The sequence below is a fragment of the Caloenas nicobarica genome, chromosome 26 (assembly GCF_036013445.1).
Source record: "Caloenas nicobarica isolate bCalNic1 chromosome 26, bCalNic1.hap1, whole genome shotgun sequence".
In the NCBI taxonomy this organism is placed as follows: domain Eukaryota; kingdom Metazoa; phylum Chordata; class Aves; order Columbiformes; family Columbidae; genus Caloenas; species Caloenas nicobarica.
Genome location: NC_088270.1, coordinates 1,866,700 through 2,009,883, shown reverse-complemented (window position 1 = coordinate 2,009,883; position 143,184 = coordinate 1,866,700). Strand labels below are relative to the sequence as shown.

The window sequence follows — 143,184 nt, the reverse complement described above, 5'->3', positions numbered from 1 at the left end:
GCGGCTGGATAGGCTGGGCTGTGGGCTGTCGAGGAGGAATCTGTCTGAATCTGCCCCCTCCTGTGCCCTTCCTGATATCGACAGGGCTCCAGCCCCTGATGTTAGTCTGCCAGACAACGCTCTGAGGGAAGAAGTCAAGTTGACCAGGATTTTTCTCAGGTTCAGGGGTCTATGGTGTGTCACTGTGCTGGGCTGAGCAGTTGCTCAAGATGAGTCCTGAGGGGGGGAGTTCAGAGTAGCAAGCAAACAATACAAGAAAAGTCACACATAGATGCATCCCCTGCTACTAAGACAACACGTAGTCAAATTTTCACCTTTCATGACTAAGACAAGAGCATTAAAATTGATTGAATGAGCCCCAGCTTCCACAAAAAGGATGTTTTATGGCTGTTTATCTGAATCCTTGCTTCCCTTTAAGATGCTTTTGTGCCATTAATCCAAACTTGTGCTGCATATACTCTTTCTTGTTAGGCATGATGAGACACACAAGACCCAGGATCTGCCACCGTTTGTTATTAAGTTTGTAATATGCAATTGTGGAAATGATTATAATATCACCAGCTGGATTTCATCTGTCCCTGCACATTCAAACATGCAAGCTGAAATGAACAGTGACAGGAAAATGTTCTTGTTTGCACACAAATACTTTAATAACTAGCAATTTCAGAAAGAGAAAGGTAGGAGAAAAAAAAAAAGTTGAAGGACAAAGAACTCACATATTAAATTCTACAGTGAAGTTAACTCTTAAAAACAATATAATTAAGGCTTTCAATGTGCCTCTAATAGTAGTATAAGCAACAAAACGGGTTAAATCTCCCCATAAATCTCCCATCCAGCGACCACTATTTGCATGCCTTTTAAGGCATTCAGAAAATTATATTAATTTCTCTAATGTGTGCAATGCCATAAGTTCTTCGTTTTAATTATGATGATCAAAATATTGCTTAAAATTAAAGGCAGCTGCATTTGTTTCTGACGGATATCATAATTGCAATTGTAAATTGGGAAATGTAATGTTTCCTGGTGCTGCTGTGAGTAATGGTTCTGAAATCATTATAGATAGGTAGATATAAATATACCAAGAGATATGCGAAAATAGAGCAAAAGCAAGCTAAAAGGGTAATTAGCAGAGTGAATAGGAACAGTGGAGTTCTGTGACTGTATTTGTAGCTTGGATGGGGAGTCTCCAAAAATCCAAAAAGGGAGGGAAAAGCCCCAAACAGAAAAAGAATTAACTTGAACTCTGGATTTACCATGGGGTTTCTTTGCTGTCTTTTGTACCCTGCAGAGAAATAAATTCCTCCCCATGAGATACTGAAATGGGAATGCCACATGGGATTTGCCCTGGGTATCAGCAGGTGAAAACTGACTGGACCTGGGGCTGGTGATGAAAAGACAAGTCAGGTCTTCCAAACTAGCACAGGAGAGGGTCCGACGCCTCTTTGCACCTACTGCTCCTGAGTAGGGAATGTGAAGCTGGGTTTGGGCTCCTTGCCCCAAGGTTATGGGAGCAGAGGAATGCACTATACATCAGCTTAAGCCACAGGGTAGAGAACAAAGAGAACAACAGGAACAGTTGTAAAAATTGTGGCTGTATTTGCCCAAGTCAACACCCATCTATTCAGACTGCAGAGGAAAGAGAGGAAAAGGTAAAACTAATCTTATTTCTGAAGTCTTTGGCTTCCCCCTATTCTCCCCCCGCCACCCCCCGGGCTATTTTAAGGAAAAGCAAAATCAAAGTTTTCTAGTACTGAGGCCTTGACAACTGGATAATGGCCAGTTTTAACAGTGACATTTATCAGTAGACCCTGAGCTATAACAAGTAATCAAACTCCAGCTGGTTTATCATCAATAAGCAGGGATGGAATATTAGTAACAATTTTGTAGGTTTCGGAAGATGAACACCGAAAAAAGAGCAGTTGCAAATTGGAGACCTCCATCTGGATTTCCTGGTCAGCTAAACTCGCTTGTTCAACAGCTCCGGGTGGTGTTGCCATGTAACTACATCGCAAGAGCCATACTCAAAATTGCGGACTGAACCGATGACGCATTGAGTAGATAAAGAGATGGAAATAGGAAAGCAGTCAACAGCTGTACAAGCCCCTGGAATATCACCAGATGGAAAGAAGCTGTCACTGGACCAGCTGACCGCAGGGCTGGAATTGTTCCTAGCACGGACAGAGTGAGGAGGATGCAGAGATTAAACACTGTTTTGAAGATACTCGATAGAAGTAAAATTAGAGGCACAGGAAACTGTAAAAAAACTGTGGAGCTCTGATGCCCTGAGACAGACCAAACTTGGCTTTTACAGTTATGCCCACAAAATTTGCAAGCACAAGTAGAACTGAAATAATTTAACATCTGCAGAAGAAATACATGTTCTTGCATGTGTAAGAAGAGATTTCAACCTTAACTGGAGCAAAACCAAGCACCAGAATTTGACTAGCCAGGCAAAATTCCAATAAATGCCAGTCCATCCCATAAAGCTGATTACCAAGGAAAAATTTACCTCTGCTGGGGCCAGAGGGAGAAGCCTAGAGACTTCTCAGGGTTCATTAGAGAAATGGGGATAATTATTTTCTTTCTTCAGCTCATAGCACCACCTTCTGAAAGGATCTTTTGGCAGCCAGAAACAAACTTAACTAGGACACTGACCGATTGAAGAGCCTTTGTGGAGTCTGTGAACAGTATTGATTTTCACATTCACAAAGAAATGAATTAGACGCCAATTGTATATGAACTGAGCTGTTGTCTTTTTGCCACAGTGTGCCTCACTACCTGTGTGAACAGAAGCAGGTCTGCAAAACACGGCATGCCCTCAAGGGAAAATAAGGTTGAGGAGGGAGGCAGTACAGCTGTGGGATTGAAAAGGTGTTTTTCAGTCTAATCGTCTGCTATTGTCCGCAATCACCTTAGGGAAAGCCACTGCTCAACTAATCAGGCTGCTGCATAAAACCATAGGGAAACATTTAAACCCAATGATCACCATGGTGTTGACATACATGGTTGCAGACTAGCCTCAGACCTCCTAGCTCAAGGAGACCAGAAGATAAAGTGGTGGATACCAAGCGAATAATGTGAAACTGAACTCCTGTCTGCTCCACAGGACTTTTCACTTGCACAAATCCAACTGCATATTCATTCTCGTGCTTGACAAATGACAAAATAGATGTGTAGGCATCGAGCATCGCTGTCTTCTCTGTGCCACTCACAATGACCTTTCTCTTCCAGAACTTCAAAACTACCATTCAGGGCAGTCATCCATCTCTGGGAGATGGAGGGATGCAGAGGTCCCTGGGCATGGACAGGAGACCAGTGCTGTGTCCCCTCTAGTGCTGGCCACATTTGACAAGAGCAGACATGAAAGCCGTGACAAATGACATGACCTCCAGTCATAAAAACCCATCTCCTACTTTAATCTTCATCATCGCCATCACCAAGAAAAGCTCAGACACTGAATCCAGGGCTGGTTTAATCTTCTGCAGGCCTGTAATGACTCCGAACCCCCTGTCTAACATCACTCAGCATGACTGCTTAATTACAGTAATTAGGGAGCGTGGTAGCAACCTGCGCAGTGTGAAGGAGGCACCACGCTCAGGAAATGGATTCTCTGTCAGTTGGGTCCATTAGGAGGTCAGCCTGCCTGTCACGTCCATCTCCTGTGCTCCAGTCTGGGAGTGTGGGAATCCTGTCTGAAAGATGTTGGGTTGGACCCTGTGTCCTAGGTGGGAGACATACAGCTTCTACTCTTTCCCCCTTCCCTGCCATTCCCAAGACTGCTTTTACACTCCAGGACCAGCCCCAGTGAAAGACCACTCCTGGCTGCTCTCCAGAAGAAGACAAGGACAGTGTTTATTACTTAGAGAGGTGTTCCTGGGAGAGATGGTGACAGCGAGGGCTCCTCTCTTACCCCCATGAAGTGCTCATCACAGCTTTACCACTGAGTCACAAGGAGTCTAGGTGGGACTCTAGAGCTGGCTTAGCCCTCCGCTCAGAGAAAAGGCACACGGAGAACTGACACAGAGGGGATGCCACTGGGATACCGTTACTCTCATCCCGAATGCATCAGCCAGGATGGCCTTTCCAGTCCATGGCACGTTAAGGGAGTGATTAGAGCTTGCCCTCAAAGTAGGTGCGATGTTCCTCTGGAAAAGCATCTCACTCCCAACTACATCCAGCCACCTAACCATGTTGCCTTAGGTCAGGCAGTGTAAATCCTCTTTGTCCTGTGCTATAAGTGGCTTCTGCAGGCTCACAGCAACTCTGTACCAGATTGAAGCCAGATCTCCCGAGCACTAGTACAAACCTTTCCCCAGCAAAGGTGTTCTTTTCAGACCTGATCCACCCAGACATGCAGCCTGGCTGCAGATATTCCCATGGCTGCTCTCACTCTGCCGGGCACACCTGATCTTCCCTGAACTGTAACAAAACGCATTTCACACTGGGCTTTGCACCAGGGCTGTTGATGTTTCCAGTCCTCCTGTGGTTCAGAAACACCTGCCCTGCCTGGTGTGATGCTCCTGTACAAGCACACGCGACTGTTCACACTTCAGTAGGCGATGCTGAGCGTAGCCAAGGGACATGGATTAGAATCTGCCCCCAGCCAGGACAGAAATAATCCTGGCCCCACACCACTCCACCGAGGAAGAACTCTGGCTCTGAGTTTAATGAACCATAAATTCTAGCTTAATGAGTTTTATACTGAGGAGAATAATTAATGTAATTAGTACTGATATGAAAATGATGGTACTCGAGCCTGGATTACAAGGGAGAGGGGAGGATCTGGTGGTGAGAGCAAGCTTGGAGAAAGCTCATTCCATCTATGGTGCTGTTCACCCAGAGGAACGGGGCTGGATGCACTCTTGGCAGGCTTTAAAACCTCACCTCCCATCTGCCATTACGGGGAAGAAAACAGAGCATGACAGTATAGCAAAAAAGGGATCAGTCGTCCCTGTTTGCAGCAGAGACATGGAATCTTTCATGCAGCTCTTTCCTGTGCTGTCCTTTAATTTGCAGCTCCCCCACTCCTCTCCATACTTGTGGGATATTCTCTGCCCTCCATGGAGCCTATTTTTTGCTTCTATATGAAAAGCTCTTTAGAAAGGTGACTAGCTCCAGGATAAAACAACAGCTCTTTAGCTATATAAGTATTTTAATATGTTTTATATATTTAGTGCAGCCCAAGGGGCAGTAATACTGATACTTTAATTTTATACATATAGATTGATACGTAAAGTTCTTTATACAGATAAAGTGACACAGCAGGAGGTATTCTGTTCTGAGTGAGGAACTGGAGGAAGAGACCTCAAAAGTCGTCTTAAGCCCTGACCCTGCTTGCACATCTGATAGCAGTAAGGAAATAAAAAAGTAATAATAATTAAAAAAAAACCCAAACCAGGAATGGATGTATTTCACAGCACCTCTGTTTGAGCCGGCATCTTTTCCACCTTATCTGTGCAAAGTGTCTCTGATACTACCCTGAGTGTTTGTGTGACTTTTCAACTCAGATGAGCAAAGCTGTAGCTAGGTGCTGGTGAGAGCCTCTGTGCAAATGGCACCTGTGCTATAAACTGCCACGCAGGAGGTGAATTTGGATTCTTCTTCTCTGTTCAGAAAGTACATAGAGTCCTGGGGGAAGATGCCAGGTTCCAGAAATACAGGATAAACTTGTCTGTCTTTGTGCAAAGTGCGGATAGCATTGCCAGCAGTCCTCTTTCACCATCCTGCGCTAGTGCTTGGATTTGAACACTATCCTGTGCCACATTGTCCCTGAGGATAAGTTTTATCTCTCCTTGAATCACCGTGAGAAACAACCAAGAGAAACTCTGGAGTTCTCAGCAACATGTGCCGTGCTCATGACAGCTTATCTCATGCAATGCAATAAACACCTACCTGGTAATGACCAGCTTTGGCTGCTGCTAATGCAGGTTTTATTCAACCCACTGACGGCAAGACACAGACCCTTTTGCCCTCCCTTCGTGACCCCCCACCCAGCCCTCTGCCATTTGCGAGCCCAGATCTGTGGCTAAATTGTTCCAAAAGGTCCTTATCCAGATGCAGAGGCTCTATCTTTGTGCAGTGGAGCATTTTTATTAAAAAATATCCTGGGGAATTTTCATTCCCAGAGTTAGCGGCTTGTGCTAAAAATTCTCGAATGGTGTATTGATCAAATCTGACTGATAGGGCACCTCCCAAGTAAGCACGAGGTTCATATTCAGCTGAACTGTATTGGTGCCCCATTCCCCCACGATCACATGCGTGCTCGCACACGCACACATAAATGTGTCTGTCTGTCTGTCTATAGCTCCTCCATCCCCCGCAGGATCGATTGCTTCTCTCTTTTTTAACCAGAGGTTTCTCTTTAAAGATGGGGGTTTATTCTGCTGCCTGTTTGTTGTGTGAATCCAGCTATTGCTAATCCCAGATTAACCAAGAAGCCCTTCCTGCCAGCTGCTGCAGGACTCTGTGCCCCTTCACCAAAGTGCATTTGATTGCCATGTGCTGCTGGTGAGGAAACATCTGGGACACCAGCACTTGCCCACTCACTGCACCGTGATTCATGGGTGCTAACAGAGTGTGTAATTGAGCAGGAGCAGAGATGGAGTAGTCTCGTTCCCCTTGTGTTATGGATGGGGTAGAGGAGGGGTCTCTGGGCTCCCCATCCCTCTCTGACAGATCCCACGCAGCACACAGGAGTGCAGCAGGAGTTGTTGAGCTGTATTTTGCAGCAAAGGCAGGTACAATGCATTTGTTGTCTTAAAACAATGTTGTGTATACCTACATATGGAACTGGAAGTGTTGCTTGCCTGCAGAAGGATATCAGGGCACTTGCGAGAGAAGTGAGCTAGAGAGGGGGCAACTCGAGGGATTACTTCACCTACACCTTCCCTGTATAGCTGCTGGCCCACCCGACCAGCTGTTTGCGGCTCTGAAACTATTCCACCCACTTGCATGGGGAAGCTGGGAGGACACTTCTCAAAAAGATAACAGGTAAAATTAATGAATGAAAGAGAGATCTCTCACAGAGAACTTGGGCATTATAATTATGTCTATATTGCTCTGGGGGCAGAACTATGGCAGTAATGTGCACCAGGAATTGCCTTGCAGGTCGCCTGTGTCCCCACGGGTGCTGCAGGCAGGGAAGGATGCCTGAGGACAGCCTTTGTAAGCAGGCAGAACTCAGCCAGTAACTTCTGGGGCCCAGTGCAAAGGCAGGAGTGTGTGTGCATGTGTGTACATTTTGGGGTGTGAATGTGCAAGGGGTGATGGATGTAGTGAACAACACAGGAAGAAACTGGGAAAAAGGAAAAGATCGAGCACCTCACACAAGTTTCACAGCTATGAGAGAAGTTGTTATAACTTTTCAATTCACTTTTATTTAAGCTTGTTATCAGTCTTTTCCATCTCCAAGAACTCTTGTGTCAGTGCCACCAACATATAGAACAGAAATGATGACATTTCACTCCAGTAACAGGAAAAACGGCTTCATTTCTCAAACCAAGAACACACAGAAATAAAACCAGTTCCTCGCGTAGACTGCTAGCACACTGGATGCACTATCATACTCCACCAGTTTCCCGTTCAACTCGTTCAGCAATCTACCCCAAACAATGTTACTGGATGGCTCTCTTCCTGGAGAAGGGATCTTTTAAAATCAATTTGCACTATGGCAGGAGGGGAACACCTCTCATTAGCATTGCTGCAGCAGGATCTCTGCGCCTGCGAGCTCACCGCCGACGTGGGAAACCTTATCATGGAGCAAAGACAGTGTTAAGCCCATACCAACAGGTGCAGCAAAGTTTGGACATGGCAATTAAGCAAACACTGTGCAACTTTATGGAAAGAGAGGGAGGAATAAGAGCCCTGAATCAGAACCATTTCTAAATACGGCTTTTTGAAACTGAAACAAGGGACGTGAACCTCACTATTTCTTTCTTCAGGGTTTTTCTTCAGGGGTCTCTCTCTTTTTCATAGGGTACAAAGGAATTTGGTGGTATGGAGAGACTCTCATTTGCCATTTTTGTGAGACTAACCCAGTTTTTAAGGAGAAGAGGGGATCTTAAGAGGCAAAGAGAACCAAGACATTCCTAAGCTTAATATATGTGCTGGCATAAGTCAAACTGCTGCTTTGAATTGAGGTTTTTCTTGCTTTTTCCCTTTCTGAGGAGGATTGAAATCCTTTTGCTTTGCTGAAAAGCACAGTAAAACCCTTTGTGGAAGCCTTCTGCGGGCAGCTCGGATTCAAAGCTGCACAAGGCAGCTACAGTTTCTCTGTAGCGCTGCAGTCTGTATCTCTGCTTTCCCCTTCCTCATCAAAGCATCGTTCCTCCAGCCACTGGCAGCAGAGAAAACCACCTGGAACCTTTTCTCTGCCTCCTCTGGCAGACAACCACTTTGTGCAGCTTGTTTCCTTATGTATCTGAAGACCTGACTGTATTCCACTTCTCATTTAAATTCTTAGGTCTGTCTGAAACTGCATCAGGTGAAGGCTCCTAATCAAACCCACTTTAATTGCCGCTGGGCGGGCAGCATCCTGCTATTACAGGCATGCAAATAGGGCAGCATATAATGGACTTCTGCTTGATTTTTCTCCATGGTCAGTAGTGCTGGGTTGATTCCAGGATGGTTGATTCCCCCGGGTTTTCCAGCACCTCATCACCTTTCCAATCAAAGTGATCAAAGGCAGATTTCTCAGGCTCCAAAACATGGTTCTCTTGCTGGGGTGAATGTGTTGGCTATGGCTTCAGTTCAGAGCATACCAAACTTTCAGCTCTGTGGTAACCAGAAAGTACCCTAAGGTATGTCGAGAAGAAAACAAGAGAGAAAAATACGTTTTCTGAATCAAGACACACAGCACTTGAGTCCGTTGATGTCAGGAAGTGACTGTCTGAATTCTCTGGAGGCTGGCAGAGGAAATGTGAATCCAAATGGCTGCACAAAGGGTTCCATCAGTCAAGACCCAAAAGATGGTGTTGGAAAAGCTTTGTTTAATGATCCTCCAGGAATAAGAGCGTTCCATGTAGTAGCACATATGAAAGCTGCTGTGCCTGTTAGAGGTACTGCCTCTTTCAGCTTGGCCAAGAAATCAGTGCCCTTTCATCCACGCCTCACCCAGCCAAGCACAGCTATGTCACCTAGCTGATACAATCACCTGTCGATCCAGTGGTGAACCACCTCCCAGCAGGAAACCACCTCCCCGTATGGTGCAGTGATTTCCCACCACAGAGGTGAAATCTTGTCCTTGTGACCGGCCACCATGCTGTCTCCACAAAGCACAAAGTGGCAACACGCACCAGGAAAGCAGGGGAAGAGGGGTGGGAAGAATCGGTTCTGTCAGGGTGTGTTGTATGCTGTGCCCACGGGGATCCGTGCATGTGGCGTCATCCTCACACGGTGCTATATCGCCTAACTTACTGGGGCGTAAACGTCTCTCTCACATACATATCTATTTGTTAGCCTGCAGGGAGTCCATGAGGTAGTGTGAACACAGATGTGCTTCTCTGTGGAGGATGATGGATGAGCAGGGTGAGTCTTGAGGCTACTCTAGGTGATGGGAACACAGAAAGTGCATAGGACAACTACAGCTGTTTAGATTCAGATACACAAAAATAAAACGATGCCTCAGCCCGTGTGGCATGGCAGGAACTGGGCTGGTATCATGCAATGTGCTATTCATACCTCCTCTTATGGGGAGGCTTTCACCCTGATGGTAGTTTCACTTCTTATTTGTACAAGTAGCACTGAAACATTGTTTGGTATCCAGGCAGCAGGATAACGGTGTGGTCCCCATCTCTCTATCCCACATGCACTTTGCTCAAACGTCCTCATGGTTTCCAGAGTAATGTCAAGTGTGCAATGTCTGCAGAATGCCAAATATGCAACCCGAGACAAAGGAAAGTAAATGCCCAAGAAGGCATATCCCTTTGTTCAGAACTGTCCCAGTCATCGTCTCTTGTATGCCATACCTGGGTGAAACAGATGAAAGTCATCCTTGAAACCAGGCTCTTATACAGGATGTTCATTCCTTTTCCTCCTCTTCCTCTTCTTTGCTTTTATATACATTGAAGTATAAATCTATATTTATTTTCCTCTAATGCAAGTGAACACAAATGTGATGTGGAGATAAATTCCCTTCTCTATAATACTTTGTGGTCACAGGAATGTACACGTTTGGATTCACACACCCACACACATTCCAATATCAAAAAATTTGTGGTCCCAAAACTAAGACGCTTTTTAAAAAGTTAAAAGGCCAGATTCCTCTCTTGGCTTTTATCCTTCATTAAGAGTAAAAAGATTACCTGAAATCATGATCTACTCTTTATATTCCGCCTGAGTTAATTTTAAAATTCCAATCAACAGACGCAAGGAAGAGAGGGGAGGAAACTAGTGGGGGGTCACGTTAGGCTTTGAAAAGGAAAATTAGAGAGAATGTTTTCCTTTCTAATTTTTTCCCCTTTGAGTTTCAGGTTATAAGATGGTTATTTAAAGGATGCTTTCTCCAGATGTGTTGGCTTCAAAATATGTCCCCATGCTGTCTGGATTTAAGAGAGTCAATCTAAGAGATTAGGCATGGGAGCAGGAGGGAAAAAGAACAGAAACAGCCCTCCTAAACCAAACCCTTTGCTTCTATTCTTGGGCTGGTTTTGAGCATCTTTTATTATAAGCATCTTATTATTTATTTCAACAATCTTGGCTGCTTAGCTCTTCGCAACTGGGATTTCCTATCCCCACTGTCAAGGGGGAAACAAATTTCTCCAAAGGAGGCAAAAATATGCTACGGTTTCAGATTTGAGCATTGGCTGTGCTGTAGAATTTCACACAAGTTGGAACAAGAGCTGTGAAGAATCCACACCCAGTTACTTTGGTGCAAACAGTGTAGAGATTGACAGAAGGAAACCTACAAACATTTAATCAGGTTGGGCACATCCCATCCAACACAGGGCGGCTGTCACTCGCATACACATGCACACACATAGTCAGCTTCATACAGGAGGGCCAGGATGAGAAAAGACAGTTACCCTTCAAAGTTACCCTTGCAAGTACTGAATGTGATGTGGGCAGAGCGTTCCCTTGAGCATTAGTAAGCCAGGCAGATACTTAACCTAATCATGTCGATTACAATTGCACCATAATTTAAAAGTCAATAAATAAAATAAGCACTGGCAAAGGGAGGATCTAAAAGGCCTTGGCTGTTGAGCGACAGGGTTAGGAGAAGTGAAGAACATTAGCTTCTTCATTTTGTTGTGTCGACACTTTAAACGTACTGTTCCTTAGGACAGATGTAAGGAGCCCGAGAACCGGGAGGTGGGCAGCAGAAGGAGATGTCAGAATGATGAGGATAAAGATCTTGTGGGAGATCTGACAAGGGGGTATAGACATGAGGGATCTTCTCCATATATCGATCTTCATGTGAGTAACAGCGGGTCAGGTAATCACTCGCATTCGATATCTCTGAGTGACACTTTCCAAAGTTCTGTAAGTAGAGACAAAAGCGAATGGGTGAAAACTCTGGGATCATTGACTGTAAAACATACAACTCTTCAGTTCCTTGCCGAGACACACATATAACAAGTACGGTGGAAAATTAAATAGCTGTCCTTACTGTTTCAGAAAAATAGAAACCAAGGTGATAAATCCTTACATTTCAAAATTTTTGGCTCATTTCCAGAAATATCCATATTGTTGATGAATATGTATGGATTTTGCATGGCTTGCCCCTTGCCTGTAGATGCTCTGCCTCTCTGGGTAAAATAGGCAGTCAGCCAAGAAAGGACAGTTTATTTTCAATCTTCCTAACTCTTCCATATCTGAGTTCTTAAAAAGCAGTACTTGTATGCATTGCTAACCTAATCCAGGCTCATGCTCTTTTATTTAAACGACACATGTGTCTGAGTAGGGACTTCAGGGACAAAATAGGTTACTGTATCTAATGTTTACCTAGGAGATAGGAGTGCATGCGCTAAGCTTTACCTGTGTGAGTGGTTCCACTGAAAGCCTCGGGGACAGTTTTGTAAGTCAAATCAACTACAGAGAATATAAAGCACTTGCAACATCGAGGCTGCTCTGTGGTGCATCTTCCCTCTGATGAAGTGCATTCTTATGGATGCTTTGCAAAATCTGATTCCTCCTCTTTAAGTGCCAAATGAAATGAAAGCCCCTCAGAGACCAAAGTGTTTTAATTTAACGAAGCTCTCCCACAGCCCAGGACTGTGTCTCCCCAGAGGGTGGCAGCAGATGGGAAGGATTTCTCCCTGCTCACAGCCCCTTTCCTCTGGTTTAAAGCCAAGATGACCCAAGCAGGACGGACATCTAGCGAGGACAGTGCTTTTGGTCTTTAAAATCCACCCACATTCATCAGCTCTCACCAAGGGCTAATCTTTCCTCTGAGAGAGAGTAAATGCACTGGCAATCAACTTTTATGCCTGTGATTTGAACTAGGGCTGGTTGAAGCAAGTAACTTGCCCTTGAGTCCTTCCTTGTTCTCTTTCAAATTACCAGAAACAGTCAGTTTAGTGGAAAGGACAAGGATTTGTCCCTAAGGAGAAAACGCCTGAAGGAACAGAACAATCTGCTCATCTGCTGCCTGTTCCTGGATAAATATTTCACCAGGATGCTTAAAAAAATCATATAGAAAACAAAGCGTCAACAATAATTTATTGACGGTTCAGACTGCTAGAAGCAGCAACAAGCAAGTTGGAGAGCTGCACAGGCTGACGGCAATTTCAGGAACAGCCTCTCTAAGAGCAAGGAAGGCCACTGGAGGATGGAGAGCACCAGGAAAACACCAGCAATGCTGAGCACAATCTGATTTTCATTTCCCTTTCCTTGGCAAAACTGTAAGCCTCACCACTTAAGCTTTTAAAAGTCAGGGTCTTGACCTGGCCAGATAGCAAAGAATAACAGATTCTAAGCCCCTTCCATTTGGAACTGCCATGTTAGTATCTGAAATGAGGGTGGCCAATGCCACAGCTACCTCATGAGGGTTTTGTCTGCTTGCGGGTTTTAATAGCAAAATGAAAAGGTGGAGAGGTGCTGTGCAGCATTATAGCCGTTTAACTGGAGGAACTCAAGTCAGGGGACACGAGGAAACTTCACTAACTCTACCTTACCCTCTGCAATCTCTTCCTAGCCACTTAGGCAGCCCTGACTCACATTCTCAGGTGGGAGTTATATATGCACAAAAACTTCAGGCCTCCGCAGAATTCAAGGCTCAGATACACACCGTACCACATACAACCTTGTGGCTGGAAAACTCGGCAGGCTGTGGCAACTCATACCTGGAGGCAAGTCATCTTCATACAAACTCTACAGCATAAACAGGGATCCATACCATAAGAGAAGCAGGGAACGAAGAACAGCTGACTGCTATTCTTCTGATTGCACCAGCCGATATAAAGGGGAGCTAGTGGCTAGGGACAGGGTTAGTCACCACAGGAACAGCAAGGGTTTACTCTCAAGAAATCTCAAGCACCACAGAACTCCTTTCCATGCCTGCAAGGGGAGGAAAAGTATCAGCCATCTTTTCTTCCTATTTATAGAGGTAAGTCATTAACTGATATCTCAAATTTCTAGATAAAGCTAACCTGAAAGGAAAGTTGTCTCGATGATTGAAATTTAGCAAGATATTAGTAAGCAAGAGGGTCTTGTAGCAAGGTTAGCGATCTCTTATCAATTAAATAGGGTAGATTTATATGGTTTTTTGAGCGTGCAATGAAAAGCATAGGACTTCATACTAGTATGTGCACTCAAAGGGCCTATTAGACAGAAGGGTCTAATAGGAAAGAGATTCTTAGTTAACAGAAATAGATATCTTGTGTAAATTGAGCTGGTTGTTTGCATCTAATGCTGAAAGAAGCAGGAGGGTCATGAGATACTATTTAATGGGTCGCTTATTGACAATATGCTGGGTCGGCAAAGCATATGTCTTTCTGTTTATCTATCAGTTGTTGTGCGAATGAAACAAGCATCCGTGAAGCAGGCCAAGAGAAAATAAGCGCAATTTTGTCAGCACTTCTATTTGGCCAGGTGAGCATGAACAAGCTCTTCTTTCTGGCCAGTGTTCTGTGCTCACTCTTCACAGGTGGGAGTGGGGCCAAGTCAGGGCAGCTGGAGAATGCCAGCATCATTGGGCTCAAAATAAGAGACTTCCCTGTCTCCTTTCACCTTTCTTCAGCATGTGAAGCCAGGAGTCGTGTTGCTCTGTTTTTGTTCCCTGATCTCATTTCCAAGCAGCAAAAAGGAAGAGAATAAAATCAGCCTGGTGTTTTTTAACATATTTAGCAGCCGATGCCCTTTGACTTCCTTCCCCAGTCCCACTGTGACTTTCCCCAAATCTAATTTATCTTTAACAAAGTTTGAAATTAAATTAGGGATAATGAGCTAATTAAATTGAACTGGCACACAATTCTGCCACCTTCCCCCACCTTGCTTTTCCCACTTGCCTTCATTTCCAGCATGACTCCATACAATTCTTCATTATCTGGGTTACATCCTCCCCTCTCAGTTTTATTTTCAAGAGCTTGATTAAAGGGGATGTCAGCAATCTGTCTGTTTCAGACAACCTGGCAGATTACCTGTAAACAGTCTTTATTTGATTGAATTAGCTTTCATTTTTGTCATGACTTACTCTCAGCCCTTCTCCATCCTCTATACACCTGTCTCCAGCTTTTCTCCTATTTGCAGATAATATCTCTGGTAAAACTAGGTGTGCTGCAATGTCTTTCCCTCCAATCTGACCATACGCTAGACTTTTAATCATTCCGAAATAATGAGTCCTTACTGGTCTAAAAGTGAAACACTTTTGAGGGTCCTGAGGATTCCTCTGCTGTAGTCTCTGGAAAAATCTGAAGGCGCTGTTACATGCGCCAGTTGGGCAGATAGCATTACAGAGGATTGTGGGGTTTGCTATTGCTCAAAAGCCCAAGAGCCTATTAATAACCTCTCATGCTGTTTAAACTTGTTTTTAGTGTTCCAGCATGGCTCATGAATAGAGGTATGCTGGTTTTCTCTGCTTGGCCAGACTCAAGGCAAATGCTGTTGGGTGTTCATGTACTTATTGGATGTGTTAGCCTGTTCCCTGGCTGGGAAAAGTCCCTGCTGTTCAAAACCATTCGTACTTTGGGGTGCTACTACTGTTCCCAAGTTTTGAATTTTGGGATGCAACACAGATTGATGAATAGAAAGAAGCAGTTTTGTTGAGTGGCAGCAACAGAGGACTGTTATCATACTGTGGACCAGTTGGTGGAGAGGATGTAGGTGTTGGAAGATAGAAAACATAATGGGAACCAAAAATAAGAATATGGGAGCCTCACACGCTCTCCTGCCTGTTCCTAAACTCCCTGCTCAGCGTTTTCGAGCCGTTTTTCAATTTTTAAGTACGGCTGCAACTTAAGGTGTCTCCCAGCATGGTTATGCTCTCTGTTTGACACCTTTTCTATGAAGGAGCTCCTGGAATACTCACTGTCCTGAGTAAAGAACAAATATTATTGTGTCAGGGACAAGCAGGAGCCAGTGGCCACAAGGTTGCTTTTAGGAGTGGTGGATTTTTGTGAGGACAAAACTGAAGGCAGGTGGCACAGAGTGGCTCACCGCTGGCTTCAGAAAAATGAAAGTTTGTGCATGAGGAAGCCTGAAATTCCCAAAATATAGGGTAAGGACCTATGATGAGGGAAGCACCCACAGACACATGCAAGTATCGTTTATGCAGAAAACTTGCACATAAAGTTGTGCTGATAGGAAGGAAATGTGGCAATCAGGAGCTGAGTCAAGGCTGCCACATTTGATGATTCTCCAGTATCCCCGGCTCAGTCTGCACCAAATCCCTAACTGGTGCAGGCTTAGTGGTTTTACAGGGACATTCCAAAAGCTGAGTTGGGAATCTGAACCTGAGAGCAGGAGTGTGGGGAGGTGAAGGGGGAGGAAATAATTTTTAAAACATAAAAAAAAATCAATCTGATCTGTGGCATGTCTTAGCAGGGAGATTTTTGTGGCGGTGAGATTACACCTTCAAAGTACCATATGACTGGCTTTATTTTTACTTCAGAGAAACCGGGAGGATTTCCAAATTTGGATTTGGAGGATTACTGTCCTTTTGCTGACAATAAAATCCCCCACCCCAGGGAGGACAAGGCGAGACCTCCCAAGATGGATTAGGGAGTGCTTGCCTTGTTTATAGCAGTGGGGTGGTCCTCCAGTCCAGCCCAAAAAGCTGTTGGGCATTGGAGGTGAAGGCATAAGGGAAGGTGGCCGTTTCCAACCACATCTTCCTCTGGGCTGGCAATTTCATCCTGTGTGTGCGTGCAAGAGGCTGGCAGTGCCTGCTGGTGACAGTGACAAACAGACCCCACGCCCAAATGGAGAAAAGAAAAACCAAATTGATCCAAAACTTACTGTCCACTCTCGCTCGTTACGTCTACGAAGACCTTGATCCTCATTCTGGGAGCAGGGGTGGGTGAGACACCACAAGAGAGAGAGGTTACCATTCTGGTCCAGGCTAGGTCTGCTGAAGACACTTAGCTAGGAAGGCTTTTGCTACAGCAGGGGAACTGCAGGGCTGCTTTCAACATGGGAAAACCGGGGACCGCAGGGGTAAAGGCAAACTGAACTAACCCGTTACCTTCCACACAGGCGTTTCTGCTCCTCCTTCAGCCACCTGCCAGTACAGATGTTCCTAGTCTGCAGGGAGGCACTACATCAACACAACCGTCCAGCAGCACTTTTTAAAAACACCATTTTTCTCTTGCTTATCCTCTTGCACAGAGCTATTTCCCTACTTCCCAAGGATCCAATTCCCTGGCCCTCTATTATCTTCTTCTCCAAACTGCCCCTCTCGATCTCCAAGCTACTGCTCTTCTGTATGCCCCCTCTGATCTACCCTGGGTGACCTGGGAGGGATTCAGTGAACTGCAAAGTATCTCATCTCTCCCCTTGCTTTCTACCTTGTCACCCCACTCTTCTATGCACCTCTTCATTGCGTACTCCTGTGGAGTAGTAGCCCTATCAAACCCACAGCTCCTTTCTCCCATTTAAAAGTCAGCAAAATGAAGAGGAAGGAGCGAGGCAGAAGCTGCAGTCAGCACAACTCGGGGAGTACCCTGGAGTGAGGGAGAGTCATAACCAAGGAGGGGGTTGCCAATGGCATTTTCTTGGACAACAGCTCTTGGCATCACCCAGCAAATCTCCCATGTGGTGGGAAAGGAGAGTTGCCTCCCTTTCAGATAGGGACCTGGTGGCTTGAAAAGGGCATAATTATAGGGTGAGGGAATGCTAAAAGAGCTGAAGACAGCACTGGTAGCTAGAGGTGGTCCAGAACAATAATTTGTGGGTTTAAATGTAAGCTGAGTCCTAATCAGTGCCTGCCACAAGACCTGAGCTTGAAGGAGCTTGGTGACACTTAAACAAAGTGGTCAGAGGTGTGTTCTCTAATTTTAAGGAGAACACCAAAGAAAATAATCTTTCTCCCTTTTTCTCAAACATTCAAACATGCTGTCTGCACCAACCTCATGCAACACAAGCTCTTTTATTTTTGCATACACTGTCCCTCTCTGACTGTCTCTTATTCACTCTTTCAGATGCAGGAACCTTTACGTGTTCCCATATTCTCGCACTCTCCCACCTTGTTCTTTCACACATGCACATATGCTCCATCTTATCTATAGTTGCTTCCACGCACACAAACTTTTTTTCTTGCAGTCAGTTCCCTTTTCTTTCCCTCCCCTTCTTGTACTGACTAGCTTAGAAAGGCCCTCTTAACACCTCCATGAGGTTTTTAGCTTTGGCTTCTGCACATCCTAGTATTGCTGCTTTGCTTCACACAGCTGAGCCTTACAAAAATTCCCCAAACCAAATCCCTCACTAGGAGCTGTACCCTTCAAACCCACCTCATTTCTTCCTACGCCTTCAGCCACACTGACTGTGGACCTGGCTGACGTCTGCTCTGAAACAAAGCCGTTAACCCTGTCCCCCCCCAAAACACACCTTGCCTCGCTGTAGAAAGCAAAGGGAAACACTGCAAAGAGCATGCATGGAAAGCAAGATGAGACAAAGGCATTTCTGTCAGCATCCCCAGAAATAAGGGTAGCGAAGAGAGCAGGCAGCATGCAGGAGATGATGGAGTGGGGAGGAGGACAGACTGGATGCATGGGGACATTCCAGCGGAAGGGAGGGAGATGCAGGGGGAAGCACTGACTTCAGAGGGGTGCAGTGAGGAAGGCAGGGTGCGATCATGTACCTGGAGGCCAGAATCTGAGGGGTAAAGGGCCTAGAGTGACATGCGCTAGCGTAAGTTGGGCTGGATGGTTGCATACTCGACTAGGTCTCCGCCAGCATGGATGGAGGTCCGAGGACTGGGTGACGAGGCCAGAGCGGAAGTGTCCAGCTCTGCATAGTGGACATCAGAGTCCTTGTTGCCAGAGTTCTGGAGAGAAGAGAGCAGCAAGGTGGTGGGGAACACAGGAGGGAGGAATTGGGGTTAAAGTGGGGAGGTGGGAGGAGCGAGAACACAGTAACCGTGCAGAAGGTGGGGAGAAAGTGAATGAGAGGGGAGCAGGAGTGTGTGAATGGTGGAGGGAGAAAGAAGAAAAGGGGAGGGAGGAGGAAGAAAAAAGAGTTTAAAAGAGGGAGGTAGGGTGGTAATGAACAATCAGTCAGGTAAAACTCCAAATCAAAGCAAAGGTCCCAATGGCACTGCTGCCCAAATCCACCTTCGAGCCCAGGTTGGCAGGCACTCCCAGCAGCTGCCCCTTCTGCCCCTTTTGCTGGGGCTGCTCCCAGCAGCATCTTGCTCTTCCCATCAACCCCTCTGGATCAGCATTTTCCTTAGCCGGGGGTGGTTCAGTGAATTAAAGCCTTATCAGATACTCGAGCTGTCAGTTTTGTCCAGGAATTGGGAGTTCATCAAAACACACTGAAGGCAAATGCAGAGTTGAGGGCACGAGTGAAAATCATGGGGAAGGCTTGAATTTTGGGTGTCAGGAAGGAGATACCTGGAGGGAGTAGCTTCAAAGCCATAGCTCCAAGGGCAAGTTTGCAGCAGACACATTACCATAGGGAAATGACACTGCTTAGCCAATACTCTTTTGCACTAGCGTTATGGCTGTAGAGTTCTTACATGCTACATTTTTACATGAGGCTTGACTGCACAGTATGCTACTGCAGATTAGCTATGCAGCATGATTTTGTCATTGTAATAATGTCTAATAGATGCTAAAAGCATCCTTCGTTGGCATGAACATATTTATGGGTATTCCCTTACTAAGCAGGCTTATCAGCAAGAACTGCGTGAAAGGAATATTATCCAATTTGTCTGATCATTCCTACCCAGACATCCTTCATGCTTTGCAAATAATCATGGTTAGAGAACCCTGGAAGGCAGAACGCCCTGGAAACCTCACTGCTCGGTGGGGAAAATGAGTGACCAGGAGGAGCCTTGGTGGGAGGGGGTACTCTGGCTACCTGCCCTGTGGAGTTTCTTTAATACTCGCTTCTGGGCCTGGTTTCTGTGCCAGCACTAGCCAGGCATCTGCTAAGCCTCTCTGAGAGGAGAGAGTCATCTCTTCCAACTGAAACAGCTTTCCAGTTTCTCTGTGCCTTTTCCAAAATGGGTCCATCACATGGCAGTTATGCAAAAGGTGTTTAATATGAAAATGTTTCTCTTCCCTTTGTTTGGAAGGGTCCTCAGCCGCTTACCAGCTGTGGCAGAGCCGTTTTCCGAAGTTTATAGCCCGGTAATGACCTGGTTTAGTGCCTGTTGCTGGAAGGGGTTGTTCAGTGAGTGATTATCTCTGAGTGCTGTGCTGTTGGAGGCAGAGTTTGGCTCCCTGCTGGGGTCCCCCAGCCACAGGGATGAGGGGAAAGGGAAACACAGCCGCAGCGGCATTTCCAGCGTCTGGTTCCCCTGTGGTGCTCAGCAAAGCTGGATGCGGGAGGACCAGGAGACTTGAGGTCACCCTCTGCCCTGCCCTTGGGAAGGTGACCCGATGGCAGTGGCAGGTTGTTGGTGTGAAAGCTGTGTATCCTGTGGCCTCTTTGCTTTGTGTTGGACCCAGATTGAGTGTCTATGGATGTTTCTGAAAATTAGTAATGCGGCCTCCAGTCTCAAACCTAAACCTAAGCCCTGCAGAACTCTTTCCCCCTACACTTTTATCTCAGTACTTCCCCTAGTCCCAGAGAAAGGCAGCCTTAAGTATTTACCTCCTCACTCCTATTCTGTCTACTTTGCCTCACTCCTCTCCAAAATTGTGTTTCCTTCCCACTGAAGGTGTTTTCTCTGTGAAATTCCCATGCTTTCTGCAGCTCTTGGGCTTGCTTCTGCTCCCTGCTGCTTGTTCGGACCAAAATTTATTACAATATCAATAATGTGGCTTGTATACAAGGTCTAGCACTGCCACATGCAAGTGGTCCGTGTAAATCATCAGCATTGGCACCTTGGTAATTGCCCTGTAAACTGAAAGGAATTATTTTGCTGTCTGCAGCAATGAAACTTTCCCTTCTACCTGTGCAAATGGGTATTGCTGGCACATACACTAATCATACTTGTGCTCCTATCTGCATTTGTACCTCTCCCTCTCTCTTTCGTGCTCGCTCTCGCACACAAACACACAGCATCTACATGACAGAGGCACAGCTATGTGCCAGAGCATGCCTCTGCTTTTACCTACACACGTGTTGTTCTGCGCACTGACACAGATGGCTACTGGGACTCTCAGACATGCCTCTTTGTAGGCGTTATCTGAAACATACACTCGCCTTTCCATTCCATTCATTCCTGCTCACATATCCTCACAAAAACCAAAGCTTTTACCCAAGAACTCAGAGACGAATGCTGCAGGCAACTCCATCACCGTTATGCCCGCTTCTCTACCCTTAATTGTCCCCTACCCTGCCCTTGAATACTCCTGTGCTGTCAGCTTCATGTTATCTTTCCCGCAGGTTGCAACACGTAAAGGTACATATTCATTTGTAGCCTCTGACACAGGGCCCACCCCTGCTCCCTTCTGCAGGTCTCCTGTCCCTGCGGATGTGCCCCAGCCTCTCCCCTTCACCTGGTCCCTTGCCAGCGTGGATCTGCACACATCTGCCCACCCATACCTGCACACCCTCTGCGTGGATTCCTCCTCGACCCACCTCTTTTCTCTTCTCCTGCACATCTCCCATTCCCCGCTCCTTAACTCTTTGCCAACACTAATCACTTTCTGACTCCTATTCTAGTGCTGTGAAATTGTCAACCCCAGGCAGTGGCTTTCATGCCGCCTTGTGATGAATCTAGTTTATCCCAAATTACTAGGTTTTTCACAATTCATTTGAAGCTGAATGCACCTGCCCCATTCTCCTGCAGAATCCATTTCCTTCAACTCTCATTGTCTTCACTACCCTCCCAAGTCGAATCTCCAGATGAAGTGCAAGCAGAACAAGAATATCCTGCCTTCCTTTTGTGCCTTCCCCTCTAAAGGATCCCGGAGCCACATATACAACACAGCAGCTGCCTACATCTGCGCACAGTGGGTTTGGGGCTGTATGAAAGACAGAGACCCGGTGAAGCTGAAGGGAACGTGCTTTTCTCCTCATCCTCTAACTGACCTACCTCTTCAGGGAAAGGACTGCGCAGGTCTATCTTGCTTTGGTCAGTTCCTTAGTGTGCTGTTGGAGTGTGGTTACTGGGCCTGAGCTGAACATGCTGGTTTTGGTCACAACCACTATCCCTGCTGCTGCTCCCTGGAGGCTTCCATGTGAGTGTTATCCCAGTCAGATTCTCAGCATCTCTGCTGCAGGGATGTGCAGGCGCGTGACACGAACGGGAGGCCTCGTGATGTTTTTAAGGGTGAGAAAAGTGATGCCTCTGAGTGGTTCTGCATGGAGCAGGGCAAGAGCTGGCTCCTTTGCAAAGCGTGGCTGGGCAGTGCTATGTACACCTGGCTGTGGCAGCACATACTGCCTGTGTTATCTGGGAAGAAACCAGCAAAACCAGCACTCCTTGGCAGCAAAGTGACGCCCTCCTTCCCCTTGCAAGTCACAAATTTGAATAGCCTGCTGCCTGCCCAAAGGATACAACAATTTAGCAAGAAATAGGAGCAAGCCTCATCTCGTTCCTGAGGAAAAAGCCAAAGCATGGTCCATGTGAGTGATGGGGGAGCCAGATAGCACTTACATGGACTTCCAGCCAAACTGACCAGATGACAGGTCTAATTCACAGCTGTGCTAGACTTGTGCCAGGAGTGGCCACAGCTGTAGCAGCAGCAGTTGATTCATCCTAACACCGCATCCCTATTGCAATGGGAGCTTATTCATGGGCCAAATGAAACGAGGGCTCCACAATCCATCACCTTTTGGCTAAAACCACTGGTAAGGAGCAGTGAGTGTGCCAAGCATGGGACACAGAAATGCATCTTCTCAGACCGGGATTGAGAGCAGCAAACTCGGTTGCTATGGTTACGGAGCTGCTACCCATGAGGCTCCATCTCACATCACTAACTCTGCCACTTAATTAACTGACTGCTCATTATTTCCCAAAATGGGCTCCTCCATCCTCCTGCTTGCCCGAAATTCGGCTCTCAGGTGCTCTCCACAGAGCAGCCCATTGGGCTCTAGCATCCTGTGTTTCATTTACCGTTCACCTACCACTCAGCAAGCATTAGAAAGAGCTGGAGACAAGCCCCAGGACTGAAGGAGGGCTACAAAGGGAAGTTTTTCTCTAGGGACATTGGCCACATTCAGCTAGGATAAGGTAAAGAGGATCACATGAACACAGTTCAGCACAGAACTGTGTCTATTTTATTTCCGATGCCCTCGGCATCTGTCTCGCTGCAGACTTCTGCTAGCTAAAGGTCACTGGGCCCTGTCCTCCTATTATCTGCGCAGGAATAAGAGTTAAAGGGTAATACCAGGATGAACTGGAAGGAACGTTATAATTAGTTAGGTCCATAAAACACTGTTCTAGTGTTGGTTGATATTTATGCGGCTTTCTCAAAGAAATGGGTTGATATTGCTGAGATCTAGAAGTGCGAGGCTTGGTGTGTAGTGCTCTGAACCACCCCTCATGAAGGAAGACTGTGAGACCTGCAGCGTTTACATGGGGATGCTGTGTCTCCCATGGAGAATGGGGGGAGCAGCCCCATACCATGGGGTGATGGAGGGAAAAAGATATTGTCCAAGGCCTGGGAGGAGGGAGGCTTTCTGTTTTCTCATCAAGGGAGGAACCTAACATTTCCTCCTTCAGCCTCAATCCTTGAAAACCAGTCTTTCCTACGTGGCTGCTAACATCTCTCCCTGACCCTTAATATTGCTGCTCCTGCCTCACATTAGCATCTCTAGCTGAGGCTGAACAAATCCACACAAAAAAGGGGGTTTAAAGAACTTGTTGACAATTGAGAGCCAAACACCGGCTGACTCTGCCCTGCAGATAATTACTTTGTGAAGCTCTCACTGCAGCGTACGCTGCTCTTTGAGAGCTGCTTTGTTCAGCTGCAAACTCTAACAAGGGCTCAGTTGCAGGCAGTGAAGAGTGACCAGGGTGGGATAGCTAGCTTGTCTGCTTAGCTGTCATACTAAGGCAAAGATGAGACTACTACAGGTTGTTACAGTCCTCTGATGAAGATCTGGAGTAAGCAGGATGCTCTGCTGAGGAGTGACCCATAAAGGCACAGCTCTAGGACCTATGGAAACCGAGGGCAAAAGAGGCAAGTGCTGAATTAGAGTCAGTGGTAGGTGTGAGGGGGGCTGAGATCAGAGCGTGGAGGTTGCCTTCCTCCAGGAGAGGATGCTGCTGGACTGGGAAGGCTGCTTGTTCACCCCTGTGGATGGTGAGGGCCTTTTATTTCGAAGGGTGAGGGAAGCTGTGTGAAAGGTGGTGAGGATGAGGCCAGCACTGTTAACACCCTGAATTCCTTACCAGTTTGTCAGTGTAGGGAGACGGCTCGGTGGCTGCCATGTCGTAGTATGGAGCCTGCAAAGGGAGTTTCTGGATTTCTTCCTCGTGTTTCATGTTGTCTAAGTGAACAACCTGTAATAGAGAAGAGGGATGAGGAGAACAAGTACTGTCCTTCTGTCACGGCTTGGGGTAACATCTGCCTCAGGTGACACCACCACGAGATATCACCACGAAGAGCAGTGTATCTTACCTTCTCACTTGCTCCTGCCACTTGGTCTGCCTCCTGTTCTCTTTCATTCTCATGCCCCTCTCTACAATTCACGACATTCAAAATGGTGGAGGTGCTTGAAAGTCCTCACACCTAAGAGCCCATCTCAACACCATGTCATTTAGAATTCAATCCCCACAAAAGGCGGTAAGGAGGATCCAAATTAGAGCTTTCAATTAGTGCCAATGTTTGGGAATTTGGGGCAGACAAGTCCTTGCTTTCTGCCCCTCAGACTTAGGCTATGGACTTCTTTGCTCTTGCAAACCCAGTTTTCCAAGATGTAGGCACTGCAGACACTGCTCGGGATCAGTTTTCCTTGCCAGAGGCAGGAACTTGCAGCTGGGCTGGGGAGGTGTACCTGGATGTCTTCTGCAGTCAGGTGGCTTTTTGTCTCCTGCTTCCTCTTCGGTGGAGGGGCAGGTTTGTGGGATGGAGGCAAGTCAATTCTGTGGATAAAGAAGTGGCTGCTGGTTAGAGAGTAGGAGAAAGGGGTCTGCTTGCTTCGATGTGCTGTAACAAGCCAGATCCTGCATGCACCAAAGATGTCATTATGTTTGTCACCAAACTGTCAATATAATAATATAGATTATTCTCAGTAACCACCCTGTGCCCTCTTTCTCACCCCAATTAGAATTGTTAATAGAAATAAACTCCCTCCTAGCATTCTGTTCTTAATTCTACGCAAATCCCCATGTCGAATTGCAGATCCCGAGGGTGTAGCTGGGATACCTGTCTCCTGGCAGTGTTTTGGAATAGCTCCAAACGGGAGGTGGCTTATTTTATGGCTGTAGGGCACTAAAAAGTGTCTGGCAGTGGTCACTGCAAATCAACAAGTTAATGTCACCCCCAGTTCAGGAGCTTATCTGGAACAGTAGCCCCTGCTGCAGTAGGACTTTGAATTTTCCCCATAGACATGCTATGCCACTCAGGGACATTCATCCCTGACCCCTAGTCAGCAGATCAGTTTTTGCCCCAGGGCATAAGGATTTGCAACCATTATAATCCCAGCCTGGAGACTGTCTCTACACATTCTGTTCATATGCGCGGATGTGCCTAATCCTTTTACAAAACTTATTAAATCTCCGATCCGCTAATTGGCTGACTCTCCCTCCATTATCTCTGTACAAACTTCACCAGATCTTCTGATAGAGATGTGAGACTTTCCTTGGCAACCCAATGGATTCCAGCCTGGGACCAGAGTGTACAGGTGAGGGGGAGAGTAAAATGGGTCCCCAAGGCTCTACAAAACATTGACTTTGAGGCTCTGAAGAAAAGAAACGCTGTTTGCTTTCAGAAGCTTTGGAGCAGACTCCACGATAGAAGCAGGACCTCTGCAGACTAGGGCACAACTGTGTTTCTATTCTCAGCTAAAGTGGCCCTTCCCTGTGGCTTCATGGAGGGCGATTGTGGGAAGTGGGTTGTCTGAACGCATCTCTATCATAGGGCTGATGCTGTTGATGCAATTTCACCTTGTGGTGCTATTTTTTTGTTTGTGTGCATTTTTGTCTCTCCTCTTGCCCTCCCTGGTTCCCTTCTCTCCCTCTCCCGCTATCCTCCAATGCCCTCTCTCAAATGGGATTAAATGGAGCACGAAATGTGGCCAAGATGTAACAACAATGGTGTGGGGGGGGTGGAAGATAAAAACAACTTCTGGCCTTTGGGCTTTCGGTGCCTCCCGTATGAGGTGGGAAGGAGCGGAGCGGGTGCTGTTGTGAATAGGCAGTGATGAGAGAGAGCTTTTCAGGAAGAGGCCAGGACAAACGCTTCTGAAGAGGGCTCTGTTCATGCTGCGTACGCTGAACTCCACATCACCAGACTCCCTACCTGGGATCTGTGCTGCCCAGGGCAGAGCAAAGCAAGCACGTCTCAAAGAGGAGACCCCGAGGCCCCCTACTCTCGTATTTCCAGAGCTCAGCTCTTCAGGCTGGCACCATACGTACAAAACTGGAATGCTGAGTGGATGTGAATCCTTTCTGGACTCCTTGGGATACATTCAGAGGTGCCGAGGGTCTACTACAGACCCCTCTCTGATGACAGAATGTTATTCAGGCTAATTAAGGAGCCCGAAGCCATTCCTCTGAAAAAGGAAGAACAGGGTCCGTTCCTACCACTGGGGGTGAGGGTGTCACTGAGCAGCTGCCCCGTGTTCAAGGATATGCTGCTGCAGCAGCAGCGTCTGCGTGAACGTCATTGTGCTTCAGTTTACACTTAAGGCTTTTGATAAGAGTTCAAAAATAGGAGAGGGCAGGATGGAAAGTGCCAGGGGCCCTGAGGAAGGGAAGAGAGTCAGGGGAGTGAGAGGGTGGCAGACGGGAAGAAATGGCAGGAAAAAACAGTTTTCTGTCAGGCTTTTCTTGTGTGCATGTAGCAGAAAGGGCAGTGGTGCTTTCCCATCCAATAGCACCTGTACCATCAGTGTGCTGCACTTTCGGGAGCATGGGGCTACTTACAGGTCATTGTCCGTTTCCATGCGGTTCTTTTGTTGCCGCCTGTAGACAATAATGACGGTGACAGCCACGCTGATGATGAGAACTGCTGCGATGACTCCTCCCACGATCCCAATAACGCCTGCTGGGGCACCCTGAGGTAGTGGCTTATCTGCAACACACAGGGAAGCACAGGAGAGAGGGTTAGAGCATCAGACAATGCAATGGGTAAGGAGCGGAGACTGGTAGCACCAGGGACTCTGGGAGCAAAGATGCCAACGCACCCCAAAACTGTCTCAGGTAGCCGTGTGCGGGCAGCTTCATAGTCGGGGACGGGTCATACTGAAATGTAGTAGTCGGAGCTTAAGTGGAACAGAAATCTGTGGCTACAATTGCAGCCCGCTGTGTCTCCAAGAGCTAACTGCTTCCTTACACTATTCTTCAGTTTCACCTTAAATCAGGTGGTTATTCCTGGATCTGGTTTTCTGCCTTTGTTCTGTCCTCAAAGAAAGAAGAGTTTAGGGAATAAAGGTGCTTCCAAGCAGCCATCCCATGTGGTGCTGAGGGATTCATGTGGACTTGCTACTTGATATTATTTAGCTATCTCGAAAGCCTTCTGCAGGGCTTTGTCAGTGTCTTCACTGAATTCCTGATGCTGTTGTAATGGAGAGATTTACTATTAATGTAGACCTTAGAAAAGCTAAGCACCAATACTCACTTTATTGAGGTGGAACACAAGTATGTGCATCCCAAAACCTTACAAAAAAAGGTGTCCTGCGTGTAGGATTTAGGGATGAGGGGGAGATATATCGTATCCTGTATTTCATCTCCTGTTTGCCCCATGGCTGGAGAGCTCTGTGACTTGGGCCAGCTCCTTGGTGACTAAAGTGGACCTCATTCGAAAGAAACCTATCCCATGGGCCTGATGGGAAAACACTTTGAAACGTACGATAAAAGGATTTAATTTGCTCTAACTTCCAACCTAATTAAACTTGAAAACCAGCTAATTGGTACTTTGTACTTACAGCTCCGGCACTGATGAAAGAAGGAGATAATTGGAATGGAGGGAGGAGGAGAAGGAAAAGAAATTCAGGGGAGGGGAGGGAGATGGGGATGAGGGAACAAGGTGCTTTGTGGAACTTGTCTTTCACACCTGGTTTTTTTACTTTTATTGATGCATTGGCTACCAAATGCTCTTAGAGACTAGATATTGGCCTATATGGATCTTATTGTGCAACAATTATAGTTTTGGACATCATAGTGGTAGCCAGTATCCCCACTAAACTACCCATCCCCAAGGCCTCAATAGTATTCCCACTTTATATGTGTACATGGTTATAAAATGTCTGCACACATTCCTAAACCACATAGGACAACTTATACAGGACTTCTCAGGGTGAAAATCTGCCACTTTGTCCCACCTCACATCCATGGATTCAGCACTTGCTTAGCTCGAAGGCTGGGCTCCCTGAAATCCTGCCTACCGGGTGAAATTGCAGAACCGACTGTGCTGAATTGCTGCCAGCAGCCTGTTCCCAGACCTCACCTCACAGCCAGCCTTCTTCACCTTTCAGATTTGCTGCTGTCATCCAGGAGTGGAGTAAGGTTTATAAACATTTCCCAGGGAAATCCCCTCCCTGGTCAATACCGACAAATTGTACAGCAGGGAACTGGTGTGTTTGCTGTATCAGTACAGAACACTTGAACTCCCAGCACCATGCCAAGACCCTGCTACCGATGAGGAACTTGCCCTGGGAATTGCCTTGACACAGATCCCCCATCCCTTTTCTGAAGACTTGCATGCAAACCTGGTTTTCTTTTGCTTCTCAAGGGAACCCTGGAGTGTCAGTCAGCGTCCCACACTCCACCTTCCCCTGTTTCTTAACTAAGAGCTCCAAGCTGTGTGTCTTCCAGTGGCAGGATGCTGTAGTCATCAGAACGCAAGGCTTTGTTCCCCACCGTCCTCGGTGGTGGCAGTCACTTTTCTTTCTCTTCCCTTCTCCATATGCCACATTATCTTGTAAATAATATTCCTGCCTTGAGACAACTCACAGCCATGCAAACCCCAGAACAGCATTTGAGATTGTGGCAGAGACAGGGAGTGTAAAGAATCTTCCAGTCACTTTGGCTGGGGCATTTGCATGATGAATTTGCCCCTAATGGCTCTCTGGATGGCAGGTATTGAGTAGAGAACATCAGCCTCCTGCTACCATTGTAAATCAGTAGGTGTGGGGGGGGGGGCGGGGGGAAAGAGCAGAAGGAGAAAGAGGGGAAGGGAAATAAAGCAAGCTAAAATGAATCTCCAGGAACTTGAACAGGGCTGTGTAATAGCAGAAAGGGGCCAGGAGAAATTAAAGAGGTGAAAATGCAGCCATCAGTTTGCAGAAGAGAGGTAAGTATAGGGCAATGGATAAAGACAGTAAGGAGGTGAGGAGCGGGAAAGAATAGAGGAGCACAAGCAGAAATGCAGATGTTTTGGGGTGTCTATCAGAGGATTTCCTTCTTGCCAAGCTCTCGAGACTATGATATGAACATCCCAGTGTTAGTTACCGTCCCAGCTGCCTAAGATGGGTCTGTGTGGCGATGCAGTGCTTCCCGGGAATGGCAAGTGCCAAACAATGACAAAATCCTATGACAACAAGCTCTGCCCCTACATGTGCAGGTCTCTTTTCTGAGGACAGGCTGAACCCTCCAGCAAAAGTGTTGGTCACATCTTTGCAGGAAGCTGTGAAAGGCAACAGGGATAATTGCTGGCAGTAAAAGGAAACGCCAGGAGACAAGGAAGATAAATGAAAGACGAAGGTCCTGAGAGAGCAAGAAAGTGCAGAGAAGAGGAAAAGAAAATGGGGAGAGGTAGAGAGAGACCTTCCTTTCTGCTGGCTCTTCCCTCTTTCTTTTTCCATTTTTTTTCCTTTTTTACTTCTTTCATCTGCATCCACAGCCAGCTGTTTTGATGTTGGTTTGTGGTTTGGGGTTTTTTTTTGTGTGGTGCTTTTTTATGGTGGTGTGTGGTGGGGTTTGTTTTGGTGGGGTTTTTTTTGGGGGGAGGGGGGAGTGTGTGTGTGTTTGTTGGTTATTTGTTTGTTTTTCCCCTCAACCTCCCCTTCCTGGAGAAGAGCTGTGGCTAGTAGAGTTTGCAGGGCTGACCTGCAAGCCAGTATATTTCCTTCCCTCCTCTATGTGCATTGCCTCTTTAACAGGTTAAGGCAGAGGTACCAACAGGGTTTTTCTGGAAGGGTGGCTGCAAGAAGGGATGTTGTAACTCAAACAGGAGAGCACTGAGAGAGCCTCAGAAGACATAAGAACTGGCAGATGAAGATTCAGTTACATTGACAGGGCTTTTGTGCAGCCCTGGGAAGATGTTTGCAAGGCTTGTGAATCAGGATCAGAATAAATTGGCAGGACAGCTCAGGGCCCTCCAGACTGGAGTGGGAAAAGGCTTTGCCAATTAAGAATGCAAAGCCCCTTGCTGTATGTCACGCTCGAATAATTTAAAACTCTCCAAAAAGTTTGTGTGAAGCAGCTGGCAGTGAGGCAGGTACCAGAGAACCCAAAGGGGCTGAGCAAACAGTTCAGCCTTATCTGGATGTTGAAGGGCTGCTGGGAACCACTTGTTCCTGCTGGAAACTGAATTAATTCACAGTATTACAATTAAGGAGAAAAGAAGGACACTCCAACCCCAGTCTCTTTCAGAGCAATTTCATTCTGTACTTTGTTCTCCCATGGCTCTTCTGGAGATGGAAGAAGACTCAGGAAAGGAAGAAAAGTGGTTACCTACCTGTAAAGCATCTTTCCCAGTCACCTGATAGTGTGTGTGTCTGAGTTTCCAAAAGTCTGGTAACAGATGATCTTTCTACCAGCTAGATCAATTAAAACATGTTGTGAGGCGCTGATACTCCAATTTACCTGTCCCAATGCTTGGTTAAATCACATCCAGCAGCCCAATGCTGTCAGTTGTTCACAGCTCCCCGTAAGTGACGAATGTCCACCCCACAGAGATGCATTAGGCACAATCACAGTGCACAACTGACACTTAGTTTCATAGCACTGGCTATGAAAAGAGCCCCTTGTCCGAACAGCTATAGCGCTGATGACTCTGTCTGTACGGACTGAGCCATGGCTCAGATTTACTGCCTTGTCCGTGCAAACAGCCGTGGTAGCATTTCAAAGCACAGACACAAATGGACGGAGCCGTCCGCGCTTGCTGTGCCCGCGGCGTGAAATAGTGCAGCTGCAGAGCGCAATAGTAAATAATAAGAGGAACAACGAAGGCTTTGGAGAACCAGCTTGCAGGAGAGCAAGAGAGATGTTCCCAAAGGGAACTTGAAGTGAGGCAAAGAAAGATAAACTGGAAAGCTTCCAGAGAAGGGTATGCCAGGGCAGAGAAAATGGCTCACTTGCTCTTGGCGTGGGGAGAGTGATGTGGAGGACTTTGCAAAAGGAAAGGCGAGACAGCGTCTGCCACGCTTCTGGGAGGAAGGTCTCTTCCCTTCAAGCTACTTGTGTGCACCACGAAGCAGCCTGGCTGTTCTTGGGATCAAGTCTTGAGAGCAAGATATGTTACACCCCCACCAGGGGTATGTGCCTATCTGGGGTTGACTTTTCATGTAACGCTGTGATCAGCCAGATAATTCTGTATTTGCTGCAGTAAGTGCACAGTGACATCCAGCCTGAGCAAGTGAGGAAGAGCAGATGAGTGGGACGGGGTCCTGCTTGAGTTGCACCGATAGCTGTGAGGTGGGACAAAGGCGCTGGCAGGCAGGAACGCTTCATTTGGATGAGGGCTGTGTCTTGCACTGGTACTGTCTTCCTTCTATCTATCCTGCCATGTATTCAACTGACCCAGGGGAAGCCTGAGCATCATTTTCTCGGAGATCTGCCTGTGTCTGTAACCAATTGCAAAGTAGGGTTCCCTTTCCATTTATCATGCCCTGCACAAAACAAATCCCCATCTATGTTGTGGCTGGCTAGCCAGGGCACTCGGCAATGTGCCGCCTTCCTCACAGCCACGTTACAAATCAATGGGAAGGAATCGTGATCATTCCCCTTTCTTTATGCTAGCAGCTTTGAAGTCTGTCTAGCTTCCAGCCTTGCTAGAGTTAATGTTACCTTGGTGCTCAATTGCACCCCTGTTCACAGGCATATACAGCCTGCATGTCTAAAGCAGCCTGTCCTGGGGTAGTGCCAACTCAAAGTAATCCTGTCTGTGACCTGGATTGTCACCCTGACCCAGTGGAAGGAGTTAGTGCTTGCTGGACTCTTTCTGGCTGCTGAACCTTTGAGCAAGACAATGAGATCAGATGATGTATATTTATAATACACCCCACCTGACACATTCCAGAGAGCCTGAGACACGGCAAGTTCAGAGAGCTAAATTAAACTGAGCTGAAAAGCTTGGCGGAATGAACACATCTCCAGTTTGGTTTTAAAGACAAGAGGGGGATCGGCTAATTTGAAACATGCTCCAATAGCATACACAGCCCCCGGCACAAGCTGGTGCAGAGCCTCCTGATGCCTTGTGTTTGCAAAGGGTTAATGAAATGCTGCTCCCAGGAGAGCCAGAGATGTGAGCTGGCAGAGCTGATGAGCCAAAGTGTAGGATAAACAGCAGGGCTTGCAAGTCACTGGAAATTTCAAAGGGATCTTAAGTGTGAGGGAGGAGAGGTGGAATAGGTTTTTCTGGGGGTAGTTCCCTTCACTGTATGTATTGGGTGAATGCCTTGCAGGGACAGCCAAGCATCCAGAGGATAAAAGGGATTAAGAAGGAAAAGATGCTGCTTGGAAAGCTAGTCCAGTGGCACTGGACCACTAGTGTGTGAGGCTGAATCGCCATTCTGCCCCCTCAGTAGGATTTCCTTCATCTGTCAGAGCTGGGTCCAAATCTTCATGTCCCTTCCTTTTGTACTGGCCTGAAGGAGGGAGAAGGGGAACGCAACATCTCGGTCTCTTCCCACCTAAGACCCGCTCAGATGTTGCTCCAGCTCAGATCCTGGCATAACTGCAGGTGGGGGTGACCAGGCTGCAAGAAACACCTGTGAAAGCACTTTGCAGTGAAGAGAATCTGTCCCCGTGCAGACACGAATCCATGTTTGATGGTCAATTTGCGGTTTGCAGCACTGCTTAACACCTGCAGTATCCAGAACCAGCTCTGTTACCGAGTGCCGTTCATCTGGTGACACATGGTGAGAGAAACAGGGGCAGTTAGACCTCAGCATGGGGAAGAGGATCAATTTGGTTGGCAAAGACAAGGGTGTCTGGGCTTCATTTGGAGACAAAAACATAGCAAGGGCAGAGCTGATCCAGAAGCCCTCTCCATCCCTGCCTCTCAGAGACTCCTCTAGCTACAGAAAGAGCCCAGGACCTCTCTCACTAGCAAGAGAAGGTGTTTGTGGGTTTTTTTTTCTTACCGCAGGAGCTGGAGATGCAGCCAGCCAAGCAAAGGTTAAACACAAAAATGAAGGCAGAGCTGCCCTTCTGCCTCTGTGCCCTGATATAAGTCAGAAGGAATTTTAAAAGCCGTCACAGCCTCTCCCGCCAGGGTATTTGTTGATGTAACTCTCATTTACACAATTAGCTGCTATACATGCTAGTGCCAAGCCATGGCTGCAATCCTGCAGCTGCACAGGGCTTCAGCCTCCTTCCCCTGGAAATCCCCGCTCTAATTCCTCTGCCGGAGACCAGACAACTGGATATCCCCTGGGTCCTGAGTGCATTTGGAGCACGGGTATCGCACTGTCTGTGTACTATCCACAACATGTCTTTAAGATCCCTGCCCACTTTGCTTTCCTCTGTAATTTTTACTAGACCAACTGGCACTTAAAGACTTTGCAAACCACTTGTCTGTCTCTGAGGAGGTTTTGGGAGAGCTTGGCAGTGTGGTGTGGACATCCAGCCCTCCCTGGGGTGCCTGCTCTTAAGAGCATGCCCAACTGCAAGTGAACACATGGATGTGCTTGACATTAGTGGAGATTTCACACCCGTTCCAGCAAAGGCAATTGCTTTGCCATTCACCAAGGGTGAAGGCGCTCTCCAGTAACGACCAGCTTTCTCCCTTTCCTCGCCTGCAAGGGAAGCAGCAGTCACCCCTGGTTAAGTAGCATCTGGTTAAGTAGCTGCTGGCTGCAAAAGCATGTCTGGAATGTGGCTTTAACCCCTGGTGACCTTCCCTTGCAATGCTTCCCAGTGGCCATTAACAAGGATGGGGTTTGGAGAGCAGCAATAGGAGCAGTGTGTTAACCCCACGGGATCCAGCAGAGATGAGGACTTAGTTCTGCAGAGCAGTTGTAGTGGGAGGTCCCCTGCAGATACCTCTTACTGGCCTGGTTTTTCTGCTGCTCCTTGAGCCAAGTGTAGCAGTTGTCAAACAGCACCTGGAAACGTGGTTTGATGGCTTACAAAAGAAGCCTCTCTGTGTGAAGGGACAGAGCTTGGCAAAGTCATTACTGTGCAACAGAAAGAGCCGGTTGTTCTCAGGGTCCAACAAGCAAGCAGTTATTTGCAGCAGCGTCCACCCGTAGAAACTGAGCCCCTCTGTATGTGCACATGTATGATACATGCTGTGCTTTCTGCTCAGCCAAGAAATGCCTGCATTCAGTCCAGATTCTGGGATGTCCCTGTCTCTCTGTGCCACTCAGTGGCTCTAGCAAAGAGGGGCCAGACGTGATCTTGTTGTCTCTAACCCATCTATCTAAATCCAGCACAAACCTCACCCTGCCCTCTCTCCATCCCACTTGGTCAGCTATACAGACCCCCCTGCCTTCCCATAACTAATGGCTTCACAGCTCAGTGCAACAGTATGGAGGGTGCCCCAGCCTATCCTGAGAGAGAAGATGGGCCCTGGAGATGGGAAATGTTATCTGATGTTTCCTCTGCCTCCTAGCCCTTAATTTTAGTTCTGCTTCATTTCCTTGCAGCTCAGCAGAGTAATGAACAATCAAATCACTTTGGTAATTTATTTCTTCTGCTGTATGGTTTCAAGGAGGTGATGACACTTGAAATTATCTCTCCTGGAGGGATGAAGGGGCCAGATCCTGAGCCCCATTACACCAGTGCCTGTCCTTCTTGTTCTTAGCAGTCTGCTCTATCTGCCCAGAGCACAGTGCGATCCCAAATCCATGTTGAGCCAGAGATACAGCCTTGCTCTCTTGATGAGTCCATTAAGGTCATGCTATTACAAGCAGCCACCAGACGAGTTCTGTCAGATAGAAGGTACAGAGACTGCAGCTCCAGCTCTTATCATTTGCATTAATAGAGTTAATTTGCTCGACAATCTCCAGCAGCACTCCTGGGAACATCCAACTCTGCTTGGCCATGTGTCCTGGGCTGTATTTGTCTCCTGCTGCCTGTAGGGTGCTTACAGCACAGGGCAGCTGTAGCTTGAATATCCCCGAAGTGTGAGATCAGCTCCCTGTTTGCACATATGCAGAGAGACTGCTGGGAGTTAGGTGCAGACACAGAGTATGTGCAGCAGGGTGAGGAGGAACTGCTCTGCTTCTCTGTCATCTGGCCAAAACTGCATGAACTGTTGTGCAAATGAAAAGGTGGACAGGGCTACCGTTCTTGTCTTCCCTGGTAGCTGCAGCAGCAAGGAGGGGCTCTGGAGATCAACAGAAATTTGTTTGTGCCTTCTGAGATGACAAAACTATTTTTGCATGTTTGAGGATGACAAGACTGAAGATCTTGCTGGACACCATTTCCTTGGGTACTCCACTTATTATAAGCAAAGAGAGAGGCTGAAAGTCTTAGCTGAGGAGATCACTAACTCACTACTACTAGTTTTTACTATTTGTGAAACTGGACTTTAAAGGATGTTCCTTAACACATCCCTGGTGAGAAAGAAACTGGTGTCAACCTCCAGCAGAGGAACAGGAGAACAAGCCAGGGCTGGGATTTGAACACAGCCATAGAGGCTGCTAGAGCTGATCGGTCACAAGGTCATACTGTAACATGGACAAGCCTTCCCCATCTCTAAATCTCTTTCTCCCCTCCCTAATTCCGTGCTGTGCGTCAGCCTTTTTGGCTCAGCGGTCAGCTGAATGCTGAGATGGGGGAGGTCACCCCCTCTCTGACACAGGGAAGTTTGTAGCCCTTAAGGAAAGAGCATCCTAGGGAGGGGAGAGGGGTCTCAATGTCTCTGTGCAGGGTGCAGAGCTGCCTGTGCATGTTCTTCTGTGTGGGACAGGCTCTGTACATCCTCCTCTTCAGATCCCCCCATTCTGTTGCTCAGGTAACACTTTCAAGGCAGGTCCTCCAAGCAAATTTTTAGGTCAGTTATAATTGGGAAACCTCGCATAGAGCTATAAAACATCAGTTAATATGCTGGAACTATCTAGTTAAATGCCAATTATAAAAGCCCATAAGCTCCTCAACTCGAATATATTAATAACATAATTAAACATTTATTGCTTATGCAAATTAAAAGTTAAGTTAATCGGACATCAACGAAACCCCAGGAAGTGACCATTTAAGTAACTGATTTCTATTTAATTATGATTCCTTCCTATTATAAATCCCCCATGCCATTATTTCTGGGCTGCTCTGCAGTGTTTACTCGAGCCATTCAGACTCAGCATTCCCACTCCAGTACCCATTCATAACCCCAGACAGCTGCAGCATTCGTATCAACAGCCGTGGACCTCGCACAGCTGGCAGCAGCTGGACTGGGTGCCCCTTGTACTTGTTGCTCCTTCTCCTACCTCCTGCTTGGCTAAGCTATTAATACTAGGAAGAGCACAACCAGAATTAAGTCTCCTCCAGATTCTGCAGATTCTGGGTGGGGAGAGGGGGTGTGCACCAGACCCATGGAAAGGCGCCTGCTGGGGGTGGCAGCAGCAAGCATGTGTTCGTGTTAATGTACATCCCATAGGCAGAAACGTGCTCCAATAAGCAAGATAAGGATTCAGATCTGCAGAATCCAGCCATGAGCCTTTTCCCTGGTTCCCTGCACACCTCTGCTGTAGTCATTTCACTTCTCTGTATCACCCCCCTGGGGAAGGGCACTCGTCTGCACAGCGGGGAAATTATGGACCTCGGGGGATGAGTGTTTCATGATGGGATCAGTTCCTTGGGTGGACAAAACTGTGTGCCAGCAGAAAGCTACTGTTCATTACTATTGTAAAGCAGTAATCGAAAGGGCTGGGAGCTACAGCAGGATGATGAGATGAGGCCGGGAGATGGGAAATTAAACGTTTTGTTCCTCAAGGGATGGAGACACTTCCCCTGGCAAGCAGAACCTGTGCAACCAGGGCCATATGGATGGACTCCCTCCCTCCAAGCGACAGGCAATCAGTTAAACCTGACAGGTGTGAGGTTGGCAATTTTCTTCTCAAAACTGAGATAAACAGGCTGGCAGGAGTTTGAGAGGAACAGAGAGATAAGATAAGGGAGAAATGAAAATATTCAGGTACCCTCTCTCCATGTGGGTAGCGGTGACCCACGGGCAGATGGATGGATGGAGGAAACTCAGATGCTAGGCTGGAAAAAGTCTTGACAACCAGGCACTAACAAAAAATAGAAACCCTTTCCTGTCCCAGCTCCTCAATGGGTGCTTTCTTTGATCTCGTAAGATTTGAGCCATGTTCGTCTCCTTGGCTTTAGCCAGCACTGAACTGCTCCTCCTGAGCTCACTGGAAAACTACAGGACAGTGTTTGCTGCAAAAGGGCAGAAAGAGCATTTAGCGCCTCTTGGCATGCAAACGATTCTCTTCTCCAAATTCTACACAGTTCAGACAAAAACCTCTGCATGTTTCCTACAAGGATCCAGGTTTGGTTCAGCAGTTGTGAAATCTATGGAGGAGGGAGTGTCCCTAACTCACCTTGCGCTGGGCTTAGTCAGATGAGGCTGCAACATTCACCTCAACTGCTGAGGCTAAGGGAGCAACTCCAATGGCTGGTATCCATAAATTACTGCCTTTCAATATCTCAGCCCCTTGGGGTGATACAATATTTTTAACCTGCGTTTTAATGACATACACATTTATCTCGCTATGCCCCTGCTTTGCCTGCACCACCACGCCTGACTCTTGATTTCTGCTAGCTACTATTTAAATTTCAGGAGTGCAACACAGGTCCAGGTTTTTATTCACAGGCTGATCCTTGTTCTGCAAATACTGTATAAGAGAGAGCCTGCATCTAAGCATGTCTGGGAAGGCTGTGAAATGGCTGGTTTGGAGGAGGAATGAACCAGCCCCCCTCACCTTCTGCCAGGCACCACTGAGGGCATCCGAGGCTCAACAGCACTTCTCAGTGTCACAGGTCCCCCAGCTGGAATATATTTGCATAAAGCAATTTCCTCTAACAAATACGTTCATACAAATCAAACTCAAGTTCGCAAATAATCTGAAACCACGAAAAAAAAACCGAACATATTTGTTACTACAAGTAGTTCACCCAGCATTGTTCTAAACTGTCAAGTTTTTCTCAGCACTAGCTCTAGGAGACTTAGTGGTAAATGTGACCTTGAGTGCTCCAACTTGAACTCCAGCATGATTGCCTCTTACCTCACTATGGATTTTGGATTGAGAGTCACACATTTCTGGACTGATGCTCTGTGATCTGACCTGTTTCCCGTGCTCCTTGAGCTCGCACCCCTTCATAAACAGCCTGGTTTGACATCCCCCAGTCACAATGCTTTTTTCTCTGTCTGTTGGAGCCCTTCGGCTCTTGCACTTCTGTTTTGGAGCCTGCAATGAATGTGAATCCTTGGGAGGTGCGTTTGGTTTGTGCAAGGCATTAATCCCAGCACGGGAGGGGCATCTCCTTCCCAGGTGCCTGTACCCAGGGGTATGGGCAGGTTGCCTGGTGATCCCATGATTACGCTGGACTATATCTCACTCTCATTTACTTCATATCTTACTTATGCCACATTCTTTTGTGTTGGTGGAAATAAGCGTAGCTCTAATGCAGCCAGAAAAGCTCCCAGTTCCAGGGAGGTAAATCTCACGGTGTTTGCTCTCTGCGCCTGGCCCGTGCTCAGCGGTGGGCGTACAGCCTAAGAGTGGTCATCAGCCTCTTGTTCATCCTCTCCTGCCCTGATCCAGCTCCTCCCCTGGATCTCTGCTGACATGCCTGCTGATCGTCAGGACTCTGAGGTTGCTTTCGGGACCAGCAGTGCTTGCCTGCAGAGACGTGGCTTTGAGAAGAGATCCAAGCCACGCTGCTATTATTCCATGGGCTACATACATGCATTGCTGGCAGTCCCATTCCAACGTGCTTCTGTTTTGTTCCAGAGAAACACAATACTTATGGGCACTGCATGGGAGTCAGTCCCTGCTGTGCGCAGCTCTCTGCAACCTGAGCTGCTGAGAAGAGGCCCCATGCAATGGATTTTATCCATCATCGCTTAACTGTAAGATGTGAGTTCAGCATTTCCCAGGGGCTCATCCCAGCAGGACCACGGGCAAAGATAGTCCCTCCTATCCTCCTTTCCATCTTAGACCTCCATCCCAGCTCCCTGGTGATTCTCCTCCTCCTTTCCTCCTCCTTTCCTCCTCCTTTCCTCCTCCTTTCCTCCTCCTTTCCTCCTCCTTTCCTCCTCCTTTCCTCCTCCTTTCCTCCTCCTTTCCTCCTCCTTTCCTCCTCCTTTCCTCCTCCTTTCCTCCTCCTTTCCTCCTCCCACAAACTTGGCTGCTGCGGCTGAGCCAGCTGCTGCGGATCCAGTTCTGTGGGATGCTGCCCTTCTGCATCACTGTCATGGGCACCCCTAGGGCTGCTGACCTGAACAGCTGCAGCTGAAGCAAAGCTGCACTTCCAACATCTGTCATTACCAAGAGGAGCTGGCAGAAAGGGGAAAACGAGAGGAGTAAAATATGTGGACATATAGATGTAGCCCTGTAGCAGCTTTGGGTCAAGATCCCTCTCTCTCTCTCTCTCCGGCTGGGGAGTGGCTGGTTTTGGTGCAGATCTCCAGCAGATCATCCATGTGCTGAAGCTGGGTGCAAAAATCCCTTCCCAGGGCGTTTTCCACTCTCTAGGCCAGAGGCACGACAAAGAGCCTGTTGATGGCAATGCAGGGAAGAGCATGCGCATTTTCCCTCATCTCTTGCTTGCTTTGTCTCTCCCTCCCTTGCAAAAGTCTGGGTCTTGTGGAGCCGACTGCCTTGATCTTTGGGAACAAGGCTTTCTTTGTAGCATATATTCACACTCAGGAAGCTAAAGCAAAGGGGAAAGGTAAACTGCTCTTCTCAATGCAGAGATCAGTAATGGAGTTGCAGGAATGCAGCATGACAGATCTTGCCTCCCAATGGACCCTTAGCATCCCCATAGCATTAGATATTTTTGATGCACAACTGTCACAGTAGCCAAGCGTTGCACTATAGGAACATCCTAGCATGTCAAATCAAAGCTTGGCATAGCCCAGTATCCTGACCCTGACTGCAGCTAATTACACTTGCCTAGAGAAAACATAAGAAGAGAGCAAATGTGTATTGACATTTTCCCAATAGCCTGTCCCGTCTGCTGCAGTTAACAGCAACTTAAGAACTTCCTAAGCTAGAGACAGTGTCACAATTTTTAATGGCTTTTGATGGATTTTTCTTCCCTAGGTTTTTCTAGCCACTTTTTTTTTTTTTCCCTCACGTTAACTATTGGCATCAGCAGCATCCTTTGACAAGGAATTTCCCTGTTTCCATCAGTAAGGGGAAATGCTCCCACTTCCTTTCATCTGTCTCGAATATTGTCCCAGAATTTCACACAATACCATCTATGCCTGTGGCAAAACACTCATTCCCTGTCCACCTTCTCCAGGCCACTTGCTGTTTTGGAGATCTCTTAGCCTCCAGCCTTCATCCGCAAGCAACTCCCATTACAAAACACCGCACATCATGGGAACAGACCCACGTTGTTGGAAAGCAAATGCCATTTCTGCTACTGTGACTCTCCATACAGCTACCAGTCACAGGTTGCAGAACGACGCAGTCACCGATGCACAAAAAAAAAAAAAAAAAAGGAGAATGTATCTTTTTTTTAAAATTCTTTATTTATAAAAAAGTACATTTTTTTTTTTCCACAGCTGAGCCACTATTGGTTTTTATACAAGTAAAAGGAAGGGTGATGCAACACCCCATCCACACAAATTAGAACCATGAAAATGCCCCCCCGACGCGAAACAAATTACAAAGGATGGAAAACAAAACAACAAAAATCATAAAAGTCCATTACATTATTATTATTTTTATTTTTTTTTTTTTTACAAAAGCACTTACAACACAGGTTACAAAACAAAAAAAAGTGTGGTTGGGGTTGTCTGTAGTGTTTATTCCACAATGATAATTACAGCAAGAGGAAGAAGAAAAAGAGAGATAAAAATCACTGGAGTTAAGGAATCATGTTTAAAAAAAAAAATAAAGGCAAAAGAAAAGAAAAACCAGATCCTCAGTGAGAGTACCTCCACCAATACCAGTTCACGCCAGCGCGGGATCTGACTCCATATGCTTGGTACATTCGCCCCCAGGTAAATTGCATGTGGGAAGTCACACTGGTCTGAAGTACAAACTCAACCCCTCTAAGGCTTGGGTTTCCTTCCCTTGCTGGGGGACTGGATCCTCCCCTTGGCCGCACTGCAGGAGGCAGCGCAGCCTGGCTGTGCTGCAGACCAGCAGTCCCCGGGCAGAGGAGGAGGATGAGGCAGTGGCTGGACCCGAGACCTTCCCTGCCTCGCTCGAAGAGTTGCTCAAATCGACAGCAAATTGCGTGATGTAGGAAGGGGAAGGAAAGAGGGGGGTGAAGCTGCAGGCTAGGGGAAGGGTAAAGTGCTATAGTGAGCCCCGCAGGATGAAGAACAGGCATCAGTGCAGGGGGTGCCGGCGGCATCTCCCGCCTCAGCCCACCGCTCACAGCCCAGCAGAGCAAACAGACCCAAAGACTGCGGTGCTGCGACAGGAGTGCTTGTGAACACGGGGAACGTACAGTGAATTTTAACCTGCTGGCAAAAGGCTGCAACCGCCTCTGCCGCTTTCGCTCTTAGAGCAAAGTGGGCCTGGGATATCCCCGTCATTTCCAAAGTACCAAACCTCTGAGCTTTGTGCAGCCTGCAGATGTTACAGATTCACCCACCTCCCGCCCTGAGGGGGGTAGCAGGGTTTTCCCCTCCACTCTTTGAGCGTAATGGCTGGTGCCTGAAACTCCAAAAATCTGTGCGCGCGCGCTTGTGTATGAGAAAGAAAAACAGCAAAGGAGAGCAGCAGCCCCCGTTCTAATTGCATTCCCTTCTCTAATTGCTTGAAGATCAATCTTTTGAATCTCTCTTTCTCTCTAACCCTCAGTGATTTCTGCTGAACGGTTGTTGTGCAGTTTTTTTGACTCAACATCAGGAAAATGGCTCCCTTTGTCCCTTATGTCTTTGCAATCAATTTGGTGCTACCAGTTCAGTTTGTTTGATTTTTTTACTGAGAAATCTTCAGCTTTTTTTTTTTTTCTCCCCCTGGCTGCAAGAAAATGATTTAACAACAGGGGAAAAAGAATCTGGTAATTAAATAAGAGAAAATAACATCACTAGTGTGAATTGCAATGAATAATCCTAGAGATAAGCCCCAGTAGGAAAACAGATGGGGTATCTTTGTACATAAACTACAGGCTCATTTTAGGTTGTGACACAGATGCGGCTGGTTCGGTATGGCTCCCTGAACACACCCAGGCAAGGAGCAGGGGGCTCGGCCCAAATTCCCCTGCATTTTCTGCCGTGAGATGGGGACATGCACCACCATGACCAGAGGGGTGGCCTGGGGGCTCCCACCCCACCCTCTGCTGCTGGCTGTGATGCTACATATACAGCTGCCATCTCCCAACTGGGAGCTTTCGCTGGGTCTCACAGGGACGTTTCGCACCTCCTTAGCACCTCTGATGAAAGGGGGCAGAGAAGCAGGGGATTTTTCATTTGAGGCGGCCTCAGGGTCCCTCAGAGAGGTGGCCCAGCCTGCGAGCTCATGTGCGCAGCTGTGAAAAGGGTGTCACCACTTAAAATCAGCATCTTGACTCCAGCCTGCCAGAATTTGGCCCATTGCAAGGAACTGAAGCACAAAGGGACAAGCAACTTTGTCTCTCAAAGAAAGAGCAGATTGGCCCTCTGCCTCCCCTCACAGCACGGGCACCAGGATGCCCTCGGGACCCCCAGATTGCCCCCCGAGTGACTACTGCATGGTCTCCAGCACTTTCATTCCCCTGTAGAAGCAGGGTGCACATGATCTTCAGTTTGGCACCTCTACTGAGCTCACCTTTGCATTCAGGTAGAGACAGGTAGCACTTCCTGATGCTGGTGGAAAACATGATCTAATTACCTTCCAGAGTCCCCTCAGGGCAATTTAACCTAGCGAAGGGAGTGATGCTATTACTGGATCAAAACAGCTCTCAGGTGAAACATCAATCTGATTTTTTCCCCCAATCTTTTTTCTTCTACCTTGCTATGGATTAATGGCTAATCACTTGGCTAATTACCACCCCAAGAGTCTCTTGCCCAATTAGCTGACCTTGCAAGGGAAAGCAAGAAGCAAATTACTGCACAGAGGTGGCATTTCTCTATGGCTGTGGGGATAACTGCGCCAATGGAGTAACGCTGAAGGGCCCAAGGATGAGAGGAATGTACTAGTGAACCTTGAACCTGCAGGGTACTGCACTGCTATGCCAGGCAATACTGTCTTAAGGATCTTCCACTCTAGGCTTGCCCAGGTGCTGGATGAAAAATAGCCATTTGACCCTTCTTCTGAAGCACACTGATGAGCTAAGTGGCTGGGCTCTTTCTTAGACTTGTGCTGGTGCAGTTTTGCTACATGACACTTTTTGCTCCCCAAAAAGGGAACTGTATATAGGCTCTAGCTTGGAAAAACCATATTGCTTCACTGTCTCCTTTTCTTTCTCTGAGCCCCACTGGTTTTTTCGAGTCCTCAGTCAGCTGCGTGGACAGTATGTGAATGGGCAATGAATAACCCAAGGAGGCTACATCTTAAAAAAAATGATACCTCTGAGTGCAAGGCTAATAACGACCAAAGCATATTTCTTAGGACTCCTTGTTCATATTTTCAGCAGGTCATACCTTAACTCCGGAACAGTCGTACTGTCCTGTTCTCCCCCAGGCCTGTCTGCTTCATTTGCAAGGCTTTGTAGCTCTGGTCTTTAGGACAGAACTGCACTGAGGGCTAGGGCCCTGCCGCGCTGTGGAGTCGGTGCAATGTGAATTTTCCACATCAGATCAGTGGCCCCTGCCTGTGACTAATGCAGAACATGAAAGAATTGCTGATGGACTCTGCAGATTTTATAAAAAGGTTGTTTTCTTCCAAATCCATCTCCTTGCAGCATGCGTTATATTTGTGCTGGGGGAAATTTGCAGAGGAGGGTCTGTGCCACGGATTTCCACTCCGCACTTGGCCATGGACCACCTGGAGTTTGGTGTTGGAGACATTGTCACAACCCTTTTTAGAGCCTAGTTGTGAAGTTCAGATCTAAAGGATTATTCACTTGAGAAACAGACTTTGTTGAGAATGATCTCTGAATTACAAACTGTGCAGCGCTCTGCAGCATACCCCATGTTACACTTAAGTGAGCTGTGGCTAAGGTATAATGCTCAGCAATGCTGCTCTGCCCCCATCCAGATTACAGGGTTCAGACTTGGGGGAATTAAAGCCCTGTGTATGCTGTTATCCCGAGGCACTGGAGGAAAGTCATTCCTTCTACAGGTTTACAACAGCCCCTAACAGTCAGCCCCTAGTAGTAATCAGAGATACGGAGAGATATTAGAGATTTAATTTCTTTTATTGGGGGTTGCTTGGTAGCCAGGTGCTCCTGGTGGCAGGGGACAGACACAGGAAGGTTTAGCCATATTTTTTAAGGTTCAGCCCGAGAGATCCCAAGAGAATCTCTGCCGTGCTTCCAGCGGACATGAAGCAGCCTTCCTGTGGCATGCGGCTCTTCTGCCAGAGCCCAGGAAGCAGGGAGGTCTGGCAGGAACAGCAGCAAGATTACAGGGTAACAATCGGATTTCCCAGTCCACTACACCACTAAGGCAATAAAAACAAGGTACAAGCTGTGGACGGTTCGGGCTGAGCTTTGCGTTGTCTGCACCAAGGACCACGTGCTAAGGGAAAGCACTGGAGGCTGCCTGGATCAGAGATCTGACCTCGACGCATCTGCGTGGGTCTGACTCTCCACCCTCCCTTTTTGTAGGAGGATAACCGCTGGATGCTATGGAACAAAACCCAGCGGGTAAGGCAGGGGAAGGATTAGTCCTGCTATTTTTAGATGTGCATGATAATACAGCTCAGAAAACTGGGGATTTCTTTTCAAACAAAAGATTTATTTATACATCAAATTAAAAAAAAAAAAAAAACACAACCAAAAAACCCCACAAAAACACCACACAGAAAGAAAAATAAGCCCCAACCCAATGAATCTAATTTGGATATGGTCAGTGTTAGTCAGAGGGCCCTGAAGTCTGGAATCCCATTTATCCACAGAGCAGAGATAGCAGCAATCCAAGCCTCCCCATCACAATGCAGTGGCTCAAGGGAAGGAGGATGAGACAAACACCCCAGGCTCTCTCACTCCTTCCCTATCCACCAAGCCTTTGCTTAGAGGTGGGATGTGATTTTTAAAAAGTGGCAATCAATGCAGACTAAGCATCTTATCTAGGGGCTGGGGTTGTTGCTAAGAGAGTTAGCGAGAAGTGACCCTGTGTTCTGATCCAAAAAAGAAAAAAGTGTAAACACGTGACAATTAAGTCTTAGTGGTATAATAACACTTAGGGGCCTGATCCTGTACTGCAGCCCCCAAAGACACTGGATGGGACCCTGGGAGATCTGCCCTGCCAGGCTCCGCAGAGCAGCGAGTTTGTGGGGAAAAGCAAAGCGCTATCTGTTGGTCCCCATCCCCAGGCAGTGGCAGGCGGGTGTGTGCAGGACGTGCCACGCACAACTGCTGTGCAGAGCCAACCGCTCTGCGGCTGGTACGAGCAACGACAGCAGCAGCAAGGACAAAAAGAGCCAGCCTTTCTCTGAGCCATCATAGGGGGAAAAAATGTTGGCAATAAATACTCCTTTTCTTTCTTCTAAAAGAACGCTCATACAAAGACAGAAAATGAAAAGCCAGGAAATAATAAATTGTAGGAGGAAAATGGCAGCTCTGTTTCCCTGCCCTGCTATCAGCCCATGCACCTGGGGTTTGTTCTAGGGCTTTTTCTCCCCCTTCTCTCATTTTCCTTTTATTGAGTCACTAAAAAGTAGGAGTGGATCTCCCCAGGCGTGCAGCGGGCAATGGGAATGCTACCCACACCTCGCTGAAAAGAAAGCGATTAGGAAAAACACCATCAGTTCACCTGATAATGGCACCTATGTTTCCAGTGCCATAAGCTTTCCTGGCTTCCATCCTTCTATGGACAGCCCACTTGACCCCTCCCAAGGTTAAAATAACAAAACAAAAACAAAGACGACATACAAACAAATTCCAGTGTTTCAGGGGTGTGGAAGTGGGAGGAGGAACCTTGGAGAGGGAAGTGGGGCTGAAGGGCACTCTGAGACATGAAGACACAAACAGAGTGTAATATACAGGCTGGGCAACAGTCGTTAAAGCAAATAGTAACACCTAAGCCACCGACCAATACGAACACCACAGAAGGGGACGAAAGTCATCAAGAGAAATTAAAAAGCAAAACCAAAATGGAGAAAATAATTACCCAACCTCCCACCTCCCATACGCCCCCAAAAATTATCTGTAAGCAAAGCTGCCCTCCCTCCCCACCAGCCCCAGCCCGCCCTTGCTGCCGGTGCTGGAAGCGTCCAAAGTCTGTGCCGAGGGCGCGGGGCTGGCGGGGCGGGTGTGTGCAGGGGGGAGTGTGCGTGCAGTGGGTGTGCAAGCGGCCGCGGCACGCTCGGCTCCGCTCGGCGGGGATGCAGGGGGAGCGGGAGGGCATCACTCGTGTGTACGTGTTTGTGTGTGTGTGTGTGTGTGTGTGTGTGTGTGTGTAGCAATGGGGTGCCGGGCTACACGTACCACTCCTTTTTGGAAATAAAAGATCCGTCGTTCTGTGAGACCATGTTCTCCGCTATGTCGAGCTGCTCGGGGTCATACTGGAAGCCGAGTGTCCTCTCGTCGTAAGGTTCAGGGTGTGCTTCCCCCTCATCTACCGTGAAGTAAGGCCGCTTAGCATCCTCCTCATATTTGTTGGGGCCACCCAGCTTGCGCTCGCCTCCTGCATCCTCATCTTCGTCTTCGTAGGTGCTGCCGCCCAGCGGGCCCGGCTTCTTCTCGTCATCTGAGTCATCAGGGTACTGGAGGTTTTGGGTCATGGGAGGGTGATGCTGCGGGATGCCAGCCTTGCTGTAGCCATTGCCGTACACGTGCTTCTTTGTGCTGTAGTCACCCTTGAAGGTGTGACGCCGGCGCCGGAGTACCACAAAGAGCACCACGGCCACCACCAGGACCAGCGAGACTCCTCCCACTATGCCCCCAATCACCGGTGTGGGGATGTTCGGCTGCACCATGGATTTGCGATCATCGATTGGAGACGGGGTGTAGGGAAATTCTGGGTAGGAAAAGACAGATGGAAGGGGGAACAGTGTCAAACCATGCGGAAACGCACCCTCCCTCCATGCTTTCATTGCCATTTTTGGGGAGTGCAGGGGTGGGAAGATGAGGGTAAGGAACAGGGAAGGGAAAAACGAGGGAAAGGGGAAAAGGGTGCGTTCTCACAGGGGTCAGCGCACAGGAGCTCTGCCTCAGCAAGGGGAACGCAGCGTGCCGTGCCAAGCTCGCCAAGCCTCATGCAGGAGCCCTGCAAGCTGGAAGCGGTGCTTCCCTACCCCACCCCACCCGGTTTCTCCCGACGGGCTCACATCCCACAAGCCCAGTGCCGTGAGTCCAGACACTTCCCGTTTTACTGGGTGACATTTTAGGTCCAGTTTATCAGAGCGTACCGACAGGCTTCTGCCAGGGAGCAAGACCCAAACCCCACCCAGCAGTGGGCACCAAGCTGCCATGACTACTCCCGTAGATGCCACGCTGGACCTGCCAGCTTTGCATCCCCACTCCTCAGTATCCCAGCCCAGCTTGACCCCAACCAGTCTAGGCTGGACCCAAAAGGAGCAGCAGCTTGTGGTTTCCGCTCCCACAAGTGACCGGCAGCTGTGCAGTGCTGCCCAGGGTCACGGCTGGCTCCTGAACCTGCTGGCTGCCCTGGCTGTGCTCTGCAGCACAGGGACACCGACTTCCCACTGTTCCTTTTTCTTCTGCTATTACTGTGGCCAGCGCAGTGCTACTGCTCATGCTAATCTTGTTCCTACAGCTACCCTGACCTATTTAAAAAATAAATAACTCGAAAGAGGAAAAGAAAAGAGATGAGAAAGGAGCTTTCTTCTCTTTCATGCAGTTCGACGCCCAGACTTAGGCACAGATAAAGTTTGACCCAGGACTTAAATAAACCTTCCTAATACTCCCTGGGCACAGTTACAGTCCCTGGCCAAGCTTAGCTTTCACAAACTGCCTGTTGACCATCCGTATCCATGAGACATTAAGCATCACATGGCTATCTCAGTCTTTCTCCTGCCTCTGAATTTAGACAGCAGGCACCTGGTTAATGCCCCTGGCAGCTTTGCCATTGCACACCATGCTCAGACCCCTCGCACTCATTTTGCTTATGCCTGAGAGCTTTTTCATTCCTTCCTTTCCTGAAACATCATCCCAACAACAACATCTTGGTTTCTGCAGTGCTGACTTGCCTTGTGCAAAGCCTCACGAGCCTGAAACCACACACAGCACAGCACACCGGGCAGAACGGGCTGGCGTACAGGCGGACGGAGAGGCTCCCTGCTGCAGCCAGAATGAGAAGCAAGACATTGTGCAGGCAGCAACTAGCATCTCTTTCCAAAGACAGCCTTCAAGAGCAGGAGCGAGGGCATGTATTTCAGCACAGGGAGGTGCGACTGGATTCTGGAAAGCCAAAACCACATGTTGCATCCACAGAAGGCTTGTCACAGCCAGCTGGTTAATGTGAAACTTCTCTGCAGAGACAGCAAGAAATGTCACGTCCATCCCCTGGTAGTCTTGGCTGCTGAGGGCTCAATTTAATCAACCCAAGCATTTGTGCAGCCCTTGCACTTGCTCACCCTGCCCATGCCACATTCCCAGGCCTGCCCCTTACCATCACAGCCTCTGCAACGCCATGGAGCTCCATTTCCAAAACTGTGCACAAAGCAGGGGTTCACCTAGAGCTTAAGTAAGTGCACGGAAAGGCCAACAAGCTGGCTCAGACCCCAGGGGCTGTAACTTTGATTTTCCCCCATCCACAACTCCAATCTGAAGCCTCCTTCTACCTCACTTTTCCCCACAGCAAGGCTGATTCTGTGCATGGGACTGTGGGTCCCAACATCCCACCCTGAAAAGACCCAGACACAGTGTGCATGCTGGGCACAGGCTCCCTGAAGCCATACTGAGTCCCTCTGCCTCTCAGCTCTGGAAAACAGGCGGATCTGAGAGAAGTCTGTGCACAAAATCAAAAGGAGCTTGGCCCACTTTTCTATTAAAAGCCTCATTAACAGCCCAGGTTGGACACACGAAGTGAAAGGTGGGATGTTTTTCTACTTTTCTCATATATATATATTTTTTTCCTGCCCTTCGTGCTGCCCGCCCCTGAAATAGCACTCGCCTTCATGCCACCCCCCCCGCCACTGCCAATGCCGCGGACACGACAACTAACACGCTGCTGTGCTGGATTTCACATGTTCAGGGAAGCAACTATTTTCTGCTCAGAACCCATCCCCGTCCTCCTCGCAGTGGCCCAGTTCCCATGCCGGAGAAAACAAAAAAAACAAACTGTGGGAAGAGCGGGAGAAGAAAGACAGGAAGATCGCAAGCCAGCAGCCGAAATCATCCCCTCCCTTCCCCACACGCTCGCCCACCCACCACTCTCCGCCGCAGCCTGGAGAAGCGAGCGGCTCTGCGGACGCGGGCTGGAGATGCGGCGGAGCCCCTGTTCGGAGGGGCGGCAAGAACAGGCGTGAATGAGCGGCCCGGGGGGGCAGCGGGAGCGGGCAGGGCACGGCCCGGCACCGCCGCTGGAGGGCGGCACAGACCGCCGCTGCGCCGCGCCGAGCCCGGGCTCGGCCGGGCGGGGACGCGGGGGTCCCGGGCTGCGCTGTGCCACAGGGTCCCCTTGGCGAGGGCCGGTGGGGGCCAGCGTGCCACCCCCCGCCCCTGCCCTGCTCCCCCCAGCAGCTGGCTCCCTTGGATTTTTGTCTCCTCCAGCCCTGTCCCCTGCGCACCCCGCAGCTGCGCATCTGCAGCCTTTTGCCACAGCGTTCGACAGCCAGGTTAATTAATGCCCCGGGACAGCTGTGGCTCTCCGCGGGTGTTGCTCCGCACGCATCCATTGCTGTCAGCCCCACAAAGGGGGATTTACCCCGCTGCCCATGGAGTTTCGTGCCTGGGGTGCAAAAGAGAGCACAACAGCAGCCTGGAGAGAGAAGGGCAAGTGTGGGAAAAGGATCCCCTTTTTGTGTTTGAGGGGGGCGTGAAATTTCTGGAAACTGGTGCGATGCCTCAGTGTGCTGGGGGCCCCATGTGAAAAATCCATTAGGAAGAGTCTGGAGAGAATTAAAGCCGCTGTGAAAAGTGGACTGGAGAAACAGGAGACAGCAGAGTCGGAGGGAGGGGGAACAAGCTAGGCTTTAATGCCAGCATAAAAAACCATTTCCCACCCCCTCCTGCTGTATGAATAGGAATTAAAGCAGCAACACTATCTGCCCGCTGCCCGGCTCTGCCAGCTGTTGCATTCAGCCCGGCTTCCTGTCCCCATACCAGGAGCTGGACCTATGGTGCAGCAGCTGGGAGCGCAGAGAGATGGGGGTTGCCCTGGGCTTCACTCTGGCACCCAGCCCAGCCCACAGGTTCTCTTTGATCCCTCCATGCAAGGCGGAAGGCTCCAGCATCTCCCTGCCCCGGCTCCTGCCTTCTCCCTGCAGCACCCAGAGGCACAGCACTGCTGCCGCTGCAGACAAATCAGGCCTTCCCCATCACAAGAGTGCCCTCAAAAATACACATTTGAAAAATCACATCTTTCTTCTAAGGACTGGTTTCCAAAAAAAAAAAAAAAGTATGCAAATCATCCTGCCTCTCCATCAGTCCTTTATCTAATGCTTTTTGAACCCGCTGGCCAACTTCAGGGCTATCTGACAACAGAAGGAGCCAAAATTATCCCTATCATAATGTTCTTGGAGAGAGCTGGAGTGAAATCCCTGACAGAAGTGGGAGCTAAACCTCATTAGACATCAGAGAACCCACAGGGACTAGAAGCTGTTCCCAAGGGCAGGAAGGGCCCAGATCAGAAAAAGCGCATTTTCAGGCACCAAGTAATTCTTCTACGATATGCAGATCCACAGGAAACCAGCTTTCAAAAGCCCTTCTGCTCACCACACTGCTTAGATATTTTTAAAGATACTACTTCCTGCGGACACATTTTTTCTTGAAGTCACATTTCCATTCTTTTCCCTTCAATCATAAGGGTCAAGGAAAAACCCAGCACCAGCTGAGATTCTCGCTGTAGCCGTGGGCATGTAGGAAAACGTCAAACGCCATGAGAAATTACCTTTTGGACATGTGTCAGCCCAAGCTGCTCCTTGCATGAAGCTCCTTCAGAGCCTTGCAAAATCAAACACCCGCTGCAACGGGAAGCTGGGGCGACTTTGGCTGGCTCTAGCCAGGGTGAGCAGCAGGAACCTTAGAGTCGATGGGCTCATGGAGCCTCCTAGTTCCCAGATGGCCTCAGCAAATACAGTGGTGGTTTTTTTTACATGGCAGACTGCTGATGGCAAACTTTCTCTGCCAGTACAGTCCACGCCAAATTATCCCAGGACTTTGACCTGCTGTGTTACAGACGTGTACATAAATGAAGATAGGGAGATACCTCTGGAACCACCTTAGCCCAGACTGGGCTGCAATTTGAGAAGCCCGTAGCACTGCCGTCCTTTTTCCTTCACAACAGTCTTTGCGCCTATGCATGCCCATCTCTGGCTTCAAGGGATCCTGCCTTTTCTCTCCCTGCCAGCGATTTCTGCTCTCCTTGTGTGGAGCAGGATGGGGGGAGAGGAGGCAGTGAGGGTGGAAAAACCACTGGCAACTAATCCAGAAGTTTAGCAGCTGCCACTGGCATTTCAGAATGTGACGGCTTTTAGGCCAGATGCCAAACGTCTCTTAGGTTTTAATCTCTCTGTCAGGTCACCTATCGCTTGTCAATCAAGCGCTGCTCCCGCAGGGGCCGTTGGCACAGATGCCATCAGACAGGATGCAGCAGACACTCCTATCCACCATCCAGAAGATTAGCATCGGATGGGACCCCCCAGGCTTGTTCCTTCTTAGCCCGCAGGCCCTACGTCCTCCCACCTACAGAAGCCACAAGCACTTGCTGGTGCAGCGTGGCACGGTCCTGGCCGGCAGCTGGGCTTTGGGTGCTCTTGTTCTGTGCTCAGGATTTAACACTATCTCTCACGCCCTGAGCCTCACCAAACGCCAGCTGCCACATGGCAGAGGGCTCCAGTGAGCCCCGCAGGCTGTTTGCACTGACCTTGCTGGGACAAAATCACTGGTTGTGTGTTAATAACTCCCTGGTGCAAGCCAAGCAAATGGGGGGGGGCCATCAACCCCTGCCAGCTTCTCCTCCCCACAACAGCCTGTCACACATCCAAGGCTGGGGCTGCAAAGTCGCCTGTGAATGCTGCAGAGCCTCCCATCCTCACAGACCCTCCCCACGGCACCTGCACATCATGTCCTGTGTCCGGGAAATTCGGGAGGTGCAGCGGCGGGGTTACACCAAGCAAGCAAGCAGAGGAGCCTGCAGAATCCTGAGGAAAAGACCCCTTCCTGGCCATGGGAATCGGGTGGGAGCCCTGCAGCAGAGAGGCTGATAGCAGTCACTGCTTCTGCACAGACTCTGCTCCCCCAGCTCCAGCACTGTGACTCTCCTTCGGTTTTGATGTTTGCCTGGTGCTTGAAGGCCCATGGGGAGAAGAGATGTTTTAACAACACCTTTCTCCTTGTGCTTCCTCTGGCTGAAGCCGGTACACAAGTGCATGAATGTCCCCCTGCACACACACGCAAATGTGTATGTACACATGTGCACAAGGGCCAAGGTATGTATATGCACTGCTGCCCACAGCCTATACAGCCAAGCACATCTTCATAAATACATGCATTTTCACACATGCCAATGCACTGACGCTCCTGCGTCCTGCATGCACACGTGACTGTGTAGCAGGGCATCCCTGTGCGGGCATGCAGGTTTGGGAGGCCCATTTGTATGCCAGGAGATGCAGATCAGGGCCACACATATGTGCACATGTACAAGACCAGCTCTCTGTGCAGCACCACCACACCACATGTGCATTCACAGAGGGACATGCGTGCAGTCTATAACCACAGCCTTTTATTATGTCACCCAACCGCCTGTAATAAATAGTTACATATCACACTACAGGGCTTGGCTGCAACTGACAAAGGTCCTGCAAGGCAGGAGAAGCTATTACAGGAACAGATTGCTGGAATAAAATATTAAATTTCCACTTATCAATCTCTTTAGTGTGCTATAACTCTAATAGAAGCATTCAGCCTTCTCCCCCTGAACAAATCACCCTCCCCGTGAGGAGGCTGAACTGTCCCTGCACTCCTCCTCTCTGGGGCTGGGAGGAAGAATGCCGGGTGGCAGGAGCGGGGAGGTTTGTACCCAGGCACACAGGGAGGGGGAAAGCCGCTGCAGGGTTTTCTCTGTGTCAGCCTTCTGTTTTTTTTCTCCCAAGGCTGGCTGCTCACTAGATTGAACTCCATTTATTGCATGCAGCTCTTGAAAGAGGTTTTGTGGTCCACTGACAATCCCTAAATTGCCTGCAAGACCCAAACAAATGTACCTGTAATAGCTGAGTGAGGACGGCTGAGCCCTCCCCAGCACTGGCCTAATCCGTCCTTAGGGAGAGCTGGATAAACATATTCAGATCCCATGAATTATTAAAAGCATTTTTTTAATGTGGTGGAGCCCTGGCCTAACGGGTTGGCTGCTAATCCCTCCTAGCAGGGGAGCTGCTGGTGTGCCCCTCCTTCCTTCTCATTTAACCTCAAGCCCACAATTCAGAACCTTGGGAATAAATTGAGATTACAGGCAGGCAGACATCAACCCAAAGTCATTCCCCAGAAATCCTGCCAGTCCCCGCTTCCCTTGCCAGCACTGCACTAACAGAGCACAAGAACGATGCCCTACAGGTCTCCCAAAAAACCAACACGACGGGAGATCTTAACTGAAGCCTGGAGGGGGAACCCACAGACCCTCGTCCCTAGAAGAGCCCAGGCTTGCTGCTATCACGATGCTGAGACAGATAAAACCCTGGCAGGTGGCAGCAGAAAATATAAAGAGAGGGCTGTACCTGGTGTTTGGGAACATGTGCTTTGACAGCACAAAAGACACAGGGTGGTTGAACAGACAAGAACGATGGCAACAAACGGACATACAGGCTATGCAGGAATGGAAAACGAGAACTGGCGAAGAGAGCCCATTTCTCTCTAAGTCTTCTGCAATACCTATCCCACCTCCTCTGCAACTGGGGACTAAGCTTGGAGGCTTTTTCCCTCTGATCACTGCTTCAAATGTGAACCAAGGTGCTAGGGATGGTGCTACTGCGTGGGATGGTTTTCTCTTGCTCATAGGAAGCAAGTCTGCTCAGTTTGTATCAGGCAGTTGCCTGCACTGTCCCAGAAACACAGTGCCTTTGGTGGCAACTCCCATGAAATGGCCAGCTGAAGGGATTTTGACCATGACCTTCACCCGGCTTTGGGTGGTTGGGCAGGACGGGGCAGGGTGGCTGCTGCTCCACCTTTGTCCTGAACAAAGAGCTTTGTTATTCTGGTGCCTCTCACTGGCAAATGAGAAATCCCCCAGAGAAAAGCATATACCAGGCACGACTCAGCAGGCAAGGATCCAGCACAAGAGGTGTGAATTAAAGGCCTGCTACAGTGATAATGATCATAAATAAATACTTGGTAATTAGCATCTAATTAGCAAATCCCATCCACTGACCTCCAAGCACTTGGATAGAGGCAGATTAGCCTGTTTTATCCATGCTACCGAAGAGGGGAACTGAGGTGGTGAGGGTGCCAAACACAGTGTTATTGCTGATTTCAGGAGGTCAGCTGCCTCGGCCTCATCTTTACACTTGCTCAGCACTTACCACTGTAGAGAGTGTGTGGAGGGATCTGGAGGTGGGCCCCTCGGAGAAGCCCGTTTCATCCCTCAGGTTAGACACCTCTGAAACAGCTGGGGTGGCTCGGAGAGGTGGCTTGGAGAGGCGGCTTGCTATCGGAACAGCAGGCGCTCTGACTTGCCTCAGGCTGGACAGCTGGAAGGGCTATGAACCCCAGGAACCCATCCTGCATTTCCCATGACGTGGGGAGATGCCAGCATGCCTCGCTGCCCATCCAGCTCGCAGGCACCGCTCCTGCCTGTGGCATTTGCAGGGCGCAGGCAGCCGGCTGCTCTCTATCTTGCCCAGCTGCAGTCACAGCCCCACTGCTCTTCCCGTAAGACACCACACAGCATCGCTTCCCATGGTCTGCATCCTCTGGTGTTCCTTTCCGGAGCCCAAAGCTACTCAAGTGCTCACAGCCTCTCAAGTAATGTGGCAGCCAGGTGAGCAAGTGCACAAACCAACATGGCATTGGAAGGAGCACAAATGAAAAATTGTGCATATTGCTTAACATCAGAAACACCAAACAACACCCTGAACAAATGACTCATCCATCTCATGCTTTGCTGCCTCAGTGGCAGTCTATATCCTTATGCTATTCCTTCTTCTACATTCTAAGAAATATCTCCCTGACATGTCTTCCCTTCTAACATGTCCAATGATCTCTCTGAATCCAAACCAGAAGACAAGGGGGAGACAAACCAACTGTATCTTTGTGTAAGAAGGGAAAAGACAGTAAGAGGAAAGGAGAAAAAATCCAAGGCAAATCAGTGCAAAACCAGTGCAAAACAAAGAACTTCACTGCTCCCTTTGCATCATGAAACTCCCCACCCCTAGAAGTAGACACTGGTGATTAAGACAGACATTATGGTGTCAACCGCTCACGCTCTCCTCTTCCCCACTCTTCCTCCTCTCTTTCAGAGCACACCAAATGTTTTCCTACCTGTGACATTGACTTCCACCAAGCCCGACCGTGTACCAATGGCATTGGAGGCCTCACAGATGTAGGTGCCCGCCACGCTGTAGGAGACAGGCCCTTTGAAGTAGATGGTGTTGTTCTGGATTTCCACGCTCCCCGGCAGAGTCCCATTTGGCCTAGGAGAAACAAAGATCATGGTTGACCCCAGAGATGATACTCAGCGGGGTCGAGCAGTATTGTAGATGTGACCCTGACATGCTGGTTCTGCTCTTGCCCTTGGACAGGTCCAGAACATGGTGGTGCTGGCTGGAAAATATCCATTCATGTAGTCAGCCTTGAAACCAAACCCTCAGACACGGTGTTATGGCAGTCAGTAGTCTTCAGAGTAAATCCATTGCATGATGAGAATCAGGTTCTTTACATGGACTGGTTATTTTTTTTTCCCTTCTCTGTGATTACAAGGGAGATTGGACATATTAGAGCCCTGTCATCTATGACCTGCCCATGGCAGAACAGTCAGGTAAGTGTGAAACTGGAATAATGCAAAACTAAGTCTAGAGATACACAGGATAAATGAACAAAGGCAGATAAAAATTTTAAAAACCCTGTGTGTTAGGAAGACACACATGGCCTGGTTTTTCTTAATTACTGAAGCAAAGTAAAGTAATTAGTTCTCTTAGGTAATTAAGAATTACTCAAGTAATTCTATCCCCTCCTCCCAACAAAAATGTGCACATATTGTCAGCAATTTGTAAAAAACGAAAGGAAATAATGGGAGTATAATTAGGTTTGTAAATAAGTGTCTAAATGCACATGTACATATTTTTCATGTCTACCTATACACATAGGCACATACGTATAGCAAACACGTCTTTCTCAGCTACATCAAGCCAATGATCTCAAAGCTGATGGAAGAATAGAATAGCCTAACACTGGTCCTCTGCCTACAGGGCCCTGAATCTACAAAGACAAGGGCACGTCTGAAAGCTGTGGTGTGGGATGCTAAAGGAGGCTCTTGCTTGCTCTAACATCTCCCCTGACTGTTGCTCATCACAATGTAAATGAGAGGAGAGGAAAGCATGGCTCAATTTGCCAGCCCTGCTACACAGAGATAGCCTAGATGCCTTGGGTGCCACAAGGGGCATCTTTGCCTCTAACACTTTCCTGGCAACGTTTTGAGGAACCAAGAGAACCCCCTTGGAGTTTAAGTCAAACTGGCAGGACCAACAGAGGGAGAGAGCTGGGGATTAACTAGAAAAAAGGCAAGAAAAACAATCCTCTTCAGACCTTTCACTGTGAACAGTTTGATCTGGAAAGGGAAATGTGAGAGGATATGCCTAGCTTCTTGCAAAGCCATTTTGAGGGGCTCTCTTTCTTGATGACAAATGCCAGCTGAAAAGAAGAAAGGATCCATTTGATCTTTTTTTTAAAGCTACATGAGTGCTTATAGGAAAGAAAGAGAAGACAGAACCACATCAGGTTGCATCAATTCCCATCTGACTCCCCAGACACCCTTCGCTCACTTTCCAGTTCCTTTAGTGTGTTCAGCCAAAAGCTGAAACCTTGGAGGACAAGGAACTGCTTCTGTTTAATGTCAGTTGTGTGGGGATGCGTGTTCCACAGGGGAGCTCCTGCTTACAGCTGCGGCTGATTCCAGGGAAAGCTTTTTTCACGCACAAATTATGTACTATTTGTGCCCCTTTAAGGAAGGGAAATCCTGGGTCCTTTTCCAGCTCTGCTACTGAAGCACTTCGTGGTGCTGGGCAAACTATTCACCTTGTCGTATCTCAGCTGCTTCACATCACCAGGGCAGAATATTATCCCAGTGAAGTGAGAACGGGAAGTTATCCTGGGTGTTGAGGGTGTCTGGGCTCTGATTGACCAGAGGGTGACCGAGGTTTCTACAGAGGCTTCGTGTCCCTGTTCATATGTGCTGCTGAGAGCAGAAGCACTGTAGGCACTTACAGCTTCCATTCATAGGTGTGAGCTGGGGGGTTGGCATCAGATTTGCAGATCAGCTTCACATCCTTCCGGTTGAGAAACCAGTTGCCATCAAAGCCCTCAATAGTGACTTCTGGCTCATCTGTAGGGGGACAAAAAAAGATCAAAAGGCAGGATGGAAAAGGAGAGCAAAGAGTTATGGAAAAGGAGGGGGGACAAAATGAAATAGGAAGAGATGAGAAGGCAGGGGTTGGAGAGGGAGAGAGATTGCAAAGTGGGAAAGACAATGGGACAAGGAATGTGAGGGATGGTGAAGGAAGGAGAGAGAGAATGGGAGGAACAAAGGGACATGGCAGAGGCAGAGGCAAAGAAGGTGTGAAAAACAGGAAGCATATAATTATTCCAAGGGATCACTTCATTTTTACTCTTCAGAAAAAGCAAGCAGCCCCCTATTTCTTCCCTTCAGAAAAATCCCCTTTTGCCGGACTTTATCGCCCACCCCAGGGGCTGACCACAGAGCGCTGCTCTGCAGCCCTGCCTGCCCTCGCTTACACTGCACGTTGAGGGTGATGCTGTCGGTGAAGCGGTCCAGCTGGTAATTCACCACGCACATGAGCTGCTGCCGGTGGGCTTCCCGGCTCGGCACCAGCCGGTACCGGCTGATCACTGTGATCGTGCCATTGCTGTTCCGGATCTCCTGAAACTCTGCTTCCCCTTTGAGCTTCGTGTCCCAGGTGACAGTGCTGGGGGGCTTCCCATTAGAGGAGATGCAGGTAGCTACCAAGATCTTTTCTGTTCTGCCAGACTTGGCTATAAGTGGCCGCTCGGTGCCCTCCATCCGATTTGTAGGCTTGGCTGCAAGGAAGTGCAAAAAGGAGGAGAAGGAGAAAAGGGTACAAAGGGATGGTTAGAAAAGCAATGCTACCCTCTCTACTACAACTAGCACCACTGAGTCTGTGACAGACCCTGTGGCGAATCCAGAGCTGCTGCAAATTGCCAGCAACCTACTCTAGGGAAAGAACGGTGGAGGTGCCCTAGATTCACGGATACATGATGCCAATCCTTTCCAGACATTGGTTTTCAGCCCTATGTTGGGATGAAAGACTGAAGCTGGAAAGCACATGAATCACGTAGACCGTGGATGGCATCTATTCACTCACAACCCTAAGCTCCATGGACAACCTCTACTTGTGCTTAGGATCTCTCTGTTGTCCTTCTCTCTGTTCACCTGACAGCCACCAGCTCATTAAAACTCACCACTCCCTCAGGGAACAGGTCACTGTTATTGCACCTGCATTAAGAGAAAGGGGAACTGAGGCCTGGAAAGAGGAAATGGTGCTCCTCTGATAGCTCAGTAAACCACCTACCCTGGGTTCCCTGCTCTTCACTTCTTTACAGTCAACTTGAAAGATGATAATAGGTAAAATTTACACCCCAAATTCACCTTTGCCCTGAGGTCCCAGGACATGAGTCTCAGGTTTCTCCAGATCTGTTTAACTGGAGGCTACGGTTCACAGTACAAAGCTTATTCAATATCTTACCCAGCACAGTGAGGTTCAGTTGACTTTCCCGGTTGCCAGTTGGGAAGGTAGCAAACTCACAGATGTAAACTCCCTCATCCTCCAGCTCTAGCCGAGAGAGCTGAATGGTGCCATCTTTGAAGGAAGGATTCCGAAAAGTCACCCGCTCTTTGTAGGGAGAGAGGATGGAGACCCCCATGGCAGGGTTGTAGATGGCCACATTCTGCTTGGAGCCGTTGGTGGCTTTTTGCCACGTGACCTGCGTGATCTTGACATTAGGGAGTGGATTGGTGAAGCTGCAGTGCAGGACCACATCTGTCCCAATAAACCCCGAGACCGTGTCATTGACTAAGACAGTCTGAGCTCGCAGCCCTGCAATAAAATAGAAAGACACGAATATACGCGTACTTCTCAGAGAAAAAGAAGGGTTCTTGGACATCGGGCCCATGAACTCCTTCGTTTATTCCATTTGCTTCTTCCTGGTGTGGCTGATACAAGAACAGTCTATGGCTACAGGCGCTCAGTACTTTCTGCAACTACCTGCATCCACCTGCAGCTCCTGCAGCTTCATTCCTGTTCATAAACACCTTCCTTCCCACAATTATTAATAGTTTTCACACTTCACTACAACCAGCCCTAATGCTCTGCAGCCAACCTAGGGCTCATGAGCACCAAAAGGCACCAAGTCGGATCAATAATACCTTCCTTCCTTTTGTCTTCAACTTTGGATGACATTAAATCGGTTATTGTAAATGTACAGAGCATGTGCCTCTGCAGGCATATGAAAGCCCTGATATTTATCAGCATAGCATATCCTAACGTGCTAACACACACTCAGACATCCATCTAATGCTGTTGGAAATGTGTCAGTAATTAAATGAGCTGCAAAGACTCAGCCCTGATTTCAGAGTAGCAATAGTTCCCGTATAAGAATAGATTTACAGCAGAGCCTACACACCTTGCACAATCTACCTGCATGATCTAGCTCATTTTTGTGGCCTTTTTTTTAACCCCAGAAGTGGCTGCATTTAGGAACCTTCCATCTTGACCTTGTGGAGTAAAGATGAAAGGAGCTTTGGGAAAGTGGTGGCTGGTGTTCATGACCGCTATTCTGTCTCAGTTGACTCCTCTCCTGACAGCTGGACAGACTCACTCTGAAGTTCCTCTTTGGCTGCCACTGTGTCTTTCGCTAATCTGTATGTTTAGAGATAATGCTCTGGCAATTATATAGCTGGTATTTATATGATAAATACAATAGAGAAGCAAGGCGGTAAGAACAAGAAAAGCAGGTTTTGCTCACTGCTTCTGGCTGAATCTGAAATTGGAAGTATTCTGGGAGACTGAGAGTAAAGGAAAGGGTAATAAAAAGAAGAAAGATGTACAAAGAGTGAGGAACATGAAAGTGTAATGAAATAGAAAGAGGCTGGAGAAAGAAAAAAAATGCATAGCACAAGAAACAGGACAGCAACTCCTAACGAAGGGGGACAGAGCATCTCAGAAATGTCACTCCTAGCCTGTCTTCCAGCCTTAGCCCCACAGACCCCTGGCAGATGTACACCGTGACTTCTACACACAAACGTGGGCAAGAGTCTCCCTCCTGCAGCTTCACACACACACACACACACAAATACAGGCATACGAGTGTCTCCTCACCCCCAGACACCGCCTTTACCATTCCTCCGCACGCTCCCATGTTGCCCCCTCACTCCGTGCCTGCTGCGCTCAGCCTGATCTCCGTCCCCACGCCTCCTCTAAACCTCTTCTTTCTCCCTTTCTCCTTCCCTCCACGCCAAGCCTGTGACCTGAGGACAAGCCTCGACAACCCAGCCTGGCCGTGAGACGCCATCGGCTGACCACAGTCATCAGCAGTTCAGACCGAAACTCAGCCTCCAGAGCTTTGTGAGAACTTGCCCCCTTCCCTGAGCCAAGCGCTGGTTTGCCCCACACCCCAGCATCGCGGCTGGGCGCTGAGGAATGTTTTTCAGCGCTTACAGCCACACCAAAGCACTGGTGCCCTCAAGTGCCTGCGTGCATGAAGCCATCGAGTCCTAAGAGGCCGCCGGCTGAGCTGATGGGGTTGCACGTTCCTCTTCCCAGTGTAGCCAGGGCCATTATTGCCATGTACGTCCCTCCAGAAACCAGGGTTTCTGGATGTTCCAGAGCAGGATGTTCCTGCTCTGGTAAAGTCACAGCTGGACCATGTTTCTCCACACCGACCAGAGGTACGGGCCTGGTAGAAAAGGATGTCCAGGGAGTAAGACACATTGAAACACTTCTCTGACACCAGTGGGACCGCACGGCCCACAATGGCTTTCCTGATGAAATGAGGGCACCGGGTGCAGAACAAGGCTGGGTTTAGATAACGCTGTGCTGGGACCTGAAGAAAGAACAGGTGGATGGGGAGGGGGGAGATGTCTCCAACATGCTTTGCAGCATATGCTGCTCCTTGTACCCCGGAGGTGAGAGCGCCTCTTGCAGAATTGCCCACACCTGCGGAGGTGAGCAACAGCTTTGCCAAGCAGCCTGGCTCTGAAGTCTTTAAGCATGTGGGAGCTTGCCGGAGAGCAAAAGCGATCACGTAGCACAGGCCCTGGGAACAACCTGCCGCCCAGCTCACGGCCGCCTGGCTGTAGGTGTGCTCAGCACTCCCCCTCTCTCCCAAGGCTGAAGGGAGAGCGGATTCATCAGCACCGGTCCCCACCTCTTTCATGAAGGGCCTGTGCCCCCGAGCAGAGCCTGCCCGGGGCTGGGGCGATGGCACAGCTCCCACACAAGCTCCCTGACCCCCCACAGCCCTCGGCGGTTCCTTTTGAACCAGGCTTTCGACATCCCAACAAAAGAGGCCCTATTCGCAACCGTAGGAAGTCGCGGCCCAGCGCCTTCTCGCAGCGCCAGGAAAGCGAGAGATGAGCCGAAACCCCAGAGAGGAGAGGACGGGAAGCCACGGGCTTCTGCTCAGAGTTGCCCTCGCAGGGCAGCTGGGAGAACAGCCTGGTCTCTCCCTAGAGAGGCACGAAGATGAGGAACACGGCATGCAGGAGGCTATGCCAGGCTGGAGGCCACCACTGCCCAAGGATGGGCACCTAAGATGTGCTCCATAAATAAGGATATTGGCAGCCAACCTGGCAAAGAACGTGGTATACATCACAAGAGAGAGATCAATCCAACATTTCACTTCATCGTTACTATGCCCTTTCTTTACGGTATGATTTCTCCACAAATTAATGAATGACCATTTTAAAAATCAAGTAACTTCTCTTGATCTTGAGTGTTGGAACAATTCTCACCTCCACCGTCCCCCTTCCACCTTGCCCCTGCCATGGGATCCATGCATCGGTGCAGACTGTACTTGGACACAAATTGGAGCAAAAGCAGACTTTGGTGCTGACAAACCTGACCCTGAACCAGACTCCAGAATGGTCCTGCAGAACCTTCCTCTACCCGCTGTAGAGTCCGACTTTCAGCTAAGGAAAAAGCTGGTGCCAGCTGAGGACTGCTTGCCAACAACTAAATGCTGCCAGCGCTAGGATTCAGGTCCCTACATGTAGCAGTTTTAACAAAAAGACATTCCAAACTTTCTAGAGGCTTCAGGGCAAAAGGGAAAAACAACAACAACAAAACCAACCCACAGCAGAAGAAATAACAAAACAAACCAAACAAAAAATACCCTCCAAAAAACCCAAACACTGTGCGGAAACCATGTTTCCTTTCCAGGTGACTGAGTAACTCATGGCTCTTTTGCAAGACAGGGTAAATTCTTTATGTTCCGCTCCTCCAAGCCTCTCATCAGGGTAACAGCACACCCATTGCTCTGCTCTGTACCACAGCAGTAGCACCCACACTTTAACAGGAATGATGTGGAAGGGGAACAGACAGAGTAAAGGGGTGTTTGCAAGTTGCTGGATCAGCTTCCCATGCTCCCCATCCTAAATCAGAAGCCAGAGGATAAACTAGCTGCTCTCATGCTCTGGGGAGCATTTGTTTGCAAAGTGACTGAGCTGGGATGGCGGGTCTTCCCTCGCCCCGTTACACACTCAATAATTCATCAGGGCAAATGCATAGATAATTGATGGCAATAAGCATGCCAGGCTGGGAGAGGAGGAGAAAATAAAATCACTAATCAGCCTCTGGAGAGGCTTAATCATATTAAGCAGGATGCGCGTGTGCACGTGCAGTGCTGAATGATGTGTGTGGTCGGTATGGCAGAGAAGAGGCTTGGGATATATCCTGCCATTTGCAGTTCCTATGCCAGATCTCCCAGTGCCCACCAATCCACCCTGCCACCTCCCAGGGAGCAGCCAGCACGCCAGCAAAGATTAACTGTATAGGCTGAAGCTTGCCGAGTTGCATTTTACTCACTAGTTTTTTGGTGTTATTTTTTGTTGAGGACCAAAAGCAATAAAAAAGGCCCAGCTGAGTGCCAAAGATGTGTTGGTGCCAAGACCTCATTGGTGGAGACCTCTGAGATCCTGCTCCTCCACCTTGGCCTCTGAAGTGGTTTGTGTTGATGCCTTTCCCCACGATCGCAAACCCAGATATTTACTAGGTCATGCCAGGCCCTGGGGGCACTGTGCAGAGCTCAGGGTGCCCTGCGGCACAGGCAGCAGGCTGGGAAGGGAGATCTGGACTCTCCGGGTGTGAGGACTGCTGGGGAGGGAGCAGACTAAGCGGCAGTTGGTGGTTCTTGAACCTGAAAGCTCTTTCTCCTAAAATCTCAGGAGGTGGTGTTACACTGAGGCTCCCACACTTGCAAATCTGGTTCTTGCTCCCCCATGTAGAAAGCTCTGGAAATGATCTCCAGGTTCTAGTGAGCTCTGTCACAACAGCCAGCCTCCAGTCAATGCCTCTTTGTTAAGAACCATGTGAACTCCACACTGCTTTGCACAACCTTGCCTCTGCTGATCCTCTCACTAGTTTCTCTCCCTCCTATTCCTTGATACTCATCTCACCCCAAGGGCATTGAAACAGCCCTTGGCAGAACTGTGATGAGCCACCCTTTGGTGTGGCAATATGATGGCTGATGCAGATGTCAGAGCAATCAGTCCTAATAGTCTTCACATCACTTAGAAGTAATCTGAAGCGTGACAGTAGCCAGAGCTTACAAAAGGACAAAACAATGCATCATGCTTCAACCTACAAAAGACTCAACACAAAGCACCTGATTTTGCACCCTTGCACTGCACCTTGACTATGGGCCATGATGTCCTGTACATGGTCCCATGTGCCTCACAGACAATTCAAACAGATCTCCAAGAACTTTCCATGAGGGGAAAAATGGGATGGAACGGGAGCTCAAAACTTTCTAGCTGGTGGCACTTATTAATTTTTCTTCTGGTATTTCTGAATTCATCTTTCAAGCCTTTCCTATTTTTAAGTGGAAATCAAGGTCTGAAATACAACCCTTGTGGGGCAGAACGCAACCTTTCTCCAAAAGCCCAAAGGAACACCACAGGTGTGTTAGGGACGGTGGGAAATGGGAAAGTAGATCCTAAATCCCAGCAGGGTAATTTCAGGTGCCGAGAACCAAAGGCTTGAGCTGGCACTTGGCCAAGACAGTGGGGTTAATACCTCTCTTCTTGCCAAACAGACTTTGCATTGATTGCCAGGCATTCAAATCAGTACTCGGCTGCTCTTCCAAAAGAGCACAGTGCCTGCCTCACCCCGCTTAGTCAATGGCTTGCAGCCGACTGCAATGAAGGAGCGGTCTCCAGTGAGTCTCCAGTGACTCACGGACATGCATTTCCTGCAGCAGCAGACTTTCACTGGAGGTCTCTGTGTCATGCACCCTTTCAGTTCTGCCCCATTTAAGCGTGGAGCTTGAGCACCAAAGGGATGAGAAGAGGAAGACTGAGCTTCCAACACAAGGGGAGAGGGCGTTAGAAAGAAGATGAGAGAGTAAAAGATGTGGCAAGATTATAGCTCCAGGTGGCATGGCTGCACATGAAAGCAAAAGGCCAAAGATAACATTGTGATGGGGTGGGGGCGCACCAAGAGAAACTGCAAGCCCAAGCATCCCTTCCCCCAGCTGAGAGCTAGGAGCTTTACGGGAGCTGATGGGGAAATGGCAGCATGTGCAAGGGCCCATCTGGCTCTCATCCAAATCCCTCTCAGAAAAGAAAGAAGGGGCTTGGCTTTGGCTTGCAAATTGATAACACACGGCCTTTTACTCTAGGTCACTGGTTCACATCCAGAACCAGCACACAGTAGCAACAGCAGAGATGTTATTATCTGAGGACCGGTCAATGGCTTATATTGAATGAAGTCTCTAGCCAGCCCTTCATCGGCTGTCTGCTGGGGCAGGACAGTGGAGATGCCTTTGGGATAAAGCAGAGTTGCCTTCTCCTGCCTACACAGTATTTCCTCTTCGGACAAAAAGAGCCTCAGGATCCACTTGAATGAAAGATCTTTCCCAAAGGGCCTGATCCATTGATGCTCTGCTTGTTCTCTCTTAATATTTGGGAAGTCTATTCATTGAGCCACCACTGGGATTCACACGAAGGCCCTAGCCAAGACCAAGGCCATGTTTGTCTTAGGTGTTCTTCACAGAAATTAGATGAAAGAAAAGCAGACACCAGGTGAGATCAGCCACAGATCAAACAGACAGTGAAAAGCAGAGATGAACACCAGACTAGACAACTAGTTCTTGCCGTCTGTGCTTCAGCCTTGCAAATAGCCCCAGTTGAGGACAACCTTCCAGTTCTATAGGAAAAGGGCTGCAAACCAGAGGAGTGGGAAGGGAATGACCATGTGTGCCTTTGCTCCCGGCCTTCACTCCTTGCTGTACCTCTCCTGGCTTTCAGAGAGCTGCTTTGCTTCACCCCCCAAGTGAAGGGGAGGGGAACATGCCCCATGGCAAACGCGGCAAGGCTGGCAGAGCAGGGCTCCTGCCGAAAGAGCTGACACAGCACTGGGAAAGGCCTTCCTGCTATAAAGCTATGAAACCCCATGCTCAGCAACAAAGCACAAAGGCTCCTCAGTCACCGCGGAGGAGCCAGCTCCCGTTGCCCGCCCTGCCCCGCAAGCATGTCAGCTAATCCTTCAGCGGGAGCTGCCGGTTCCCACACACCTGAGCAGAGACCCAGACTGCCCTTTGCCTCCGCCCGACGTGCAGCAGCGCTCAGCGCCTGGCCCGCTTTCCCGGCAGCGCAGCCTGCCCCTCCAGGTCTTTTGGACTGGACTTTACTCCAGCTCCTTCCTCAGCTCTTTTCCCACTGTACTCGCACCTGTCCAGTGCCTGGCTTCAAAAGACTCTCACCTCCATTCCCCTGGGGCCTCGTGCAATTTATCATAGCTAAGTCACATCTCCCTTCTGCCCCTGCTACCTGCCTCCCTAAGCTGGGAGAGGACTGCCTCTCTACCTGGTCTACAATGCTTGTTTCTTTGACTTGCTCTTCCTCCATTTCGGCCCCCGTTTTCCCACCCTTCTTGTGTCTCTCCGACATCATCACCGCACCCCAGGCCACTCACTCGCCTCTTCTCATCCCTAGCCACTAGCTCCCATGGAGGGGCACCAGCGAATATGTCCAGGATCTCAAGCCTTCGCTAGGAAAAGCCAGCAGCTGGCCAGGGTCAACAAAGAAAAACAAATCCAAGTGCCTTCTCTGAAGAATCATCTCTTTGGATGACAGTAAGGAAAAAGCCAAGGTCTCTCAGTTACCAACTCTGCCCTGTAAACAAGAGGGAAGACTGAGAAAGGGGATCACATTCAGAGCCAATGCTTATTTGGTGGTTGGGTGGGGAAGCAAGGGCAGAAAAAGAACAGTACAGCTGGAAGAACAAGTGTGGAGGAGGGGAAAGAAGCTGAAGAATTGAGCAGAGGGAAACTAATTAAGCTGAGACTGTCCTGAGACCTTATCTTGATGGGCTTAGTCCCCAAATGTATATGAGCATTTTCTCTGCCTTTGCTTCTTTCTTGGGCTTCTGCATTGCCTTGGATGTTGTTCAAGGAGCCCTGGTCCAGGGCTAAATATTCTCACTATTAGAGCTCTCCAGGTGCTAAGGAGGAGGGATTTAATGAAGAGCTGTGAAGAGAGGATCAAGATAGTAACCCATAGAGAATCTCATTTCCGAAATGAACTCGAGACTGAAGAGATTCAACAAAAATACCAAAAATAAACTTGATGGCGCAGAAAGAGAGAACATCAGATCCTTCTTTCCCTCCCCGGGCTGACGGCTCAGAGTGGGAGCAGGAAACCAGGAGCTCTCAGGGCTCGGCCCCGGGATGACTCACTCGCCTCCACAATGGGAACGGGACAAAGCCGAAACTCTGCTGATTCAGGCGTGACTTCAGCGCCAGGGTTAATAGCTGGCAGCCCTAATCTGACTGCCCTCACCGGCCTCGCCACTCCGATTTTCTCTGTCCTAAATAAAACCTTTTATCAAAGGGGTACATACCAGATCACAGGAAATTACCAAAGCATACAAACTCTCTGGTCGTCTGTCCAAGACATGGTGAAAATGCACCCCTGCCAAACCATGCTGGTATTGGCCAGGCCTGCAATTTTTCAAAACTCCTACTTTCCTATAGTTTAAATGCATGCTAACCAATCATAGCTTCTTACTGTGGTCTTGCTTTTCTCTTATCTTTCCTCCCATTATCCTTTTGGTATATAACACATTCCTGATATTTCACTATCTCCTTGAGTTAAAGAGAAACATTTTCTACTGTTGCAAGCAGGAATGCCATGCTCTGTTCTACTGTAATTCCTCTGAAGACAGAAAGAACACACTTTTTTTTTTTGTGACCAGAAAAATACGATATATGTTCTGGCAGCTCATGAGCCATCAGAGTCGACAACTAGGAAAAATCTTTGCAAACAACACGAATGCAAACATGGCACCCAGTAGATGCAATGGACAGACACCCTTTGCTGGCTGACTGCCTCTGATTTCTCTCATAACGTGTTTTACCTTGCCCTAGAGATATTTCTTCAGGAAAGTGGAAGAGATTCAGACCTCCTAATTTTGTCTGGGTTGTTTAAGGATTCCTGCCCATAAACAACAGGCTGTAAAGAACAGCGTGTACATATAAACAAAAACTCGCTGCCCTGCCTGATTTCCAGCCTGCTTCTGCTCACCTTTCTTATCATCAAGTCCCTGTGCGGGGAACTAATTTTACAAATTTCACCTCTTCCCAGATTAATGACCTCCACAGTGCAGAGTGACAGACACCAGGCTTCAGTCCTACGTAGGTTCCATCTGTAGGAATAAGTCTCCATATTTATAGAAAGCTTTGTGTCTTCAAAAGGCTTTTCGAACAGTAACTAATTAATCCTCCAACACCCTGAGAGGCAGGGAAGTATCATTACCCCTACTTTCAGGGATGGGAAAATCAGAGCTGCTGAATGACAAAGAGATGTGCCCAAGGCCACCAAGGCAATCACACCTGAATGGCTTGGTTTAGATGTGGGTATCTGCGTATTATGGTGACAATTCTCACCTAAGGAAGCAGGCATGGAAGCATTTGTGGTAAGGCCTCACAGCCTCACCCACCACTCATGCAAATAGAAAAGGTCACCCTCGTTTTTATGGCTGCGGAAACTGAGGCACTGGGAGACGAAGTGGAAAATTTATTCTATTGACAGAGCCTGGGAGCAAACTTAAACTTTATCCACACCAACAGCTAGACTAAAGGTTCTCAAAATGTGGCTCACGTTTTTCTCAACAACGAGCAAACTGGCTGCGACCAAATCCATGGCATTTCGTGCTAAGAACATGCCAGAAATGATGAGAAACACTGAGGCTGATGGTGAGTGTCCTGTTCAACCACCGAGCAAAGCCAGCTCCGCAGTTCCATTCCCAACCGCCCTGAGGAACTGACATGCACTCCAGGTTTGCTTCACCTCTCTCGATTGCCAGGTCCGTGGCTGCTGTGATCCTCCTAGCCCGGGTTTAGAACTGGCACAGCCCACCACAGCTCAGCAGCAATGCCACCGCAGCGAGGAGAGAGGTCTCAGAGGGCAGATTTGGGTGCATGGGAGTCCCTTTGACTCCAGACTCACAGCAGCTGGTGGGGTTGAGTGGAGGGCAGAGAGATTGACTCCATGCTGGATGGATGCAGCTCTCTTATCTGTTAAGGTTACAGCCTCCATCCAGGCTGCCACAGGGGTGATTGCTGCGCTTCCAAAGGGCTGCACAGGTCGGGGCTTAGAGGAGTCTGCTGAGCTTGCAAGATCCAGGACTGCAAACAAGTGACAAGACCACCCACCACAGGCAGCCTGTGCTGGCCCCGATCATGCGCGGGAGGAGGGAGGCAACGAGTGAGGGTCAGAGCTTGGTGGGGAGGCCTCCCACAGCGGGTCACGCTCCTTGCCTCGTCCTGTGGTACACAGCTCTGGGATGCACAGGGTAGTGGCTTTGCTTTTCTGGAGGTGGCAAGAGAGACCAACACAGTTATATCCCCTCTGACCTGCCCAGAAAGGTGAGGGCAGTCAGCAAGGGCTCACTGCACTGTTAAGACAGACAGCGTTTAGCCAGGAGGAGCAGGAGTTCAAAGGGATTTCTGCAGAAAGAAGATGATTTGTCCTGCAGAGAGGAGTTTACAAAATAGGGACCATGTTGCATTTCCCTTTGGACATCCCTCAATGGGAGCAAGGCTTGCTCTTTCTGCTGGGGCACACAGGGGTAAATGGGGACTTAGACTTATGACTTTTATATATTTAGTGACTGTAGCACAATGGGGAGGCAAGCAAACTCCCAAGAAGAGAAACTAAAGGCTTTCTCCAAGCCTTATTTTCCCCTCCTCAAACAAGGTGGCTTTGTGCTTCCAGGTAGCCCCAGGGAGGAGCTGAGTTATGATATAACACTCAGGGGAATCCGCTGACAAATGTCACTCAGGAGGTGCAATGACATGTGTGCTGAGTGGCTCATCGGGCCTCTCATGTCCAGGTACAACGATGTCCCTCCGTACGCATCCCAGGAGGCATTTCAACCATGCATCACCTAGAGCCTGATGGATGCAGCAGCAAGCATCTACACTGGGTTGCTGCTATTTGAGCTGTTTTCTGGGACCTCTCTCAGCATGTTTCACGTTTTTCAAGAATCTGGGGATGCCTGAGCAGAAAGACTGGGATTATCAATTATGACAGGAGCTGTGGGTAGCTACAATGCCTGAATCCGTATGGCAAGCTTGAATCACATATTTGCTCTAAATCTAACTGTTCCTGAAGTCTAGATTCATGACGACAAGCCAGAACCAAAGAGCAATCAGTTCCCCACAAAGATCTATTAACAGTCAACAGGATGGAGTAAGCCAAGAGTCAACATCCCATTTCCAGCCTCATGCTGAAGAAACTAGGTCCAAAGATTGAGGGTTAAATAGCTCAGACAGCCTTAACTGACGTATTTCATTGACTTTCATAGTTATTTCATTGACTTTTGTTGAAACTGCATCAGCACCAGGCTCCCTTTTTCCTTCTTGCTTAGTAATAAGCCATGTTCAAAAGGCTGGATATGTGGAAGGGAACAGCAGGCTGCTCAGCAGGGCAGATGTATTTTCCTCTGTGCAACTGGGGAGAGCTCCAGTGAGTCACGCTGGTCTTCAAAGACCAGAAGGTCAATTGGTCTCTAAGGAATTCTGTGTGCTTCATCCTAGCTGAAACCGGGGACTGACAAAGTTGCCACAAAAATGGAAAGCATGTGGAAAATAAAAAACTACAGCTAGTGGAAAATTTTCCAACACGGCATGTTTTTCTGATGGGAAGTGCCATTTAGTCCAAGCCAAAACTATCCACCGGAACGTGCTGATTTTGACAAAATACAATTAAAAAAAAGAAAAGCCTTTTGATAAGGTCGAAATGGTCTGTGCTAACCTTGGAACTGAATGTTTCCTTTTTTTGTGGTTTTAGTTTTTCCTATTTAAAAAAAAAACAGTTATCTCAGTTTAAGACACTAAATTTTTTGTAGAACAACTTCTTCTGGACTCCCATTTCTTTTAAATGGTGTATTGTAAAACACTGACCAGAACCGCAAACAGAATGAAATGCTTTGGTTGTAATGCAATAGGACTTTTTGGATTAAGCCAGGCCAGAGTTTTCTTTTGAAATTTCATTTCTGTGGAATTTTTCAAATGCCAGTTTGTTTCAAAGCAGAAGGAAAACTCATCCTGAAACACCCAACATCCCCACTTGCAAGCCCATTCTGTGTTTTAGTCATCTCTACAGCTGACCTTTCCAACAGCCCTCACACCCAAAGAGACAGCACCTCTTGCCTGCCTGTGAATCTCCCCAGCTACATTTTCCCCAGCCCACTCTGAGCTCCAGCCCATCTGAATCCAATCCAACCCAAGAATTTGAATTCTGCAAGAGTCTCATCCCACCCGTCCCCGCGTTAGGAGGTCTCTGGGGCCTCACGCCAACCTGCACGGCCGTGTGCCGTAGCCCAGGACAGGACTGCTCCAGCGCCGGATCCTCTGGACTCCCCGTCTCTTCCTCCTTCCCGACGGACGGATTCGCTCCCACCCTCCACCTGCCTGCTGTGCCCACCTCCTCCTCCGTCTGCTGTTTGTGTCTTCCCACTTGCTAACAACTACTATTTAAGAGAACGCGTGTTCTTTTCAGATTGGGGGGAAAAATAAAAGGGAGAGAGAACACAAAACAGGCTATTGCATTTTTTTAGCAGGCACGACGACGTTGCAGAACGTTGTACATCTCTGAAGACACACTATACCCCAAAAAAGTCAGCCAGCTCTCCTGGAGGGAGAAAAAAAAAAAAGAAAGGGTCCTTCGGTTTACCAGCAGAACTTTTCTGTTTTCCCCTTGGAAAGCTGAAAACAACTGGGCAAGATATCTCAGCACTTGGCTGTATCGTCAGGAGGCCAAGTGTTTGGCCACCGCACACAGCAGCTGCTCTGCAACGCACCGTGGAGCGACTCTCACCCGCATGGCAGCGCCGCAATGTCAGCCAGCACCTCCGCTCCCCGACCTTAGCATAGCATAGTTTGGCTTGGAAGGGACCTTCAAAGGTGGTCTAGTCCAACCCCGCTGCCATGAGCAGGGACATCTTCAACTAGAGCAGCTTGCTCAGAGCTCCATCCAGCCTGATGGTAAATGTCTCCAGGGATGGGGCATCTACCACCTCTCTGGGCAACTTGTGCCAGTGTTTCACCACCCTCATTGTAAAAAATTTGTTCGTCATGTCTAGCCTGAATATCCCCTCCTTCAGTTTAAAACCATTACCCCTTGTCCTATCCTGAGCTCGTCTCTCCTCGCAACAGTACCCCACCACTTCACACAGCAAGGACAGACGTTCCCCAATACCACAGCACCCTGTCCCCCGTTAGGGAAGCGCCTGAGGATGGGGAAAATGACTCTGGAGCCAAAACATGGGAGGCAGAAGCAGGGAGATGCAGCTCAGATAGGACAGACTTTCTTGACGACCTTCCACGCCACGTCCCACAGCAGCTGACGACCATCACACAAGCGAGGGAGCCGTGCAGAGTGAACCCGTAGGAGACAAGAACACCTCCCCTGGCTCCCGATGCTCCACAGAAGGACAGGACAAGCCTGGCCAGGGCTCCCCTTGGTGCTTCGCCACCTGTGGGCATGGCAGCTGGGTTTGAATTGCTCACAAGCTGCACAGCAGCTCGAGTGTAACCCCTGCTCTAGAGCAGCCATTGCTTGAGCTAACAGCTGTTAGGAAACATCTTTGCTGGTTGCTTAGGTACCAAGCTGACAGATATAACACAGCTGGATGCTTGACTACCTAAGAAGATGGATGGAAGGATATAAATAGCTAACAGAAAGGGAGAAGAGGACAAGAAGTCCCATCTCCAATTTTGTAAAAAATGACCAGAATAGCAGTGGAGAAAGACTTCCAGAAATAAAATAACCAGATGGGTATTGAATGAATGTAAATGAAGAAAAAAAAGAAAGAAAGAAAGAAAGAAACCAGGAAAAATATTAAAGGGAGCTTCTTAATTTGACTGAACTGTGATTTTCCCATCTTGGAAAAAGAGTTAGTGTCACCTGGATGCCACCAATGGCTACTATCAGTAAGGTACCCAGATATTTCAGTGTGGAGAGTAAAGGGGTAGGCAGTGGAAAAGATAAGTATATAGATAAACGTCATTAACTCCTAATAGTGTGGAGGTCAGAGAGTTCAAAGGGTCGAACTTCAGTTAAGGGTACAGGTCTCAGGGGCCGTGTCTGGTAACAGAGGCATGTATGTAAGGACTCAAGAGGAGGCAAAGGTGGGCAGAAAGAAGCACCACTTGTAAGGCATGTTGTCACCTTGTGTGAACATAGTGCAGAGCAGGACATGTCTTCCTGTCAGAGCACAGTGTCATGCAGAAATAGATTAATTTGCTCATTAAAAGTAAGCTCAAGCTCTAAAAAATGGTATAGCCAATCTGGTAAAGGACTCTACTTATGCTAAGCAGCCTGGTCAATGCAAGCAAGGGCAATACTGCTGCAGGACACAGACTGATGCCTTCCCAGTATACCCACAAGTTGGATGAAACGAAAGAATCATTAATTAAACCAAAAGCTAAGTTTTTTCCTAGCTCTGAAAAGGCACCAGACTTGAGAATCTCCGGTTTCTGATGCTGTCACAGCACCAAATCTGTGACAGTCATAGGGAATAGATCTTTGGGCTTGAACCCTCAACAGATCAATAGTGTGGCAAGCAGATCAGTCCACACTGGAATCGCCCATGCAAGAATACAAAGGTGATGGGTTCTGCATATGAAATCACCCTCTGCCCAGACCCAACAAAACACGCGGCAGTGAGACAGAGGAAACAGAACACAAGAGGGTATGAATGACGTGCCCCAAAGGGACATGAAGAGACTCCATTTAGGGGAGAGACACACTTTCCCCAGGAAAGATCCCGTCAGAAAGAAATAATACCCCTGAAATGGAAAATAACTACCTCTTTGCAGGGCTGAAAGTAACCTGAAAGGACAGCCCAATCTTATCCCCAGGGCTATTTCCAACCCTGTAGGCTACACGAGCTCAACAAGCACAAAGGAAATGACTGGGATTTTTTGCTGGGGATCTCCTCAAGCAAAAGACTCAGACAGGGAAGCAACAGGAAGCCCAAGAGGAAGTTTACAGTTGTCTTCAGAAAAGTGAATGTGGCCTTTTCTCTCAGAGCTTCCGTATCCCTCAGGAAAGCGTAACAGCTTATATGCAAGTCTGAACAGGACCCTTTGGGAGCCTGAACCTCAAACCTGACAACTCACTGGCATAGTGTGAATCTAAAGTAATTGCATTGTTTGCTCTGGGAATACTCCAGATACACTTGGCACAACTGAGAAATAGTCTCCAAATTCTCCCATTGTTGGATTGGATCTACAAATCCTCTGCTCTTTCACATCCCTAGGATCTGTTTTTTCTCTTCTTTCATGCCCTCTTTCTTTCCATTGTCTTGATCCCAGAAAAAAAGTATTTTAGTTTCTGCCCTCTCTCTCTCACTGTGTAATGAAATCCTTGTATCCTTCAAACATGCCTTGCAGTTAAGGGGTTCTCTGGAGCAGACAATGAGGTAAGGGTCCCTTGGGCACACAGACAAGTTATCTGCAAGCAGCTGTTTGGGCTGCCAGGTTAAGCCATTTTAATTACCTGGAAGCAGAGCACCAGCCAAAGAATGGTCAATGCGTAAAGCAAGCCCTGCTGTCCCAGTGGGACTGGGATGTCTCAGGAAGGCTGCCTGCTGATCTTCTGCTAGATTAAATTCTTCTGTGAGAGCTGGCCTACAGTTTTATGGCAAGGGGGATAACTTCTTTCCTGCACCCTAGAGTCCGTTGTTTGGTTTGGGGCAGTGCCTGTGATCCCAGAGCAGTGCAGCTGCAAACCTCCCATCTGCATTACAACACTCCCTGCAAAATCCCAGGAACCGTTACTCCAGCAGGGTTTGAAGTTATTGCTTTTCCATTCCTATCGTTGCGGGGAGGCAGATCCCACTTTATCAGAGCCCTAGAGTTTCAGAAGATCAGCATGTCTTCCAGGATGTGTGTCATCCCCAGAAACAGCCATTGCTGGGCCAGAGGCAGTAGACTTAGGGTTTAGCACAATAACCCCACAAAACTGATACACAGCTTGCTAAGAGTGGGATTTTTGCCTTTCCAAAGTAAGGACAAATTAATCAGAGAGAGAAAAAAAAAAAAAAGCACATCCTGATCTTCCCAACCTGTTTTCTATTTGTTGTTTTCTTGCAGCTCAAAGGATTCTGATCACCTTTATGCCTCCTGGCTGCCTCTGCAGTCTCAGTTCAGGTTGGCACCCGCTGTGGAAGTTTTTTAACAGCTGTTCTCATACACACCGTCCTCAAGTAAACTGTTGCCAGGCCAAACACCCTCACCACGGCTCAGCCAAGGACTAAACGGGAATGTGGGACCGAGCTGTGCAAGGGGCCTCGCTCTGTTGTGATCCCATCCCACCCACTCAGCAGGTTGCTTGCATCCCTCTGTTCCATCTGCCTGAGTCCATCTGTCCCCAACCTACCCAGCCCTACCCAAGAAGTTCCCCGTGGCTTCTGTTCCCCTCATATCCCTGCCATCTTCCTCACACGCCTGCAGCATCCCCATGTGAAAGAAAATGATGTTTGGGTGTGTTTATATGTGGGCAGAGGGAAGGGAAGGAACAGATCTTTCCCAAGAGACTAAGAAGGGAGCCACTAGTGAACAGGAGCTCTTCTCAATGCCGGGATGGCCATTTGCTGGCCAGCTGGGTTGCCCTGGCCCTGCGTGAAGTCACCTGGGGCTATGGCAGTATTTCCCATCAGAAGCTCAAATAGCCTGTATGTGACATACCGCTTGGCAAGCTGTGCTGTGCCTCCATCGAAACTCCTGCAAACGCCTGACATCTCTCCCTGCTCTTCCCCTGCCTCCTTCCCAAGCGCTCTGCAGGGCAGCTCAAGCCCTGCCGATCCAGGGAGTTCAGTGATGTCCCCCAGGGTAAACCTGTCCCCCCCGAGCTGGCAATGGCTCTGCAGCACAGACCCCACATGCGGCTGCTCTGCCGAGAGGAGCGTGCTGTCTTGGCTCCCTGCCTCCTTCCCTTCTCTCTCCATGTTTGCAGGTACCAGGGAAGTCACAGCTTGGTCCCACGGGACTCGAGATCTCCAGTATGCTCCTGCTTCCCTTGCCCTGCCATGCGGGAAGCCGCACCCTGACCTCTTCGAGCTCCGACTTGCCTTTCCAAATTCGACAGGTTATGGGTAGGACATGCCGGGGCCTGCCGCCTCCTCCCCATCCCTTTGAACACAGACACGTAGGCAGCGAAGCACGCTGAATGCAGCTGCACACCACAGGATACAGCCCTCAGACTTTCATGTGGAAAAACCACAGATCCATGAGTCACCTGGATTCAGCAGAGGCAGAGCCAGCAAATGTTCCTGTTCTCTTCCCTTTCTCAGTGGGACAGACATGCTCCAAAGACACCCTGCCTCCCTCCTCCTGCCCCAATAACTGGCGTGAGCTCCTGATGAGGACACGCTCCTGCCTGCCAGGCGGTTCCGGGCTTTGGGAGCAGGATCTCAGATCCAGAGCCCAGGACGGGCAAAGGGGAGGACTCCATGCAACCTGGTGTCCCTCCTGTGAGAAACGGGAAGCAGAGAAGGACGGGGATACGTGGTGCCACAGCAGATAACCGGAGCAGGCGGCTCCCCGCAGAACAAGCTGCGAGTCACAGAGGGCTGGGGTGCTCCAGCAAAGGAGCCTGCCTCAGCTGAAGGGTTCTCGGTGCCAGGCTTCGACCCCCTCCCTCTTCTGCTTTCTAGAGACCCCCTCTCCTCCTCATCTCCATTATCATCCCATTCACGCACTCTCCTCCTTCTACCAGCTCTGCCAGTGCCTCTCCAAAAATAAGGGATGAGGGTGAACTGGGTGTGGGAAGGTTTCTTCCCAGCACCAGAGGTGCCATCTGACAAGCGGGGCACAGGGCAGGGAGCATGCAGAAAGGACATTTTGGGGAAGAGGAAATACAAGCTGCACTACATGCACACACGTCATCTTGCAGGGCTTGGCACAAATGCTTCTCGACTTCTGCCGCCCAGCTAGAAATCCCCCACAAAGGCCATTTTCTCAGCCAAAGAGACAATAGAGATCTAGCATAAACAACCTAGTACGGTTAGCACACTGGTAACTAGCCTGCCCCCACTGCTGCCTCTCTTCCCCCTCAGTGGAGCTGAGGCTAGCGCGACACAATGTGTAATTAGGTTAATGAGTTAAGCACGGATTTTAATTGGGATTCCCTGATTTACTGGTCTATCTCCTCCTTTTGTTTTACTGTTGGTGAAGGTTCCTACAAGCTGCTCTTGCTAAAGGCTCTGGTATCAGAAAGGTCTTACGGATCTTTAATTGTATTTAATCATCAAGGTAATTAATGATCCTTCAGCAAAATGGAGATTGCATCTAGAGTAGTTCCAGTCTTGCCCTTCAGCATCTGTTGTGTCTGGGCAGAGGCATCCTGCAGACATGTAGAAGGGGAGTTGAAACAGAGAAAGACAAAAGGATAGTAAAGAGAGGAGAGGGATGGAAAGAGAAATGGTTGGGAAAAAACCAAAACAAAACAACCCCACATTTAAAATTGAGAGGGAGCTGAATAGAAGAGAGGGGAGCAGGAAAAGTAGAACGATCATTCCTTATCAGATATAGGCACTGCCCTGTCTTATGTGTGATTTGTATGATGGAGGGAAACCAGGTCCCTCATCCACACGCTCAAGGTGACCCATGATGCTCCTCTGCCTTGCAAGCTACCCATCAAATGTCCAGCTACCGATGAAATACCTGGAAGCTGCACAGAGCTGTCGGTGGGTACAGCAACAAGGCAAGGGGGAGGCTGGCTTCCAGCACTGGAGCCTGGGCCCCCAGGGCAGACATCCAGCTGTGTGGGGGCCCGGGGAGCTCAGTGGACCTTCCTGGACTGACACGGCACTGCCTGAGCTACCAGAGTGGTACGGCACCGGGTGGCATTGCCCAAGAGGACAGGGGACCGCAAGCCATTTAATGCCAAAGCCTGGAGCATTAGCTCACACGGGTGGCTGGTCTTCCCTGTGCTTCCAAACTGTACAACCTCAACAGGCGCTCAGTGCTCAGACTCCAGCAAGTTTACTCCTGTAAGACAGAATCACCTGTTTCTGCTGTTCCTTCTTCGCTTCCCTCTGGCACCATTTCACGCCCCTTTTTGCGGGAAGGCACTTCCAAAGTTCAAAACCCTGAGAGGGAACTGATGAGAGGGGGAGCAGTGGGCAGCAAGTTGCAACACATCCTCTCTCCCAGGCCACAACCGTGCAACTCCCATCCCAGCTGAGGTCTGCAGCCAACCCCTCCATTTCTCCCAGAGCACAAACAAAGCCTGTCCAACCAGAAACTGGGCTGCCTGCTCTGACTTGCCCCAGAAATGCAGCTTTAGAAGTGTCAGCGGGAAAGCAGAAAGGCCATGGAATCAGTTCCCACTGCTCGGGTCCTGCCAGACAAAGGCCATCACAAACACAGGGATGTGCGAAGCAGGGAGAGGTGTGCATGCTGGAAAGGGGGTCTGCGCTGGCTTGTTGAGGAATGTCCTCTGGCTCCCAGCCCTAATTGCAAGGGATGGTTTAGTGCAGAAACACCATTGCCCTCCCCTTCTCCAGCCTCAGCAAGAGTGGACAGGCTACCTGCAGTTGCCTTGGTATGAAAATTGAGGACAGATGCAAATATTGCATATGAACCAGGGGAAGGACCAGTGCAGCCTGGCGGTGGGGTGTTATTTGGGACTGCACGAGTCTTTGGTAGAGGAAAGATCCAGCTGTCACGGCAGGATCCACCAAAAAGGTTTCCTTTCTCATTCCTATTCTGGTGGGCTCTCCATGGTTGAGCACAAGTGAAAGGTCCTGGCACGGTGCTACAATGAGCCTACCTTTACACTGTCATTGTAAATCAGCCCTAGCGTGGCTTCCGATGGGACCCAGATATGCTCTGTGAGTTGTGACTCTCAGAGAGAAACTGTCGGGTTGGCCTTGCATTTCAAACTGGGCATAAACTGGGGTCACAGGCTGCCTCAAGCCTGGAGCTGCCTGAAGTCGAAGTGACAGGTTGGGGGCAGAGTTCCCCTCCAGATATTGAAAGTCCAGTTTTTCCTGGAAACCTAGGGCTCCATTACCTTGAGAAAGGGACTGTGCAGAGCCAGTCCTGACTGTGAATCTGCTGCTTCCCATTCTGGAACAAGCCTCCTCACCAGGCAGGTTTCAGCTTGCTTGGGCCGTCAGCTTGGCGGCTCTCATTTCTAGTGTTTTTTTCTCCTTTATTGCCTACCTATCTGCCCCAGGGCTTGAGAAAAGGCTGCCTCCTTCTTTATGGCATTAGCAAACACGCCAATTTTCCCCACTTGGAATATTTCCTACACAGGCCCTTTTCTCCCACGCTCAGTCCCTACCCACCTGCTCCGTCCCACTTCCAGCTGTGGCTATCGTGGCAGCTCGTCAGGCGTGCTTGTTCAGGTGCCGGCAGCTGCAGGTGGGAAGGTAGTGAGCCTGTTCCCTCTTCTTTACCCCTCCAACCATAGCACAACTGAGCAAATAGGAACATTAGATAGGAGATATGGGGAGAGGCAGAGCGCCAGGAGCTGCATAGGAAGCGGTGTCACCCAGAAACATGGGACAAGGAGCAAGCCAGCACAAATGCACAGACAACACGACGGGAGGAAGCTACAGGCTGGCTTGTGCCTGGCCACGGCGACGGGCCCTGAAACCACAGCGCTGCCGTGGGGGAAAGGAGCGCGCTGGAAAACTGGGAAAGCAATCTGACGACAGCAGCAGCATGACACTGGGGTCAGTCGTGCTCCCCCAAACGCTCTCCTCCCTGCACGCAGAGCAGAGTCTCGGTCTCCCTACCAAGGCTGATCTCTACAGACTCCAGTCCTGGGAACGGCTAAGCTGATTGCAGCAGCAGTGAAGATCTGGATCAACCCTCTCCGCCCTCCCAACACATTAAGATAGGCTGCCTGATTGTGTCATTTATTCCCCTGTAAACAGAGCAGCCAAAAGAGAAACCCAGCCCATAAATGAGAAACCTTCCTAGAGACACAGCTCAGCACGGAGCAGCTGGGCAGAGCAGGAGCAGAGCAGAGCCGCTGCTCTGGCCTGACCTCATTTGTGCAGGGGCTGCCTAGGGCTGGAGCACAGCGAGAAGCACGGCACCTTCGTCTGTACCATCTGCCCTGGTGGCAAAGCCCCCAGCGTGCCTGGTGGGTCTGTCTTGCCCCCACAGGACTCGCATCCCGCTGCAGACCACATGCAGCGAGATGCTTCAGGGCAGGAGCTGCTCACGGCTGCCACGCCAGGGAGGAACTGTCCCTTCAAGGCACGCCGCTTACTGTCCATTCTTTCCTACTGCTAATACCGACCACTTTCTCTTGGTTGAAAGACAGGACCGAGATCCAAAGACAGTATCTGCAGAAATGGGGCTCAAATCCTGCAACCTGCTAGCAACTGGGTTATTTTATATCCCAGGGAGAGACTTCAAAAAGCTCCTGCAGCTCACACCATCCTGGAGGGATGCAGACTGCTACGCAGGGTGACATGGTGAACCCCCACTGACAACCATAGCTGTGATCACACACGAGCATTTAAAATTGTCCCACTGTCACCAGACCACTGCCTTCTGCAAACAGATTTAGGCAATGAAGGAGATGCTGCACAATATCTGCATCCACAGAACTGGGAGATCCTGACACAAAAGGAGGGAGGCGCTGGGCACCTCTGTTCGCTCACTCCAACCCGTGTTGCCACTTAGCTCTGACGTACCAAGAAGCAAAGCTCCAGGTCCCCTCCAGCTGCTCCTGGCAGCCAGGGCTGGCCTTCCAGCTGCAGGGTCCCGAGCTCCAGCGCACGCTCAGCCAGGGCTGCATCGCACCAAGGAAAGCCCCAGGCTCTCTTTGGAGCTGCTCGGCGTAGCTGCGGTGCCAGGGCCCGCTGGCAGCATCCCTGCCTTCTCCTGGGGGACGGCGTGTGGGGGAGGCAAGCTGTGCTGGAACTGCTTGCCTTGGGGTCCCTGCCAGCATGGTGATTTCCCTCTCGCGTGTCAAGGGCAGCCAGCAAAGAGCTGGCTGCGAAGCTTCCCCTCTGTCTCTCAACTCTGCCTTCCCAGGAGGAAGGGGAAGCAGAGTGGCAGGCTCCGAAACACGCACAAATGCACCTGACTTACACTTTCTACCTCTTTTTTTTTTTTTTTTTTTCCTTTCCCTTTTCTCCCACGCTCCACACTATCTTTTGCTCTGCCCTTCTGGCACCTCTGCACACAACAGCGTTGTCCTTCTCAGCGAGCAAGAGCAATCTGCAAATCTAGACCAGCACAACTCGGCAAAGGCAGGCACAGTGCCGGGTGTGTGGGGGGAGCCGAGGACGCTCGCTTGACCTCGTCTCACTGCAGAAACGCTTTCCTGCCGACCCCGCCTTGAAATATCTGCACTTAATAAACATGAATGCAAAGACATCCAGAAACTGGAAGCACCACGACGGCAGCTTCTAGCCACTACTAAGAGCCTACACTGTCCTTTTTTTGCTACTGCCTGCTGAGGATCAGGCCCAAGGGTCCTTGCAGTGTGCAGGAAGCTTGTTTGAAAACTGATCTTGATCCGCTGCCTTTGTTTTTTACAAAGAGGTAGAAATAGAGCAAAAGATCTTGAAGGATGCAGAGAAGTCACTGACTGAATACACAGCCTACGAAACCTTGCCAAGACATTGTGAAACCTTTGAACCGTTGTCCAAATAGATTTTAAATAGAGTCCCGGGCCTTGATACTCTGAAGGTGATGAAGAATAAAATGAAACAAGAATTTTTCAATGCACACATTGAGGACAAACAGCTTTTTCATTGATAATGCCAGGGACTGAAGCCAGAGGTTTCACCAGCATGTTTTGGCATCCCACGGGACTGCAGGATTCTGCCCATGCTAGTGTTAAATAACACGTTAACAGGAGCAGAAGTGCAAGGCCTCCCAGCAGCTGAAAGTACCACAGAAGCTGTTGCCAGACACACTCAGGAGACTTCAGCTTTCAGAGTCAACCTTGTCTTTAGACGAATGGAAAGTAACTCCTGCGGTGCGGACACCAGTTTGCAGCCACATCGCTTGGCTTGGGTTGTCCTCTGCAAAACTACCGCTTCTGTCCCAGAGGAAGCACGATACTGGGAATCACCCCAGTGAGCACGGGCGGATGAAGGGGAGGCAATGGCTTCGCTTCTGTCCAGTCAGTCCTGCTCAATACTATCCTCAGCTTTCTGTGCACACCCAGCTGGGATGCCACCCTGCCCTGCCTGCCCTGGCTGTGTGTTTTGCTCTTCATTCCCCCCAGCAGGCTCTTCTCAGCCTCGCTATCGCAGTAATGTGACACTTGGGACCGAGTCACTGGTGTGTGGGAACCCAGGCAAGGAGATGAAGCTTGGAGAGACAGTAATTAGTTCTGTCATATTAATAAATTATTAAATCTCTCATTTATTCTCCAGATTTAATTTCCCATCCCTGTGTTTTCCTACCACACAAACACACTACTAAAAATGTTGGAAGGCACAAGGAGTGATTGAAAGAAGCAGGGAAGGGGAGAAGGAGGCTCCAAGAAAGGGGCCGTCTTCCACTCTGTAAAGCTGTTTAGCATCCCAGAAAATGATGCCAAGATACTGAAATGGCTCCTAAAGTTGCAGTGGCAGAAAGGTGAGAGGAGGAGAAACTCTGCCTGCACAACAAGCAGACCCCCTCATGGAAAAACACAGCTCATGCCGCACAGTGCCGGCATCTCCATCTTAGCTGTCTGCACTAACTGCGGAGTCAATGAAGAGAAATTTCTGCTGCATAATTCACCCAGTGTGCATAAGAAATCTACCTCAGGTTGGATGCATCTTAGCCTGAAAGTGCCTGTTTATTTCCTTGGACATGAAGGAGTCTGGATAATTAGCTCCATATTCCCATTTGATATCAAAGCAAGAACCTTTCCCCAGTAAAATCACGCTTTTCTGACCTGGACTAGAGAGAAGGTTCTGCGCATTCAGTGACTTACCCAACACTTGTTCAGAAAACCCTGGCCGATGTTTTAGAAAGGGGCTGCCTAGCTGGAGACCCCTTTTCACGAGTATCTGTTCTTTTCAGAAATTACTTATGAAGTGTTGGCCTCCTTAATGGGTCTTAACCTGGACAGCCCAAATGGCAAGCCACAAACTGGAACATCAGCTGAACCTGTCTCCTCCTCCAGAGCCTCCTTGGCAGTACTTGCCCAAATTTCTAAGCAAAGCACTTGCCTTTTTTCTCCTCTCTTTGCAAACTACCCCTCTGTGAAAACTGACACTGCCTGTGGATCTGATTTCTGACTCATCGCGTAAAGATGATGCATTTTGGCCCAATGCTCAAGCTAGCCTTTGTAAATCGATGCTTGGACTCTTCTCTCTCCCATCCCCTACAGCCCAGCTGAACTGCCGGTCTAGGAGGCAGAGGCAGTGGTAACCCCGACGCATTGGTTGCAGAAGAGGAGTCATTGGCAGCCTGATGCTGCAAGGACCTGCTCGTGCTTCCCATCTCAGCAAAGAGAGGGGCTCAAGGGGAGCGTCCATTCAGCAGTAATAGGAAGAGAAGGAAACTGAAAATCCTACTGTGGCCCATCAGTTCTTTCCCAGAAGGAAGGTACATCCTTTCTTGCACCCCCTAAATGACCCTGTACTTCCCTACCTTGCTGCAATTTATTGCTGGCAAAAACACGGGCAGAAAGAAGTTTCTTGACCAAAAAAAACCCCACAAAAAAACCGTGTTCAGGCCACAAATAAGAGCAGGGACATTACAGGAGTCCTATCTATAACCAAACTCTCCTGCTCAAAGCGCTCCTCTGCTGTGCACCCGAGGCAGCAGGACGTTCACCCGTGCAGATGCAGGGCTGACCCAAAGTCTTCTTCCCTAGTTGCTTTGGGGAAGCAGAGGGGAAAAAAAACCGCTAAGGATGGCCGCAACCTATGGCCATATTCTGGCGACAGAAGGTAAGAAAGCGACAACAAAAGCCAGCAGCCCTTCCCTGCCCCCTCCCTGCAGATGTCTGCTGTCTAATCCTCCCGGGCAGCCCGGCACCAAAGCCTCCTCCAGCGCGGCTCGGCAATGTCGCACCGCGGGAGGCGACAGCAACCGCCGGCCCTGGACCGGCCCCTCGCCCGGGGAACAGCAGGGGAAGGGGAGGGGGCCGGGAAAAAGGAAGGGGAAGGGGGCAAGAAAGGGGAGCGGCCGGACCAGGCGCTCCCGGCGCCGGGTGCGCGGAGGGAGGGGACGCGCAGCCTGGGAGGCGGCTTTATCGCCGCTCCTGCCATGAGCAGGAACAAAGCGATGGGGCCAGGAATTCAGAGCAACCAGCAGCATTTCTATGCTAATGAGAGCTCCGAGTCGGATCCTGCCGCCTGTGGCAAATTGGAGTGGAAATCCAGGCTTGAAAGGACGCAACTTCATGTCCGATGAGCGTCGCTGGGCTCCGACACCAATCCTTTTCCCTCGGTTTATTTTTAATTGACTCCTACTAAGCCGGAGTACATGTTCATCCGTTCCAAATGGAGCAGCTGTTGAAACTGAAAATCAGCATCATAAAGTGCGGACGTATATATTTTGTGGTGCTCACTTCTTAGCACTCCATTTCCAAACCTCAGCAGCCTGCCCAGAACAAAGGATGCCTTAGCAGAGGCATACTGGATGGCAGTCATTTCAGATGCTTTGGCATTTATTAGGGTGGTTTGCTGGGAGCTGAGTTACTTAGAAAACCTGTCACTGACCAGTGTGCTAAAATCTTAAAATAATCGTTTAATTAAAAGCTGACCCTGAGCTTTTTTTGGAATGTCTAGCCATATCTGCCTAGCTCTAAAAACAGAAAAAGCAATTTTTATGTTTGCTAACCAAACAAATCCAGCTTCAGACCTCTGATTAAATATTAACTACTTTGCACAGACCACAAGCAAGATCCACAGCTATTTATTGCTCTGAAGGCAGCTGCAGCAAGAAACAAAACAAAACAAACAAAGCCAGCCAGGAATGAACGGTGTCATCCACATCAACAAGTTTCCCATGTGTGCTTGAGTCAGCTTGAAGCCAGGAGGCATTTAAGAGCATGTTTCACTGGGCTCAGCGCTCAGGGACCAGGTGCTGTCGGTGCATTTCTCTCCCAGGCCCACATGCCTCCCAGCACCGCATGAGTGAGCCGACTATGGCCCGATCCATCAGCTAATGACGTCAATGATCTTCGCTTTGGATCTCGCTGCAAAACCTCGGTGATGCCCGCAAAGCTAACACCACTTTGGGAGGGTAAACCGGCGACTGCCTGATTTATCCCCCTTTCATCCCCTTTCAAAGCGTGGTTTGGGACCCGCAGAGCCCGACAGTGACATTTAGAGACACAGAAGGAGCTGAGCGTGTGCGAGAGGCACAGACCCCATGGCGGGACTGCTGCTCTGAGCTGTGCTTGGCCAGCGCCACGAGCTGCAGCTGCAGAGGTCGATGAGACTGCCCTTGCTGCAATGTTTGGCCCTGCGCAGTGACAGCTGGGGTGTAAGCGTAGGGCGCTGGTGGGAACCAAGGTCGAAACAATCTCCCCATGCCAAAACCGCCCGTTCCTGCAGCCCTGTTAAACACCTGATCACATCATGACAGGTATTTGTCTGTTTTTAAAAAACAATCAGCCATTTATCTGGATGGTACAGCCTTCCCCTTTCCTCCTCCTCCTCCTCCTCCCAGGTGGAAGGGCTGTAGCACGGGCATGAGGATTGTTTTCTAAACTGTCCGGCACGCACGGAGCAGCAGCGTGACGGTGGGCAGCGGGCGCGCGGGTCTGCTCGCCGCTGCACGCCCTTGTGCTGTATGGATGTACAGCACGGACGGACATGGATGTGCATGGACGGACATGGATGTGCATGGACGGACATGGATGTGCATGGATGTACAGCGCTCAGGCCGCTGCCGCTCCTCAGGGCTCCTCACGTGCTTGGAGTTGAGCAAGTGCCGAAGGGCTGCGGAGAGCGGAGCGTTCCTCCTTGCTTTGCATCTGCTCGGGCAGGTATCTGCAGCCTCGGATGACTCGCTAAAGCCGGGCTGAGGTGGGGCAGCCTGCAGCGCTGGCTCGGCTTTGTCCCATTAAGTGGCTAGGTAGTGTTAACACCCCTTGTATGCCCCACGCACTTCTTTGAAGGCTTTTTCCCGGGCTTCCTAGTATCAATGGATGCCCTGGAGCAACGGGACAAAAGGTGATTGTTCCCCATCTTATTTCTAATTATTATTGGAAATAAAAAAGCAGCTGTGCTCCTGTTTGGGCCCTGAGCCAGCCCTGGTATCCCCCCCTCCCAGTTTCACAGACATATGCTCAGGTTTCTGATGCACAGAGATCAAATAACCCATCACTCGGAGTAGGATATTATCCCCTATTACCAATTCAATGCAAACAGCTCTGCTCTTCCCCAGATTAAAAGCCAATTAAAGAACCTTGCTTTTCAAGGGGAGAGGAAACCGAGAGGAGTTTTTTGTGGGGTTTTTGTTGGTCTCTGGCAAGGAGGCAATATCCCCCATATGTGTTATCGATGAGTTCTTTTCAAATCACATTGATTTTTCTCAGAACTGTTTGGTACTCGTGCCTCCAGAGAAAAAGAGAAATACAGAGAGGACAACGACAAAATCTCAACAACCTGTGTCCTAAAAAGGAAAAAGAAGGAAATTTTACTTGCTGGAGGATCAATGGTGTTTGCTTAAGTCAGCAATTGGTGTTTTGGGTTTCAAAGCTTTCTCAGGGCAAGGGAGCCTCACTCTCAAGGTGAAGAGCAAGCTCATAAATCTGGGAGAAGCTTCAAGACCAGAATATGCTGATTCCCCACTGCAGGGAGGGCAGAGCCAACAGGAAAAGGGCATTTGCTCTGCAAACAAGAAGCAGGATGAGCGCTTGTAAATCGCTAGTCACAAGGGAACAGGTGACATTCAGTCCTGCTGCACTCAGATCTGGAATACACGGGGAAGAGGAAGGTGACTTTACGCCAGCTCTGCACTCACAAGGGCCACATGAGCCTCTGGTTTCTCCGCTCGGCTCCCAAAACAGGTCTGCAAAGCCTAAGGTGCGATACTCCATTTCCCACAGCTCTCGCTGGTAAACCAAGATTTACCTTCAAGGTGGCAGACTCAGCCCTGGCCCTAAATGTCTCCTGTTGCCTATTGTCCCGGGAACACACATGTCAAGAGACATGTCCAGTGCCGGGGTAAAGCCAGAGACTGGAAAATCTCTTCGGCTGGGACTGCAGCCAGCACAGTGGGCCTCCAACACAAAGGTATACAGTGATAATTCACTTCATTGATCCCATTTCCCTCGATTTAGTAGAAACAAACAAAAAGCCACATCATCGAAAACCCCAGACTGCCTTTCCAGCAAGCGTCTTACCCGAAAGGATCTCTGTGTTTAGGCTTCCCCCAGCTTGCTGCTGTTGTGCTTGTTGCCTGTTGACCCCCTGCCTCTCTCAGGGCCACGCTGCTCATAGCCCCATTACCACCAGTTTGCAATCGGCATGCAGAACTGCCCCGGGCTCAGCCTCGCAGCTCCTGCCTGCAAAGCCCTGCTACGAGAGCAGCCTTCTAGTGTGTCTGCTGCAATGGGAAGGAAAATTGAGCTCTTGACAGAGAGCGTTTAGCACATACATCCGCTTCAGTAGGTAGGTAGATGACCTCCTGAGGTCCTTTACAACCTGAATTATCTTCTGTTTCTATCAGGATGCTAAACTAGCACAAAAACATGTCCGTCTTTCTGTCAATCTGTCACTTTGCATTCATTTTCATCTGTCATGCGTTAGCCCAGATCTCACTGTTTACAAGCACATAGTTATTTATTGTTTCCTCTTTTATTTTCTTTTTTGAAGTCACTTCCTCTTGAAATATACCGACACACAAGCAGAAACATGCATACCTACACAAATAGCAACGCACCATTTTCACCAGGCTTACTCTCTACTCCAGGCTTATTTAGTGACAAAGACTGGAAGTAACTTGGTCTGACAAGTGACTCTCTGCATTAAAACCAACAGCCAAACTGCCACAGCCTCCCCCTGTTTGCAGAGGCGGGCAGGGCGAGGGGATCTGCCCAGCTTCCTTGTGCGTCTGGGCTCAGCTGGTGCAGCGGGAGGCCAGGTCGTGTCTACGCTGCCAGGAGCAGATCTCAGCCCGTTTGCCAGTCCACACTTGCCCATCAGCCAACATGTTCCCATGCAACCACAAGTTTTGCATCGGGAAAGGAGGGGCCCGGCCACAGCGCAGCAAGCAGGAACCCAAAATCTTGCTCCCACTGTCCGGGCTGAGCACGAGCACAAAGCAAGCCACCCATCAGCACACATCCTGAACTGCCTTGTGCTCAGCACCACATGGGTGACTTCACCCTGAGCTACTGCCGGGCTGAGAGCCACCAGCCCAGGCGGAGAGTGGGGAAGTGGTGGGACACAGCCACAGCCACAGCTTGTGTGGGACTCCAGCATCTCCCCAGGGTCAGTAAATGTGCTCCAGAGGCATACGTGTCAGCGACGGGCGCTACGCAGGAACAGCACCAGGGCTGGGGCAGAGCCCAGCACCGCTGCTCGGGGGGGTACCGCGGCCCCTCCTGGCAGCACCCCGTGGGCTCGCTGCCTGCCACCATGCCTGGGGGGAGGACACCTCCCTGCACACACCTGCACAGCATCGACCGATCTCGCTGCTGCCGCAGGCACGCGCAGGAGACCCAAACTGGAGCGAAAAGGGAGAGACGGGAAGGGAAAGGGGGCGAGCAGGAGGAGCCGGGGACAGGACAGCTGGGGACAGGGCACGGGGAGGAAGGAAGGGAGGGAGGGAGGGAGGCAGCCTCCACCAGCAGGATCCCTCCCTCTCCCCTTCACTTCCATCCGGGGAAAAAAGGAAGACTTCTCCCTGCCTGCATTTTTTTCCCAGCGTCCCTGGCCGCCGCTGGTGAAACCCCATCTCAAGCCACCCCGTCACCATGGCAACGGGCCGAAAGGAACAGATGGTCCTGGCGAGCCAAATCCCAGTTCGAGGGGGAGAGACACAGGGGTGCGGGGCAGGGCAGGAGCGGGCCCTGGCCACACGCCTGGGGGGACAGGGAGGTTGCCCCCCAGTGCTCCTCTCCCTCATCCTCCAGCCATGGCGAGACTTTCCTGGGCTTGCTGCCACCTCGGGGTGGCCTCGCAGCGGGGGAGGACATGTGTGTTCCCCTCTGCAAGGGGCATGAACCCTCTGAGACCCACCATCCCATGAGCTAGACCTCTCCGGCTGCGGGAACAGCCACGTTTTCTCAGACATCTGCAGCATCTCCCCGCCCGCCTTCACCAAACCTCACCTCTTAAGACGGGGGGGGTTGCACAGAGGGCGAGCGCGGGGACCAGAGCTTTCCATCGGTGAAGCGAGCGGGCGCAGGGCTCAGCTGGCACAGCCTCGCTGGATCCCCCAGATGGATTCATCTGAGCAGATGGGGGGTGAGGACCAGGGTGGGTGAAGATAAAACTCAGCCACTAATCTCCCTGTGGATTAACTGTCAAGCCTGTCCACGTGGGGCCGTGGCGTGGGGCTCTGGAGCAGACAAACAATGTCTAAGCCCTCCTGGAGATACCCATGACTCCTCTGGAGTATTTGAGAGAAGTGGCCAGGCACCTGGAGGGATGAGGGTGTTTCTCAGGGGCACAGACTTCATTTGGTTTGCAGACTGAACTGCAAACCCAATACACCTTGGTGTGGTCAGCGCCACAGCTGGTTGCATTTTGGGGGAAAGCACCAAGTGTGAAATGACACATCAAAGCCTATAAAGCTGCCCAGACCTGCAGAGGGGAAGGACACTGTGGTGAAACACAGGCTAAAGAGAGCAAGGAACATTGTTGCAAGAAAGAAAAATTAAACGCAGCAGCTCTTCTTTTAGAAATCTTAGCTCCTAGAACAGTCTGTTTGAACTGCTCAGGCCCATTGCCTTCTGAAAAAACCCAGAGCAACACTTGCTCTCCAGAGCCAGTTTTGGAGCTGTTACCACCATTATCACAAGTTCCTCAGCTCCAGACAAGTTCAGTCTCCGGGGGTCATGGCTGAGTTTTGCAGCCCTGTCCCTAGATCCGCGGGGGGCAGAGAGCTGCTTTTCGCGCCCACGGAGCCCCAGGAGCTTTCATCCCACCTGGGAAGCAGTGTTTTCCAGGGCTTGAGGGCCAGAAGAGGCTGGGGACGGAAAGCAGGTGGTCCCAGGGCAAGAGATGCGCGTGTTGGGATGCTGCACGGAGTGCAGCGGGGAGCTGAACCCCCTCCTGCCTAACGGCGATCGCCTCTCCCCGCGCCAAGCGTTCCCGCGCCAAGCTGCTCCCTTTCCCGTGGCCCTGGCACGCTCACAGAGATACTGGCCTGGGGGGCCCAGCCCTACCCAACCGGCTCCCAGCCCACACCCGTGAGAAGAGAAGAGAGGAGAGAGCCCGTCCTGCCTCTCAGGTGTGGCCCTTCGCCTCCGGGCTCCCGCCCGGCGAGAACAGCGGTGCCAGCTTGGATGCGGCCACTTTCGCTGGTGAGAGATGGGGAGCAGGACGCGTCGGGCAGCAAGAGCCTGCCAGGGAGATCCGTACCGCGGCCGCAAAGCCTCCCGGTGTGGACAAGGTTGTCTGCAACATCGCTTTTCTTGCTTCCTCTCCTTCAGAGCAGGTTCCCAGATTTTTTTCTCTGCTGTCGTCTGGGTTCAGCCCTTCCTTCCCCAGCCCGACAAGCCCTGGAAACCCACATCTTTTCTCTGCAGAACAGGTTGGGTGCAGGAGCAGCTTCCCACGCACCAGCACAGCCCAGCCTGGCCCACACCCTCCCCCTGCCCCAACAGCCCATCTCTTTATTTCCCCTCTGCTCTCTTTCCCGGATCAAAGCTGCCTCCCCTCCCTGTATAGCAAACATTATTCAGCTGCTAGATAAGAAGCTCTCCAGCAGCTCTTTATTAATCCCACTGGAGGCAGAAAGAAGGCAGAGAGAAAGAACTCAGCGTGGCTGGGACAGAGACTAATGTTCCACGAAACACCTTTGCAAAAGAGAGGCATGTCTTTTTCCCAGAAAGTCTCATGGGAAGCTTGGGTAATAATTAACAATTATTGAACTTTAAACCCTCCATTTCTCTCTCTGTCCTGACCAGGATTTTGTAATAACTCATCCAGTCTGAAACTCTCCCAGACTGGTCTGCTGGGGCACACTGGGGTAGGAGGGGGATGCAGGCAGACCCTGGGGCAGGCAGGCAGTTGCTGAGCCTGTGCCTTCCTTGCTTTTACACTGAGCTACAGTGTCCCAGCTCCAAGCTTCCAGGGAGCTTGGACATGAACCTCCTTCCCCTCCTCCAATGCATCCTGCAGCTCCTTTGGCCACAAAAAGAAATGGCTTGTTGTGGTACACATCTTCCTAGCCTTGGAATACCATAGACTCTTGCGTACGGCTAAAATTGTAATCTACCGAGGAGATAGACTGGAAAGCTTTTATAGCATAAAGACACTTGTTAAAATCCATCTGCTGTCTGAGGCAATTATAATCAGTATCATGTGATGGCTCACACGTGAAACAAGTTAAATGGCTCATAGGGCCTGGGTTTGCATTGCTACCTGCCCGCTCTTACGGAAGGACCACAGAGTTTTTGAAGTGCTTGCTCATGCAAAGGCAGGATATTTCTGTTACCTGCATCCTACAGTGCAGCATCTCGGGTGTTATGAAACTTGCTCACAGCCACCTAGGAAATTAGTGGCAAAAGCAAAACACGTTGCAGGTATCTGAAGATTTACACTGCTCTCCCCAGCATGCAGCCAGCCTTCCTGCCTCAACATTCACTGCAAATCCACCAAGGACAGGGCACAGGTGAATCCCTGTCACCTGTCCTGCCTGGTGCGTTGTCCAGCAAAGAGCCAGGGTCTGGGAGCTGGCCTGGGACGGCAGGCCAGCAGGGCTGTGGAGTGCTGCCCAGATGGGGACTGGAAACCAGAAGTAACCCAAACGCAAACTATTGGAGCAAGAAATCAAGATGCCTTAGAATTAAACCATGCAGGGAAGCCAATGGACCACATTGTCCCACTTCCATGACTTCAACCCACACACCGCACACTCAGCGCAGTAAGAAACTGCATCCAGTGTTTGCACTGATAGAATATTTGTACGTTATGCAAAACTATTTCTTGTCTACTAAAATCCCTGGGTAAGGAGCTGTCGGCTCCCGGCTGCTATGAAAAACGACAAAATAAAGGGGAGTCACCTTGCCCTGTGCTTTGCAAACGGTCTCCTGCCTGTATAGAGTAACGTCGGCAAGATTGGTTGTGCAAGGCACCCTGCAGACACAAGGCAATATGAGCAGAGAAGAGCGGGACAGTTACCGGCAGCTTTTGACAAGGAAAGGCGCATAGAGGTGAAGTGAGCTAACCAAGGATGTTCCAGGGAGCTTGTGGCAAAGCCAAGAAATGATGCCAGCGCTTCTGAGCTCAGCCTGCCTTTGCCATCACCTCCAGGCCTTTCTTTCCCTTTAAGTAAAAGCTGATTCATGGCCTGGTAGAGGTCAGTGTGAGGCAGCAAATATTCTCATTCCCAGTGAGGTACCGTAAGGTATTCCACGGGCATGGCAGCAGTTGGGACGTCAAGAATACAAAAAAAAAAAAAAAACAAAAACTAAAAATAATTATTTTAGCCTTTTATTTCCAAAGTGAGTTTAGAGCCACTGAAAGGTCTCGGATCAATACCAGCAAAACTGCAAATTGGAGTCCTCCCCTCAGCCGCAGAAAGGGTACAGCTGAGACAGCATCTGCACAAACAGCCTGCCTCCAGCCTCTGCCAGCCTGCCTCAGCTCTGACCTTGGGGAGATACCTTCAAGTGCAAGAGGGAAACTCCCCTTTCTTCTTTCCTGCCCCCTTCCTGTGCAGCCCTCGGCTTTGGTATCCCAGCAGGGAGATCAGCGCTGGTTTATTTTACCTGGGTACATTCTGTCTGGAGAAGAAACTGAGTCTTGACAAACTCATTCCACGTGCACGCCAAGAAGAACTGCTTTATCACGCAGGTAGACGTAAGTCCTAAATGCTTCAAGGGGGGTTTGCAGCACAGACTTTGAGGCAAATCCAGCCCTAGAGAGAGCTTAGCTACCAGGCTGGCTCTGGCATTTCAGATGGTGAAATGCAGTTGCCTGTTCACGTGCTCCATGATAAACAGGCCATTCTTCTCCTCTCCTGCCCCACAGCTGTACATGAACTCGGCCCCGTGCCCCAGGGACCTTTGAAAACTGCATTATAGGTTCTCCCCATAAAAAGTTTGGATCAATACAGCTGTGGGGCTTTGGTCACATTGCCCCTGCTAATTGGAATTACAATAGGTAGACTGCAGCTTTCACTCCCATCTCTCTGTTGCTTGTCATAACGTAATCAAAATCTCTCTCTCTCTTTATCATGGAGTGTGATGGGAACAGAGGCGCTGGGAACCACGTGGCCTCCAGAGACTACAGATTCCTCTGGAGCAGGCTGGGGCTGGGAAGCTTTGGCATGGGGGTGAGAAAAGAGCCCCCCACTGCCCAAACTCCCCAGCCTGCCTTTGGCCAAGCAGGTTAACGGGAGTGCCAGCCTCGGCTGCCCATCTAGGCAGGGAGCTGGCTGGGCACAGCAGGGACACGGAGGTGGGGACGGAGCAGTGCAGGTGCTGCGGGAAGCAGGTGCAGAGCCAGAGGCAGCCACAGCGCAGACAAGCAATGCGGCGGCTTGGCATGGGCACGGCACGGCGCACCGACCAAGGCTTGGGAACCGGACAGGAATGAGCCAAAGCTTCGTGCTCGCATATGAAGCTGCCTGCTTCTTGCTTAGCCCTACTATAAGCAAAGCTGAGACAGCACCTCAAGGCTTCGGCTAGGTTGGGATCCCCGCTACGCTAAGTGCTGTGCGAAAATCCCTGCCCTGACAAGCTCCCCACTACACTGACTCACAAACCCCTGCCCGCAGCCTCCTGGGCGTTCTCAATGCGCAGCAGCCCTGCCGGGGAGACCCACACACGCTTTGCTCACCCTGGCTGCGAAGGCTCAGCCAATTATGGAGCTAGGGTGATACATAGAGGGCAACAGATACAGCAGCTGTGATTTGTTGATCATTATCAAACGGCAGTAATGCAGGGCGGAATTACCCAGGCGAGGGAAGGATCAGCAGCCTGGACCTACTCAGCTCCCCAGAGAGTGGCCATAAACAAAACTTAAATAATTAGAGTGCTTGGGCGGAGATGCAGCCTCTAAGTATTGTTAGGCTCACGCAAATAAAGGAAATAAATTCTTGGAAGGTGCCAGGCTGGATGGGGCAGAGGGAGGCTCATTTTCCACATCACTTGAGAGCAACCATTATAAATCTCACTGAAAGATGCACCTCCCCAGGCTAGCGATATTTTTAAACTCCGGGAGAGAGGAGCGAGAAAAAACACATTTTAGTATTTACACCACAGGCGAAAAGGGTATTTAAAAATCAGAGTACATTTTTGAAAGTCTGTTCCTGCCATACCAAGAAAGAAAGAAACAATTTTCTTTATATAGTGTGATAGCTGGAAATACTAGCCCTAGAAAATCCATTCCTACCACCACCCTTGTGTTGTAGGCTGAGAAATCAAACTCCCAGAAGGACTGGGGGCTGGAGGGAGTCAGGGGATAAAGGTTCTTTCATTGGCAAATTGCTGGTTCAGTTCCCAGCTGAATCAAACACACATCGGCTCCTCTGAATCCTGTGGGGTGACTCCTGCACTGTCCCTACTTACTTGGTGTCTGGGATAACGTCCCATAGGAGATGAGATGACTTGGCTCCACGGAGCGGCACCCTCACAGGAACAGAAGCCTGGTTTGCTGGGCCAGGAGCTCGAGCATGCAACCCAACACAGCGCGGCAGGAACACCAAGGCGCAGGGACCTGCTCGTGGATGTCAGCTGAAGGACGTGGCCCTGGAGTCAGAGCCAGGGCAGAGCCCCGCGCGGTGCTGTGCGTGCTGGAGCAGCGTGTTCTGCATGGCGAGGCCACCAGAGCTTTGGGGCTGGGAAATCCACGCCATCGGCCTCTGCAGGATTGCCAGGCCAGTTTTCCTTTCTGACGCTCTCTTGTTTCTCCAGTTGGTTAGTGTTTCCTTCCCTGCGCAGGGTGGGGAAATCTTGTCAACGGCTGACCGATCACAGGTCGACCGATCGCAGGTTTAGCAATGCTGCATGGCAGCAGGAGGTGTAATGATATGAGAGTTCTCAGCCCTGCTCTCAGGGCAGTCCTAGAGGACCCAAAGATAAACTGCCAGAGCACTGCCTTCCTCTGCAACCACTGCAGCTTTTCTCCTGCCAAACTCAGTCCTGCTCCTAATTCCCTCCCGGGTCTGCAGGCACTGAGAACATTCCCCCTTTTACAAGCTGTGCTCTGTGCAAGCCTCTCTCCCTCCCACCCCTCCCCAGGACTGTTGTCATCATCCCAAAAGGATCTTATTCAGCTTGTATCAAAGGGATGCATGAGCACACCCATTAGGCATCAGAGCATCAAGCAAATCGCCAAATAAGCCGCCTCTAAAGATCAGAGCACACTGTAATCACTCCCTCTGCAAGGAGATCCCAATAAGCCCTCCCCCATTTTCTCTGGGTTCTTGCTGAACCCAAGCACATGAGATGTGTTTGGCAAGATCAGCCCCATCACCAGTAAAAGCCTCTTTATAAAACTTGCACACACACACAGCTCCTGGCCTCTCCCTGCTCCCCTGCAAGCCGTCTCCACTGTTTTGGTGCCCGGCAGATGTCCAGAGGCTGCCCCAGCCCTCGGGCCCTGCAGTAAGGAGGACGGCGCTGCTGCCCTGTAGGTCTGCGTGTCGCATCCCCACCAGCAGCTGGACCGCGCCACCGGGGCTGGGCAGCACCAGGCGCTGCCGCAGATGGCACAAGGGACAGCAGCAGGTCCCCTTGCCGCCCTCCTCCCCCTGCTTCCCCCAGGGAGACGGCAGAGAAGCAATGCGAGCTCGGGGAAAGGGGAGCGCTGGCAGCAGGGTGGACATGCCTGCACAGGGGCAAACTCCAGGACAGAAGTGGCACTTCGGAACACGTGTGTTGATTCATGTGTTGGTGCACAAGTGTCTTTCATAACCACGGCCTCAAAGAGAAAAGCAAGAAGCCTTTTCTAAAGCCTTTCATAAGACATCATGTGCTTTACCAATATGACACAACAAGCACAGCACTTGGCTTTGAAGTTGTCATGATAGGTGCCCTGTAGATGTGGATCCTGGGCTGGTCTGAGGCTGCCCTTTCATCAGCACCTACCACCTGGGTCTCAGCCTCTTGGTACGCAAAAATGAACTCATCCTTCTCAACTAAAACATACAGAGCTTCAGCATGTTCAGCTGTGGGTTGCCACGCACGGACTAACAGCACCCAGCAGCACTGCCTGTAGAGCCAAGAGGGGTCCTGTATCCAATGGAAACTGTGGCAGCTGATACAAATTACAGCATGGCAAGGATGCTGCTGTGCAACACATCCCTGATCCTGAATGACCATAAATGGGCACAGCCTTGGATCTCCCCGCACCCAGAAAATACCCTTTCCTGCAGCTTGGTCCTTGGCCACTGCGCTGGTGCAGCTGACAAGGGGAAGAGCACGAACAGGGCCAGTAATGAACAGCTTGTAGAGCTGTCTCTGCTCTACGCCACCAAACCACTAGCTGCTGCTTTCTCTTCCCGACTGCAAGCTTCATATGGGCAATGTCTTTATTTCTAGTCCTGTCCCAGTGGGAGGGTGAGATGCTTCAAGGAGGAACGGAGGAACCTCCGTCACGGCCATGTGTTTGGGTGAGGGGTGAGGTAGGACTCCACAGTGTGCTGATAACTCGCCCAGCCCTGGTCTCTGGGCTCAGCTAGCTCATTTGTTTGGGCTGTTCAAGGACGGGGCACGGTTCATTCCTCCCTTGCTGCCCTCCCCGGCCCTGAGTGACACAGTGCTCCGCACAGGCCAGCACAGCCATCATGTATCAAGCTGCTCTACACAGAAACCTGGAGAATACAGTGACAGAAACCCTGACCTTTCTTCTGAACTATCCAGCTCTCTGTATGTGCCTCCCAGTAAACCCTGTTCATCATATTAAACTCTCCCCTAAGTCTACGACTTTTGCCCATGATGGACTGTTCGTAACCCCTGGCTTTGCTAGGACAGTCGGCACAACAACCTCTAATTATAGGCCTCTGCTTGAGCTCTTGAGTCCCAACAGCCTCTTCTGCCCATTACCATTAGACCCTGAGTCCACAGCCAGATCTCTGCCGCCAGGCTCCCCCTTGGGCTGTCTTTCCTAGGGAGGGTGAAACTGGTCAGTGAAAAGCTTCCCAAGCAGCATCCCCCTCGGTCCGGAGGGTATTTTGCCAGGGCATAAGAAACAAAACCTGGTTTTGCCAAGTGTGGGATCCTCAGTATAAAAAATAGACACCTATAAGGCTGGGTGAAATCCAGTGTCCCTCCTGGATCCCCATGATGTGGCTACAGACCGTCCGCTGCACTGGCCTGTATTGGTACCATGTCTTAAGCCTGACACCAAGAACAAGGCTGGTTTTGCTCTCAGGTGGCCACACAGCGCTCTGCTCCATCCCCCTCGTCTCCCGCACAGACGGGCCTTTGTGCTGGGAGCCGCTTTCGCCTGTCACCAGAGCAAAACCGCTGGATGTTAGCCACTGGCTGTGAGCTGCATGGACCCTCTGTCCGTCCTGGCCGTGCCTCCGGATGCCTCGCTCTAGCACAGGGGGAGGAATGGATCTCCCACGGGAAAGGGAGAATAGACTCCTGATTGGTCTGATTAAGGGGTTTCCCCAGGTAGAGAGAGAATTGCTGAGAAGAGAGATGGAGGCAGAGTCCTCTTGACTAACCAGGCTTGGGAGCACCTGCTGTCTCATAGCCAGGTGGTCCATCTGGTACCTGCCGCTGCTCCAAGGCAATGATGTGATTTGCAGGTCCTTCTGTAGCATCCCTGCATGCTCGGGAGCAGATGGAGGCACTTCGCTATTTCCAGCAGTTGGAAAGGCAAATAGGCTGGAATGGGGAACAGAAAACGCCATCCCTGTCACACAGATCTTGCCTTTCCTTAAGCTCTTCCCTGCCCACCTGTAGGTTGAATAAGGATGCAAAGCGGTGCTGTGCACCAATCTCCAACAGGACAGGCTCACAGCCAAGGAGGGCAGGCCTGTAGCAGCGTGAGGGAGAGCGGCAGAGTTGGGTGGATATCGCTTAGAAAGGCATCACACCAAATAATGTCAAAGTAGGACTATAAACCCCCTGCAGGGACAGCTTTATCATGGGGGAATGGAGAAGGGATGGTTCATCAAGTTGGGTCAGTTCCTCCCACCCATCTCCAGCACTCCACGAAGATGCCGAAGGGACAAGAAACCGCTGGCCAGACTCCACCTGGCCTCAACTGCTGCAGACCTGCGCCATGCAGGGCACAACAGCCTCCCTAGCCTGGGACCCCCTGTCCTCCTGGCTGGGCAAACAGCAAGGGACTGAAGCTCTCCCTCTCCTCCTCTCATGCCCAGTAGCTGCTGTTCATCTGCCTTGGGATTGCTGCAGAGCCCAGAGCTGCCGCAGCTTTTATGATGCCAGCCTGCGTGAATGGCTGCATCAGCCCCAGAGACGGGGAGAAGCAGCGAACGAACAGCAAGGTGCTAAGCTCCCTATGCGTCCTCGGGTGCCCGTGGAGGCAGGGTCACACAGAAGTGACAGCATGGGGCATATAAAATAACACAGTGCTGGGAAGGGCAGCCCTTGCATCTGCAACTTTTGCTTCCCGTTTGTGCGTGTAACAGAGACAAGATTGTAAACGCGCGACTTCAAACCTTGCATGGTGGCACAGTGGAATGATAGGGAGGTGCCTGTCTGTCTGCTAGGGGCTCTTACTTGCAGACTGAGGCGAAACTGTCCTTCCTCTCATGGATAATACTTCTGCCTTTGAGCAGTTTGGGCAGGAGTTTCTCTTTGCTATGGAGCTGGGTGTTTCCCTTGAAAACCAAGCTGGGAGGGTATGTGCATCAACCGAAACCTTCACTGGAGAAGCAAAGAAAACTGTAAGGCCAGGAGAATACCTGCGGCTCAACAGCAGCCAGGAGGAAAGCAAGGGGATGTATCATGAGAGGTTTCATTCCTTAGTTAAACAAATTTTCACCTGAAACAATAATCTGGGTTAGGGAGCCCTCACTGCAGAGCTCTGAATTCTCTGTGCTGGGATGGCTGGGCTCTGGTAATTAACACAATAGGTGTCTCAAATGCAAACTGGGTCTCAGCTCCAGTGGCTGGCGGCACCAACTCGCCCTGCATCACAGCTGCCCTGATTCAATCCGACATCTTTGAAAAAGCAAGAAGATCTCTAGGGTCACTCATTTGTTTCTGATTTTGCACCAATATGCCTTGCTGGCATGTGAAAAGGACTGAGCAAGAGTCATCGCGACCTCAAGCAATGATGTTGCAAGATGTGAACCTTTTCTCAGAGGCTCTGGGGATGGTGGCCATCCATCTGAGGACTTGGCAACTCATGCCTGCAGCATTCACAGGCAGCCTGACTTCTGCATTTTCAAAAAATCTTTTTCCCCTGGCGCTGCTCCACCACCTTCCCACATTCCTGTCTGCAGGTGATGCTGTGTTAACTCCCCTGGGCACCGGAGGTGGGAAAGAGCCTTTCCCTGGCTAGTGGTGGCCACTCGCTGCTCTCCCCCTGCCTTATGATGGGCTGTCCTCCCTGTCCCCAGCCTTAGCGGCACACTAGCAGAGGGCAAGGGGCGCAAGTGGAAATGTAGGCTTGGAAAGCAGGTCACGATAACCAGCTCTTCTGGTTCCCTTCGTGATTCAGCTGAGGCGTGAGCGGTGCCCAAAGGATCCTTCTGGTGCCTCCCTGTAAACTTGGCTTTGTGGCTGGCACAGTTGCAGCCCAGAGGAGGGGCGATGCGAGGAGAGATGTGCCAGGCTGCGCCAGCATCGGCATCTCGTCAGCCACCAGTTAATTGCAGGCATTTGCCTTGCGCTAAATGTGTTGCTGGATGTGATAATGTCCCTGCTTCTCTTCTTCTCTTTGCAAATGGATCCATGTGCACTGGGCTGGGAACTCTTGTTTGATTAATGCTGCTGGTTCAGAGAGCAAATAGCATCAACCGTGGCCATCCCCCGGCTCTGGCCGTGGGGCAAACACCCTCCTGTGGGCTGAGCTGGCTCTCGGTACGCCTCAACCGCACTGACACATACGTGAGCTCATCAATTCATGCCAGGTTAAAACTCCAATGGGTCAGTTCCACTGCAACAGCGAGGTTTAATGAGAAAACATCAGCAAAAGACACACTTTTGCTTCCTGAAATAGCCTGATGTTGTTGTCGCTTCTGAGTTTTGGGAGGAGATAGGTGCGGAGGAGAAAAAGGAACAACTAAGAACTCAAACCAAAGGCTGAAAAAAACTCTGGCAACTTTTTGCCTTTTGGAAGCTACTTTGGGATATTAAAGCATCTCTATAAGAGTACAAGATGGACCAGATCCTGCAGCGACACACTTTGACTATTCCTAACACTCCAGAGAGCTGGTGTACCTCCCCAAAAAGGAACCCTGCCTCCAGCTGCAGCCAAGTTTGACCCAAGGCCTCCAGGTCACTACAGCTCAGCCAACGCTTCTTTCAAGTACCGTGACAGAGAAACCCTGTGTCAAAGCTTCAAACACCTTCCAGCTATCCCCTGCTGAGGATCTCAAAGCGCTTTGCAAAGAAAGACTCACAGAGCCCAAGAGGTAGCCCAGTGATAGCAGACAGGAATTTGTGCCCAGACAGAGGGGAGCGTTGGGAAATAGAGGCCCAGATCTGCAGATGCAGGACCAAGCACAAGATGAATGCCTCTGCTCTGCATGGTTGCATCTCAAGCTGTACCGAGTTTCATGGCGGGGATAAACAGACAGATTGTTAAGCCTTGTAAAGCGTAAATTTAACCACAAGTCTTCCTAACCTCTGGGGATCAGCCACCTAGGATCTCTCCTCCCCGGTACCCCACAGCTTTTCAATAACCCCTGTTCATATTAATGTCCTGAAGCCCTAATGCCGTAGCCTGAGTTGATACCTAGTTAAGGGTTCCAAATGGACAGGCAGGCAGATTTGCATGGAAGGCTGCAGGAATCCTGAACTGAATCCATTCTAGACAATTGAGCTGATCACATTAAAGACAATTAGTATAGCAGATTTTTATAAGGGATGCCTTATAGCTTTTACAGCAGGGAACTTTTATTTCCTTATCAATAAAAAGCTAACATTGTCAGAAGGGGGAGGTAGTATACATGGATGGGAACAAAACGAAATGGCATTTATCAGACGAGCATGAAAGGTTTTCCAGAAAGCAGGTAGTGTCTCCTGCCTTCCTCCAATCCTTCTTGGGTACTAGGTACCAAACTGCATTTTCCAACAAAGTCCACAGCTACTAATTCTCTTATAATATAGGATCCTAAGTTCCCCCCACCCCTTGTCCTTGATAAGCAAGCCTGTCTGTGTTCAAAGCTTACATATGGCTTGTTATATATATATATATATGTATGTATATATATACACACCCCCTCAGCTGATTTTGACACAATGGATTGTGAAGTTGAGGAACTACCTGCCTCAGTATGGCATTCAGACCTGTGGTTTAGTAAGGACTGTCAGTCTGCTGGGGCTTTGTGCAGCATCCAGCACAGTATTGTGCTGGTCTTGCCCTGCAGCTCTGGGACTCATCCACAGCACAAGTGCACAAATGAATGAAACAAACGAATGAATAAATACATAATATCAGATCAATCATTCCTGCAAACGTGGAGCATTCACCACTAAACTGGTCCAGCCGAGAGTCTCGCCCACACAGGCTTCAGGGTACTTGGTGATAACGGACAGTGGTTGGGAAGGATTATGTTCCCAGAGCATTGCAGGGCTGGCTGTACCCTTTCCTTGGCAAGGCACCACTAGATGCACCACTGGCTTGTCCTGGCAGAGCCATCAGCGGGACAGTGCAAGACAAACTACTGGGCTCCTGCAGAGTGGCAGGAGACAAGACCGCCTGACTGCTGGCAGCAAAGCCTCCAGAACAGCCAAAAATAGAATAAGTGGGGGGAAAAAAAGTCTCTTTTGACAGGGCAAGGTGAGATGCCAGGCTGCCCCAGGGTCACTAGCTGTGTGTCTCCTTGGTGAAAGCAATTCCTAGAGGGACTAGAGGAGCATAAACCTCTTTTCATTTATCCAGGACAGTCACCACAGCATTATGCCACCTCCAGTGCCTTTCCCACGGGCTGTGGGGAGGGTTTCCTGCATGGAGCTGCCGCGGTAGAGGGGTGAGGAGGGAACACCAGGTGAAGAATGGCATGGAAAGTTCTAAGCCTCCTTGTGAGGAGCCAGAGCTTGGCCAGGCACCTGCCCGGAAGCACAGAGGAGTGCGGGGAGCCCAAGGCTGTCCCTTCCATCACCTCTTTTTGCAATGCATAGCAGATCTCTTTGTCCTGGGAATACAGAGGTATGCCCATATCTTGTTTCTCATCACTCTGTTAACCTTCTCCCTCTCAAAGTCTTGCTGGTTTCTTGACCACTACTCCGTCCCGTTTCACCTCTGTCCTCATCCATATTAGCTGGACCATCCAGTCAGTGTGCTCTGTTGATTTCTCCTCATGCTGTGGACGTTATAATCTCCGTCTTTGCTAGCACCAGGGAACCCTGGGCCCTGGCATTTGCTTGGATGGTCAGTCTTTTGGCCCAGACCTCATCTCAGTGTCACAGCCCAGCCGGCCTGGCTGCTCTTCCAGGATGCTGCCCCAGCCCAATGAGAGGCGGAGCAGAGGCAATTCCACCCTGCCTTCACCGCAACTTCTCCTCTCCAGCTGCAGACCCTCCTCCTTCTGCAGGCACAGGCTGCCTCTAACCCCTGCAGAAGGCTGGACAACGGCCTGGGGGTGGCACACGTGCCCGCTGCCATGCACTCCGGGGGCAGCCACCAAGAGCCCAGCCTCAGAAAGGCAAAAATCATTTCTATTTGCATTTCTCAGTACATTCACAAGCGCTGTAAACCCAGACACTGGTCCCCCTTCCATGTCTCCAACAGCCGACTCCGGAAAGCCCTCCAGGATGGCATTAACCCATTCTGCACTGGAGCAGAATAAAAGAGTCTCCCCCAGGGCACTTCATAAAGTGGGTCACTCTCCCGCTTCTAAGAGCTGTGCTAGAGCCCAGGGCAGGACCAAGCCCTGGGCTGGGGACACATGGGCTGTTCTGCAACCACCAGGATAGTTCGAACGAGCTGCGGAGAAGTCAATCCAAATCTTTGCCCATCTCCTCCTTTCCAGGGATGGATCAAAACCAAAGGGATGGATCAGATGCCATCAGGCATCCAAGTGTAAAAGCAGCGAAAGGAAGGTCTGAAACCTGTAAGCAATCCAATCTCTCTGCAAAAGAGCCCGTGGGAAGTGTTTGTGTTGAGGGGAGTGGGGATTTTAGGGATGTTGGACAGCTGAAACCTTCCATCTCTCGTTCCGAAACATCTGTGCCCATTACCCAGCCTTGTGGCTCCCTTTCCCGGGAAGCCTGGCTGCTATGCCTCGCTAGACGTTGCTCGATCCAAAAAGCAAACAAACCGCCTCAGCTCCCAGGACTCCAGAGCCCACTGCCTGCAGCTGCTTCCAAAACAAACAATCGTGTGTTGTTCCTCTCCAAGCCAAGGATGAAATCGTCCCCGATTTTCTCCCACCCTCACGCAGATGCTTCCACACCTGCTCCAGACCCGGACGGGCACCCCAAAAAGCCGATTCCATCCTTCCCCGCCTCTCCACAGCCGTTCCCGCACCCCCTCCCCCCGTCCGTGCCCCATAGCCCTCCCCAGGGGCTGCCCCGACCCCCGCAGCGCTCCGGCAGAGCCCACCGCCTCCTGGGGGGACCGGCCGGCAGCGGCTCACCTGGTAGGAGCGCGGCCGCCAGGATGCAAACTCCGATAGTCCACCAAGATGCACAGCAACTTGTCTGCAGCTGTGAAGCCATGAGAGTTCCTTAGAAGAAATGGGCAGGGGTCGGTCTGGTAGCGTCCCTGGGCCCCCCACCCTTCCCGCCTCCAGTGATTTTCAGGTCTGCTTAAAAAAAAAAATATTTAAAAAATGTAGGTGCAGGAGGACAAAGAGGTGGCGCGCCCAGCAGGCAAGCCGGCGGGACGACGGGCGGCCGGAGGTACGCTCCGCACATCCGATGGGGCCCTGGGGCTCGGCGGGGCGCGGGGCCCCTCTCCGCGGGCGCGGGGCGCTGCGGCCGGCTGCGGGCGCCGCGGCAGCGCGGGTGCCTCCCTGCGGGAGCGAGCACGTCCGCAGAGCCGGGCGAGTGAGAAAGGGAGGGGGGAAAATGTAATTTGGAAAAAAAAAAAAAAAAAAAGAAAAAAAGAAAGACTGGGGGGAGGAAGAACAAATGAAGAAAAGCGAGGGAGAGCCCTCCGCGGGCTGATGCCGCCGCTCGCAGCGCGGCGGTCCCGTGGCTCCGGCGGCGGGGCTCGGCAGCCCCCGCCCGCTGCCTGCCCTCCGCTTCGCGGGGCGCCGGCGGCGCTCAGGCGGCGGGGGTGGCGGCGGCAGCGGGCCGGCTGCGGTGCTCCATGGCCGGGCGGGGGGCGGCGGCAGCGGGCCGGCCGCGGGGCGGGGGACGCGGGCTGCCCGGGCTGCGCGGCACGGTCGCTCGCACACGCACACAGTCCCGGGCGGGGCGGCGCTCACCCTCTCCTGCGTGATGTCAGTGCACAGCGGAAGGAGGGCGCAGCGTTAACCCTTTGCCTGCCCCGCAGCCCGGGCTGCCGCCACCGCGGGCCGCGCTCCGGCACCGCGGGGATCGCCGCTCCGCGGGGCCGCGCTCGGCTGCGGGGTCTGCGCTCGGCTGCGGGGTCTGCGCCCGGCTGCGGGGTCTGCCCGCCTCGGCCCCGCGGGAGGGGCGGGGGGGGGACAGGGTGACCCCGCCTCGCCCCTCGCCTCCTCTGCCCTCCGGCTGGCTGCTGCTGGCAGCTGTCTTTTGTTCGGCGGGTGTCCGGCGTGCTTGCGGGGGACAATCTCAGAACCCAGGGCACCTCTGTGTCGGTTTCCTAAGGTGCTTTTCGGCTGTGCTTCTGCACCCAGGTTTTGTGGACTTGAGGCTTGTTTTCGGAATTCCCTTGCGGATGGTGGAATGCCTGGGCCATGGCTGCTGGCAGCGACAGCAGCCTACCTATCTGGCCGTTGATACGACATAGAAAAATACCTTACAGAAACCACGTGTGAAATAGACATAGCTATCATATGGAATCTAGATTTATACTCATAAATGCTTTGGATGTAGATACTATGTAATGTGCAGCGTTTTCATGGGACCTACTGAAAGAAGGAGCTTGTTCTGGACACATTCTGTGTGCACTGATGAGCAAGGGGATTCAGAATCAGCACAAGGGCTGATGCACTGAAGGAGGGAGGCACTGCTTTGCTGTGCTTTGTAACAGCCCTTATTATGTGGACACAGACACAGCCTTTGTGGATCTTTTGCTAAGGAGGTATTTAGCCTACTAATGCCAGCTCCTGAGCTGGCCTGGCCTCCACAAGGATGCTGAACCCCAAACAAAGATGTGAACAGCAATGACAACAACCAACAACAAAGTCATGTTGATTTCAAGCTCCATTAGAACAACACAGGAACAAATCAATGCCTGGCAAGCAGAAAAGGACAGAATCAGTGGGGAAGGATACCACACAGGAGAAGGGAAGAGGGGGGGGCAGCCAGCAGCTATAAAAAGATACCCCTAAGGACCCCTCCAGCAGTCTCCTCCTCCTTTTAATTCCTTTAGAAGTTAATTCCTGTTCAAGGGAAGGATGGGCAGCTCTGTAACAAAGCGGATTAGCCACATACAAGGTTTATTCCAAAATAACAAAAGTTATTACGTAGTAATGAGGTTTAGTTAATAGATTGACAGACTTCGAGACCACTGGGATTCATTCCTCTGGATATCCTGCTTGTGGAGCAGAGGCTGCTGAACTTGCATGGATGATTTCTGCATCCTGCCTCTTCTGTAAAGCTGCAGGTCAGGGCTTAGGACCACAAACCCCTGACCTTGTGGGCAGGCAAGCTATGGAGATCTTCAAGAATCCTTGCAACAGTTGTTTCAGTGGTTGGCTTTTCTGTCCTTGCAGTGTTTATCTGCCTTCAATTTGAATCCATAAAATCTCATAATTTCCTTTTTCGTCTCCATTAAAGAGACGATATCCTGTGAGATATTACTCCCCTGGGCAGGTCTCTCGAAGTTGCAATCGAGTGCCCCACATTACACAGTGTTCCAACTTATATTTTGCCCAGTGTGGTACTCTCCTGTCTACCTTTCAATGTATTGCCACTGGCACCTGCACTAGCCTCTGCTGAGATGCGTGGGGCAGGCCAGACCTCAGCACTAGTGTTTTAAGCTTTCTGCAAACCCAGGCAAAGACATCTTGGGTTGGTTACCCTCACTTCACAGATTCAGGGTTTCCTTCACAGGCCCAGCGGCTGGAGGTTCTCCTCCATGAAGAGAAAGAGAATAGCCAAAGCTGTGATTATGCAGTACACCAGGCAGGTCTGTTCTCCCCCTTGGCAACCCTTTAGTGCACTGCATGGCCGTGGGGAGCAGTGACGGTTTGGCAAACACTGAAATTGCCCGAGATGTTCACTATGAGGGCTAGGAAGGGGAGTGCTGTTCCTGAGGGCTTGTGGGCGACCCAGAACAGACATGGCAAATACATGAAATTTCCCCCCTGGTTTGTTGCAAACTCATATATGAAATCAATTGCAGAAAGAAAAACTCAGGATTGATCATAGCTTGATCTAAGCAAGGTGGTATTTCAGTGCAACATTTGGGGTGTGATTAAGGTTTTCCTTCAAGAATATGGGGAGATTTGATAGAGCCTTGGGCCTTGGCCTCCCAAATCACAGACCTCAAATATATGAGACAAAAATGTAAATCCATTAGCAGCAGCAGCAGCAGTAGACCATTAGCCCTGGTCTAACTTATTGAGCCAGAATGTATTATTTTCATGATCCTGCACAAAGCAAAACCCATCACATTTGGCACAGTTCTGGCTGTTAACTTCTAAGATTTATTACACAGTGCCATGGGGCCCCTGTTCTGCAGCTTTTTATGAGTCCAAAATTTCCGTGAAGCCCAAGGGGACTTCTGCATAAGGAGGAAAGACAGGAGTAGAATACTCTGGTTTGGCAGTTTTTGTTATTTCTGGAGGAGGAAGATCATAATATGTAACATATTTAATTGCATCATACTTATTTTTTCTGATTTGGGGAGGTCTCTGTGTGCATGTCCTCTGAGGAGCTGATGGATCTGCCTTATGCTTTGCTGTATCAGCTGGCTTAGCTGATAGTTTTCTTGTTTCTAACCCTCGCAGCAGTAGGTTTCTAAAGCACATCTGTGATCCCAGAAACGTGGGAGCAGGATCCCTAGCTACCTCATATACCATGGTGCCTGCAGTAATAGGGCAGGGGGTTCAAAGGTTGCCCATCCTTTCCCCTCCCAGTACGGGAACATATGAACTACTCTGAAGCTCTGAAATCCCTTTCCTAAATCTATGAACACATTCCACTAGAAACAAAGAGAGAAAAAACCAGCCTACCTGGTCCTTCAAACAGTCCAAAGGACTGAGCTGTGAGGAATCCTCCCTTCCACAAGGAAAATAATTTCTAATACTGTACAGGAGTGATATTTACTTCCTCTTGATTTTTAGGGATGGTAGAAGTCTCATTTTAGATGACAACTAGCCATCAGAACAGAGATCCAAAAATTATACAAACCCCTTCTTCTACACTCCTGTGAAATCTGTTTTAGGCACAGATACTAGAAATGGTGTAGTAACTTGGCCGACACTTACATAAGTTGTCATGCTAATATAGTTCTTGAAAATTGCAATTAAAGCATGAAACAACATTTGGCTGGGGAAAAAAAAAAAAAAAAAAAAAAAGGCTTGCTTGTAGTCAAGCACTGTTTTGTCCACCCAGCGTTTTGGCTGTTCAGCCAGCACAAGAGTTTTCTGCTGATGCTGACGTGAGGTAACGTCTCTGCAGCAACCTGCTGTAATAGGATGTGCACCTCCCCAAATCCTTCCCACTGGCTAACACGGTTGAGCACGGTCTTTTGGCAATGTGCAGGAGGACACGGGGTGGGTTTGGTAAGGGTTCTGCAATGACACAACTCCTTTGGATGGGGTCTTCCCTGGCAAGCTGATGCACATTCTTCTGCAGGGCTGAACAGTTGCTGGGCTGGAGTTAGGGCAAAATGGCTCATCCGAGTTTTGTAAACGCAGCTCCCATTTGCTCTGGGATGAGTGCAGCACATCTCCAGAACAATGGGGCTGGGCTGATGGATAGCCATCAGGGGACCCCTGCATTTCCATCCTCGGGGCTGCTGCCTGCCACGGAGGAGGAAATTCACCCAGGAATTCCCCCACGCGGGTGAACTTCAGTTCCTGCCCTGATGTCTGGGGCTGTGCCTCCGCTCCCCTTGCCGAGCAGTGGCTGCTTTCCAGGGGCTCCCTGCACACACACGGGCTGGCAAGGCCCTGTGACTTGAAAGGCTCAGTGGGAATTGATATCTTATATTATTTTTTACAATGATGATTACCAGAGGGGATTGGAAGGAGGGAAGAAGCGGGGGATGAATTGCTCTTTAAAACATTCCTCAGTGGGTTTTTTCAGCTGCTTTTGTTTGATGAAGAGCCCACAGCAGAGGCCTGTCATTCTGAGCTGGCAGCGCGTTTGACACTCTTGTCTCCGCCGTGTACCTGGTGTGTATTTGCTGCAGTGCTGATTACATTAACTTCTGTGTTTATAAACATTTTGAAGCAGTGCAGAAGGCTGTGCTGAACAGAATTTTAAAGCCAACGTCAGTTTTGTTTTTGCTTTTTCATCTGTAAACACACATAATGTGTCTGCAGCGCAGTCAGCAATGAGGGATCAGAAGTGCAAAGGGCTTCCTGAGCTGATTCTCTGCTTGGCTTCACTTCTGAGCTTTCCAGATACAACCTCCTACATGCTACATGAACACACATACATACACACACGTACACACTGTACAGACAGCAGACACTCCTTCAGATCTGAAAGCATCATCCTTTTAAAAGGCAGTTCGGTGCTGATAGTCACTCCTGTCCTGCTGTTCTCTGGATAGGGCCAGCAGTTGGAGAAGAAATTAAATCTGAACTGGTGAGAAAATTGCCTCCCAGTTAATGGAAGCTGATGCAAATTGTAAGCAGTCTGCAAAGAGCAGTGGGTTTTTTCTGTCCCCCTCTGTTGAGGGGCTTGTAATAGCCTTGCTGCAATGCTACCTGAGTGCCTTAACCCTCTCAATCCCCACAGCACCCCCTTGTGAAGCAGGAATTAAACCATAATCCTCATTATACATGGAGAAAAGAAGCCCAGGGAGATTAGGAATCCCAGTCTTGCAGAAAGCAGTCTGAATTCTGCTATGGGCTTTCAGTGGAAAGCAGCTGGCAGTGCAAGGCTGGTGGGCTTAGGAGGACCCACATTTTGGGAAGGTGCAACAATGGCTGGTCTGAGTGCCTTTCAAGCCAACTAGTCACAAATGGGGTGAATTTGAGCTGGAGTGTTCTCGCATGGGTGAGACTGCTGCAAGCAGCATCCACGTCTAGCTCAAGCCACTGCACCGTGCTCTTTAGTCCACTCTTTTCCTCTTGGCTCTCTGTGCCAACACACACCTTCCACTCCAGCCACCAACAGTAAAGTTACTGCAGGGAGATGTTTTTGAGTCCTCTGTGAGCTAGGCCGAGGAAGGAATGGAGGCTTCTTTTGTTCATAGGTTGGGAAAATGGTGCCAAACTTGTTGAGTGATGTCGAGGTGTCTCCTGGCTCTGCAGTTGCAGGAACAGAGGTCACATCTCCCCGTGGAGAGGGTGCTGCTGATCCCACCCTTTCCAGGACAGGGGCCATTGGCACGGATGCAAGCCCGCTGCACGGCAGTTTCTGGCGGAGCAGGCGGCCCGAGCACCTCTCAAGGAAACAAAGAGGCAAAAGTGGCTGATGCCTCTGTGCAATTCCCCGCGGGAGCCCGGCGCCGGCCCCGAGCGCCGCTGCAGCAAGCACAACTGCCGAGCACCATCTAGCGTCAGCAGGGCCGGCTCCGCCGCCGCTGCCCCGCGGAGCAGCCCCGGCCCGGGCGGGGGTGCCGGCCCGGCGGGACCGGCCGCCGCCAGCCCCGCGGGGACGGGGACACGGCGACAAACAGCTGCTGCCTTGCACCCGCTCCGGCCCCGAGCCCCGCTGGAGCCATCCCCGCCCCAGCGCCCGAGCCTTGCCCCAGCCCGGGCAGCGGAGCGCCGGCTCCCGGAGCCGGGTATCCGCTTCGCGGGCGCGGGGGGCAGGTGCGTGTGAGCGTGTTCCGCGGCAGCGGAGAACAATTGCTTCAGCAAAGCTGCTTAAATGCTTGGTAGAAGGAACGAGCGTCTTTCTTGACGGAGCTGACATCTAAGAAGGAATTAAAGGGTCTGTCTTACATGCACACAAACACGCAGGCTTGCACTTGGGATTGTGTGTGTGCGTACGTACGCGTGCATAGAGAGCCGATGCTAAGCAGAAGATTAACCGTAGCATTCACAGAGAAAGGGTAGCATAAAGAAAACGTAGAGGAAAAATATATATAAATATAAAATATAAATTTATATATATAAATATATATATTATATATAAAAATATATATAATTTATAAAATATAAATTTATATTTATAAAATATAAATATAAAATTAAATCAACAGAAATATTTCAAAGAGAATGGCATTGCTAATGAGGTCCAGCAAGGGGAATTCTCTCTCTTCTCGTCAGGACTTGTCTCTCAGCTCCAACATCTGAACTGGTATGTTCTCCGGCACTGGCACAGCTCGTTCAGAGCGTGCACAAGCCTCAGTGGTTATTGTATTAGAAAATAGCATGCATTATTGAACAGCACCATAGCCTTGCCTTCCCAAGTGCCTTGGCAGTGCCCATGCACGGCAAGGAAGGCAGGACACAGAATCCCAAACCAATACTCAGAATAGCCTTCTGACTGAGGGTTTTAGAAGCTGCTGTGCAGTCATCCATGAGGGAAAAGCCACAGAGAGGATTTCTTCTGAACTGGAAATTCACTGACATGCTCTGCTTTGGATTTGAATCAGAATCAGAACTTGCTGTAAATTTACAAGCGGAAATAAGCCCTTTGCTTTTAGTAGTTGGACAAATAGGCTTCTTTTTTGGCATGAGCTCTTCTGGGACCTGATCTCTGGACCACAGGGCAGGAAGTCAAGAGGCCTTTCTCATTTGCAGGCTGTCAAGTCAGTAGCACGAGAGTGTAAATTTGATGCTAGGGCAGTAGAGCTGCTGCTGTGAACACGGAGCAGACGCCCGTGTGGGGCAGTGCTGCAGCCCACTCCCTGGCATGGCTGGACACAGAAGGCAGCCCAGGACCTGTTCCCGTCTGGTGCAGCTACGCAGGTGCAAGCTTTGTTAAAATCCACATCCAGGTGGGGAAACATTCCTGCTGCACAAGCAGCATCCCTATTCAATCCTTGCCATTTCCTTCTGAGGCACATCCAGCAAAGACTGTCCTCTCTCTCTCCTCTTCTTCCATCCAGGCCATTAATTTCTGGCTGTCACAAACGAGCTGTTTCTTGGTGAGCAGGGCCCTCTGCTCCCCTCCACCAGGTGAGGCAGGCATCAGCCTTGTCAGCATCAGAATTGGCCACAGGAATCAACACATCCCCGTGATGCTGATTTATCGCCCTCTAGGTTGTCAGCATAAATACTTGATAAATACAGATATGAATAATACAGCCTGAGTTTACCTTGTCAGCATTAATGAATCTCCTGTCGCTGAGCAGGGGGACGCTGCTGCCAGGCTGCGTATGCAGTGGAGGTCTCCTGTGCATGCTCCTCCACCATCCCAAGGAAGACAAGGGGTGTTACTCCAGGCAGTGCTGTTGTGAACCTAGAGTAATCCCCCTTGCAGACTGTTTCATACATGCCAGCTGGGCCTGGCTGATGTCTATTCTGAGGAATTTTGCTGCAGTCTGAAGAGCTAGTGAAGTGAATTTGGAGGGGCTCCAAGGGCAATGTTTCTGTCAGCCTGGAGTAACTGCAGGGGGGAGGCAGTGGAATTACGTTACTGTTCTCTCTCAGAGGACAAAGTTCTCCTCATGGGCCAGTTCCCTCCTCCTGTCTAATTGTGGGAGCAATTGTTCTCCATCCATGAGCTTCTGCTTTCTTCTGCAGATGCTGGAGGGAGGAGGTCACCTTCCTTATGCTGAGCTCCTAGGGATCATGAGACCTTTCCAAACACTGGATAGGGAGGCATTGCCCATCTCCCTTGGAGAGCTGCTGGCCTGGCACTGAGGATGAACGTTTGTCCCCAAACTTTCAATCAACCAGCCAAAGAGCCAGTCTCTACCTGCTAATTCCTACTAGCTGTTTGGTGGGGGGTTTTGTTGTTGTTGTTGTTTGGTTGCGGTTTGGTTTTTTGTTTGGTTTGGTTTGGTTTTGTGTGTGTGTGTGATGGAAAAAGACACTACGAAAAAGTTGGTAGACCTATGGTACTTTACAGCCTTCCCATGAGGAGAAAGGGTTCACACAGACCTGGGACTTGGGAAAACCAGGTTTATTTCCCCCTCCTCCTACTGTTTGGGGATAATGTGACTGTACGTGAAAGTGCTGTGAGACCCTGTCATCCTGGGCACCCAATAAGAGCCGTAGACTGACTTAATGAGTCATCTCTTTCCAAGCGGGGAGAAAAATGTCACATTAAATTTTTGTTTGCAAATTTTTCAAATGCATAGTTTGAGTTCTTGACATAAATGAGCTTACAATGGAAACTGTCTGCAAGGCTGAATTTTCTGTGGCCATGTTTTTGGTGGAGATTTGGTGGTGGTTCTGGGTTCCAAAGCCCCTCTCATGGAGGGACAGCTAAGCCAGCATCTACGTGGAGTTTCATGGTAGTAAAATCCAGTGTGTTTTAGAGATCTGTAGCAGCAGAGGTAGACTCCTGAGTTCAGCCTGTATTTCTGACACCTATTTTCCTACGTAATCTTCTATGTGGTGTTCAAGGCCAGATAGGGCTCAGTTACGAGGTTTTTTGCCCTGATATAAACAATTGGGATGAGAATTTGTTTTGCAGCAGAGCAAGCAATGCCTGTCTATGATATCTATTCTGCTAGTGTATCTGAGCATCCAGATCTGAGTCTGAGGCTTCATCATTTTGTGCCTCAGTTTACCAGTAGGCGATGTGTCACAGCTAACAGGAAAGTTTAGAGGCCAAAAGCCCTTAGTAGCTGGAACTTGCTCAGTTAGAGCTTGGGTAAATGAATAAATGGTTTCCATCTGGAGCATTATGGGAAATTAGACCTCTTTATAGGTGACATGTTGTGAGATGGATAATAGCACGCACAAGCTGTTAAGGGCTTTCTCTTCTTCTGTGGGCAGCAAAGGTTTCTTTTATCTTTTAAGATAACCTGAGATGAGTATGACTATGGGCTTACTCCATTTGTCAAGTGATTTTTTAAAATGTATTTAAATACTTTTACAGTGTCCGTTAATGAAACTTTGGTGACCCTGGGGCTCCTGAGAGAATCTATCTGCATCTAAGTGATGGAAAATGAACTCGTTAATGGCTGGGGCCTGCTCAGTCGATATAGGAAATCGATCCCTAGTGATGAAGGGCTGTATGGGAAGGGGCTTGGCTAAGCGAGTTTTATCCTCAGGATGAGTAGGGGTGTGTGGCTGGGCAGTGCAGAGCAGTGCCTGATGAAGAGGATCAGATGGTGGCTGGGAACATGCCTCATTTTCTCTGCTAACTGCAGAGATTTAGAAGGGCTTGCCAAACTTAGGTACTTGTGCCTGAAGAATACGTGAAAAGCCCGTATAAGACCTGTTGCAATCTCTCTACTTCTCTCTTCCGTGCTTGTACACCACCTAGCACCACGGGGTGCAGGGTCTTCACTCCCTTCTGTCCCAGTTTCCCTCTGGGAAGGCGAGATGTCTCTCCAAAACCACTCATCCCTGCTCCTGTTGAGCCTAATTTCCTCCTGTCACAAATGATCCAGCATGGGGAGAGACTGCTGGCTGGCACTAACAGAAAGCCATTGGAAAGCCATGCACCAGGTGCCCGAGTCCTCTGGGAAGTGCTCTGGAGCAGTTTGGAATATCTGTCCCGCATCTAACGGGAGTTATTTCGAGGAAGGGCTTGCAAACTCCCATGAGTCCTTTTCCAGCGTCACTGGGACACTTTGCTCTCTGTCCCTCTCCCTGTGCTAAGCCTCTTCACCTCCAGCTCATTCCTTTCCCCTAGGGCCTTTCTGCATTGCAACAGGGGCACAGGTTCCTCTGCTGAGCTTGTATATAAGCAGGGACTCACAACACCAAGGGTGCTTGGAGTGGTAGAGTTACGTCATTGAGGGAAAGATATAAAGGGCAGAAGAAGATACCTGACTGTTTGGCAATCTGCTGCAGGAAATGGGAATCATCTGTGTGACTGTGGACACCCATTGCTCCCGCTTGAGGGGAAAGGTGTGAAGGAGGATAGCAAATTAGACGAGGGAAGAAGGGAACAGTAAGCATATTTTTCTGCATTTGGGGATGTTGTGTGTGCAATCCTCCAGTACACACCATCTGTGCACTGGTAAAACTGTGCTGGGTTTTTAAGAGCACTGATCCGCCCTTTCATCTCTCACGCAGGGCAAAACATGTACCACAGAGCTGGGAACAGAGCCTCAGACAGAGTAAATTGGCCATGTTCTGCTGGTATCCACAGGGTGATGCTGATTTTCATTACAGAGGCGGATGGCCCAGTGAGATCAGAACAGCAGGGCTGACTATGCTTTTACTCATGGTCCCTTTACACCTCCGTCCTCTGCTTTGGGGGAATCATCCTGATTTAGAGCAGCTGAACCTTCAGGCAGTGTATGAAAAAGGCAAGTTTGGAAATGCGAGCAAAACCTTTATGGCTCTGAAGCAGCTTTGGATGTCTGCAAAACGCTTCGAGATCTGCAGCAGCTAGTTGCCGAAGATGAGCAGTTTTATGATGATGTGATTGGTGCTATGCCCTTCAATGGTTCGCACATCCCCTGGGTCAGATCCTCAGCTGATAAAAGCTGGGAGAACTGAACCGATTTACGTCCGCCGAAGATCAACTGCAGCAAGCCCACATTATACCATTTCATGAAGCGTCTGCTCTCTCTCTTCTCTCTCCACTTGCCTTTAGTCACTAAAATCCGCTTCATTAACAAACTCCCTAATTACTGCTCCTGAGCAGCGGAGCACTTTGCCCAGTGAGGCTCTGCATGAAGCTTCTGCCCAAGGATTGTTCCAGTGAGTATATCGCACACTTAATGACTTCGCTTCTCCTTAGCCAGTTGTTGGAGGATATGGAGCGGTGTTTCTGCAAACCTTGCTGTGCTGGGAGCGTCTCGTGGGTAGCCGGATGTTAGCTGTGAATCCACTCACATCCTGAACAGCAAAACATCTTCCTTCTCTAAACAGGGGACAGTCTTTTAGCTAAAAGCATTTTTGCAGAGTCAGAAAGCGAAGGGTAGGAGGGTACTGGAGGCAATACTTCAGGATTAGGTATGTCATGGAAAGACTTTGGGGCTCTCTAGGGATTTTATTTTTGTGCCATGATTTGGCTGGAGATTTTTTTTTTGGGGGGGGGGGAAGGTGCTTCCAGGAAATACAATTTCCTGGTCTGGAAGCAATTAGATTTTGGCTATACCATAAGGGGGGGAAAGATGGGTATTGAAAAGAGCAGGTTCAGACCTGGAAGTATGGTCAGGATATGTGCTCAGCAGCAGCTGTTGATGCTGTCCATCCTGTGGACGGTGCTTGCAGTCCCGCTCTGTCGGCATGGCTGGTGGAGACCCGCACCCAGCCCCGTGATACAACACAAAAAGCGTAATTTAAGCTGTTCTATTCCTATCCTGGCGTGGAGCCATTTGTTTGAGCTGTAAGAGTCTCCCCCACGCAACCCCTTGCAGCAGCGTTTTTGCTGTGGGGAGCCAGGCTCTCCACTGAGGTGCTGGGGGAGCAGCAAAGCTGGGAGCAGCAGCCCAGCCAGTGTTTTCCTGTGGGCGGCTGGTTTTTCATCCTTCCCCCCGCTCAGTGATGATGATGCCTATTTTTCTCCCCTTCCATGTGCAGAAATAGCTTGCATTTGTCGTAAATCACCTCGGCTGCAGATGGTGAGTCACTGGTTGATCAAAGGCAAGACCCTTTTCTAGGTCGGAGGGGTAGACTAGACGCTTCAATAAATCATTAGGAATCAGCAGTAAAGTGTCTCCCTTGGGTTTAATGAGAAAACCCTCCTTTGTTACCCAAGCCCCTTGGCTTATGCGGTGTAAACTGTAAATTGCAAATTTTAGTGACGTGAATGGGGATACCTGATTTAGGATCCCTGTTATAGCTACGCCTGGGCATTGGGCAGCAGTTTTCTGCCCTAACCAACAAGTCTGGACAGCAGCAAGGGAACATGGCAGTGGGGAGAGGAGGAGACTGAACCCAAGCATGCATCTGCCAGCGTCGTGACTGCAGTGTCCTGCTCAGGGGAGAGCACCGGGCTACACGGGAGCTGTCAAGGGAAAAGGAAAAGACCTGGAATTGCTCCTGGACACTACGCTCTCCTTTCCTCCCTGCAATCCTTGCACGTCTCAAGCCAGCTTCTCTGAGAAGGAAGAGATCAATGGCTCTTGAGTCAGAGACTCCATTGAAAGCTGAGCAGATGAAGGGTTTGCCATCTGTGAACAAGTTGTTCTGATTGAATTAAGGAACATTTAACATTTACAGATAATTAGAAACAGCCACCCATTACAAAGGGAATGAGCGGCAGCACAGAGAAGAGAAGCTTTTGAAAGGCGATTTGAAGCCTCTTGACACATCAACCAGGGGAGCTTTTCAGATACAGCTTCTGAGCATTTCCAATTGCTTTGTGCTCCTTACCTCCCCACATCTTGGGAGCCAAGTACCTATCTCTGTCTCTCTCTTCTGTCCTCTCCTTTATTTTTAACTGCCTTTTGCCTTTCTCTCCCAGCCAGTGCTCAGCCAGCTGCCTTTCTGGGAGATTTTAACAAGGTGTCCCCCTTCGGTCCCATACTGGGCTGTCAGCTGTGAAGCAAAAGGGAAGGAAATCTGCTTTTTTTCTCCATAACCGTCACAGTCTCCTTGGCCTGGAGCTGGGCCATGCAGCCATGGGGAAGGACAGCTCTGAATGCAGAGGCTCCTGTGTTTTCCCAGCCTCTACAGGACAGACTTGGATGTAAAGCTGGTTAATATTTTTATCCAACTAACTTTATTGCATAGAAATATAAATACCCTTGGAATAGGAAAAAAGCCAAAATTTTGGTTGCAGATTTCAAAAAGGAAAGTAAAATATGTGAAATGCTCTCTTTTCCACTCAAAAATAGCTTCCCTCTTACAAATGTCTCTTTTTTTCCTTGCGTTTCCTTAATATGTTTTTACATCAACAGTATTAAGAAAAGCATGTTTCTCATACTTTTCTTTTGAGAGAAGCAGCAGCTAGTGGAAATTTAAAATTCCCCCAAACACAAAAAGAGATGATGGTTTCCTTTCCAAATTTCTTTCGAAAAACAACTGGCATTGCTCAAGCATCTTGAGCAGTAATTGCACTTACATCAGTGACAGTAATTGCACTGCATCTGCTGCAGAGAGTTACCCAAGAGGTGAAATCGTGAAGCTGCAGCTGCCCTTTTGCTGGAAGAAGCCTCGGCCACGGCTCTTTGCAGAGGGTCCAGGACTCGAGCTCTGCTCTCAGCACCATGGGTGACTCCAGGAGCAGAGGCAGCTGCAGTCGCATCCCCATCCCGGCCACAACTGCTGTCCCTTGCAGCTCCCACTCCCAGCCTGACTGGAACGGCACCTTTTTTTGTCCGTGTCCCCACGGCAGGCTATAGGTGAAGGCCTTTCTAGGTAGCCCCAATGCAGGTACCTACCTAGAGGTCATGTCTTGAGGGGAAACTTCAAAACTTGCCTAAAAACAGCTGCAATAAAACCAGATAACAGCTTGTGGTACACAGAGGTAATACTCAGCATCCCTACGTTTCTTAGAAGCAAACAAATGGAAAACTGAGGTTTTTCCACAGGTCAAAAAAATCAGAAATCCTCACTGGGATAATGAAGTGAGAAATAGATGCAGCTTTCTGCACAGCTTGTGCCCCAGCCTTGTCTCCCTTGTTTATCAGGGCTATCCCTAGCAGGATATGTGTAGAACCCTGACAGACATCTAGTGGAATTTTACTACAACTACAAGGATATAGGGCTAAGAAGGGCGTGCCCTGAGAATTGGTGGGGCATGGTGGTAAGGGTATGGTTCTTTCTGCTCTCCAGATAAGCAGCAGACTTCGGTCACAGGGAAATATAAGCCCCTGTCCTTTGTGCTGGTATCCATCTTGCAGAAGGGAGACGTCTGCGATCTAGCAGCATTATTTCTTGGAGAGTCACACGGAGCGCAAAGGAAGCGCTGCAGATGGCTCACCCTGCGCAACCCCGTCCCGCTGCCATTAATATCTCTGCTGCTGTTGGTGGGGAAGGAGAGGGTATGGAGGGCAGCCCCCTGCCATCAGAGACACGGCGGGGATCTGCACGTGCCCACATCTTGGCTGGGAGCACGAGAAAATGCCTCCAAGGGGGTGTCAGACACAGTTACAGTGAAACACGATATTTATAACAAAGTGTGGGGGAAGGTGTCACATCACATTACGCTGATGCTCCAGCACCAGAGACACAGGGACAGTGCTGCGGAGTGGGATGTGGTGAGGGCCAGCAGGCGGTAAGATGAGTTTGCTCTGCAAATGTTGGTTCTTTGCTGGACTCCTGGCACCGTGGCACACTGAAGCAACGTTTTCCCGGAGGCAAGGGGGCAGGGCAAGCCTCTCACGGGTGCTAGCATCAGCTGGCGGTGTCACTTGGCTCTCGCATTCCTGCGCCTGGCCCTGCTCTGCTTTCCAAGGCACAGCAGAGCCAGGGTGTATGGTGGTAAAAAGGGGGAAATAAAATCCAGGTGTCTCTGGTGTCCTCAAACACTGGTCTAATTTTTTTTTTTTTTTCCTGGATGGATATATCCCACTTGTTTTTGCATCTGTGTAAAACATTGGCCTGGGAGCTTAACCTTGCTGATAGACCTTCCCTTACCAAGCTAACATTAGGTGCTGCAATCTTTTGAATAAACAGTTCTTCAGAGAAAGCTAGGCTGTGTAGCTGCAAGCATCTGGGATCGCACAACTCCCTCCATAAGGAATGGGTCTCTGAAAGTACCAAACTCTCTTGAGTTGCTGCAACAAACGGGCCAACATGCAGCAAGCTGAAGCCAAGGGCCAGGTCTCAGAGCTACAGTTCCCCTGTGCAGCAAGAGGAGGCCTGGATGCCCGTGTGGAAATACCCTCATGCGTTGGCACAAGAGCAGTGGGCAATCCTGCACATATATGACCATATTTCTGTGCATTCCGCTCCTGCTCCTTCACCCTGCCTTAGCAACGGTACAGTAAAACATGAATGCAATGTAGCACAGCAATTGCAGCCTTCACCTTCCTCTTGGGGCTAATTGCCTGGGAATAGCTTTTGCCGGCTGCCGTTTCTCCCTCGCTGCAAACACACAAGCATCTCGAGAGAGAGCAGCCGGCACACGGGCAGACAGCGCTGGAGCCTGCTGCTTCTCCCCCCCTCTCTGGTGAAGGTATTTGGTGCCGTTCTGGTGGCAGGTAAACCTTCTCCCCGTGGTGGGGAATGGAGCCTGGTCCCACACGTCCAGGCTCAGGGGAGCAGGCAGGTGGGCTTTGCGCAGCCTGCAGTGGGCTGGGAGCCCCTCTTTGCCTCTGAGCCATGCCCTGCGGTCCTCCGTGACTTCTTTAACAGAGGATTCAACTATACGCTGCCCTTCAGTTCTTTGTGGGTCAGCTCAGCCTCTTTCTATTCCACACTAGCCCTGCTTTTCTCCCTGCCTCTTCCCCCATGCAGACAGCCCTGGTGTTTCCGTTTTGGGGATTCAGCTGCTCAGTGCCTGCAGGGATTGATGTTCTTTCCCAGGGTGGTTTGAGGCCAGTTTGAGCATTGCAGCTCCGTTGAGAAGTGGAGACCTCATCACTACTGGCACGTCAGTGCCAGCGTTTATTCTCATGGGAGCGCCACGCTGACTGCTCTCACTTGAGTGCAAGCGTGTGTGCGGGTGACCTTGGCCCCTTTGCCTGCCTTTACGAGGCTGCTTCCAAGTTCCAGCGGCGCTGAAGCTGCAGTCCCTGAGTGGCAATGGCAGCAGCGGCTGCAGGCAGGGAGGCAGGCTGTCCGCAGGGAGCGTTCCCGGGGAAAGGCACTGGCTCTGCCCGCTGTGCAAAGCCAGCTTGCACATACCTGCTATGGGAGAAGCAACTCTTCGTTTTCCGAGGGAAATGAACACTCTTGAGCTCAGCCCTAGACCAAGCCAGCCCTGAATTCCAGTGGGCTCCGCTTGCCAGGCACTGTGTTCGGCGATAATCAGCGGGTGGATGTGAGATGCCCTCGTTAGGCTACTGCTCAGGCCTGGGCTCATTCACTTGAGGCATGAAAACCTCCACATGTGGAAAGAGCCAGGAGAAAGGAGAGGCAAGAGCACAGGCTCGCATGTAACCCCAGGACAGTAAAGGGCTGGAGCATCTTAACAGGTATGGTCCTTTGGAACATTGCTGTCAGGGCTGCTGGTAGGTCTTAGCCACTTTGGGGAGGAAAAGGGCTGGTGGAGGTGCTGGAAACACACAGGTTGCTAAGCGAGAGTCATTAAGTATGTTGTAGGCTGTGCTTGTGGGATAGGGGTGTGCTGGGTGCATATTTATTGCACTATATGTATCCGTATGGTCTGTATAAAACACACCTGTCATTTTCTTGCGTGCAGTTGTGTTGCATGCCTACTTTGACACAGGCCAGCACACATACTGCGACTGACGCTCTGGTGCGACTACACGGGGAAATACATTTGCACAGGGTGCACCTTTCCTGTGCTACATTTGCAGTGGGATCAGAGAGGGACACAATGGCTGCAGGAATACAGAAAACGGCGGGGCCCCTGCACACTACCTCCATGCGTGGGTTATACATGTAAGCATTCTGCCTTGGACATATTTATGCCGATGTCTGAATGCAGACGTCACATCCACGTGGCACAATGGGCTAAGGAGGGATGGCATGTGTGTGGCTGTAAGGCATTACATCTCCCTGCATCCTGGTCGGCAGACACGTCTTTCTGCAGATCTCTAATATGTCACGTGTGAGTCAGTGTCTGCACGAAAATTAAGCATTTGCTTAGGACGTCCCTGACTATGCGTGTGGGTTACCCTGCTGTATGTGCCTGACACGTGCTGGTTTTGCAAGGCACGTTCTGCAGCGTGTGTGTTCTGTCCCTGCCCGCTGGCCCGCCAGCCGCGTGCCCACGGCCACGGCGCAGCGCCCCGACGCAGCCACCCTCTGACGGGGCTGCTCTGCCGCTCGCTGCACAGGCGGTTTAAAGGAGGTCATCTTGTCCCGCTAGAGCCGGTGACTAAGGCAGCCTGGCATTTACCCAGGATTTATTTGCACATTCTAGAGCCAGCTGCACACTCTTTTTTTTTTTCAATTTACTTTTTATCTGACTTCATGCCCTTTTGGTGATTGCTTATAACCCCAGTGGTGCCCCAAAGGGACCAATCCTCTCTGCTTTCAGGGGAAGGTGAATCGTGCAGCATCCACCAGATGCAGACAGACCGAAAGGGAAGCAAGTAAAAAAAAAAACCAAAAAAGTGCCTCATGCATTATCTGTGCTGGAAACGGCATGTTCTTTGTACGATTCCCTTGACTTTTTAGGGAAATATTTATCCTCTGCTTCCTCATGACAGCAGAGTTTGCAGTGTTCCTGTAAGTTCGGACCAGCCTAAATGAACTGTGCATCCTCAGTGTCTGATTAGCTCTATTTGCTGTGTTTTTATTGACCTATGCAAGAGGAAAACTAGGTCAAGCCAGGCTGATGAGGCTGGATCTGCCTCTGTAATATAAATCAGTACAAACGAGGCCATCCATTTGCTGAGACTTCAAATCACACTCCGGGGTGGGTTGCCTCCAAAGTGTCCAGGGGACATAATTAGGAACTTTTCCAAGCTGTCAGTCAGAAGTGAAACGTGGCTAGGGCGTAGAGGGCGGGTAATTTTTTTTTAGAAGCTGCACTTTGTTTCTGCAGAGAGGGGATTTTTATCAGCAAGTGGATGAAGCACAGGCATGGGGATGGCTGCAAATAGAAACAGTCCCTGCCTGTCTGTGACTCCTGTGCAAACCTCTCCACAGAGAAGGGATGGAGGCAGCTAAAAAGACGCTTGCACGGCTGAGATGAGTTTTTTCTAGACAGGCAGGAGGGGAGGAGAGCAACTTTTACCCAGTTTATTTGCTCACAGACTTTATTGATGGCTTTTGCCATGCACAGCCAAGGGCGATACAGCCAGCCTCTAGTATGGAGAAGCCGTTGAGACTTGTCTGCTCTGGGCTGTCCTGAGTCTCCTCTGACGTTGCCTCTCCTGGTTTGGCTGGATCCGTGTAGGAATCAGCCTGTGACCCAATCTGCTGCTGCTGCTTAGTCACCCTGCTCTGGGGAGAAAGGAGGCAGAAAAGTCTGTGACAGGCTGATTTCGGATGCATTAAAAAACCCTTCCATCACCCTGGGAAAGCTCTTTGCAGGGACACTTAGGTGCCTGGTGCTGGAAGTTTCCTGGACTGGGCTGCCGAGAACCACATACGTGATGATGGCCAGGCAGCGGATGGTGAGGGAAAAGCACCCCTGAAGAAGGTGGCCTGGATGTGAAAGCCAGCTGGGATCTGCTTTTGAAGAAACGAGTGGTTCGGGGAGGGCCGTGCAGGGTGGCATCAGCCACGATAACAGATCAGGATGTTATCGGTCCACAGGGGAGGCAGAGGTCTCAGCATCTTTCAGAGACTTGGGGGATCTTGCATAGGTGTCCAGCCACAAATGCCCCATTCTTCACCCATGAGAATATCTGCAGTGCCTTCCCACTTAGTGGGATCTGAAGGACTTTTTTGGTTTTGCAGTATATGGGGCAGAAACACGTTCAGTGGAGTGTCAAGATGCTGCTGGAGGCAGAAGCTCGCCTGTTATGACAGGAACAACCCACCACCTTTTGTACAGCTGTGCACCCAGCTCTGTACAGCAGGCGTCAAATGTGCAGTAAATGCTGTTCCTCTGGGGAAAATTTGGTCAGTAAAACAAGAGGAGTATCAGCTCTTATGGAGAGAGACAGAGCTGATGAGACCTGGCTGTTAAAAGCCTGCTGGAGACACAAGGTATCCCCCGCTGAACTCAAACATCCCTTCAGCTGCGTCAGCTTCCAAGGAGATGCTTCCCATCTTCTGCAAGATGCTGCCCTTGCTGGGCGAAGCCAGCAGCTGATGGGAACTGAGGATGCTGCCGCTCTCTCAGGGTAGGAGCCGGCACGGGCATCTCCGCCTGCACAGCTTCCAGACCCGCCTGTCGCGGCTGATCTCAGCCGTAGCCGGTGTGAGTGATGGCCCCGGCTTCTCGGATGCATTTACATTCCCTTCGCATGCTGCTGTTGCCTTCCCTTCTTTATGGCTGTGATTTACTGATGTCACAGATGCAGCATCATGGAATTAAATTTACGGGATGCTGAATTTATGATTAGAGAAATGAACCCTTCACCACTTCATGCTGCCCCCTCTCCTGCACACACACGCCTGCCTGTGCGTGCACCTTGCTCTGCTCCGCACGACAGTGACAGAGGGGAAGAGAGGTCCTGGAAGGCTCTAGTTCGTGGAGGATATCTGCTCTCCTGGCTGCAGGCAGAAAGGGATCAGGGAAAGGGTTCAACAGGAGCCTGGACATCCAAAGTCCCTGGGCTCTGCCCATAGATCTGCAAGCTGGCACTGCAGCCACTGTCGTAAGCTCCTGGGTTTTGCCTGCATGTCTGAGAGGAGGAGTGGGTTGCAGCCCATGACGCAGGGCTCCTGGCTGCTTCCTTTCGTATTAACAGTCCTCTTAACAATGATGGGTTCCTACTTTTGGGTGATTTCCAAAGCATTCCCAGCAAGCATTCCTCAGCCTCGCCACCTCTGGTCCCTCCCCTGCAAATTTTGCCCTCTCTCCAGCGGGACTTCTGAATAAGCTGAAAGATCAGTAAGCCAAACGAAGAAGGAATGGGATCAGAAATGAGATAGCTTACAGGTTGTAAGTCAAACTCTTAATAGGACGCAGGTCTGTGCAGTTTGAAGCACGGCTTAGTTTGTGTCTGGGTGTGCTGGAGCAACGCCATCCTCGGGAGCTAATTTAGGACATCCTCTGCCCTGCCTGGGGAGGAAATGGCTTCTGTACAGACGGCACTTGTCTGCGACAGATCTCTTGTAAACAGCGTGATAGCTGGATGTCAGACACACTGAAGACATCTTTGTCAGGTACTTTGCCAGAGCCCCAAGGGGGAAGCTGTAGGACAGACCTTGGTCAGCAGAGATTTTTCAGGCACAGACTGGCTGAGATTCAGGATCAGGCTGAGGCCTTTGCTAACCCAAAGGCTTGGGTAGAGTGCTAGCTATTAATAAAAAAGGAGTTATATAAAAAGTGTTATACCATGCTGCATCACAGACCCAGCTGTCTCTCTGCAGAGGAGCTTTGCTGAGATATTCTAGACAGCGGCACTAAAGAAAAGATTATATCAAAAATGGAGCAGGTTAGAAGAGCAGGATGGATAGAGGATTTCTTGCTCTGGAGGAAGGTCAAAGCCTTTTTTTCCCCCCAAATGAAAATCCTTGTGGTTTTCCTCAATCATCGAAACCCATTTTTGTCTGGCCTTAATCACAATTCAGGTTAATGTAAGCCCTTTTATATTTTTTCCCCCACTACTTCAGGATGTGTATTTACTACCTTTCCAGTGAAATGTCCCTTCAAACCAACAGTCCTCAAAATCTTGGTTTAAAAACTGGAAGAAAAAAAAATGCTGTGTTTCTTTTTCTCTGGGATTGTTATTGAGGGCAGTCAGTCTTGCTTTTTCACTAACAATTTTGGATTTTGTTGTTTGTAGGAAGCTGAAAGCAGAACAGTTTTAGTGGGCATCGGTTTTTCTCTGGCGATGTGCTTGTTTCTTTCCAGCCTCTGAAAACAGACACCCCTGTGCCTGCCACTGGTTTATCCATTCATTCCTCCATCTATCCATTCCCATCTCTCCCCACATACCAGAGTACCCTCTGGCTACACTGGAACATACCGAACTGCAGAAATCGTGCTGGAGGGGGAGAAATTGCAGAAGCAGAAGGAGCCTTTACAGCAAACAGTCCATTTATTGATATTTTATTATGCTGTTTAGCAGGACCCTGGTGCCTGTAATAAAGCATTAAGGAAGTGTAGCAGCACATTCTCATTGATCCCATTCAGTACTGTGATATTAGTGTGAGGACCAGTGACAAAGAAAAGAAATAATTTTGTTCCCCTCCCCTGTGCTAAATTGCTGATGGCAAAATGCCCTGTAAGCCTGAAGATTAGTTAGTTGTACTGTGACCCCCAGCTGAACGATCACAAACCACATGCAAAAGGGGAAAGGCAAGCTTTTATTTTTGATCTATAGAACTACACAGTGAGGGATTTAGAGAAATCCATGATGACTCAGGAGAGCTCAGATGTATCAAGCCTGGTATTTCATGACTGAGGATGGAAATGGTCTGGGCTGGTCCTGAAAGCGCAGCCGGGGAGTGAAATGAGATGAAACTTTCTCTGTGCGACAGAAATATTTGCAGTTTTGTCTGCTCTAAGTTTTCTGGTTGCAGGACACAGCAGCTAGTCTGGATTGCAGCATGGGGAAAAAAAACACTTCAGTTCTCAGGTCTGTAATCTCCTGACTGGTATGTTCTCCTCTGCCCTTTGGGTGACTCCCCAGCCAGCCCTGTGTGCAATTTCAGGTGCAATCACACCACTGCTCAGCAGAGCCCTGCTGCTGCTCACCAGCAGGGGAATGGCTCCTGAGAGCTCCTTTCTAACCCTGCTCCTCTACCAAATCCCTACATGGGCTCTTTGGTTTCTGATGCTCCTTTCTGTCTTCCCTGTGAAAATTAGGGTAATAATAACAGTAGCCCTTAGGATCACTGGAAAGAGATGAATCATTAGCTCCATAATATTCCCAAGGGCCCAAACCTTTCATTTTGTGCATCGTGGGGTTCACATCAGCATGAACGTGCTTCCTCCTCTCTTAGCGATCTCCGTGCTTCCCCACTGTGACTGTGGGGACAATTAGCAGCTGTAATCTTCTGAGCACTGTGTAAGGGGGGGAAGAATCTGGTAATACCTGGCTAGGATTTTGCATGGATTAATGAGCTACCGTTTACACAGCTCTTTGAAGCTTCGAGCCTATTCAGGTGCTAAGTATTATCATTATTATTATTATTATTATTATTATTATTATTATTATTATTAAATAGTGATCCATTATTTCTAATCATTGGTTACAGCCTCTCCATAGCCTCTCCGGTGTCATTTGCTCTCTAATGCATCCTGCCTCACATTTGAGACATGTCCAGCTGGTTGCCATGTTTCAGCTGGGCTGTGGTAACTCGTGAAGCCACGGGGATTTGAGTCCTGCTCTGAATCCCTTTTCAGTGCCTGCAGAGCCGTGGCTGTTGTTGGTGCACGGCACCAGCGCGCATCTGTGGGCTCAGGTCCGGCTCATGCTGCAAAAATATTGCTTCTGTGCCACCCTGCTCCTCCTGGGACATGTGAGAGATACCTCGCTCCCGGCTGAGCTCCAAAGGGCAGGGTTAGTGGCAGCAGTCATCTTCCAGCTTGCACCCCTCCTGGGGCTGTTGGCTTGCCTGTTTCCAGCACCGTCCCCTTCATGTGGGCTGGACTGTCCCCTGGCTGACCAGCTATAACAGAATCCCAGCATGTCAGGGGCTGGAAGGGACCTCGGAAGCTCACCCAGCGCAATCCCCCCGCCGGAGCAGGAACACCCAGATGAGGTTACACAGGAAGGTGTCCAGGCGGGTTGGAATGTCTGCAGAGAAGGAGACTCCACAACCTCCCTGGGCAGCCTGGGCCAGGCTCTGGCACCCTCACCGTCAAGAAGTTTCTTCTCCTCTTTCACTGGAACCTCCTGTGTTCCAGTTTGCACCCACTGCCCCTTGTCCTGTCACTGGCTGTCACCCAGAAGAGCCTGGCTCCATCCTCCTGACACTGCCCCTCTCCATATTGATCCCCATGAATGAGCTCAGCCCTCAGTCTCCTCTTCTCCAGCTCAGAGCCCCAGCTCCTCAGCCTTTCCTCACACGGGAGATGCTCCACTCCCTTCAGCACCTTCGTGGCTGCGCTGGACTCTCTCCAGCAGTTCCCTGTCCTGGAACTGAGGGGCCCAGCACTGGACACAATATTCCAGATGAGGTCTCCCCAGGGCAGAGCAGAGGGGCAGGAGAACCTCTCTGACCTACTGACCACCCCCCTTCTAATCCCCCCCAGGTCCCATTGGCCTTCCTGGCCCCAAGGGCCCGGGGTCACAGAGCAGGGGACGGGCAGCTGCGTGACGCTGCCACTAGCCCGAGCATCACCTCCTGGGACCGCCCCCTCCAGGAGCACTGTGACAAGTGGCACATGCCAGGCGGGTGACCCCCGCGCACGGCGTGGTGCCTGTGACTTGGCAGATCCCTTGGGGAAGCAGGAGCCTCCCCCGTTCTCACAGAGGTCTTGCACAATGTTACTGTGCTGGGCTGAGCCACAGCAGGGACAGGTCTGTGAAGCTCCCCGTGAGCCGTGACAGCTGTTTAAAACAGGTGAGGATTGTGTGCATCTTTGAGTTTACTCCTGGTACTTACCAACGGGAAGAGATCAGAGCCTCTGGCACTGACATATATATGCAAGTGCATATTTTTACCTGGAATTGAGGTTTTATTCTTGCAAACATTGCATTTATTATTTAAAAAAAAAAAAAAAAAAGCAGAGTGCCGAATTCATATTGCACAAAAAAGTCATAAACCTCCCACTAAAGAGCCAGAAAAATGCTATGAGGAGAACAAAGCAGTCATATATCACTGTATTGGGCCAATCTTAAACCCAGTCACAGCATTACAAATAAAATACACAGTGCTTCTTTCACCACAAATGTATTCTCAATCAGGAAAGAAATATATATAATTTGAGATCTGATACACTGTAAATCAAGATGTGACTTATGTTCAGGAATCAAAAAGATAAAAAAATCTGGGCAATTGCTAAATAATTCCAGTCTCCGAATGCTAGTTCTTTAACTGATGTTTAAGGGAGAAGCTTTGGGAGCAAGCAAAGACTGTTAAGTGGGATAAGTAATTTGGAATGCCTCAAGCTCTGAGACTGAATGCCAGCTTTCTTAAATTCCAGTATGACACCAGCGAAGGTAGTCAATATTGCTTATCGCTTTTGAACAGTTTTAAGCTGTTCCCTAAACATAAAATTTGATCTTTATGGGATGATCTATTTATTGATGATTTTAATTGTTTATTAAACACGCAGTTGGAAATGAGGTGGCATTTTCTCTCCTTCATCTTGGAGACCCTGCTACACAAGTGTGGTTTCAGTATAAATACAGAGTGCAGAGAAGCTTTCTTCTTATTTGAGGAGAAGGTGTAAACCTTTGCAGGATAAACATACTTCCGTCAATAAGGGAGAAAGACTTCACTTCTGGCTCACAATAATTGCTTATGTGAGCTTTAATCATTCTGCTCTTTGTACTAAGTGAAGCCCTTAAGATCAATCAGATCTTTGAAGTTCCATTATAAAAATGTAAATGAAAAGCATTTCTAAGTGAAGCTTTTCTTCTGCATCGCATGCCTCTCCATTCTTAGCCACACACTCACAGAAAGCACAACGGTACTGATAACAGCTGGATCACTTCACTGGGACATTTTGGCACCGAGGTGCACGTTTCCCTCCTTCCTCCCACTCTCTTCACTGCTTCCACTCTTCCTCTTATAAAAAAAGAAAAGGAGAGCAGAGCTGCCCCCTGTACATTCCCAGAGATTCTGATGCAACTGGGAGACAAAATGTTCTTCCGATTACAGCTCTAAAAATAAAGGTGGAGCTTGTAGGGAAAATATTGTGTGCTGGTTACTTCTTTTTAAAAAGTTAAGCCTGACTCCTGAGGGAAGCAAGGTGTATGCAACCTGCTGTCTGTCTGTGTGTCTGCTACGCTCCACTAATAGCTTCTGCTGTCAGTGGCCTCTTTCCTCTGACGCTCACAGAAGGAGAGATGTCTCTGAAGTATGACATTCCCGTAAGTTTCAGAAAATCCCGTCTGTCCAAGCATGCTGGTTTTGCTCCAGTACCTGAGACACGGCAAGATAAATCAGCATCTCAAACTAGGTCTTCGTAATCCTGGCCCTGGTGATATGCATCTATCAACCATCTGGCCACAGTCCTCAGAGAGGCACTTGCTGAAGGTTTTGGCCAGGATCTGATCAAAGAAAGAAACAGCGCTGGTGGATCTGCGATGGCTAGGTGGAAGGTGGAGAAGAAAAGTCTAGTGATTAATTTCAAGCTGTTCCGTCAAATTCCACTTTCGCTGCCGCTCTTAGCAGCTTCCTGGGAAGCAGAGCCAGCCAAGTCTGGCAGACGTCTAGGAAAAAGACAGCTCTGTCATGTCCTGAACACTTGTTCTGGGCATGTGGGTGGATTTTTTTGTTTCCAGCATTTTTCTGCACACGGAGTTTTGCGGGTGATTTGGTGAAACCTCTCCGTGTCTGTAAGCCCCTGCTTCTCTAGAGATTGCTGCAAAACCCGCACTTGGGGCATCAGTGTGCTGCCATCCACCCCTGTGGAGCAAGGGAGAGCTGCTTGGGACACCTGCAAGGCTGTGGAAAGGCCAGTCCTGGGAGCGAGGGTCACACATCTGGGATATGCCCAGCTGGCATTGGATCCAAGTCTCCTATTATTTCTCAAAGGCCTGGGAGAGGCACACGGAAAGAAATGTTCTTTTAGAAGCAGGTGGATAAAGATGTCCTTCCTCTTTGCACTCGCTGGATTTTTTTCTTTTTCTTTCTTAAAGCATTTGGATGAGGGCTCTGCTTGAATGCTCCGTGGGCTCCCCAGGCTGTAGACATGCTGTGCTCAACTGGGAAACTCAGCTGAGGAAGAACACAGTCCCGTGGGAGGCTGAGAATCAGAGCTACTGGCCTGGGGGACATAAGCATCTGTAACAGCCGCAGCCCCAGCACACAGCCCCTACCCGCCTCTTCATGATGAGCATGGAGAGGAGACCTGCAGTCCCCCGGGGACTTCGGGAGCGGGGAACAGATGGGAGGAAATGGTACTCAACGGCTGGGGGAATCCCTCCCGATAACTGCTGTTGTGGAGCGACATGAACACACTCATGCGCAAGTCTGAGGAGCTGACTCCATCTATTTTCACCTGCAAGCCGCCCCAGTGCACAAGTGCTCACCTGCTCATGTACATTTTCGCACAGGGGCGGTGCGAGGCTATCCGTTCCTTTTTGTCATGCCCTTTCCCATGGCTGTCTCTCGAGCCAAGCCAGAGTGCTTTCAAAGAGCCAAGAGTGATTGCCGTCGTGGGAACCTAGAGGCAAGGGGAAGAGCAATGCCGTTTTCTTTTCTCCAGTTTTCCCTTGCTATAGCACTTTTTCCGAGGAGCTAATGTGATTTCGAGCAGCCGCTTGGCTCCGTGAAGGGCTGGAGCCCAGAGCAAGGTCCGGCCTTTTCATAATGCACACAGCATCCCTGTCCTATCACCGAGAGCGGCAGACGGCCTCACCTATCTGCCACACACTCAGGGAGACTAATTGCACACGTAAAAGTGCTGACGGGGCAAACCTCTGTTCCTCCACTTGTGATTGGTATTGACGTGGTACTCCCCAGCCGTGGGGTGCTCCAGATCCAAACACAGGTTACGGAGTTTCAATGTGGGAAGTTCACTTAGAAAAGACTTTCTTGAATGTAAGGGGAGAGAACACTTTTTTAAAATGGAGATGCATACGGATATTCGTTACCTGTTCTGTTTGTTCTTTACTACGACCCAACTCAGCAGCCCTTTTTAGCCCAACTCCCTCTGCCTCTGTCTATCTGCCAGTCCTGTTCTTAATCAGTTTGAACTATCAGCTGATTTCAGCAGATCCATGGTAAAATTCTGATGGGTTTTGCTAGCTGCAAGAATGAGACCGAAATTACTTCCCCAGCTGAAGGAATAGCTGCTTGACAGTAGACTTAAATTTGCTGTACAAGGATTTGCAATTCCAGGAGAGAATTCCAGTGCTTTTCCAGGCTGATCCATTCTGTTACCTAGGTGAGACATTAAGTTTTAGAGTGGGTTGTGATTTTAGTTTGGATCCAGTGTAGATCTGTTGATTCTAATGTTGACAGATAATAAACTCCAGGCTGGAGAGAAAGTCTCTAGATGCTAGTTGGTAGACTGTACAAATTGATAGCACCACATCCTTTCTCTGAAAGAGTATTTTATTGAGTATTAGATTTATGCCATTTACTACTTTATAGATAAAACAGTCACTCTGTTCTAAACCGGTGATGTACTTAGAATGGGCAATGGATTGGTTTAGTGGTTTCTGAATTTGATTGCTTAGAGGCCCCTTTACTTCTAGAATGGAGAGATTGTGTTCTAAATTATAGAGCTAGTGCTTTTATGAATTCAGCAGGGTATGGATTAAGCGGGTGAGGGGGCTGTCTCTGTTGACTAGTGGCTTCACATCTTTCAGGATGAGCGGCTGAGGTCAATTCGAGTTCATTACACTGCAAGGAGTTTATGATTTCTTTGTTATGGAGGTTCAATATGAATTGATTTTAAAATAAACTTTTTTTAGCAATTAAATAAATTTGCTTTATTGCTCAGGCTTTGATGTTATTTTCCATGTGATCAGCATAAAGCATTTCCCTTGCTACCCCTATCACTCTGAATGTTTAAATTTTGCAGCTCTTCTTTCCTTCTCTCCAAAGCTTGATCAAAATGTAGGAATGAACCGAAGTCCATTTGAGGCTTGGGTCTGGATTACAGTTTTGCAGCTGTAGTTCAGGAATTCAGCCAGTACAACACAGTGTAGGAATGACACTTTTTGCTCAAGCAAATATTTTCCCAGGTACTTTTGTTGGAATGAAGGAATTTCAAATCGTTTAAATGAGTATTGACAGAAAATTTCAAATGCACGATCAGCATTTGCATCTTGGTGCAGTTTTGATAACAGCTGCAGCTATTCCCTAGGGACATCTGAGAATCAGCTTGGCATAGGGGGATCTTTTCCATTCCTACAAGCAAGGAAACCTTATCCACTTTGCAAACCTAAATGCATTTTTAAATCGGTCCTTGCACCGCGGAACCTGTAGACTCATAGTTCCAAAGGATGGTTGTTTGCATAGCTTCTTCAGTGTGTAATGGACTCACGCTCCAGAAACACAAACAGCATGACTGTTTCATGAGAAATCAGGTGAAAGTGATCTGAGCCACCCTAAGCCTCACTTGGGCATGCAGCTGCTTCACTTAATTGGGGCAATAAAGTTTTCTTCTCAGACTTCTCATTGGGAAAATATTTTCTCCCGTATCCATGTATCAGTTTCTTCAGCCTATTAAAAATTACCTAAAGATGCTACCCTCCATCTGAGATCTCCGTATGGTATTGGAGCGAGCTGTTATGGTGGTAAACAAACCATGATTTAGGTACTCTTCCCAGCTGCTTCTGTTAAGGCCATGATGCCTCAATGAGCACCATCACCTGGGGGCACCGCCTTTGCAGGAAAGGTATTTATTGAGCAGCACAACCCCCTTCTCGGCTTTTATATTGCAAATGTGCTGCTGCTTCTTGCTTTGTGTCCTGCTTGGAGCTAGAGCTTTTAGCTGTTTTCTCATGTTGCAGTTACGTGTTACTGCGGCTGTAGGTGCGAGGTGCTTTTCCTGTTTGCTCTGCCTCCCTCAAACCCGGAGCTGCATTGATAAGGTAGGAGAACTTTTTTGTACTTATGTTTTTCAGTCTTGTGCGCCTTCCTCCAGCCTGGAGTGCCAGGAGAGGTAGTGGAAAACTGCAGCGGATCTGTCAGAGAGATAAGTGTGTTTTAAAGAGCAGTGATATCTGTCAATGAGACAGCAGCTGCACAGCAATTCATTCCCAGCTCTGCCTCCTCATGTGCCCCAGAAACGTCGACACAGCACTTTTCTCTTCTCCGGTTGTTTCTTGAGTTCTGGTGTTGTGGGTTTTTGTTTGTTTCTTTTTCTCCTCTGCTTTCAGTGTATCTAGGGGCTATATGGAGGAAAGGACAACTAGAGAAAGCTCTGCTGACTCTGTAGCCAGCCCCAAGCTATTCCCCAGGCTTTTCTCCGCAGCGTGCAGTGCTGCACGAGTGGAAGTTTACCCAGGCTGTGCCTCAGGAGGTCTTGCATTGCTGTAAAGTGTATCAAGGTGAACTGCTAAAAATTCATCCAAAAACGCCCATCTGTCGGCTTTACATTTACAGCCTGTCCCTCTCTGCCCCTCAGTAAGGTCAGCGGGATTGTAGGGCGCAGAGTGCGCCCCACTGATTGCCTCGGGATCCCCCGTGTGGGGAGGCGTGGGGGTGTTGCAAGCTGCAAACAGCAGCCAGGCTGTGCGCAGGGAAGGGCTGCGTGAGCTGGGCAGTAAGTCGGTGGCTTTCGTCGGATGCAAAAGATGGAAGGAGAGTTCTGGTATTTGATGGGACCACCGAGTATGTCTTTGAGCCACCTGGTGTAGATCTATAGCATTCTTAATGCTTTACCCAAATCCCAGGTCTTTTTGCACTTGCTGGCCTCTAAGCTTGCCAGTGCTAGAGATCTCCCCTAGCACCTCGTGCTCCGAGCCACCCAGCTCCTGTCACATTCGCGTGGGGCACTAGCACATGAGGCAGCAGCCACAGTAGTCCCTCGTGAAAACCCGCATCCCGCTCTGAAGTCGCAATGGTTTTACTAAAAACAGGAACTTTGTCTTAATTCTGCAAAGGTTAGTAAAGGGACCCCTGGCTTCAGTGGGCAAATGTGAGTTGGCAAGTAGCCACTTGCGTCTCCTGATACCTGCATTTGTCGGCGTGCATGCAGATGCCTGCAGCTCGGTGTTTCTGCCGTCTTGCTCTGTGGTTGCCACAGCCTCCTCCACACATCTGCTCCTTTGCACTGCGGTGTTTCACTGCTCCGGCCGCACCGGGCGTTACGCCGATTGCTGAGAGACTGGTAAAAGTTATTTAGGAACTGTCCTCACAAGGAAAGCAGGAGAAACTGCAGCACATGTAACTAATGCAGGCAACAGTGATGAAAAGCAGCAGGCTGCACACCTACTTTGAAGTGGCATGCTTTTCTGAGTTACCTATACTTTTCTGCTTGTGCTTGTTGCCAAGATTGAAGGTTCATTGTTTCACATATTTGCTAAAGATGATTTTTGAAGTGTTTTCTTTATTGGCCCAGCTGGGTTGTGGGGGGAAATAACTTCTGAATATATCTGGTTTTTGGAAATTCACATGGTGTTCGTGCTCTCATTTCCAAGTCTTTTCTTTAAGCACCTGTCCTGTAGTCTGTGCTGCTGTGTGCAGTCAATCATTGTGGTGCCGCTCTCTGCAATGCAAACAACATCTATCATGTGGCAGTGGAAGTTACGGGAACACTTTGTTACCTGTTTCCAATCATTTGCAATGCACGGTAATAGCTCCGTGATGCTGATGAATATGCTTAAGGGTTTAAGTGTAAGCAGTGTAGGTTTACCCAGCTGTTCTGCTGGGATGATTAAAAATATGTTCGTTGCTTTGTTTGAGTTAGGAACGTGTCGCTTGTAATGGCTTCTATTGTTTCTTTGTGGAGGGGGATATTAGAGGGCCAAATGAGTAGCTGGTGTAAGTTGGGGCAGCTTCTCTGGAGTTGCATTATGCACACTTGGGCTTCCAAGTCTATTGTTTCAGTGGAACTAGGCTGATTTATGCCAGCTGAAGATCTGTTTCTAAAACTCTTTAAAGCTTAGCATTCCTCTCTCAGCATCCATGTGAGCTAAGGATTTACTGCAGCTGTTTGAAAAATGCAAATTTTTTTCAGGAAATATGTTTTTTCATAAAAATGCTTCTTCAGCGAGTGAAAATATTTCATGAGCATCTTTAAGGTTTTGATGGGAGATAGAATCCCAGAAAGCAAAACATTTTGAGCTTTTTTTTTTTTTAGAACACTTCCTTTGCTCTTGGTCTCAATTATTTACATTTTCTTCATGATAAAAACTGTGATGAATTAAAACAGGGCAGCTTCCCATGCACACAGAAAGTGATATTTTAGGGGAGCTTCTTTTCAGTGAAAGGATTGTGTTTTATTATAATGTTCCAGCCAGCCCTGTAATTGACAAGCTTAAGCTTAAAATAAGAAAATGCTGGGTTCAGTTTTTATTTGGCTAGTTTCTTTTTTCTTTTGTCAGCTTCTGCAGAGCAGTCCATGCTTCCCCTCCTAGTTAAAAAGCAGAATCAATACCCAAGAAGGGTCAACCAGTTTACAATTCATTACCTTGTATGCATTTCTAACTGACAATGCAATTCTTGTTTCTCATTTTTCATGTCAACTGTTTCTCGGAAAAACAGTAAAAGAAAGAAAAAAGCAGAAAAAGACAAAGAGAGATTTACCCAAGTCATTAAGTGAAATGAGAGCTGACAGGTTCTCTAATGTTACATGCCCAGAACAAAAAGGATTCCTCACTCTGCTCCTCTCTAAATGTTTGAGAATCCTTTGTGTGTAACTGTGCTATTCACTGGGAAACTCAGCTCCAGGATTCTCCAGTAATTCCTTTAGAAATGTGCCCAAGATGCTTCTTGGCCTTGAAAGAATTATTCAGCAGATCAAAGGCAAGCAGCAATGAATTGTTTGGATCTTTTCCCATCTTTGTCACTGAAGGTACTGAAGTTTTCCCCAGGCACATCAAATTTTTTGTTTTTAACCTCAGTTTCTCTCCTTGTTGAATGGCAAGAATAGAGGTAACTTTGGGTGGGGAATTGTCAAGATTCAAAATTTCAGAAAAATTCCTGTTGGGGAAAAACTCCTCTGCTGGTTCAAGAAGGCTAAGTACCTACCACCCTAATGAAGTTTGCATCTAATCCAAAATTTTCCCAAGTTCATATATACTTGCAAGTGCATTTGAAGGTCACAACCATCTCCACTCAGTTAGGCATGTATAGTTAGGAGTTGTGAAGGCAGGGGCAAAAATCTCAGTTTGTGCTTCACAGTTCAGCAGATGGAGACAGTTCTCCTGGTGATGAGACTGCAGAGGCTGTCAGGCTGGTGGGGATGTCACTTCAGCCCTGGGCCAACGCATTTAAAGGGAAGTTGCAAAGCAAGGTCAAAGTATAACTGGAGAGCTCTGGAGGTCCCGGGTTGCCTCCAGCCTGTAGCGTCAGCTCTGCTTTCATTGACAAAGCTTCCAGAGATATGTAGGCTGAAGTCTCCCAAGGAAAAAAGCCCACTGATTGGAGATAGGGATTGGGTCTGGGTCTGTTCCGGAGGTGGTTTTGGAACTGCTTGATCAGAGCAAGTATCTGGGAAGGCTCAGTCACAAAACCTTCAAGCCTTGTAAAAGGCAGGCAGAGGGGTTTTGCACAATATCGTCCAGAAGGCTGTGTTGAGCCAAACCTTATTTGTTTGCAGATGCCAGAGGAAAAAAAAACTTGACAAAGTCGTTCTGTTTGGGGCTGATTTTTGTAACCGTTTGATGTGCTAGTATGGTAGGTCCCTTTGCGCTTCTTTCTGCCTCGTCTACCCCAGTTGACTTACACCTGGGAGCTCAAGCAGCCAGGGATTGAAAAGGGCACAGTGAGTGACAAACAGCTTCCTTAGTCTTTTTTACCCCTTCCACTTGAGACACAGTGTATACTGCCAGCCTAGATACACTCCAGCACTTTCCTGTCCCTGTGAGACAAATCCATCACTCCCGGAACAGATTTGACTTTTTGCAAGAAAGCGAATGGAAACCTCTTTTTTTTTTTTTTTTTTTTCCCCCCCCACCCTGTATTTCCATTAGTTTCCTCTCCCTCTCCTGTGTGACAATATTCCCTCCAGTCCTTACATGGTGCAATGCAGCCGGAGAGTCGTACTGCAAGTCAGCACTGTCCGGGGGCTCAAAGCCATGGGGGAAAAATCATGGGGGAAAGGAGGCAAGAAATGAATCTGAGTCCCTAGTGGTGTCTTGCTGGGGGAGAGGGGTTTGGTGGGAAACGTTGCTCCTGAGAGCTCATTACTCCTCATTTCTGCCCCGAAAGTAAGCGCACATTCAAAGAAAATCCTTCTTATCTCTTGTAACCTAAATGCAAAGTAGAATTGCTGGGCTGAGCTGGTTTTAAGGCAATGCCGAGCTGGGGTGTTGTCAGCTGCTTTGACAGGAATGGAGAATGGGGACATGTTTTGCACTGAATTTTGGTGGAGGGGGCTATGCATCTTCTAGGTTGAGGAGGGAATACCAGGCGTGAACTAATTTGGTTGTTTCTTTCACTACTAAATGAATCCCCTCTTCAGGGCTTCTGGTACTGGTCTGCATGGATAGGAAGAATCTGTGCTATCAGTCTTTATACTTTTCTCCCATCTTTAGCTTCTATATTGCTGCTTTTTGCCTTTTTTGGAGTATCAGAGATTGGGACCAGCTAGAAACAGGATTACCAGGTGAGATGTACGTGTTTTCCCAGGGACACTGAGAAACTCCTCCAGAGTCTGGTGACTCTCGCTCGCATGCTCAAGGACTGATTGACCACTAGCAATGGGGTCAGGATGGAATTTACCCCACTCTGAACAGGAGCTACCAGTTTTTCATCTGTAACACAAGGCACAGCTCTGCCCTAGGATTATATATTGGGTTTCATGTAATGTGTTCCTTAGGACATGGATAAACCCCTCAATTTCTACTAGGTTTGCTCTTTGTAATACATCCAACTCCTAGCACATCTGCACATGCAAAAGAGAAGAATAGTCATGGAAATATGGGGTTCGTGGGACTCAGGCCATCTAATCCACCCCCATATCCTCTACACAACTGTCTGTATCACCCCGACCCAGACAGATGTCTGTAAAATCCTCCTCCAACAAAGATTCAATGCACTGAGAAGTTTGTTCTGTGCTTATTTATTCTCAGCACTAAATGTTTATCCTGACAAGAAACCTAAATCTGCCTTTTTCCTTTTTCTCCCCTGTGGATTCACCCTGTTTTCCCTTGTCCTGCCTCTAGCGGCCTGAAAGATAGTTACTCTCTTCCCTTTTTAGAACAACCTTTTATGTATCAGAAGTCTGTTATATCCCCACTTCAGAAAACTCTTATCTGGGCTGAGCAATTCTATTTCATTTGACCTTTCTTTGAGGCTTGTGTTTTCTAAGCCTCCCATCAGCCTCCTGAGTGAGCTCGACGGGTGAGTTGTTGATATGGAGCCCGATGTGAGCTTTTGCCCACCAGAATTTGCCTAAGGGATTTACATCCCCTGGGGCAGGATGGTAAAAATTGTATTTAGAACCCTGTGCTAAAAGTCAGCACAGCCCGTTCCTGTGTCACCGAGCCGCAGAACGAGCCGTGTTTCACAGCGCTGCAGAGCATCTTGCTTTGGCAGGGCATGGACCAGCCAGCGCAGGCAGCCTTTTCCCCTTCTGGCTTTGGACACAAAATGTGCTTCCCAGTTTGACTCAAGCTGCGAGGGTGGGATCTGCTCATGCCCGTCTGTGTTGAAGCCGGCATCTGCAGGACCAGAGCAATTTAGCCTCCTTGCCAGTCGGAGCTTGATTGAAGGCTGTAGAAATGGGTAGTATCCCTTGTTCCAAGAAGCTCTGGATCAGGTCCTCCGCCTCGATCTTTCCCCGAGTCTTTCTCCAGCTAGATATAATCCTTATCACTGCTGACAGCTACAGCTTTCCATATTAGCTGAAAAAATATGCAGAAATAAACTACTCATGCATCTCCTTCTCTTAGACTAGCATGACTTTCCTGTCATGTTTTCCATGTTTTCTCCTAGTACTTGATGTTTGCAAGTCTCTTTGCTTTAAGGCATGTCAGCTACCGGCCCAGAACACGTAATACCTACAATTTTCTTTCACTTTCTCTCCGCAGCTTGAGTGTTTAATTTGCTCCAGACTCTGCTTGAGCAATTTTTGGAAAGTACAGTTTATATTTGTGTATGCAAATAAGCTGAGCAAATACGCTAAGGAACTCCAAAGATAGACCGGTACACTTGAAGTACATGCCAGCCCACAGTGAAGTCAACCCAGGCTGTTCTGGTCTCAGTTAACCCTTCTGCCTCCTTTGGTTTAGTCTGGTGAGTAGACAGTACTGGGAAATATTCTCCCACCTCCTGTGTTGCTGCAAACAGACGAACATCACTGGCACCTGTGGTACTGGGCTGCACCACCAGCAGGGCACAGCGCTTTGCCCATGGTTACACGCAGTTATGTATTCAAATATTAGTTGTCTTTCATGTCCTTTTTGTTGTTGAACAAGCAGTTCCAGGAGCTGTAAAAGTAACACAGCCAGCTTTCCTTCAGACTTCTGATTTTTTTTTTTTTGTTGGAGTCTCTGGTGTCTAATAATATGCGCACTTCTGAAGCTTTGTGCATGGTTGGAGAGCTCATAAAAAAGCTCTTCCCTGTGGATGCTCTGCTAGCTAATAACATAGTTGAGCTTAGTTGTTGCCTTTTCTTTAGGGGCAGGGAAATAATTTGGCCTTTCACCCCTAATCATCTACCGGTGGTTATAAAACTTGCAAAAAATTAATTTCCCTTAAACTGGTGGCTCTGTCGAATTGGTTGGAATTGGTTCAAACATCTGCTGAAGAACACTAGCTTTCCTAATCTGGTTTCCCTTGCTGTGGGAGGGGAAGCGAGAGATCATTGACATTCACTGAGCTTGCCTACATTGACGGATTGAGTGGAATAGTTACTGCAGAATAAACTGCTCAGCCGGAAGCCTTCCAGAGTAACTGCCTGCATGGACACACTCTTTTGGAGCATAAGTGACTTTACTGTAGTGTAATTACTTCACTTTGGAAGGATGCTAATTACTTTGGAGTGGTTTTTATTCTGGAATAAAAACCTGCTGTCATAATGTCCTTTGGGAGGCATGATGGAATAGTTTCTCCAGCAGTCACTACTCCAGACATTTTCCTCTTGTAATGACTGAAATAGCCTGAAAAGACAGTTGACTATTCTGGTGCTGAACCTGCACGAGGTTTGAGGAAAAAGGATCTAAGCAGATTTGTGTGATGCTTATCATGCAGGGCTTATTTAACCTTAGAATAAGTGGAAGACAAGCTAGCTTTTCATTACCATTTTTAGCTTAGTTTCTTAAAGAAATGAGGCTTACATAATCAGTGTCTGTATAGATGCTTCCCGTAACTTCTGCACCATTAGCTCATTTCAGCCGCGTTTAGCAGAGGACAGGAAGTTTCAGCTGCTGGATTCCTACAAGTTTAGGGGCTCAGCAAGAGAGACCCTGTGGTACTGCAGGAGAGGCTACAGCATACAGCTCTCCTGACAAAATATCAAAGCACCTGCATACTGGAATGGCCAAACCTTTTCCCCCTCAGGAGAAAAGCTGTCCACTGGTGGCTAACACCTTCCCAAATGGCAAAGCCCGTCGACACCAGATCCACGGGACTGATTTCTTGTGGTCGTGAAGACTTCGCGGCTTGGTGTTGAGTGGTTTAAATCTTGAGGTGCGCCCTAAGCTTCACAAACTGTTCTGTAATACTGAAATATAGCCAGCTCTGGGGAGGAAGAGGTTGTTGTCCGTGTTTTATTCTCTGTTATTTCTATTCTGCTATCCAAACCTGACTCACAACCCTGGCTCACTCGTGAGAGCCAGAACGTTTTCCTTATGGTCCTCCCACTTTGGATTGTTTTCTCATATATCTGCAAAAGGGGAACTCTGCAGCAAACCTCCCTAAATGGAGTCAGATGGCATCTCGGGGTGGTGTAGTGGGTTTGCAAATGTATTGCTGTGTTTGCAGCCAAAAGCAATCTCATTAGAAGACCTTGCTAAACAGTGTGATTTAAATTCTTCCCCCTCAGGTCTGCACAGCTGCAGAGTAGAATGAAAGGCGGGGGGAAGTCCTTGTTTGCAGGGCCCTGCTTCCCACTGCCAAAACAAACATTTCGGTTGAGATTAATTTTGCTTACACGCTGCACTGAGAAAGGCAGCACCTACAACTACATCTGATCTGTTCATCTGTATTATCCTAATCAATGAAGACAAAGAGCAACATATGAGGTAGGTTCTCCTGATATTAGGAGTCACTTTGGGGCATGGATGGGACACATCGCTATTTAGGAGCGCCTACTTCTCTTGGTTAAGTGTTTCAGGAGTCAGTCCATATTATGTGCTCAAATGAAGACCTTCTCCTCGTCAGTGTCTATGTGCAGACAAACAGATCCCTCTTTTTCTTTGCAGCCTGTTCAACCACAGTAGGTCCTCAGAGTGAGATTATTTAAACAGTGAGTAACAACCATCAAAATGCAAGGTATCTGGGGTAGATGGAGCTGGTAATTAATTGAAAAAGGTGAAATGCCCCAGGGAAACCCAGGGCTGAGAAGTTTCAGAACATTAAAAAAAAAAAAAAAAAAAGATGGCTCAAAACTGCTCCTCTAGGTAGATGCCTGTATCTGCTGAAGGGGAAAATGGTCTCTGGATGGAGCCCTCAAATGGGACAGACTGGAGGCAGGTACACCGCTGGATTTTGAACACTTTGGGTCTTTGTAGTGAGTTATGTTAAGCGTGATACGGTTGCTTACGCAGTGACTTTGCAGAACAACATAATGGGCTGAAGGGAGCACTTGATTACCTGGGAAATGGGCAAAGGGTCCCTGCCAGGAGGGCGCCGCAGCCATCCGCTAAGCGATACAGCAGGCAGGGTGTAATCCCGAAAGGTGCAGGGAACTGGCCCCCATGCCCTAGCATGGTCTGGACCCGGAGCAGAGTAGTTTTAGGAAAAGGACCTGCTTTTTGTGTCCCGTCGTGCTCCTTTTGATTATCCGAGCAGTGATGAGCCATCACCACAGCCCAGGCGGTGCTGGGAGAGGTGGCGGGTGGGAGACGGCGATGAGGGCAGGCAGGTCTGCTTTCGTTGTCGGGTACCTGCCTTCCTGGTGAGGAGAGCAACTCCTCCGCTCTTCAGTTGTGCTACAGCAGAGTCAAACTCTGCAGAGGACCTGCGTCCCCAAGGTTCCCGCTAGGTAGCCCTGGCTCCAGCAAGAGCAGAGCAGCTGAATCCCCCCTTGGCCCGCGCCAGCCGCTGTTTCAGGTGCTCAAAGTGAAGCTGCATGTGGCCGTGCAGGTCCCGCTGCCTCGTCCCCGCCGTGCGCCCTGGCTTCTGCTGGTGAGCAACAGGCAAGTGCCTGCCGGAAGGGCTGGCACCTTCCGTGGGCTCTGGGATGCATTCCCAGATCTGGGCACGGCAGGGATTTTTTTGCATGTGTCAACATTAGAAAGCAAAAGCCAGACATGGGGAAAATACTGAGGAATCTCTTGCCCAGCCCGGCTCTTGTGTTGTATTTGTCAACACTTATTTTTGTTTCCTGACCAAACAGAAACACTTGGTCAGTGGTTTGGCTAGTGTTCTTACTCGGGCTGCTGTGTCGCTTGCAATGATGTTCCTGCATTTTCTAGCTGCTTGTGTCTGCAGGCACTGACACCTAATCAAGTTGTAAAATACTTGTTGCAGCCCCTACTCCGAGTGGGGTGTAACAAGATTCCACTTAGAGGAGCTGTTTTGCTAGCTCAAGCAGTGAAGTGTTGCCCTTTGGTAAAGGGAATGTTACAAAAACCTTCTGCATAGAGTTGTTAAACTTCTGATCATTTAGCTGGGTAAATGAGATGATAGTGCACTGACTTGAACAGAAGTGAAAATAATTTGGCCAAGCTTATGCTCAGTCATCTAAGTCTTAGTTTGAGTTTTAATGCAATTACTCTCAGTATCGTGGTCTGATAAATCAATGTTCAAAGCAGAGATCAGGGAAGAGCTGGGTGCCTTTGCTCTGCTCTTTTTTTCCTGTCTGTGCATCTGGCCACTGTATAAAACAGAACAGTAGATTGGACGGAACATGGATCTGACCCAGCAACAGCCTGTTAAGCCTGCAATTAAGACACTGAATTCACCCTTGCTATCACTTAGTGGAT

At 49.4% G+C, this 143,184-nt stretch overlaps 1 protein-coding gene across 1 annotated transcript; it reads right to left on the bottom strand.

Annotated features, from left to right (window-relative positions):
• Positions 1–40,577: 40,577 nt before the first annotated feature.
• NECTIN1 (nectin cell adhesion molecule 1) lies at positions 40,578–104,234 on the bottom strand. Its single transcript, XM_065652194.1, has 6 exons — positions 103,985–104,234; positions 59,158–59,508; positions 58,169–58,471; positions 57,641–57,758; positions 55,700–55,851; positions 40,578–47,063 (listed from the first exon to the last, which is right to left on the bottom strand). Exons 1-6 carry the CDS (start codon positions 104,064–104,066, stop codon positions 46,522–46,524), a joined length of 1,548 nt encoding a protein of 515 aa, XP_065508266.1. The 5' UTR covers positions 104,067–104,234; the 3' UTR covers positions 40,578–46,521.
• Positions 104,235–143,184: the final 38,950 nt, after the last annotated feature.

Coding starts and splice junctions, on each gene's coding strand:
- NECTIN1 (XM_065652194.1), bottom strand. CDS start 104,066: ATGGCTTCACAGCTGCAGACAAGTTGCTGTGCATCTTGGTGGACTATC. Junction 55,852..57,640: donor CACACCTATGAATGGAAGCT/GTAAGTGCCTAC, acceptor TGTTTCTCCTAG/GCCAAATGGGACTCTGCCGG. Junction 47,064..55,699: donor GGTGGAAGTCAATGTCACAG/GTAGGAAAACAT, acceptor TTTCCTACCCAG/AATTTCCCTACACCCCGTCT.